Source organism: Chlorocebus sabaeus, chromosome 21 (assembly GCF_047675955.1).
Source record: "Chlorocebus sabaeus isolate Y175 chromosome 21, mChlSab1.0.hap1, whole genome shotgun sequence".
In the NCBI taxonomy this organism is placed as follows: domain Eukaryota; kingdom Metazoa; phylum Chordata; class Mammalia; order Primates; family Cercopithecidae; genus Chlorocebus; species Chlorocebus sabaeus.
The window spans coordinates 17,771,786-17,873,055 of NC_132924.1; the positions used below are offsets into that span (position 1 = coordinate 17,771,786).

The 101,270-nt window shown below is 45.6% G+C and overlaps 3 protein-coding genes, 1 long non-coding RNA gene and 1 pseudogene across 24 annotated transcripts; 3 read left to right on the top strand and 2 right to left on the bottom strand.

The window, feature by feature from the left end:
* Positions 1–5,886: 5,886 nt before the first annotated feature.
* Positions 5,887–34,363, bottom strand: UBE2D4 (ubiquitin conjugating enzyme E2 D4). Of its 14 annotated transcripts, none has more exons than XM_073008925.1 (10): positions 33,827–33,933; positions 32,252–32,357; positions 21,992–22,055; positions 17,869–17,999; positions 17,654–17,685; positions 17,480–17,557; positions 12,063–12,168; positions 10,122–10,215; positions 8,139–8,180; positions 5,887–6,598 (listed from the first exon to the last, which is right to left on the bottom strand). In XM_073008925.1, coding segments are annotated over exons 4-10 (540 nt in total). In that variant the 5' UTR covers positions 17,870–17,999; positions 21,992–22,055; positions 32,252–32,357; positions 33,827–33,933; the 3' UTR covers positions 5,887–6,411. The 14 variants fall into 14 exon arrangements, with proteins under 14 accessions (XP_072865026.1, XP_072865027.1, XP_072865028.1 ...); XM_073008926.1 differs by having other exon boundaries at positions 32,252–32,349; positions 33,827–33,930; XM_073008927.1 differs by lacking the exon at positions 33,827–33,933 and adding an exon at positions 33,530–33,593 and having other exon boundaries at positions 32,252–32,349.
* Positions 33,938–81,677, top strand: URGCP (upregulator of cell proliferation). 8 transcript variants are annotated; one of them, XM_073008915.1, is made up of 7 exons: positions 33,938–34,250; positions 46,946–47,067; positions 69,546–69,572; positions 69,877–69,947; positions 75,327–75,377; positions 75,587–75,625; positions 78,333–81,677. In XM_073008915.1, exons 5-7 carry the CDS (start codon positions 75,344–75,346, stop codon positions 80,921–80,923), a joined length of 2,664 nt encoding a protein of 887 aa, XP_072865016.1. In that variant the 5' UTR covers positions 33,938–34,250; positions 46,946–47,067; positions 69,546–69,572; positions 69,877–69,947; positions 75,327–75,343; the 3' UTR covers positions 80,924–81,677. The 8 variants fall into 8 exon arrangements, with proteins under 8 accessions (XP_072865016.1, XP_072865015.1, XP_072865017.1 ...); XM_073008914.1 differs by having other exon boundaries at positions 46,950–47,067; XM_073008916.1 differs by lacking the exon at positions 69,546–69,572 and having other exon boundaries at positions 46,950–47,067.
* On the bottom strand, positions 40,290–41,655 carry LOC103226150 (tubulin gamma-1 chain pseudogene; annotated as a pseudogene).
* Positions 81,678–87,783: 6,106 nt separating the features above from the next.
* On the top strand, positions 87,784–91,049 carry MRPS24 (mitochondrial ribosomal protein S24). Its single transcript, XM_007981498.3, has 4 exons — positions 87,784–88,195; positions 88,275–88,343; positions 88,549–88,660; positions 90,625–91,049. Exons 1-4 carry the CDS (start codon positions 87,962–87,964, stop codon positions 90,906–90,908), a joined length of 699 nt encoding a protein of 232 aa, XP_007979689.1. The 5' UTR covers positions 87,784–87,961; the 3' UTR covers positions 90,909–91,049.
* A 4,365-nt stretch (positions 91,050–95,414) lies between these two features.
* Positions 95,415–98,604, top strand: LOC140709554 (uncharacterized). The gene is made up of 2 exons (XR_012090051.1): positions 95,415–97,054; positions 97,569–98,604. It is a non-coding gene; the product is annotated as an uncharacterized lncRNA (long non-coding RNA).
* Positions 98,605–101,270: the final 2,666 nt, after the last annotated feature.

Genomic DNA, 101,270 nt, shown 5'->3' on the forward strand with positions numbered 1-101,270 from the left:
TCTCCTCAGCAGTCCAGTCTGCAGCCTTCACCCCTCCTTTGAATTCATCCTAGATCTTCTTTTCAATCTTTCCTCTTTTCCATAGTGCAGGTCTCCCTACTTCTGTACTTCGACTTCACTATTGTCAGAAAAAGTGAATTTACATCAATAGGCACTCTCCAGGTCTCCTAATTTTCAGTCTTTCCCCCCTCTTACTTCAGTAACATCTCTGCTTGTTTTTCCTTCAGACCAGACCCTCAGGTGACTTTCTGCTCCCTCATCCCTCTGCCCCCAATCTCCATATTCTAGAGGAGTTTGGCCATCGGTCTTATGGTACTTCTACCGCCTTCTCTTTGGTGAACGTATCTTTTTTTTTCTCTTTTTTGTCTGGAAATATTCCTATTTAATCACCTTCCAGTTGTCAGGTTCCTTCACCCACTTGGCCACCAGTCCCAGGCGGAAGCCCTAGGAGGTCTGGGAGCACTTTTCAAATTTTAGTCTACCTGAGGAGAAGCTACCCTTACCTGAAACCAGGTTGTGCAGGCCAAAGAAGCAGGTCTCTGTGTTCTAGAATTAGATCAGCTCAGTGAGGTGACCAGGCTCCATGTAGAGAAGACTATGAGGAAGAGTCTCTGACGGTGAGAAGTTTGAGGGAGCATGATACTGCTTCCTGTTGTAGTGTATAGAAACCTGTTTCAGCTTGATAGGCCAGGGAAAACCTCAGAGGAGGTAACTAACCCTGGAGGAGAGACTGGGTTCTGAGGTAGGAGCCAGCCTAATTGGTCCTAATTGGTCTGAGAAATGGGACACAGGGAGAAGGAGAGGCCAAGGGTTTTATTCTACGTGTAATGGAAACCCTGATGGGTTTTAAAGAGGAGATGATGTGGCCTGCCATATGTAGACCACCTCACCTTTCTCACGCTCCCATTTTTCTTGTATAAGTTTCCTGTTTGCTGTCCTGTAACCAATGGGTTCTTCTTTCCTGTTGCTCAGATATAGCTGATCTATCAAGATCAGAGAATGAGTATAATACACATAGAGCCAGTGAAATGGGAGACTGGAGTTTTATTATTACTTATATCAGCCTCCTCCAAAATTTGGAGGCTAAGATTTTTAAAGAATAGTTTGGCAGGCAGGGGGCTAGGGAATGGGTGCTGCTGATTGGTTTGGGGTGCAGTCATAGGGCTGTGGAAAATGGTCTTCATGTGCTGTCTACTTCTGGGTGGAGCCACAGGAGTCTAACTGGGGCCATCCAGTTATCAGAGATGGAAAAACCTGAAGAGACATCTCAAACGGCCAATCTTAGGTTCCACAATAGTGATGTTATTTACAGGAGTTATTGGGGAAGTTGCAAATGTTGTGACCTTTGGAATAATGGCAGTAATCATTTAACTACAAATTCAGGCTCCTCTCATCCTTCTAACCTGGTGGCCTTTCATTAGTGTTACAGAGGCAGTTTAGGTTTGTGTGTTTTTTTGTTTTTTGTTTATTTGAGATGGAGTTTTGCTCTGGTTGCCCAGGCTGGAGTGTATGGCACAATCTTGGCTCACTGCAACCTCCGCCTTCTGGGTTCAAGCGATTCTCCTGCCTCAGCCTCCTGAGTAGCTGAGATTACAGGCATGCGCCACCACATCTGGCTAATTTTGTATTTTTAGTAGAGACAGGGTTTCTCCATGTTGGTCAGCTGGTCTCGAACTCCTGAACTTGTGATCTGCCAGGCTCGGCCTCCCAAAGTGCTGGGATTACAGGTATTAGCCACCGTGCCCGGCACTAATTTCTTTTTTTCTTTTTCTTTTTTTTTTTTTTTTGGAGACAGAGTCTCATTCTGTCACCCAGGCTGGAGTGCAGTGGCACAATCTTGGCTCACTGCAACCTCCGCCCCCCAGGTTCAAGCAATCCTCCTACCTCAGCCTCCTGAGTAGCTGGGATTACAGGCGCACACCACCACACCCAGCTAATTTTTGTATATTTTTCGTTTTTTTTTTTTTTGCCAGAGTATCACTCTGTCGTCCAGGCTGGAGTGTAGTGGTGCCATCTTGGCTCACTGAAACCTATGCCTCCTGGATTCAAGAGATTCTTCTGCCTCAGCCTCCTGAATAACTGGGACTATAGGCACATGCCACCACACCCAGTTAATTTTGTATTTTTAGTAGAGATGGGGTTTCACCATGTTGCCCAGGCTGGTGTCGAACACCTGAGCTCAGGTGATCCGCCCACCTTGGCCTCCCAAAGTGCTGGGATTACAGGTGTGATCCACCACGCCCAGCCCATTAATTTTTGTATTTTTAGTAGAGATGGGGTATTGTTATGTTGGCCAGGCTGGTCTGAAACTCATGTCTTCAAGTCATCTGCCTGCCTTGGCCTCCCAAAGTGCTGGGATTACAGGCATGAGCTACCTCGCTCAGCCTCTTCTTAATTTCTTCACTGACCCAGTGATCTTTCGGGAGCGTGTTAATTTTCACGGATTTGTACAGTTTCCAGAGTTCCTTGTGTTATCTACTTCTAGTGCTTTTGTTTTTTTTTTTTAATTTAGAAAGAACAGAAATTTGTTTCTCACAGTTCTGGAGGCTGCAACATACTGCTTTCTAGTTTTATTCCATTGTGGTCTAATAAGATACTTAATAGGATTTTTATTTTTAAATATTTGAGATTTGTTTTGTGGCCTAACATATGGGCTATACTGGAGAATGTTCCATGTGCTGATGAGAATATGTATTCTGCAGCTGTTGAATGAAATAGTCTGTAAATGTCTCTTAGGTTCATTTGGTCTATAGCGTATTTTAAGTCTGATGCCTCTGTGTTGATCTTCTAGACCATAATCTGTCCAATGCTGAAAGTGGGTGCTGAAGTCCTCAACTTATTGTACTGGGGTCTCTTTTTCTCTAGTAATATTTACTCTATAGATCTGGGTGCTCCAGTGTTGAGTGCACATATATTTACAATTGTTATATCCTCTTGCTGAATTGATGCCTTTATCATTATATAATGACCTTTTCTCTTTTCGTTTTTTGACTTAAAGTCTATTTTGTCTGATATAAGGATAGCTAGTCCTACATGCTTTTAGTTTACATTTGAGTGGAATATCTTTTTCATCCCTTCACTTAGTCTATATGCATCCCTTTAGTGTGTTTCTTATAGGCTGCATATAGCTGGATCTTGTTTTTGTTAAATTTATTTTACATTTATTTTAGAGACAAGGTCTTGTTTTGTCACCCAGGTTGTAGTGCAGTGGCAATCATAACTCAGCTGCAGCCTTCAACTCCTGAACTCAAACTACCCTCGTGCCTCAGCCTCCCAAGTAGCTGGGACTACAGGCACATGCCACCAGGCCCAGTTTTTTTTTTTTTTTTTTTTTTTTTTTTTTTTTTTTAAGAGATAGTGGTCTTGCTATGTTGCCCAGGCTGGTATTGAACTCAAGCGATATCCTCCTACCTCAGCTTCCCAAAGCATGGGGATTACAGTTGTGAGCCATCATGCCTTACCTGGATCTTGTTTTTCTAACCCACTCAGCAAGGGTGTGTGTATGTGTGTATATATTTTTTTTTCTTTTTTTTTTTTTTTTTTGAGACCGAGTCTCGCTCAGTCACCCAGGCTGGAGTGCAGTGGTGCGATCTCAGCTCACTACAAGCTCTGCCTCCCAGGTTCACGCCATTCTTCTGCCTCAGCCTCCCAAGTAGCTGGGACTACAGGCGCCTGCCCCCACGCCTGGCTAATTTTGTTTGCATTTTTAGTAGAGATGGGGTTTCACCGTGTTAGCCAGGATGGTCTCGATCTTCTGACCTCGTGATCCGCCCGCCTCGGCCTCCCAAAGTGCTGGGATTACAGTCGTGAGCCACCGCGCCCAGCCTATTTTTTTTTTAATTGTATTTTTTTGGAGACAGTCTCGCTCTGTCATGCAAGCTGGAATGCAGTGGCATGATCTTGGCTCACTGCAACTTCCACCTCCCGGGTTCAAGTGATTCTCCTGCCTCAGCCTCCTGAGTAGCTGGGATTTACAGGCACATGCCACCAGGCCCGGCTAAGCAAGGCTATATATTTTAATTGGGAAGTTTGAACTCTTTACATTCAAGGTTGTTATTGATGAGTGAGGACTTATTCCTCTCATTTTGTAATTGGTTTCTGATGTTTTGTATGTCCTTTGTTCCTTTCTTCCTCTTGAAAAAATTTTTTTCCTTTCCTTTTTTTAGTAAGAGACAGAGTCTCACTGTGTTGCCTTGGCTGGTCTCAAACTCTTGACCTTAGGCAATTCTCCCACCTCAGCCTTCCAAAGTGCTGGGATTACAGGGATGAGCCACCATGTCTGGTCCCTTTCTTGTCTTTTGCCATTTGGTGGTTTTCTGTGATGATAATGCTTGATTTCTTTCTCATTCGTGTATCCAGTCTATCAGTGACTTTTATACTTTCACATGGTTTCTTTCTATAATTCCCTTTTCCTCCTACCATATCTTGCATACTGTAAGTGCTAATCAATGCTTTGATACCACTTAACATAACTGGAAAGTGATTGTGATAAGTGGTTAGCAGCAAGTCTTTCTGAGAAGACCAGCCTTTTGAGCCATTGTTGGTGTGCTGGAGGACAGCAGGGTTGAGAGACTGGCTACAAGTGGCAGCTCTGCTGTTGCCCTCCAACATGGAGCCAAGTTGACCACCTGCCTTCAAGGGGAGCTCTGATGCAGGCAGCTGGATGCCTGCAAGCACACCTGTCTGGGGGCAAGGGAGAAGATGAGAAGGACGAGAAGGAAGTAGATGTATTTTTAAGGAAAGCATTGACTTCTGATGGGGTGTTTTGCAGATTTCTTATAGCTTTTTGTTTTGTTTTTCTTAGAAAGTTTCTCTGTCATCAGGCAAAGACCAGGATGGGAACAGGAAAACTAGAAAACTGGTCAAGGGAGAACAAGTCCCTTTTCCTCTCACCAGTGAACAGCAGGTGAGGAAGCAGACTCTGAGAGGAATGCTATTCAGGATGGCTTGCTGCCTGCATGGCATGAGGGGCTGTCTTGTGGGTGCTGGCAGCCATAATCTCCATTTTTCTGAAGACCGCCATTTATGGCTAGATTCAATACAGGTCCAGACCTTTCTCGACACTGCTGGAGAGGAAGTGTGTGCCACAGTCAGAGGAGATAGCCATGGGAAATGGAAGCATGGGACGAAGGGAAGGGGAGGGGAGGAGAGATGAGTGGCTCTATGCTAATCTTAGGGTTCCTTCTCTGCCCTTTTGGGCACCAGGGACAGATCCTAGGAAAGGAATTCTGCAGACAGTCTTGGAAGCACCTTCTCTGGCACTTAAGGCTTTTTCCTGAATTTCAGAGACAGAAACATATCCATCCTTGAGCAACTGCAGTGAGACAGTGTGGAATTCTAGGGTGTTGATAGCTATGACTACCAGGACTGTTGGACATTTGCATTCTGGCATTTTCATTCCTTGTCCTAAGATTTTGACTCTTTGCCATGTTCTTGGAACTCCTGGATCTTTCTGGAGTCTGATAAAGGATCAAAATCGCAGCTCCATTCAGCAAACCCAGAAGCTTCTGGGGGAGAGCTAATGGTCATTTGTTCATCATGGATCAATTGTTCAAGATCAAGCACCTTTCTGATATCTCTTGTCCACAGAGAGAAAAACACATTACTCCACAGGTGGCTTCTCAGATTTGCTGTCTAGTTGCCAACCTGAGAACTTCCTTGGAAGCATGGCTTCTGCACAAATGGGTTACATTGACTGAACCGCAGTGGCTCTTAAAACAAGGTTTTTGACCTAAGGAGCCTGTTCTCCAGGCTGACCTGAACCCCTCAAAGACATGGCAAGCAGGTGACATTTCTGCCCATGGGATTTGCTGAGAGATCTGGAAGGTAAAGAGCCACCTCAGGCTTCAAAAGGTGAGTGAATTTTTACCACGAACCCCAAAGGGCTGATTTGACTTTCTTTATTACATATATCCAACAGAGAGAGCAGGCTTGGGGAAATTTTGTCTGCACTCAGAAAATTCATCGGTTTCTTGGGAATCATAAGTTATTACACTTGAAAGACCAGAGAATGGTTATTCCCCAACACCAATTTCGGCCTGAATTTTCCCATCTGATGTGTCTCTAACATGTGAATCAGTCCCACCTTCCCTGACCACGAGTGAAGTGTTCTGTGATGCTTGGCTGTAGATGCAGTGTGACAACTGCCTGAAGCACATGATCTCAGGCACCAGATGGCACTGCTGCTCAGTACAGTCATATGCTAACAGCCTTCCTAGAGGACACTGGTAACAGCATTCTCCCCAACTATTAAGATTTATTGTTTTGTTTAAGCAAAGACCAAAGAAGCAGCGAAGATACAATTAAAATGGCAATCCTTGCTGGGCGCGATGGCTCACGCCTGTAATCCCAGCACTTTGGGAGGCCGACGTGGGCAGGTCACTTGAGTCCAGGAGTTCGAGACCAGCCTGGTCAACATGGTGAAACCCCGTCTCTACTAAAAATACAAAAATTAGCCCGGCATGGTGGCACACGCCTGTAATTCCAGCTACTCGGGAGACTGAGGCAGGCAAATTGCTTGAACCTGGAAGGCAGATGTCGCAGCGAGCCAAGATCACACCACTGCACTCCAGCCTGGGAGACAGAGCAAGACTCTGTGCTGAAAAACAAAAAAGGCAATCCTCACCATGGTGAGATGCAGCCACACCCAAAGGACCCCAAAAGTGGCCTTATGGTAGCAGGGGATCCTAAATGTGGATCCTCACAAAGGGAATGCAGCCCAAGTTGAAAGTGCTTCTTCCTTTGCTAAGGAAATGATTATGTGAATAACCTCAGTATTCTCAATGGGAAAGTATCTGGCAATAAATTTGTAGCCACAACTTGGAAGTTTCTGGAAGAAATCAACCTCCCACAGTCACCTTTGGCTGACTGCTTGTGTTAGGTCTGTAGACTTCCTTTCAATCAGCCTGCAAAAGTCCCATCTGGCCATTTGGTCACAGTTTAACATCACTTCCTGGGAGTGGACCAGCTTTATAACCAACCTAGAAAGATCAGGTTGAATTTGGCTTTAGAGATCTGAAGCTCCTCAATTTTCTTCCCTCTTTGGAAGTTTTATTAGAATAATCTCTACCCTTTTCTCTCCTCTTCCTAAGTAACCTAGTCTCAAGGCTCGAAGCTTTAAAGGCAAACCTTAAAATATGTTGCATCAGAAAGCCAAGACAGAAAGCCGATCACCTAATAGGCTATTGTAATTTCAGGCTCCAAATAACTGTTAAAAGTGGGGTATCTTCTGTTCTGCCTAAAAGAAAGAGGCTGAAATGTCAATTATCATTTAGAGTTATGAGTGAATTGCATTTTTATTTACATTTAAGAGTCTCTCTCCCTCCTTGTGTTCTAGTCTGTGAATGGCTCACACCTGGACTTAGTGTAGGCTCCTAGTGGGAAGAGCGGGGAATAGTGAGAATCCTCATCAAATGGAGTAACATGACCCAAATCTCTAGAGGTTTCATAATTTTGCTCTTGCTTCTAAAAACATAGTCATCTCTTATGGGGTGTTATGTGCTTTGTATCCTGAAATTTTCCACTTGCTGCTTCTTGGTGTGAAGGGAGAAATGCCAGCATGTGCCACTGCAGGAGGAGACTGGTGGAAGTCGCAGGGCTAGGCCTTCACTTCCCAGTGACACTGTTCCCAATTCCTTCCAGGATGAGCTGAGACTCCTCAGGATGTGGTTCTGCAGCAGATGAGGTGTGAAGAAAGCCTGCTCTGACCTGGGCACCCAGGATGGCACTGAGTTCTAAAAGGCAAAGGGTATGTGGTGAGGGGCCAGGCTGAGGCCCTGGTGTGGTACCATCATGGGCAGCAGCACCATTTGAGGCCAGGTAGGAGAGACGTGCAGGGCCTGGCCCCCCAAGAGACCAACAGACAAACTGAGGTGGCAGAGAGAGAGATTCCAGTGTCACCAGGAAGACTGCAGATCATAACAACAATGGCTGCTGATTTGACATCAAAGAGGTGGCACTGTCAAAGCCATAAATGCTGAAAATGGCACCAACATGCTGCAGTTGGAGAGAGTGGGTGACCAACATTTGTTTGAAGAACAGATGATGCTCTTTGAGTGGCTCAGCCAACAGCCCAAAGTTTTAAGGGAAGACCTCTCTGCCAGCTTCAACGTCTCACGTAAAACCTCCGAGGCACTTACATAGCATATTTTTGTGTCCACTCTCTTGCTAGTCTGTTGTACCTGGAATAAAAAAGCAGAGGGAGTGACACCCTCACTTGAAATGGTCACTTCCCTTCAATGTGGTGCAGAGAACAGGACTGATGTGGGGAATGCTGCTACTGCTGCTGCTTGTCAAACATCTGGGGCTGATGGGTAAGTGGAATAAAGGCTTTCCCCAGAGCAGGAGCACAACAGACATGGCTGTAAACCCCCAGCTGGGTAAATCCCTCATTGTGTAAACCCAAAACTGTTGATTCTCCATAACTATCTGCTGTGGAAGATTTAATAATGCAAAGACTTCTTCCCTTTCTTTCCATATTGCCTGTCCTACAATATGGATGCAGGGAGGACAGAGAAGAGACATACAAAGGTCAGTTTGTACTAGTTACAGGACGTTCAGCACACAAACTCCAGAACAAGGGCTTGGGAATCTGCCTACCGGAGTGTGCATCAGCACCATCCTCAGCAGCTGTTCCACCCCTCTGTGCCCTGGCTTTTTTGATTGCTTGCCATAGTGAGAGTACCTGCCTTGTGTGCTTGTGGGGAAGACTAGAGAAATCTGTATGCAAAGCACGTGGAGCAGGCCGGGCATCCATTGAGGACTATGCAGGTGTGTGCACTTACTCTCATCATTGTAATGAGACTTGATGTTGTGAGACTATAGATTAGAGAGATTTATAGTTATAAGAGGCACTAAAAAAAATCACTTTTGGTATGTCTAAAATATCTCGTAGTAAGTGTTAAAATAAACACAAGTTAAACCCCAGTCAATTAAAAATGTTGATTGTTATTAAGAAAACTCCAGTGAGGGAAATAATAAGATCTATAAAGGTCTCAAGAAAAATATAATATGAAAAAGCCATGTGGCTGAGTGTGGTGGCTCACACCTATAATCCCAGCACTTTGGGAGGCCTAGGTGGGCAGATTGCTTGAGCCCAGGAGTTCAAGACCAGCCTGGGCAACCTGTCTCTACAAAAAATTAGCCAGGTATGGTGGCACACACTGTAGTCCCAGCTACTCAGGAGGCTGAGGCAGGAGGATAGATTGAGCCTGGGAGATCAAGGCTGCAGTAAGCTGTGATCACACCACTGCACTTCAGCCTGGGCAACAGAATGAGACCCTGTCTCAAAAACAAGGAAAAAACATACTCCATTCTAATCTCTTCAGACAGGAAAGAAGTAATGAGTAATGAACTGAAGAACTCACTCACTGAAGATGTCTTTTAAAAGGGCCAGCAATACCTTCTCTGAAGGTCTACAACTGAGATTCACACCACTCACAGGACTGCGACCCCTGCCACACCTGGGCCTCTCTCACGGTGCTGTCAGCACTCAGAGACTAACACTTGGTGATGACCCCTTGTGCCAGCCCTACCAACTACAGACACCCTCATGCTACAGTGCTTGTGGTTGTGCCTGGCCTAGGGGGTCGGAATTTTACAATTCTGGTTCTGTTAATTGGTGTTTAAACAAAGAGCTGGCAGTGAAGGTTTAACACACTGCTGACTTCTGAGCTGAGCCAGCGAACTGACCACAGCAGTTCAACCTCACCTTCAGTATTGCCAAGCAGACATCCCCTTGTCTTAGGCTATAAACCCTAGAATTTAAATCCAAATTTTTCTTGTTGTCAGATTCTTCTGAGTCTGTTCTTGGCTGACCACTGATTTTGCTAGCCTCGAGGGCAGGACTTGGCAATGTTTTCATATATAGTAGCAGCAGCTAATGAGTTATCCAGGAGGGTGAACTGCTTTTATCTCCTTCTCCCTTCTTAGACTCAAAAGACATGTTAGTGAGAAAGCCAGGAGTCCAAGCCCAGGGCACACCCACTGTGCACATGGCTCAGCATGGGCAGGAAAATGTCCATGGGAACCTGTAGCACAGAAGCACCAGCTCAGAGCATAGGTACCGCATGGAGCTGCCTGGGGCAGCCATGGCACAAAGGCAACCCAAAAAGGATGCATACTTCTCTCTGTCGGCCTTGTAGGTGTGGGCTATCTCTGGCACCAGAGGGTCATCGGGGTTGGGGTCGCAGAGCAGCGAGCAGATGGACAAGAGAACTGGGAAGAAAAGAAAAGGTTGGTCAGCTGTAGCCATGAGGCTGCTAGGTCACCCCTGGGTGAACCTCCCTGAACTTGCACTCTGTATTGACCAAGGAGATGTCTTCCCTTCAACAGCCCAATCTAAACTGCTTGATGTACCACTTGCTCTGTCCCATGTATCGTGTGGCCTCAGGCATGCCATGCTAGGATACTTCCCTCCTGGGTGCATCCTGGCTCTCATTCCCCTTCTCCACTGAAGCACCCCATCTTAGTCTCCAACTGCCCTCCCATCCTTGTCTGTACCCCACATCATGCACCTCTGGCATTTAGTCCCAGGAGTCCTGTTTACTGGTAAGGAAACAAGAATTCAGAGCATTCAAGTAACTTGTCCAAGGTCACAGATTTGGAACACCCAATAAATGGGTAAAAATGAGATTCTGGGCCAGGCATGGTGGTTAATGCCTGTAATCCCAGCACTTTGGGAGGCCGAGGCAGGCGGATCACCTGAGGTCGGGAGTTCAAGACCAGCCTGACCAACATAGAGACACCCTGTCTCTACTAAAAAAAATACAAAATTAGCCGGACATGGTGGTGCATGTCTGTAATCCCAGCTACTCGGAAGGCTGAGGCAGGAGAGTCTCTTGAACCTGGGAGGCAGAGGTTGCAGTGAGCTGAGATTGCACCATTGCACTCCAGCCTGGGCAACAAGGGTGAAACTCAATCTCAAAAAATATAAAATAAAGAAATTCTGAACCAGGTCTGTCTAACTACAAAGCAGATGCATCCTCCTGTGTGCCATCACCGTCTCTAGGACGTGCACTCAGTGTGGCTCTCAGCAACCCTGGGAGAAGGGAATCACCCACTAGGGCTGTGGTGAGGAGCAGAAGGAACTGTGGTACCTGGATTCTTGGGGTCCCAGAGAGAAATGCGAACTCTCATTCCTGGCTTTGCTTTCGACTCACCATATGATTCCAAACAAACTGGATTCAGCGAGTCCATCAAAGTCCTGACCACAGTTCCCCACACATAAAGCTACAAATGACAGGGGCAGGTTTGCCTTTTTTAAGATACTTGGCTAGGCACGGTGGCTCACGCCTATAATCCCAGTGCTTTGGGAGGCCACAATGGGAGGACTGCTCGAGGTTAGGAGTTTGAGACTGGTCTGGGCAACAAAGTGAGATCCTGTCTCCTCTACAGAAAAATTTAAAAATTAGGCCAGGTTCTGTTTTTCTTGGGTTGATTTTTCACCATCCTACCCACGCTCCACCTGCCAGGATACTGCACTGTCTACATTCAGGTCTCTTGTGCACACACAGCCCATGTGCAGCCCATCTTAGTTCAGAAGGAATATCTGCATTTCTAAGCTCAGTTTAGACTGGTTTCTTCAACTTCAACCAGAGACATGTGCTTAATATCATTTATTTGGGAAGGGAAGATTTCTCCACCAACTTTGAGGTCCCCAGGGGCATGCCCTGTATCTTTCTTCAGGGCTGACTCACAGTCCGTTTTGTGCTTATTGGATGAATAAATGAGGGAACAGAGAAGGTAATTTAATATTTGCCTTTCTTATTTTTAGATAAAAAATATAAGTAGAATCAATATTTTCTTCTTGCACCCATGTGACAGTCTTGAGCACCCCAGGGCAATGGACTGCTGAGAAGCACCAGGGCGTGGGGCACAAAGTTCTGCTGGTGCTGCCTCATAGGGATGTAAGGATGTCCACTTACAGGCACAGCAGTGGACAGGGCTAAGTGACCTGGGAAAGGTGACTGCTCTCTCTGAGCCTCCATTTTCACTCAGTCAGTGCTGGGGTAAAAACACGTGTAAGAGACAAGGCACACAGAGCATGCCATCAGCGTCTCTACCTTTTGACACAGTCAACGCTGGAGACCACTGAGACCGCAGGATATCAAGGCAGATGCTGCCATTGCTGTTGATATTAGGGTGATAAATTTTGGTTGTGAAAGCAACCTGCAAAGACAAGAGATCCCAAATCAGACAAACCACAGGGAGGTCTGGAAAATGAACCAAGTAAAGCAGGAGCAGCCACTGCTGGGCTGTACCTGGAGTGTGCTGCATATCTGGCCCCACAGTGCAGGCTGAGCCAGACACCCACTCCCAAACTCTAATGGGATATGGAAGTGAGTGATCACCCAGAAGTTCCCTGACCCATTCCCTGCTGGATTCTCATTCCGAACATAGGGGGATTGACACCGTCTCCCTGAAAACAGTATGTCCTGAGGAGTAACAAGAGTGGCAGAAAGGACTCAAAAGCCCAGAAGTTTTATGCAAAAAGCAGTGATGTTTTGTTGATGTATCAGCAGAAAAGCCCAGGCCCAAAGACTTCATGACTAAAACACCAAAAGTGATGGCAACAAAAGCCAAAATAGACAAATGGGATCTAATGAAACTAAAGAGCTTCTGCACAGCAAAAGAAACTACCATCAGAGTGAACAGGCAATCAACAGAATGGGAGAAAAATTCTGCAATCTGCCCATCTGACAAAGGGCTAATATCCAGAATCTACAAAGAACTTAAACACATTTATAAGAAAAAAATCAACCACATCAAAAAGTGGGCAAAGGATATGAACAGACACTTCTCAAAAGAAGACATTTATGCAGCCAACAGACACATAAAAAATGCTCATCGTCACTGGTCATCAGAGAAGTGCAAATTAAAACCACAATGAGATACCATCTCATGGCAGTTAGAATGGCAATCATTAAAAAGTCAGGAAACAACAGATGCTGAAGAGGATGTGGAGAAATGGAAATGCTTTTACACTGTTGGTGGGAGTGTAAATTAGTTCAACCATTGTGGAAGACAGTGTAGCGATTCCTCAAGGTATTCCTCTAGTTCTAGAAATGGCATTTCTAGAACTAAAAATACCATTTGATTCAGTAGTGATCCCATTACTGCGTATATCTACTATAAAGACACATGCACACGTATGTTTATTGCGGCACTATCACAATAGCAAAGACTTGGAACCAACCCAAATGTCCATCAATGATAGACTGGATTAAGAAAATGTGGCACATATACACCATGGAATACTATGCATCCATAAAAAAGGATGAGTTTGTGTCCTTTGCAGGGACATGGATGAAGCCAGAAACCATCATTCTCAGCAAACTATCACAAGGACAGAAAATCAAACACTGCATGTTCTCACTCATAGGTGGGAATTGAACAATGAGAACACATGGACACAGGGCGAAGAACATCACATACCAGGGCCTGTCAGGGGGTGGGAGGCTGGGGGAGGGATAGCATTAGGAGAAATACCTAATGTAAATGATAAGTTGATGGCTGCAGCAAACCAACATGGCACATGTATACCTATGTAACAAACCTGCACGTTGTGCACGTGTACCCTAGAACTTAAAGTATAATAATAATAACAAATAAAAGCTCAGGCCATGGACCCTCTGCCAGGCCACAAACCCTCCCCACCTTTCTATTTCACCCTTTGTAAGACCACCCCCTTCTCAGAATTTAGTCCTAAAATACCCTTGTGCACTTCAAATATGTAAGGATACCCACTGTAACAAAAGATGTGAAACCTAAATGTCTTCAGATTGATTACTGGTTAAATTAATGTTATAAATAAGCAACAGAATATTACACAACTGTTTAAAAAGAATGAGGTGAATTTTTAAAACATGAATGTGATCATATGGAACAATTTCCAAGATATATTGCTATGGGAAAAGCAAGATGCAGATTCATGGAAACGCCTGTTCCATTCATGGGAGAAACAAGGAAGCACAAACAAGTGCTTATCCAGGTGGAGATTACTCCTGAAAGAGAAATGAAATGACAAGTAAGACTCAGTGCCTTGTGGGAAAAAAAAAAAGGCGGGGGCCGGGCATGGTTAGAGAGACAAAGTTGAAAGAAGGTCCTATTTTCTACTGTATACTCTCCTACATTTGACTTTTTTTTTCTGTTTTTGTTTTTGTTTTTGTTTTAAACCACACACTATTTCTTCAAATGACCTTGGACCTCAGAGCCTTCACTATATATAGGTACATGGTACCTCTCCCAGGGATGTTGTGGGACCCATGGAGAGTCTGCTCTCTGTGATGTGCAAGGTGTTCTGAGTCAGGTGCAGCTTCCACTGCTACAGGAGCCTAAGAATCTGCCTCACCTACACTCCCTCTGGGTGAGCAGTGACCTCAACGCAGGGGCTGGGGCAAAGGAACATAAGGATTTTGCCGGCTGGGCGTGGTGGCTCACACCTGTAATCCTAGCACTTTGGGAGGTCGAGGTGGGTGGATCACAAGGTCAGGAGTTCGAGACTAGCCTGGCCAATATGGAGAAACCTCGTCTCTACCTAAAAATACAAAAAAAATTAGCCAGGTGTGGTGGCACCTGCCTGTAATCCCAGCTACTTGGGAAGCTAAGGCAGGAGAATTGCTTGAATCCGGGAGGCAGAGGTTGCAGTGAGCTGAGACTCCACTGCACACCACCCTGCGTCACAGAGCAAGACTCCATCTCGAAAAAAAACAAAAAAAAGGATTTTGCCTCCTCCGCTAGCTCTGAGAACTCACTGGTACTTCTTAGGCTAGATGGAGATGCACAAACATCCTTTATATAATTATCTACCATTTTTTGCATGTTTGATATAGTTTTTAATATTTTTTAAACTTACTTTGGAATATGAGAAGAGAGTTATGTGCATGTGAGCTCGAATATCTATTACCATATAATTTTTCCCAGAAAGGGTCAAACTTCAAAATCATCTCAGATATTAAGTATCTGCCTCAATATCTCCAATAAAGACCATGCAATCTTGCCAGATTCCTCCTATTGTCAGAAAATTTGTGCCAAAACATAAATCCAGTTGCTCCTGTTCCCTGTAGAAGGAGGTTTTTAAAAGACAGAAGCACTTTCTTCCCTCATAGAATGTCACTGTCACCTTTTAGCTCACATCTCTCCTTGCTAAAATAATCCCAACTCACCCACAGAGCTTACTTCTTAGTCTTTTAATAATAACCACTGTTGGCTGGGCACAGTGGCTCACACCTGTAATCCCAGCACTTTGAGAGACCAAGGCGGGCGGATCACCTGAGGTCAGGAGTTCAAGACCAGCCTGCCCAACATGGCAAAACCCCATCTCTACTAACAACACAAAAAATTAGCCAGGCATGGTGGCGGGTGCCTGTAATCCCAGCTACTTGGGAGGCTGAGGCAGGAGAATCGCTTGAACCCGAGAGGAGGAGCTTGCAGTGAGCCGAGATCATGCCACTGCACTCTATCCTGGGTGACAAGAGAAAAACTGTGTCTCAAAAAATAATAATAATAATTTAGAAATAATAATAATCACTGTTTCTCCTTTGTCCTTGGGCAATTAGGTACCCTGAAAACACCCAACAGACATTCAGGACTACATCCATATCTGTTTAAGGAAAATCCTCAGCTGCTCACACAGTAATGAAAGAGATAAGCTAGAAAATTACTACTTGATAGACACTGCCACAGTCTCTCCAGAGGGTAAGGGAGAAGGGGTGGATCAGAGCACCATGAAGCATGTTTATGATTTTTCAACCAAACCCCCTTGAACAGCAGTTGTACTCTAATGTGGCAAAGCTATTTTAGCATCTGTCATTGCCCTGCGCAGCACACCCTACTCCCTTGCCAAAAGTTTAAAAGGTCTCTGGGATCCTAAGCATATTTAACCAAGATTTAAAATGCTCAGGCACCAGGTAGCCTCTGGTGGTGATGTCTGGACAGAGCTGCAGCTGGCGAGCACAGAAGTGGCTTCTTCACACTGACTCAGATAAACAACATGCAAAACAGCAGCTAAGCCTCTGACTCAAACTGAGTCATCAAGGCCAAGTCAAGGTAGTAAGACACAGCAATGTCACAACCCCTCGGCTAAGGTGTCTGATGCAGATGCAGGACTTTTGAGTAAGTCTTGCCAAAATGCACAACCTGGCCAGGTGTGGTGGCTCACACTTGGAATCCCAGCACTTTGGGAGGTAGAAGCAGGTGGATCACCAGAGGCCAGGAGTTCGAGACCAGCCTGGCCAACATTGTGAAACCCTGTCTCTACTAAAAATAATACAAAAATTAGCTACGTGTGATGGCAAGTACCTGTAGTCCCAGCTACTCAGGAGGCTGAGGCAGGAGAATTGCTTGAACCCAGCCTCTTCTCCACAAGGCAGCAGAGTGATCGTTTTGGTGTGGCAATCCCCACAATGGCGTGCAGACCCTACTCCTGGGGCCATCTGTACACCTCTGGCCTCCTTCCCAACTCCTCACACGCTCACTCCCCTGGGGCAGTTTCCTGGGGACCCGTCTGCCCCCTTGCTGAGCTTCTGTAGTTCCCCCTTCTCAGGGCGATCTCCCCACCACCCCAGCTCCTGCTGCCAACCACTGCTTGTGCTCCTCCCCAGTGCTGACAGTGCTGACGACTGGCTCACACGCTAAATGCCCTGCCTCCTCCACAGGACTGTGAGCCTCAGAGCAGGCTCAGCTACCCATGCAGAGCCCAGGTAAGAAGGAGTATGAGGTGCAAGGGTCCAGGGGATGAGACGACCTGCAGTGCACAATACATGCTAGGGCAGGGTGGTCGAGGCAGCTCCCTGGGCTTCTCCTTCCCTCTGGTGGCACTGCTCTCTAAAACTCCACTGATGGGATGGTGTGTGCATAAAGGGCAAAGGAGGTTTGCTATTCTTTTAACTTAATAAAGGAAAGTGAAGGTGTGATTCACCAGTCCTAAACCAGGGTGTGTCCACCTTGGCACTATTGACACTTGGGGCTGATCATTCTCTGTCATGGGAAGGGAGGCTGTTCTAGGCACTGTAGGGAATCCCTGGGATACCCTGGCCTTTGCCCACTAGATACCAGCAGTACCCCCTCACCACAGTTTTGATAACCCAAAATATCCCAAGATGTTGCCCAAATGTCCCTAGGGCAATAGCAAAATCACCCCAGCAGAGAACCCCTGTCCTAACTCTAAGGGACCACAGAGAAGGGAGCCAGAGCCTGGAGACATGACCAGACTCAGCTACAGTCACAAGGAAAAGCATTCAAACTGTGGCCTCAGTAAGGAGGCCAGCACCAGCTCACCCCACTGACCCTTGGTCACAACAGGTGCTAATTCCCAAAGTCCAGTGGTTAAAGTCCTGGGAGGCTGTCACCACAGGGTGGAGCAGTGGGCCCTCAGAGAAGCCCCACGTACAGCTCTTTTTACCTATACCTGACTTGAAGGGCCCCTCATCACATGCTGTCCTTCATCCAAACATCAGGGGAGTTGTGAGGGGCACCTCACCTTTGGGGGCTTGAACGGGTAATCCGTAGGAAAGTGGATGGTCAGGAAGAAAACACCTCCTTGGTAAGGACTGTCATTCTGGAATGATGAGACACAGGAAGAGATCAGTGCATGTGCTAAGCCCAAAGTGCAGGAAGCAAAACTGGAGTGGTGTGCTCAGCAGCTACTACCTACCGGGCCCATGATGGTGGCCTGCCAGTGGAACACTACAAGACAAAAGAGAGATGGGCATGTAAGAGACCCCCCAAGAAACATTTCTACTGAAAATGCACTGCTAAATTACAGGGCACTGTACACACGAGATGCATTCACTTCTGACACCAACTGCAAGACTGGGGTTCCCCAAACCACCCAAGATGCAATAACTGCCTAGGACTCCCAGAGCTCACTGAAAGCGGGTGTGCTCGAGATTGCCGGTTATCCCAGGGAAACAGCATAAGTTAACATCAGGAGGGTCCAAACGCAGAGCTTCCATTCTTCTCTCTCCGTGGAGTCAGGCTGTGTTACTCTCCTGGCATTGCTGTACGGCAACACACACAGAGCACCCAATCAGGAATGCTCACTGGAGCCTCCGTATTTAGAATTCTTATTGGGGCTCTACCCTGAGAGCATGACTGACTGATGTGAATGCCATAGGGCTGATCTCAGGCTCCAGTCTCCGGCTCCTCCAGGCATGATCCAAGTCCCCACCTTATTTTTTTATTTTTTTGAGATGGTCTCACTTTGCCACCCAGGCTGGTGGGCAGTGGCATGATTATAGCTCACTGCAGTCTCAAACTCCTGAGTTCAAGCTATCCTGTCTCAACCTCCTGAGGAGCTGGGACAGCAGGTATGTGCCACCACATCTGGCTAATTTTTTTACCTTTATTTTTTCATTTTTGTAGAGATGGGGTCTTGCTATGTTGCCCGGGCTAGGCTCTCACCTTAAATCACATGGTTGGTCTACTTGGTGTGGCCATTCCTCACCCTAAATCACATTGTTGGTGTGCATCAAAGCTTCCAGCCAAACAAAGGCATTCCTATCAGGTATGATATCTTAGAGATCGCCCCCTACGTGTTAAGGATGATGGCCAGATCTTTTGGGGACAAGATTAAATTCCTTATGTTGCTGTTGTTTTGTAGAGATGAGGTTTCACCATGTTGCCCAGGCTGGGCTCAAGAAATCTGCTAGCCTCAGCCTCCCAAAGCGCTGGGATTACAGACGTGAGACACTGTGCTTAGCCGAGATTAAATTCTTTACTACACAAATGCCAGTGACTACAATTCAGTCAGTTCTTTGCACAGAATTGAAGCCTTGGCTAGCTTTCAGCCATTTTCCTTACTGCTCTGTATAAACCCTTCTATTCCTTGGTTCTTCCCCGATTTATTCTGAAGCCCTCTTCAAAGAGTCTCTCTCAGGAGCCAACTGCCCATGGCCCTGGAGCCTCACGGGTGCTGCCTCTATCTGAGTCCTCTCCTGCCCACCCCCTGGGCAGTGCCCTGTGCTCTGGGCACTCAGTAACAAGGTCACGATGAACCCCTCTCATGCTTCCCTTCCAGGTCGCCACCATTTGGCAGGAGTTTAGAGCCTCCTCTTGCTGCACATCACACCCTACACCCTTTCCAGCATCTCAGGTGCCTTTCACTGTTCTACCCATTCCCAGAACAGCTCCTGTGTTTCAGCAAGGCTAGCCTAGTGTGGCCCAAACACTCACATTCAAGGTTCTCAAGTCATACAAATGGTCCCAGGGATATTGACTCTAGGGCCTTTGTGGAAAATGCCTACTCACCCACAGGAATGGGTTGCTGGGATCATCTGAAGGGCCTGTTATTCTCAAGAGAATTCTGTCTCATATGGATTCATAGTGGAAATGGAATTAGCCCAAAGTTTCAGACCTGCTCCTGTCCTGGGCTTCCTGTCACCTGTTTAAGTATCCCACAGGCTCTACCCAACAGGAGGCCCAGGAAAGCACCAAGGTTTGGGGTGGGAGCACAAGTGCAGGGACTAAAGCAGAAGTTTCCTAAACCCCTAGAGGTGTTCAAAAGTAGTCAAGGTGGCCCATGAGCGCTTTTCAATATTTCGAAGAAATGGTGCTGAACAGAACACCTTTACCTATAATAAGGCTGCCTGAGTTAATGAAAATATCACTTTTTTTTTTTTTGCTTTGACTGTTTTTATTCCAATTCATGCTAATCATTAGTTGAAAGTAGATATATCTTTGCCTAATGTTAATGTGAATGGAATTCTTTATTAAATAAAAGTGTTTTTGATAATATATTTCAGAACAGGTTAGAATCCTCTGGTCTTGTTCACTTTAACTCTGAGGGCTGCAGGGACACTAAGCAGGGCTTGAGGGCAGAGTCAGAAGAGAAGGCCCCAAAAGCAAGAGGACAAGAAAAGATATAGAGGAGGGATGCTGGAAATGGCTGTGAGCCCACGAGGCGGGTGTGAAATGGCCCCAAAGGCTAGCTTCCACCCACTGAGCCCTAACTGTGGTGGCTGGCCTTGACGCTAGCCTCTCTTAGCCTGGTGCAAGGTAAGTCTGAGCTGAGCTGAGCATCAGGGAGCTGCCTCTAGACAGCTAAGGCTAAACAAGAACTAGTTCAAGTTTACAGCAATCCCAGTTTAATCTGATATTATCTTAAGTGACAGGTAGGAGGGGAAGCATGCTATAGAGACCTGGGGTGCTTGTGAGGACAACATGAGGTAATCGCTGATTAGTGAGAAGCAGAGTGATGAGCAGGTACCAGGAGACAGTGGAGCTGAGTTATTCTTGTTTCTCACACTCTGCATAGGCAGCTGGGAAACATTTCTGCTCTGTTCCAAAAACGAGATTTAAACTCCCACGTAAAGACTTTAGAGTCCTCCATTTTCAGTGGCTCCATCTGCCTACCCCTGGCTCCTCTAAGCTCAGTCCCTTCCCAGAACATGCAGGCACACATATGTTGGCATGCCCTCTTTTTTTCCAGCTTTGTGAAATTTCTTTTTGTTTTATTGTAGTAAAAAATATATAATAAAATACGCAATTTAAACAACTTTTAAGTGTACAATTCTGTGGCATTGTATGCCTTCATGATGCTGTAGAACCATCCCCCCAACCATTTCCAAAACTTTCCATCACCCCCAACAAATTCTGTACCCATGAAACAATATTTCTCCCATTTTCCCTCCCGTCAGCCTCAGGTAATCTCCCATCTACCACCTGTCTCTATGAATTTGCCTAATCTAGATATTTCATGTAAGTGGAATCATATATTCATTATTTTCTTTCTGGCTTATTTCACTTCGCAGGTTTTCATGTTGTAATGTATATCAGAACCATATTTTGTTTATCTATTTTCCACTGATGGGCACTTGGGTTGTTACCAGCTTCTGAAAATCATGAATAATGGTGCTGTGAACATTGGTATACACATTCTGTCTCAGTCTGTTTTTGATTCTTTGGTATATGTACCTCTGACACCACTTTCCTTGAACACATAGTATCTCCCCTCCCCACCTACTTTCCTACGGCTGCAGTTACTGAAGCCTCACAGGGAAGGATTGGTGTTCCAGAGCCCAAGAAGCCCGCAAAGTGGAGGCAAGGTGAGTGGGCAGAGGACAGGCCTGGAAACCCTAGTGCTGGGCAGCTCAGCCTCGGCTACCACCTGTGAGGGACGGCAGAGGCCTAGAATAGGTAGTGCTGCTTCTCCCTCTCTCTCCCGAGAAGCTGTCCAGAACTGCTCCTTCAGTCTCCCCCAGGGAAGAAGTGGGAGAAAATAATAGGGATTGCCCTTCCCCTTGGCAGAGGCAAGTGGCCACTGCCCTACCCTGCCCTGCCCCTCCTCGGCTGTCCTGCTCTGCTCCCAGGAGCTGCAGCAGCACCAGGTCCTCTAGACCAACTCCAACAATATTTACACCAGCACCCAAGTATGACTTGGCCAAGGGCACTTTCCAGCAGCCGATGTGACTCCTCAGGCCAAGCTGGCTTTCTCATGCGCCAGAAGAGGGAAGCGGTGACTATGGGACATGAGAGGCAATGCAGGTTCTACTTTGAGTATAACCTGACCAGCCAAGCTGCTGTGAACTCATGGCCTAGACCTCAAATAAAAAAGCCATTCACAAGCAAATGAAGGGAAAATAACTGACTGGTTTTCTTAAATACTGCTTGGCTGATAATTTGGTTGTTTGGTTTTGATTGTTTGTTTGTTTGTTTTTTAGACGGAGTCTGTTGCCCAGGCTGGAGTGCAGTGGCACGATCTCGGCTCACTGTAACCTCTGCCTCCTGGGTTCAAGCGATTCTCCTGCCTCAGCCTCCCAAGTAGCTAGGATTACAGGCACATGCCAGCATGCCCAGCTAATTTTTGTACTTTTAGTAGAGACAGGGTTTCGCCATGTTAGCCAGTCTAGTTTCAAACTCCTGACCTCAGGTAATCCACCCACCTTGGCTTCCCAAAGTGCTAGGATTACAGGCATGAGCCACCACACCCGGCCTAAATTTGGGGATCTTAATTACAATCCTCCTACAACCTGAAGCTCCCCAAAATACTTACAGTCATCACCCACAGGTCCCGCGGAACACTGGGCAGGAGGATCCCTCTGCAAGTCGGTTAATTCCTAGAACATGAGATAGTGGGTCAGAGCGCCTGTATGTTGGGGATTCTGCCTTTACACACCAATCTTGGTAGCTGGAAGGAATTCTCCTGGTGGGAGGAGGCTCCTAGGCCTCAGGAGTGGGTTAGAGACAAGGTGGGTCATAGGAGTCTACTCCCTGCTATAAAGATACCAGAGAAGTAGGTATGATCATTTCCATTTTATACATTAGGAAATTGAATTGTAAAGAGATGAAGTTACCTACTCAAGGTACACAGCTGGAAGAGGGCAGGCAAGAAGTCAGTCACACGTAGCTCTGCCTTACCTCCAAGCCTAGCCTCCCACCTCCTCAGGTAGAAGACATCCCTAGGCCCCCAGGTGCTGAGGATATGGAAGCAAAGCAGACCAGAAGAGAGTTCTGGGAGAAGGATAGGTGCCAGGTTTTACTACTAGGCTAATGAATTAATGTATGGAAGCAGTTAGCACCAAGGAAGCGCTCATCTCTCTACTTTGCCTCCCCAACCACCATCCCAATCACCCCAGTCACCACTGGTTATGTGGTAAGTCCTAGGGCTCTGAATGTGGAGACTTTGGCACTTGAGCCAAAGTCTAACACTGCACCAGTGGGGATCGGGGATTATACCACAACTAGATTCCCTTTATGGGAAACCATCTCTGAATTAAGCCAAACACTGTCCTATCTACACAAACTCTCCTGATTTCACCATATGTCTCTGGACACGCTGATCATTTCAGTAACCACCTCTGGCCATCCTGCATTTATCCCCTTCACTTCAAATTTAATCAGCCAAGATGGAAGTATTAACATCACAGAAGCCAGCAAGTGCTACAAATCAGGGCCATGTTTTCTCCCCGAGGGTTGATCTTTAAACATCTACCAGTATACCACTGGCCAATTCTAATAGTATCTAATATATCTGAACCCATTTCCTCATAAGTAAAATGAATTATACTTGGAAAGCACTCAGGAAGCAGCATTAGGAGTGGTCAAAAAAGAATTTAACTTGGGAACAACTGAGGTCATGCAAGGGGACCGAGGACAGGCTCAGAAATGCAAGAGCTACAGAAATCTCTGTGGAACAGTTCCTTTTTGCTTACCTCTCTGCTATGTGCCCCTCAGCACCTCCACTATCATGGTACAGGGGAATTGTTTACATTCGTTGCGATACTGCATGGATAAATGAGCTCTATGATAGAATCGCTAAGGCAAATCCTGAAGAGGTTACATGAAGAGCCAGGGGCAGGAAAAGCCAGCAGTACAGACCAATTCCCTCTACCTCACAAGGTTTTCCCACACCTCTATGCTTTTGCACTGCCAGTACGCAGAATCCATGGCCCCTTTAGAGGTGTGATCAACAGTTACACCCACACTTAATGATCCCTGAAAGGCCATGTGTGGATCCCCATTGATAGACTCCAACCAGCACCCAGGAGTTTTGAATGCTAACTGGCATTTCAAGGAAGAATGGTGTGACTTGAAAGAAACTAGTCCACTCACACATCGAATTCCTGTGTTCACCTCACAGGGTTAGAAGACTCAGGTCTGAGTCCGAGCTCCATCACTGAGGAAATCACTTCCACCTCTTTGGGCCTCAGTATAATTATCTGTTAAGCTGTAATCATACTTGCCTGCCAACTTGCCGGCACTATTGTGCGGCTACAAATTTTGCATGTAAGTTTTTAATGTATATAATGTAAGCAAGAGCAACTAGTAAATATCATGACAATAGTGGTATAGAGAGTGCCACAATTAGTATTATAAAAAGGGAGAGGAATAAGTAGAATATATATATATTTCTAGAAGAATACTTCGACACTGGTTGCCCCTCCAGGAGGGGAATTGGATGGCTAGGGACAGTCTTGGGCCGGAGACTTTTCCCTGCATATCCTTTGCACCTTTTGAACCATAGGAATTTATTATCAAATCATTAAATGTATAAATATTTTATTTATTGTAAAGGATTAAGTAGGTTAAGTTTATATAGTAATTAGTATTACAAGTAACAATGATAAAAGTTGAGAAGTTCCAAAAAAGAGAACGTAAGTTAAAGTATTGAATATTAGTAGAGAAGAGTTAAGCAAACCATGCTACACACCCAGTTATTTCTTAACTGTGTTCCATCAACTCCAAGACTCCATCCTTTGTAAGACACAATTTTACTTTACATACAATTGGCGGGGTGGGAGGGGGGACATGCTGGCAAATAAGCTAACACCAAATGCTTTCTTTGCACATAAACTTTAATTTTACTTAAAAATTACTTTTATTAGACTGTGTACAGTGGTTCACACCTGTAATCCCAGCACTTTGGGAGGCTGAGGTAGGCAGATCACTTGAGGTCAGGAGCTCGAGACCAGCTTGGCCAACACTGTGAAACCTTGTCTCTACTAAAAATACAAAACTTAGCTGGGCATGGTGGCACATGGCTATAACCAGCTATTCAGGAGGCTGAGGCACAAGAATTGCTTTACAGGGTGATGCCATGGGCAGGGCGGAGTGTCTGGGGTCTTTTGGGAGCCTCCAATCCCCAACAGTTTTGCAGAACACTGATATCTATGGACTCTAAAATGGACTTCATTTAAAGAAACCCACAGACCATTAATGGACAAAAACATGAATCAATATGTATTGTGGCATTCCAATCCTAGCACTGTGGAAGAGCATCAAGTACAATGTTTTTGAAGACCATGGCCTATCATCATTATGCATTCAAGATCTGAGTTTGAATAACCTAATCAAGACTTAGATCTTCTTCAAAAGCTTCAAGTCTCATCTGCATTAAAGCTCTCCATTGAACCCTCTCACAGAAGTACAAGCTTAAAGGGAGTAAAATCCATTAATACATTCCATTTGATATCCCTTCTTCTGACTTCTCTTCAATTTCCTTGGCCTCTGGGGCTTTTTATATTGCTTATGTTCCTTTAGAGCCAAAGTGACAGTGCTTTCCAAAAAAAGTGTGTTCTGTGGCCATAAGTTTACACTGATAGAGAACCACAAATTTAGAATGATGAATTTAGAATTAGGTCTTTTATGGTATTCTGTAAAAAGCTGAATTAACAATAAGAAAATGAGGATGAAGCAGTAAAAATATTTTGGGTTAGATTATACTCTCAGAAGCTATGTGGTTTAGAGAAAAGGGCCTCCAACCTAAAAGTTAATAGTTACTATTTTGTCTCTGCTTTGTACTAGGTTTATGGTAACTAAGAAAGTCACTTAACCTCTCTGAATCTTAACTTCATTATCTATAAAGTGTAGCTGATATTTTCCCCTCCCTACCTCACGGGGTCCTTGTGAGGAACAAGTGAAACAATGTACAAAAAGAAATATAAAATGTATAGTACAGACAAAGGGTCCTGTTACATAGTTGCAAATCATTCCCTCAGATCTTGGGCCTAGGAAGGTAGGTGATTTAAGCTCATTGAAAGCATGTACCATGTCCAGGCTGGATACATGGTAAAAAGGCTATGTTACATTTTTTTTTTCTCTGAGTTGAGTACCTAAAATACCACATGGGCTAATTCTAAGAAGGAGCACCAATATCTATTTTCCTATAATTATAGCTTAGCATTGTTAATGCTCTAGAGCAGTTACGCATTGTAACATATTAGTGATTTGTGAAATATTTTTACTAAAACGTGACCAGCATTTTTCTTTAAATGAAAGAATGTAGAACATTTCACAATGCATCCCACATGATAAAGAGCAAAATAAATTTTTTTAGTTATATGTACATATGTGTGTGTGTGAATGTGTGTGTACTTGGTCATTAAATAAAAGGTATTTTTTCTTCCTGTGGGGGGAAAAAAAAAATTGCTTTAGCCCGGGAAGGTGGAGGTTGCAGTGAGCCGAGATTGCTCCTGTGTGACACAGTGAGACTCTGTTTCAAAAAATTAAAAAATTAAAATTACTCTTATCAAAAGAATTATTTTAGGCTTAGACATAGCTTTGTGTGTTTCTTTTTAAGTATCATTCATGCATCCAAAAAAAAAAAAAAAGGAAAAACAAGTGAAATAAATAAACTGGTTTGTTCAGGTATTCCTAAAGTTTCTTCCCATTCAGAGCCCAACACTGAGTCATTGATGTCTACACAATATCATCCTCTGTGTCTTCTAAAACAATGGTAATGTGGCAATTCTTAGAGTCCTCTACTACTGTTTCTGGAGTTTTCTTTCAAGACATCAATACTTATTCTGCAAAGGCCCATGATACACAATCTATTTGCACGTATTCCAGCAAAAAAAAAAAAAAAAAAAAAAAAAAAAAAAGACCCAGCCTTAGCAAATTGAGAGTAGGTGGTACCTTCCTTTCTCGGGCTATGAAGAGTTTGGTTGCTTGACATAGAATTAGGAAATTCCAGTCCTTCCTCCAACAACAAATATTTGCTTCACTAGTATGAAATTTACTCTTCACTGTCCTGTTTCTGTGCCTGTGTTCATGAAAGCTTTTCTTTTCAGTGCTAAATCACACTATCTTTTTGAAAATCTTTTTAAAACAATTGAACTCAACAAATACAGTACCAGCAATGTACTTACCTCATAATGAACTGCCATGATCCAGTTTACTCATATAGATAGTGACAACTAAGTGAAGGTAACCTGGCTGACAGCTATTGTAAGAAGCATCCCAATTTTAGAGATGTGAACATTTGAAAAAATATTCATCTTGAAGTAGATGAATACGGCATTATCTTACTTCCAAGTTCTCTTTATTTATTTTTATTTTTATTTTTTATTTTTTTGAGATAGGGTCTCACTCTGTTGCCCAGGCTGGAGTGCACTGGCACCATCTCGGCTCACTGCAACCTCTGCCTACCAGGTTCAAGTGCTTCACCCTCCAGAGTAGCTGGGATTGATTACAGGTACGCATCACCATGCCCGGCTAATTTTTGTATTTGTAGTAGAGATGAGTTTCACCATGCTGGCCAGGTTGGTCTTGAACTCCTGACCTCAAGCGATCCTCCTGCCTCAGCCTCCCAAAGTGTTGGGATTACAGGCGTGAGCCGCCACACCCAGCCTCAAGTTTCTTTAAAGAGTAATTACTATCTTTATAATCAGAAGTTAAACTTTTTTTTGAGAAACTAAACCAAGTATTATGCAGCCACTGAAAATTCGTTTTTAAAGACTACAGAACAGGAGAAAATGTCATGATACAACATTAAAGGAAAAGGGCAAGAAAAAAGCAGAGTATAAAATTTGATGTACTACATGATGACAACAATCTGAAACACATACACATCAAAGGCACTGAAAAAAAATCCACAAAAATGTGAACCACAATTATATGAATGGGTAGAGAATATATATACATATATATTTCTAGAAGACTACTTGAACATTTGTTGCCCCCCAGGAGGGGAACTGGATGGCACACATTCCAGCAAGAAAAAAATGACCCACTTTAGATGACTAGAGACGACTTTTTTAAAAACTGAATTTTGGGAGTATTTTCCAAATTTTCTTTAATTTTCTTTATTTTTATTTTTTTGAGACAGGCAGGATTTTGCTCTGTCACACAGGCTAGAGTGCAGTGGCACCATCTCGGTTCACTGCAGCCTCCATCTCCTGGGTTCAAGCGATTCTTATGCCTCAGTCTCCCGAGTAGCTGGGATTACACGCACATATCACTATGCCCGACTAATGTTTGCATATTTAGGAGAGACAGGGTTTTGCCATGTTGGCCAGGCTTGTCTCAAACTCCTGGCCTCAACTGATCCATCAGCCTCGGCCTCCCAAAGTGCTGAGATTACAGGCATGAGCCACCCTGCTCAGCCAGGTATTTTCCAAATTTTCTTTAAAGTACATGTATTGCAAAGTATATGTGTTAAATATGTATTGATATAATAGTTTGGATCTGTGTTCCCACCCAAAACTCTTGTCAAATGGTAATCTCCAATGTTGAGGGTGAGGCCTGGGGGCAAGTGATTGGTTTAGTATCATCCACTTGGTATTATCCTCTTCTCACAAGATCTGATTGTTTAAAAGTGTGTCATGGGCCGGGCGCAGTGGTTCACACCTGTAATCCCAGCACTTTGGGAGCCCAAGGTGGGCAGATCACGAGGTCAGGAGATCAAGACCATTCTGGCTAACATGGTGAAACCCCATCTCTACTAAGAATACAAAAAATTAGCCAGGCGTGGTGGCAGGCGCCTGTAGTCCCAGCTATTAGGGGAGGCTGAGGCCAGAGAATGGCGTGAACCCAGGAGGCGGGGCTTGCAGTGAGCCAAGGTCGCACCACTGCACTCCAGCCTGGGTGACAGAGCAAGACTCTGTCTCAAAAAAAAAAAAAAAAAAAAAAAAAAAAAAATTGTGTCATGGCCAGTCATGGTGGCTCATGCTTGTAATCCCAGCACTTCAGGAGGCCCAAGTGGGTGGATCACTTGAGCTCAGGAGTTCAAGACCAGCCTGGGCAACATGGCAAAACCCCGTCTCTACTAAAAAGACAAAAAAAAGTAGTCAGGTGTGGTGGCACACACTATAATTCCAGTTACTCCAGAGGCTGAGACATGAGAATCACTTGAACCAGAGACATGAGAATCACTTGAGCCAGGGAGACAGAGGCTGCAGTGAGCAGAAATTGCACCACTACACTCCAGCCTGGGTGACAGAGACCCTGTCTCAAAAATAAATAAATAAATAAATAAAAGTGTGGAGAATCTCCCCTTGTTTTCTCTCTTGCTCCTATTCTGCCCAGGTAACATGCCTGCTCTGCTCCCTGTTTGCCTTCCACCGTGAGTGTAAGTTTCCCCTCCTCTGAGGCAGAGCAGACACTAGTGCCATGCTTCTTATATAGCCTGTGGAACTGTGAGCCAATTAAAACTCTTTTCTTCCTAAATTATCTCATCTCAGGGTTTTTTTTTTGTTTTTTTGTTTTTTTTTTTTTGACATAGGGTCTCACTCTGTCACCCAGGTTGGAGTGCAGGGCATGATATTGGCTCACTGCAACCTCCACTTCCCAGGCTCAAGCGATCCTTCTACCTCAGTCACCTGAGTAGCTGGGAACACAGGCACACACCACCAACCATGTCTGTCTAATTTTTTGTACTTTTGGTAGAGCTGGGGTTTTGCCATGTTGCCCAGGCTGGTCTTGAACTCCTGAGCTCAGGCCATCCACCTGCCTTAGCCTCCCAAAGTGCTAGGATTACAGGCATGAGCCACCTCATCCAGCCTTCAGCTTCTTTCTTTCTTTCTTTTTTTTTGAGACAGAGTCTTACTCTATTGCCCAGGCTGGAGTGCAGTGGCATGATCTCAACTCACTGCAACCTCTGCCTCCCGGGTTCAAGCAATTCTCCTGCCTCAGCCTCCCAAGTAGCCAGGATTATAGGCGCCTGCCACCACACCCAGCTAATTTTTGTATTTTTAGTAGATATGGGGTTTCACCATGTTGACCAGGACCTGACCTCAGATGAGCTGTCTGCCTCGGCCTCCCAAAATGCTGGGATTACAGACATGAGCCACTGTGTCCAGCCAGGTATTTCCTAATAGCAATGTAAGAATGGACTAATACACATATCAAAGAGCAAAAAAAAAAAAATTAAAAAATTAAAAAATTGAACTGCTGTCACATACAACCCTGTCACACCTGCAATCCCAGCACTTTGGGAGGCTGAGGTGGGAGGACTGCATGAGCCTAGGAGTTTGAGACCAGCCTTGGCAACGTGGTGAAATCACTCTCTACAAAAATTTTAAAATTAGCCAGATGTGGTGGCAGGCACCTGTAGTCCCAGCTACTGGGAAAGCTAAGTGGGAGGACTGCTTGAACCCAGGAGGTCAAGGCTACAGTGAGCTATGATTAAGCCACTGCACTCCAGCCTGGGTAACAGGGCAAGACCCTGTCTCAAAAACTAACTAACTAACTAAACTAGCTAAATAAATAAAAAGTGCATCTAAAAACATTCAATTTGAAACATTCATTTGAAAACATATTTTTAAAGGGTTGAAGTTGGTTAGAAAGAGCTGTGGATTGGAAACTTAAGGGGGCAGCTGGTAGACACCACACACCTGGCTCAGGCTCGCATATTGCTGGTTACCTGCTCAGCACCCATCCGCCTTCCTCCTTTCCGAAGGACTCCTGTTCTGAAGGACTCCTGGTCAACTCACTCTCAGCTCCAGGTCTAAGGGTAACCAGACTCCTTGCCACTCATTGGTTTAGGAATGAGCATGAGACATAATTCATAACAAGGCAAAGGAAAAAAAAAACATCTGCTGGGCTTTCTGACAACATTCTCATCAGTTCTTCTGGAAGCAATAGTCTCTATTACTCCCAGATGTCCAGCAGGGTGTGTGTCCCAGAGCCATTCAACCCAGAGTGACACAGAAACAGGCCAGGAGAGGGGGACTGAGTTGCTCCCAAGGTCCTGCCACAGGACCTCCAATTCCATGCACAAGGGCAGCTCAGCTTCTGTCACTTGCAGCCAAGACATCCTAACTAGTGGTGGCTCAATGGTGCCATCTCACCACTGCAGGCTTGACACACTTTTAAAGTTGTATTTCCTACAGTTCTGTTGTTTTCCCCAGGTCTTGCTACATAATTTGCAGGGCAAATTATGTGCATGTAAAAACGTAGGGTCTCTAGTTCAATAATTATTAAGAATTTCCTGACATGGTGACAGCAGAGCATAAAACCAAAGGCAGAGCCCATCCAAGCCTGGGGCCCTGTGAGACTGAATGCATCACACACACATGAAGCCAGTCTTGACCTTGATTCTTGTTTTGTTTTTGTTTTAAGACAGGGTCTCACTCTGGTTGCCCAGGCTGGAGTGCAGTGGTGAGGCTCACTATAGTCTTGACCTCCCAGGCTCAGGTGATTCTCCCACCTTAGCCTCCTGAGTAGCTGGGATTACAGGAGTGTGTCACTGCGCTCAGCTAATTTTTTTTTTTTTTTTTACTTTTTTTTTTTTTTAGACAGAGTCTCGCTCTGTCACCCAGGCTGGAGTGCAGTGGTGCAATCTCAGCTCACTGCAACCTCTACCCTTGGGGTTCAAGCAATTCTCCTGCCTCAGCCTCTGGAGTAGTTGGGGTTACAGGCGTGCACCACCACGCCTGACTAATTTTTTTGTATTTTTATTACAGAGGGGTTTCAGTACATTGGTCAGGCTGGTCTCAAACTCCTGACCTTAAATGATCCACCTGTCTTGGTCTCCCAAAGTGTTGTGATTACAGGCATGAGCCACCTCGCCTGGCCATTTTTAAATTTTTAGTGGAGATGGAATTTTGCTGTGTTGCCCAGTTGGTCTCAAACTCCTGGACTCAAGCAATCCACCCGCCTTGGCCTCCCAGAGTGCTGGGATATAGGTGTGGGCCACTGCACCCAGCCTGTCCTTGATTCTTATCAAGGAAAAGTTCTCCCTGGCCTTATGACTTCAGTTACCTTGGATCTATAGTTGACATTTCATGCTCAAGGTCCAAACTTGTTTTTCCAAACCCTTCCTTTTATAAATCTTATCAGCCTATACATTTGAATATGTAGGCTCAAACCTTTACTCCTTAATCTCTCCTACCCTCCTCCCTGCCTTCAAAACTTCTGATTCCCCATCCTAGATAATAACACCACCATCTACTAAGTGACGCATTTTGTACACCTCCTTGTTTCACTTTCACCACATCCTCTCCTCAAGTCCTGTCAATTCCACTTCTGTAATGTGGTCCAGGCACTGCTCTGGCCTAGCATCCATTCCATGGTCATTAATTTGGGCAAAGCCTCTGCTGAATCTTCACAACAGCCTCTAGTCTCCCTCTGTCCCACTTTAGGCCACACTGCCGCCAGAAGGATCTTTTTATAACACAGATCTCAGCACGTCATTCACCTGCTTCAAAGTCCTAGGATGACAGATGACCCCTTTCAGAGAATAACTCATCAAAATTATCTCTCTTTTGGACAGCTATTTAAAAAGAAGAGTCATACTCTCAGAGATCCTGTTATTCCACCTCTGGCAATCAAACCCAGTAATGTGAATTAAGGAAAAGGCTCATTGTACAATGATGGTTGATCTGGTTTGGATATTTGTCCCCTCCAAATCTCATGCTGAAACGTGATCGCCAGTGTTGGAAGTGGGGCCTGGGAGGTGTCTGGGTCATGGGCGCAGATTCCTCATGAATGGCTTGGTGGCCCCCCAACAATAATCTGTGAGTGCTCACTCTATTAGTTCATGCGAGATCTGGGTGTTTAAAAGAGCTGGCATCTCTCTCGCTCCCTCTCTTACCAGGTGACACGCCTGCTTCTCCTTTGCTTTCCGCCATGATTGTAAGCTTCCTGAGGCCTCACCAGAAGCAGATGCTGGCACTATCCTTCTTGTACAGCCTGCAGAACTGAGAGCCAAATAAACTTCTTTTCTTTATTAATTACTCAGCCTCAGATATTCCTTTATAGCAAACAAAACAGACTAATACAAAGTTCATAACAGCAAATAGTGAAGAATTTTGAACAGCAGCAGCTAACTCATATTGAGCGCTTGGTATACAGCAAGCATGTGCTAAACATATTTCATAGCATTTAATTCTCGAAACAACTCTGTAAACATGTAGGACTGGAAGGCTAGCAATGATTAAGTGCCTTACCCAAGGTCCCACTATAAGTGACCTCACATTCTCTAACCCAGGTCTGTCTGACACCCAAGTTCATACCTTTACCTACTACAGTTTTACCTACTACAGGTAATGACTAAATAAGTTAGTAGTCACGTACTTGTGGAAAGTTTATGTTAAAAATTAGTTACAGAACTGGACATGGTGTCTCACGTTGTAATTCCACCACTTTAGGAGGTAGAGGCAAGAGGATCGCTTAAGCCCAGGAGTATGAGACCAGCCTGGGCAATATAGCGAGACACTGTCTCTACAAAAAATAAACAATTGGCTGGGCATGGTGGCATGTAGTCCCAGCTACCCAGGAAGCTGAAGAGGGAGGATCACTTGAACCCGGAAGGTTGAGGCTGCAGTGAGCCATGATTGTGCCACTGTACTCCAGCCTGGGCGACAGAGCAAGACCGTCTCAAAAAAAAAAAAAAAAAAAAAGTTATAAATACTACTTCACAACATGCTTACATTTACTATTATGTGAATAAGTGGAATACAAAATGCAGGATAATTGTTTTAAATATAGAAAAAACTGAACATAGGTATGCTAAAATGTTAACAAATAGTAAAGTGATAGGATTAGAAATACTTCTTTTTTCTACTGTTGTGCATTTTCCAAATTCTAGTGAATGCATTAAACCTTCATGGACTCCCTCTTACCTACAGGATAAAAATCAGTTACTTCAGCACTGCCCCTAGGACCACCCGAGTCCACACCATCTGCCCTTCAGCTTCTCCCCTATCCTGTCAGTCCTCCAGGCCTCGTGGTCTCCCCATTGCCAGGAAAGCCTTTTTCCCTCTTCCCCACCTGCCGAGTTCCTACTCATCCCTTAGGACCCAGCTTCATCCTGGATACCCTTCTGGATACCCATCCAGCCCTTCTGGATACCCTAGAGGAGCAAGCTTGCCTTACTCCGGGGACCCAGCAACCCGCTGTCCAGGAGCCTGCAGGTGACCCCACGGCGCCCCGCCCGCGTGACGCAGCCCACGTGGTCACGGCCCGGCCCCGCCCCGCGCTCGCGCAATCCCCTTCTCAGGCTGCGTTAGCTTTTCAGGCTGCGCGGGTGGCTGTTCGGCCACCTTCCTAGGCAGGTGTATCCGCGACTCGCGGAGCCTTCGTCACCTTTTACTTCACGGCAGCGGCGCCCCGCCCACACCTCGACGCTTCGGACACCCAAAGAGTCGGAGGGTGGGAAAGTGCGTACCTTCTGGATCCGCTTTAGCGCCATCCTACCCCGCTGCCGGGGACCTGGGCGGCCCGGCCAGGGCTGCCTGAGGCGGCCCGCTGCCGGGTCAGCCGCCACCGAGCTGCACGCCGGGAGCCGCCGCCTGCGCTTGCGCGCGCGGGGCACTGTGGGGCCGTCGTCGCCGCGTGCCGAGCGTCCTGGCGCGGCCGAGGGGAAGCCGCGGGGCTGCCCCGGTTACGCTGGCCACCCGCACCTGGTCCTGTGACTTCGACCACTGGTCAGCAAGGCCCCGGAGAGGCCAGCGAAGAGGAGGGGCTCGTTGGCTTTACCAGACGCGCGGAGCACCCTCAAGGTGCCATACGCTCGCTTGCTCCCTGTTCCTACATCCTGGGCGTCTTCTCAGGCTGTCATATAATTCCTGAGAATAGTGGTTCTTAACTCTGTAAGTATACATACCCTTGTACGCCTTATGGCTGGATGCGTTACAGCCATTTCCATGTAGATGTCTGTGCATACGTGCACACGCACAACTCTCCGCAGTTTTGGAGATCTCCGTGTTCAGTCGTACCTCACGTGATCTTGCACTGCCAATGTTGAGAACCAATGCCTTAGACTATGCATCTCCCAAACTTAATTAGCTGACTCCTTCCTATTTTCCTAAGACTTGGCAGGCGTCTAGGTCAGAGTTGTTTAAACTGAGGGTTATGAACTATTTAGTGTGTCACGAAATCAATTTAATAGGTTGCAACCAACATTTGAAAAAAAAAAAAAAGCCAGACGAGGTGGCTCACGCCTACAATCCCAGCACTTTGGGAGGCTGAGGCAGGTGGATCACTTGAGGTCAGGAGTTCGAAACCAGCCTGGCCAACATGGTGAAACCCCGTCTGTACTAAAAATACAGAAATTAGCTGGGCATAGTAACGTATGCCTGTAATCCCAGCTACTTGAGAGGCTACTTGAGAATCACTTGAACCCAGGAGGCAGAGGTTGCAGTGAGCAGAGATCGCGCCACTGCACTCCAGCCTGGGCAACAGAGCGAGACTGTGTCTCAAAAATAATAAAAAATAAAAATAAAAAGAATAAAATGTCAGTGCCTTTCACACAGTAAAGGTAAGAATTGTGGAAGTTTTGTTGCTGTGTATATGTAGATGATATTTAATCTTCAGACTGAGACATGTTTGAGTATGAAAGTGGCTGTTAATATAATTACTCTGGGACCAAAGCCATAATTTAGGATTGTCTCCAGCCAGCCAGGACACATGGTCACCTCTATGTTTGTACTCAGTCAGGAAACAAAATGTATTATAGACATTTCAATGGTTGCCCAGCTTTGTCCCTGGCTTTCATGCTCCTATTCCCCCAACTGTCCTCCACACAACTTCATAAACTGTCTGAAATATAAAGCTTACCAGACTGCATCCTTACCCAGAACTCTTCAAGGAAGCCCAGTGGCCTATAGCATCACATTCACTGTCATTCAGGGGCCTTCAAAATCCAGGATCTTCAGCCAGGCACAGTCACTCATGCCTGTAATCCCAGCACTTTGGGAGATTGAGGTGGGTGGATCCCTTAGTCCAGGAGTTCTAGACCATCCCTGGGCAACATGGTGAAACCCCATCTCTACAAAAAATACAAAACTTAGCTGGGCATGGTGGTGTGCACCTGTAGTCCCAGCTACTTGGGAGGCTGAGGTGGGAGGATCACTTGAGCCCGGGAGATCAAGGCTGCAGTGAGTTGTGATGGCACCACTGCACTCCAGGCTGGGAGACAGAGCAAGACCCAGTCTCAAAAAAACAAAAACTCAAAACAAAATCAAGTATCCTCCAGCTTTACCTTCTCCTTCCTACCTCCAGCCCACCTGACTATCAAGTGTTTCCATCACCACAGCATCTACATTCCTTGACTAGAGCATTCACCTTCCAAAGCCAGCTCAAGCATCACCCATTGAACGGCCCAGGTCAAGCGTTTCCCCTTGGTGTCAAACATTTACAACAGAAATTTTTGTTAGTCCATGGGCCATCCATCCTCCTACATTATTGACATGGCCTTCCCTCCCCATAAAACAAGTGATTCTAGATTTTATAAATGTTTATATATTTATGTAAGAACATATAAATGATTATTTATGTGCTAAGAATATATATGGTGGTTTTGAAGTGTCAAATCTCAAAAAGTATTTTTGGATGGTAGGTTTACTAATGTGTTAATTTCTAAAATTTCTACAGAGAATTTGCATCATTTGTATAATTCAGAAAAAAAACATAGGATAGAAAATGAAAAATTCTGTTTCTACTCCCTGTTGATAGTTTAGTGCATGGTTTTCTAAACTTTTTAGTATGCTTATATGTAATGTTTCATTTTCAACATTGAAATAATTTTAGATGTACAGAAATGTTGCAAGAATAATACACAATTGGTCAGGTGCAATGGCTTATGCCTGTAATCACAGCACGTTGGGAGGTCGAGGCGGGTGAATTGCTTGAGGCCAGGAGTTCAAGCTTAGCCTGGCCAACATGGTGAGACCCCATCTCTACAAAAAATACAAAATTTAGCCAGGTGTGGTGGCATGCACCTGTAGTCCCAGCTACTTGGGAGGCTCAGGCACAAGAATTGTTTAAACCCAGGAGGCAGAGGTTGCAGTGAGCTGAGATTGCACCACTGCACTTCAACCTGGGCAATGGTGAGACTGTGTCTCAAGAAAAAAAAAATAATAATAATACACAGAAGATTTTTAAATGGATAATTTTGACTACATGAAAGTTTAAAACTTTTGTCAAACAACACCAACTAGAAACCAAAAAGACAGCACACAGAATGCGAGACAATGTTTGAAATAATAATATCTCACTACAGTCTAAGATCCAGAATATATTAAGAATATTTAGAACTCAATAAAAAAGACTAATAACCCAATTAAAAACTGGGCAAAAGATGTGAATAGAGATTTCTTCAAAGAAGATACTCAACTGGGCAATAAGCACATTTTAAAAAATCAGGCTGGGCGTGGTGGCTGAGGCCTGTAATCTCAACACTTTGGGAAGCTGAGGTTGAAGGATTGTTTGAGGCCAGGAGTTTGAGACCAGATTGGGCAACATAGCAAACCCCTGACTACAGAAAAATTTAAAAGTTAGCCAAATGTGGTGGTGTGCATCTGAGGGCCCAGCTACTCAGGAGGTTGAGGTGTGATTATTGCTTGATTCCAGGAATTTGAGGCTGCAGGGAGCTATGATTGAGCCACTGTACGTCAGCCCAGGAGACAGAGCAAGACCCTGTCTCTTTAAAAACAAACAAAAGGCTGGGCACAGTGGCTCACGCCTGTAATCCCAGCACTTTGGGAGGCTGAGGAAGGCGGATCATGAGGTCAGGAGTTTGAGACCAACCTGGCCAATATGGTGAAACCCCATCTCTACTAAAAATACAAAAATCAGCTAGGCATGGTGGTGCATGCCTGTAATCTCAGCTACTTGGGAGGCTGAAGCAGAAGAATCGCTTGAACCTGGGAGACAGAGGTTGCAATGAGCCGAGAGTGTGCCACTGCACTTCAGTGACCTGGGCAACAGAGCGAGACTCCTTCTTAAAAAAAAAAAAAAAAAAAAAAAAGAGGTCTGGTGTGTTGGCTTACATCTATAATCCCAGCAGTTTGGGTGACTGTCTGTGGTGGGAGGATCACCTGACCCAGGAGTTCAGGACCAGCTTGGGCAACATGGCAAGACCCCATCTCTACAAGAAAATTTTTTTTTTCTTCACCAAAAGCAGATACTTGAAAAAATTTTAAGAATTAGTAGAGCACAGTGGTGCATGCCTGTAGTCCCAGCTATGATTGCTTGGGCCTAGGAGGTTGAGGTTGCTGTGAGCCCCATTCATGCTACAGCATTCCAGCCTGGGAAACAGAGCAAGACCCTGTCTCAAGAAAATAATAATCATTAGACATAAGGGAAGTATAAATCAAAGCCATAATGAGATAACACTTCACACCCTCTAGGATGGCTATAATTAAAGGGACAGACAACAAGTGTTGACAAAGATGTGGAGAAGTTGGAACCCTCATACATTCTGGTGGACTATAAAATGGTACAGTCATTTTTGGAAAACAGTTTAGCAGTTCCTCAGAAAGTTAAGTGATGCCAAGTATGGTGGCTCATGCCTGTAATCCCAGTACTTTGGGAGGCCAAGGCAGGTGGAGCACCTGAGGTCAGGAGTTCGAGACCAGCCTGGCCAACATGGTGAAACCCTGTCTCTACTAAAAATACAAAAATTATCCAAGTGATGGTGCATCCCTGTAATCCCAAGTATTCGGGAGGCTGAGGCAGAATCTCTTGAACCCAGGAGGTGGAGGTTGCAGGGAGCCGAGATCGCGCCACTGCACTCCAGCCTGGGTGAGAGAGTGAGACCACCTCTCAAAATACAAACAAACAAACAAACAAACAAAAATGGAAATTAGCTGGGCATGGTGGCCTGCACCTATAATCCCAGCTACTTGGGAAGCTAAGGCAGGAGAATAACTTGAACCTGGGAGGTGGAGGTTGCAGTGAACCGAGATCGTGCCACTGCATTCCAACCTGGGCGACAGAGTGAGACTCTATCTCAAAAAAAAAAAAAAAGAAAAAGAAAAAGAAAACCTTGTTGTGCTTTTATTTCAATGCTCAATTATTTACAGAAAAACAGATAATACCCTTTTGAATTTAGTGTTCACACACAGAATTTCTTTTGCAAGAAACCTTCCATAACTTGTTTTAAACCTTTAGCTTTATCTTATCTAACTGAAAATAATCCTTTAGCCCTAGACAAAAATTTCCATGTCTATTCCTTCTTAGAACATTTTACTGAGATTATATGATTAATGATTATTTGCTAAGATTAAGAGCCTTACTAAGTCCCTTACCAAAGTCCTGGGCCTTGCCAAGTTGTAAAGTAGGCAAGTTGAACAGTTCTCAAAGTCAAAAGAAGCAGTTTATAACTGTAAAACATTTAGCAAACCTAATATCTGTCCCGTATAATTTAGACCACCTGTCTACATTTTAACAACAACATTTGCATTTTACCAGTAATCTTTAAGACTGTTTTTATTTCTCAAGGATTAAAGTCACACGAACTAAAAGGCATTACAGCTTTTATTTTCCCTTCAAAATATTTGATCGAAGCACTTATTTTCCTTTAGGCCAATTAATTAGATCTCTCTCTTTTTTTTTTTGTTTTTTTGTTTTTTTGTTTTTTTGTTTTTTTGTTTTTTTGAGACGGAGTCTCACTCTTGTCGCCCAGGCTGGAGTGCAGTGGTGCGATCTCGGCTCACTGCAAGCTCCATCTCCTGGGTCCACACCATTCTCCTGTCTCAGCCTCCCAAGTAGCTGGGATTACAGGCACCTGCCACCATGCCTGGCTAATTTTTTGTATATTTAGTAGAGATGGGGTTTCACTGTATTAGCCAGGATGGTCTCGATCTCCTGACCTCGTGATCCGCCTGCCTCGGCCTCCCAAAGTGCTAGGATTACAGACGTGAGCCACCGTGCCTGGCCTAGAGCTCTCTTTTTTTTATAGACATCACACACAACACATGTAACTGCACAGACAAACAGAAGCAGATCCAGTAGTTACAAGATTTTCTGTTCACCAATCTCCTAATTGGACTATTGGCCTCAAGTGGGGCCCTTTAAGAGCAGGGCTAGAAAAGCATGCAGTTTCCAGGGCCCAATAAACAGGGATAGCTGGAAGACAAAAACAGATTTTGAGGGGGACCTATCCGCTTTTAATTGCTGGGTTTTTATGAGAAAAACAGGTTTCTCCCAAAATGGCATGCATGGCACCTTTTCTGTTCTTCTCAAGGAGTCCCAGGCTATCAGAAATTATTTTAGGGCCCCTCATGTGTGCATTAAGGGTAGCAAGACAAAACGGAGAAAAGGAATTCAGTCAACTGGGAAAAAAATCTTTTTCCAGAAAAACAAGACCAAAGAAGAGAAAAACATAAAGGTTGAAAAAATATTCACTTTTTTTTTTGTTTTTGAAACAGAGTCTTGCTCTGTTGCCCAGGTTGGAGTACAATGGTGTGATCTTGGCTCACTGCAACCTCCGCCTCCCAGGTTCAAACGATTCACCTGCCTCAGCCTCCTGAGTAGCTAGGACTACAGGCAAGTGCCACCACACCCAGCTAATTTTTCTTGTATTTTTAGAAGAGACAGGGTTTCACCATGTTGGCCAGGCTAGTCTTGAACTCATGACCTCAGGTGATCTGCCCACTTCAGCCTCCCAAAGTGCTGGGATTGCCAGTGTGAGTCACTGCACTCGCCCCAGATATCCACTTTTTAAAAAAAATCTATATCCAGTGCTTTATTAAAGATAAATAGTCTTATAAGAGAAGTAATGTGTTCGCAGGCCAACAGAGAATGCATGTATATGAGAAAGAGATGTGTGAGGTCCCTGATCTGTGCTCTAAGGGAGTGGGCAGTCAGGCAGGGCCTTGACCAAATAGTAAGGCAGATGAGGGTCCCTATCCTGGGGGACTCACTGCTCCTGTGCCCCAGGAGATGTAATCTGGCCGTGTGGCCATGTGGTACTCATCCATGAGCTGCTGCACAATCTCCCTGGATGTGTCCATCTCATCAAAGTTGTCCTTGAACATGTCCTCCTTGCGAAACGGCTCCAGGAAGGCCTCCCTCTTCCGCAGCTTGTCATATTGGTGACAGGTTCTCTCGAAGAGTGAGGAGATGCTGGTGTGGTTGGCCATCATGAGCCCACTGACCCGGTGGGCCAAGGGCAGGTAAGGAGACTTCCTCGACAGGGCCACCTGGATGCTGGTGGGACTCCACAGGATAAAGTTGGCCAACTTCCGTTTCCGGATCCTCTGCAGGTTCTTGTGGACCTGGGTGGGGTTCACGTCTCCCTGGATGGTGTTGAGGATGGTGATGTAGGAGTGGTTGGTGTGGCGGTCTCGGCCTGTGGACACCATCACATTCTTGGGCTGCAGCAGCTACGTCATGACATCCAGGACCGTGATCCTCCTCACACTGGCCACTGACTGGTCCAGTTAGCAGGGTGTAGCCGGTCATGAGAAAGTGGAACCATGGTGTGGGAATGAGTGAGGCGATGAGGCTGATGAGGTCATTGTTCATGTAGCCGGGGTAGTGCAGGGTGAAGGTGCTGGCTGACATGATGGTGGACACCAGCTGGTTGGTCTGAGAGAAGGATGGATTCTGGATATTCAGGGGGTCTATGGCAATCTGGTTCAGGGCTGTGTTGTGCAGCACCACCACACAGTCTGCATTCTGCATCAGCCTCTTGAGTGTGAGGAGTGAATTATAAAGCTGGATCACCATGTCGCTTATCTTGTCCTGGTTGAGAAACACTGAATATGTCTGCACCAGCTTCTTAGGATACCTGTCATTCAGCCATTCTAAGAGGTAGGAGCTGAAGCCAGAGCCTGTCCCCCCAGCAATGGATTGACACAGCACAAAGCCATCTAGATTGTTGCTACCATCTGCCTCTCAGTCTATGATGTTAAAAATGTCCTCATGGAGCTTCTCTCTCTGGGAGAATCTGCTGGCCCAGTTGTTGCCAGCTTCTCCTCCATGCTCCAACAGGTAGGTGTTCTCTGGGTTGTAGAGCTTGGGATAGGGGGAGTTGAGAATGGAGTGGATCACCCGGGGCTCCAGGTCCAGCAGCACAGCCCAGGGGATATAGTGCTCATCTTCTGCCTGTTAGAAAAAGATGTCCTTGTGGTCAGTGCCCTTGATGGCGAACTCCTCCACAGTACCCTCGGGGCTGATACCATGCTCAGTGCACAGCTGTTTCCAGAACTCGAACCCAATCTGATTGCTGCACTGGCCCAACTGTAGGGTGATGATTTCCCTCAGCATCACTCCTCAGGTGCCGGCGTTGCAGCCGCTCCCACCCGCAATGCCACTGCATGCCAGCCCCCCAGATATCCACTTTTAGTTAAGCCGAACTCTCTTTAAGAAAATCCTATTTTGGGGTCTGGGTGCGGTGGCTTATGCCTGTAATCCTAGCACTTCGGGAGGCCGAAGTGGGCAGATCACTTGAGGTCAGGAGTTCAAGACCAGCCTGGCCAACATGGTGAAACCCCATCTCTACTAAAAATACAGAAATTAGCTGGAAATCACTTGAACCCGGGAGGCGGAGGTTGCAGTAAGCCGAGATCGTGCCACTGCACTGTAGCCTGGGCAACAGAGCAAGACTCCATCTCAAAAAAAAAAAAGAAAATCCTTTTTTTTTTTTTTTTTTTGAGCTCTATTGCCCAGGCTGGAGTGCAATGGTGTGATCGCCACTCACCAAAACCTCTACTTTTTGGGTTCAAGTGATTCTCCTGCGTCAGCGTCCTGAGTAGCTGGGATTACAAGCACCCACCACCATGCCCAACTATTTTTTGTAGTTTTAGTAGAGACAGGGTTTCGCCATGTTGCCCAGGATGGTCTAGAACTCCTGACCTCAAATGATCCACTTGCCTCAGCCTCCCAAAGTGCTGGGATTACAGGCATGAGCCACTGCACCCAGCTCTGTTTCTGTTTTGTTTTGTTTTGTTGTTTGAGATGGTCTTGCTCTGCCACCCAGGCTGGAGTACAGTGCACAATCATGGCTCACTGCAGCCTCAACCTCCTGGATTCAACCAATCTTCCCTCCTCAGCTTCCTGGGTAGCTGGGACTACATGCCACCATGCCCAGTCAATTTTTTATTTTTTGTAGAGACAGGGTCTCACTATGTTGCTGGAATATAGGCATGAGCCACCACACCTGGTCAAGAAAATTCTTTTTTTTTTTTTTTTTTTTTTTGAGACGGAGTCTGGCTCTGTCACCCAGGCTGGAGTGCAGTGGCCGGATCTCTGCTCACCGCAAGCTCCGCCTCCAGGGTTTACGCCATTCTCCTGCCTCAGCCTCCGGAGTAGCTGGGACTACAGGCGCCCGCCAACCTCGCCCGGCTAGTTTTTTGTACTTTTTAGTAGAGACGGGGTTTCACCGTGTTAGCCAGGATGGTCTCGATCTCCTGACCTCGTGATCCGCCCGTCTCGGCCTCCCAAAGTGCTGGGATTACAGGCTTGAGCCACCGCGCCCGGCAAGAAAATTCTTTTAAATCCTTTATTACCCAACAACATTAGCCATGCCAAGCAGCCAATATTTCTGGCTTTTGAACATTACCAAAGATAACCTCCCAGGTGTTCAGAGAAAGGAAAATTTAAGGCGGTTCATGAAGGGGAAGAGAATCAACAAATGATAAAGGACACAAAGATATCAAACCAGAAAGGACTCATTCCCTAAGCCAGGATTGAACCTGGGCCACCACTGTAAAATGGCAGAAGCTAAAACAAAGCACTGCCATGTGGTTACAGGTCACACTTCCAAGGACGTAAAACCAGATGGAGGCCTGCAGCAAAGTTTGCCACTGGCCAGCTTGCTGGGCTTGCTTCAACAACAGGCCTATGGAGTCCTAGACCCACATCCCATCCCAAGGTACCCCTCTTTCTGACAGAACTATACGGAGAGACATGCAGAGCACACCAGATTGGCTACAGCTTAAGGCCAACCTCACAAATCCTTTTTTATTAATTAAAACTTTACAGATAGGGCTGGGCGCGGTGGCTCAAGCCTGTAATCCCAGCACTTTGGGAGGCCGAGACGGGCGGATCACGAGGTCAGGAGATCGAGACCATCCTGGCTAACTCGGTGAAACCCCGTCTCTACCAAAAAATACAAAAAACTAGCTGGGCGAGGTGGTGGGCGCCTGTAGTCCCAGCTACTCGGGAGGCTGAGGCAGGAGAACGGCGTAAACCCGGGAGGCGGAGCTTGCAGTGAGCTGAGATCCGGCCACTGCACTCCAGCCTGGGCGACAAAGCAAGACTCCGTCTCAAAAAAAAAAAAAAAAAAAAAAACTTTACAGATAATATAAACAGTGATCCTTATTCCCTTTCTAGTTTGTACAGGGAAAGAGAGGTCAAAATCCTGACTGGTTTAAAAAAAAAAAAAACAAAAAAACTCCTACCCTTTTGCTGACATGTCAGGCTTCTGGGTTCCCTCCCTGCTGAGCTCAATTCCAAGCCAACCAGTTAAGGTTTAGGAAATTAACTTCTCCCAGTTTGGAGGATACATCCCAGGAGAGCATCCTGCAGCATGGGAACACAATCGCCCATCTGTAAAGAGAGGACAGAGGAGGAGAAAGGAATAAGAAGGCATTTATTTAAGCCCCAGGACTCAAGATGCATTTGAAAGATGTATGGCTACTCATCTAGAAAGAGGGGAGCAAGGCATCCCTGGTTCCCTTCTCTTCCTAGCAAATACCCAGGGTACGTGAGGGAGAGAAAGCGAGGCATCCCTCTTTCTTTTGTCCTTATATCCCTGAGTCCTGGCAACCCCTATGTTAAGTTGGAGTGGGGTAGAGAGTGGGATTATGTTATCTTACCCCTATATGCCCTATCTCCTCTGCTGTCAATAGTCTTTGCATTCCCTATACCTCATTGATGCCTTGAATACTAGCATAACCTTTATCCATGAAATGAGGCTTAGTTTAATCGGCAGAAATTAGTCATGCTCACCTGCACTGTGCCTTTTAACTTCTGTTGTCATCTGCCTCTGGATCCCTCAGATCCAGTTTTCTTTCCTAGGGCTTCGACCCAAAGCTTGGAATTGAGTTGGGGTCAAAATAACTTCCTCAGGATGTTGCACAGACTCCTTATCATAAGCTGAATGCTAAGGTCAAGCTGTGGAATTGAGTCCTCCAACAAGGAAAAGAAAAGGGTGTCTTGGGAGTTGGGATCCTAGCCGAGTAAAACGTCTTCTAAAAGGAAAAAAGCCTCTAGCATAGAGAAGCTCCCTCTACTTGCAGGGCTGTGTTATCAGGTTGGTACAAAAGCAATCACAGTCCTCGCCATTCTAAGTAATAGCAAAAACTGCAACTACTTTTGCACCAATGTACTCCTGGCCTGGTGGAGAAAAGGAAAAGAAAAACAGCTTAAATGCAGGACTGTGTTAACTACTGACAGGATGGAGAAAAGAAAAAGATGCCCGGGGAACAAACCTCTTATTCTTATGCAAATGAGTCTCTCCAACAGGAAACTTTTTTTGAGATGGAGTTTCGCTCTTGTTGCCCAGGCTGGAGTGCAGTGGCACAATCTCAGCTCATTCCAACCTCTGCCTCCCAGGTTCAAGTGATTCTCCTGCCTCAGCCTTCTGAGTAGCTGAGATTACAGGTGGATGCCACCATGCCCGGCTAATTTTTGTATTTTTAGTAGAGACGGGGTTTCACCATGTTGGCCAGGCTAGTCTCAAACTCCTGACCTCAGGTGATCTGCCCGCCTCGGCCTCCCAAAGTACTGCAAGTAAAAGTTTCTCGGCTGGGTGCAATGGTTTTTAATTGCTGTTTCTACCCTGGGGTTTGGACTGAGCTGGACCTCTCAGCCAGAGGAGGGGAAGACTCCATGGTATGTGGCGTGGAACACTGGACAGACAGCTGCATGGGACCCTTGGGCCAGGAGCCCCAGCCCCAGCTGGGAGGAGCAGGGAGCCACCACTTGCCCGTCCTTCTCACGCATGCATCTGCAGCCATTGGGGTTGTAAAAGATAAGTGCCATTACAGTCCTGCAAAAAGAAGGAAAGTGCCATAGAAAAGGCTGAGTTGGACCAAGGCTGACATGCCCAATCCCTGAGAGTGATGGGGTGAGGGGGTGCAGTTTCCTTTATCTTCAGAAGAAGCCCGAGGACAAGAAGGCTCAGAAAGGAAAGGGAAACAGATTTTTTGGTGTGCATTTTACTCACCCCTCCTCATGTCCCTATGTGGGCCACCAAAATGATGCAGGATTTTTTGCTCCTTAGCTCTGCTAAAATCTGGGTTCTTGTATCATAACTAGGAAAAATTAGGCACACAGACACATTGAAAGGTGAGGAGAGCGCAATTTATTAAAAGAAAGCTCTCAGCAAAAAAGAGAGGGTCCTGCCAATAGGCTCCCACCTCACAGATTGAATACCAGGTCAACACACAGGAGCTGAAGAGGCCAGGCTCATCTCCCCGCATAAGGCATGAATTCCTGGTGGCTCCATCCCCATTCTTCCAGTGTGCATGTGGGTCGTTAGCCACTCCACATTGATTTCCCTTACTGCACATGTGTTAAGGGACAGAATTTTTCACCGTGGGCATGTTTAGGCAAGTACCCTGTGCACCACGACCTGTGTGGCATATGGCTGTCTCCTGTCTCTATCAGTAGTATCAGTAAAGAGACAGAAAACCTACAAAGAAACCGAAAAATAATTCTGGAGCTGAAGAGTATAATAACAAATAAAAAATGCACTGGAGGGATTCAAAGCAAATTTGAAGAGACAAAAGAATCTGTGAACTTGAAGATAGGACAATGGAAATTACCAAATCTGAGGAACAAAACCATCTGGGGATGCAGCCCAGTAGGTCTCAGCCTTATTTTACTCAGAGTCTATTCAAGATGGAGTTGCTGTGGTTCAAATGCCTCTAACACAAGTGAGATGAACTCAGAGAGGAGACTCGAACTCCTGACCTCAGGTGATCCGCCCTCCTCAGCCTCCCAAAGTGTTGGGATTACAGGCATGAGCCACCGCGCCTGGCCCTATTTATTTATTTATTTATTTGAGATGAAGTCTCACTCTGTGGTGCAGGCTGGAATCAGTGGCATGATCTCAGCTCTCTGCAACCTCCACCTCCTGGGTTCACACAGTTCTCCTGCTCAGCTTCCCAAGTAGCTGGGATTATAGGCATGTGCCACCACACCCAGCTAATATTTGTATTTTTAGTAGAGATGAGGTTTTACCATGTTGGCCATACTGGTCTTGAACTCCTGACCTCAAGTGATCTACCTGCCTTGGCTTCCCAAAGTGCTGGGATTACAGGTGTGAGCTACTGCACCTGGCTTGTCCAGTTTATTTATAGTGCTGTTCAAGCTGTCTATTTCCTTATGGTTCTTCTGTCTGATTGTACTGTTGTTGAAAGTGGGGTATTGAAGTTTCCAACTATTATTGTAGAAATCTTTTTTTTTTCTCTTTAATTCTGTCAATGTTAGCTTCATATATTTTGAGGATCTTTTGTTTGGTGCATACATGTTTATCATTGTTATGTCTTCTTAGTGAATTGACTCTTATCAATATGTAATGTCCTTTTTATTTATTTATTTTTATGAGAAAGAGTCTTGCTGTGTCACCCAGGCTGGAGTGCAGTGGTGAAATATTGGCTCACTGTGGCTTCAGCCTCCCAGGCTCAAGAGATCCTCCCACCTCAGCCTCCTGAGTAGCTGGGACTACAGGTATGTACTACCACGCCTCGCTAATTGTGTTTATTTTTTGTAAAGACAAGGTCTTACTATGTTGCCCAGGCTGATCTCAAACTCCTGGGTTCAAGTAATCCTCCCATCTCAGCCTCTAAAAGTGCTGGGATTAAAGGTGTGAGCCACCATGTCAGGACTTTTCGAAAAAATATTTTAGTGTAAATTTTTAATAAAAAGATGGGACCAGGCATGGTGGCTCACATCTGTAATACCAGCACTGTGGGAGGCTGAGGCAGGTTATTGTTTCAGTCCAGAAGTTTGAGACCAGCCTGGACAACATGGGGAAACCTTGTCTCTACAAAAAAAAAAAAAAAAAAAAAAAAAAAAGCCAGACATGGTGGCACATGCCTGTAGTCCCAGCTACTTGGGAGTTTGAGATGAGAGAATCACTTTGAGCTGGGAAGTTGAGGCAGCAGTGGGCCATGATTGCATCACTGCACTGCAGCCTGGGCAACAGAGTGAGACTGTGTCTCATAAATAAATAGATAAATAAACAAACAAACAAATAAATAGACTAGTTCTCACTATGTTGCCCAGGCTGGTCTTGAACTCCTGGCCTCAAGTGATCTTTCCACCTTGGCCTCCTAAAGTGCTGGGATTATAGGTGTGAGCCACAATGCCGAGCCTACAATTTCCTTATATGTCTCTTGTAACAGGGTGTCTTTTATTTTTTTGAGATGGAGTTTGGCTCTTGTTGCCCAGGCTGCAGTGCAATGGCATGATCTTGGCTCACCACAACCTCTGCCTCCCGGGTTCAAGCGATTCTGCTGCCTCAGCCTCCCAAGTAACTGGGACTACAGGCGCACACCACCACACCCAGCTAATTTTTGTATTTTTAGTAGAGATGGGGTTTTACCATGTTAGCCAGGCTGTCTCAAACTTCTGACCTCAAGTGATCCACCTGCCTTGGCTTCCCAAAGTGCTGGGATTACAGGCATGAGCCACCGTACCTGGCCTAAAATACTGGTTTTTAACCTATGAAATTGGCAATGATTTTGAAAAATTGTAAAAGTTATACAGTGTTGTGGAAAACTAGGACTATCAGTGTTGGTGATTTTGCTGGGAAGGCAATCTGTATATATGTGTGTATATGTTGTGTATATGTATATTTGTGTATCTGCATATATGTGTGCAGGTATATGTATACATATGTGTGTATGTATAGAATGTATTTAAGTATATGTATATTAGTGTGTATGTGTATGTGTGTAGGTATACACATAAACATACACAGAGTATATATGTATCAGAAGAGCCTTAAAATACTGATATACTATTGATCTAGAAATTCAACTCTTCAAAATTTGGCATAAGGAAATAATCATTGGTGTTTATGGGATGTTTTGGCTATAAGGATATTTATTACTCACATTCCTTATAATAATGAAATACTGGTAGCAATATTTATGTCCAACAGTAGGGGTTGGTTAAACATGATGGTCTAACCATATAGTGGGACGCTAAAATTCATGTTAAGTATACAGGCCATGGGAAAGTTTCCCCTTGCCCTCTGAAGGTTTACTGAAAAATCAACTCACAAAAGGCAGATTATTTGAAGAAAAGACATGCAAATTTTATGAATATGTACACAGGGAGAATTACAGAATGATTTCCCACCACTCAACAGGGTTCAGAATCTTGTAGACCATCTTGGCAAAACAACTTACAGGAGGGGGGAAAGGAATTCTTTTGAGGGGCAATAAAGGATTACTAGGGAGAAGGATGGATCAGGGCACAGAGATTAACTTGTACGCTATCCTGTGAAAGGGTCTTTTCAGGTGTGGTTACATTCTTGGTCTTACAGGGAGGGCAAGAAAAACAGTTGTTCTCCTTGGAGCGTCTGGACGTTAGGCAGATAAAGACATCTTGTGTTTTGGGAGAAACCATTGGGGAGGGAGGTCAGAAAGACCTTGAGGCTTCTTCAGTTCAGCACGTTAAAGTGCCATATTTTGGGGTTATCAGTTTCTGAACCGGATTTTATGTCAGTAAACATGTACTGCTTATTTTTAAAAGAATGCTTATTTTAGGCCAGGCATGGTGGCTCATGCCTATAAGCCCAGCACTTTGGGAGGCTGAGGCAGGCGGATCACCTGAGGTTGGGAGTTTGAGACCAGCTTGGCCAACATGGGGAAACCCCATCTCTACTAAAAATAGAAGAATTAGCCAGGTGTGGTAGTGGATGCCTGTAGTCCCAGCTACTGGGAGCCTAAGGCAGGATAATTGCTTGAACCCGGGAAGTGGAGGTTGCAGTGAGCCAAGATCTTGCCATTGCACTCTGGCCTGGGCGACAGGGCAAGACCCTGTCTCCAAACAAACATACAAACAAACAAGCTCTTTTAGTCTGATCTCCTTCATTTCATTACTCCCTTGAATCAGGCATTTAGGATTTAGGATTTCCCACTCCTCAAACTCTTCCTAACCCTGGTTGGTCCTCCTGGATTTGTCCTTATTTTGGGTGTCACGAGTTCCCATGGCTTTACTTATCGGCTTCCATTTACAGAGCATTAATTATCTTCTGAACTCAAGGCAGCAGTTAGGAATTTCTTTTCTGAAGAGGACAAGGAGGCTCTGAAACACTGACTGGATTCCCAGGAGGAAAAGAGACCATGCATCATGCAATGTTTACTAACATTTAAAAATAGTTACAAATGTTAACTCATTTAATCTTCACAGGGAGGAAGGGACTTATTTGTAGCCTAATTTTCAAATAAGGAACTGTGGCCCTGGAAAGGTTCTATCTTGCAGGGGCTCCTGGGGCTGGTAATTGGTGGAGCCCAGATTCCAACACAGGTATTCTGGCTTCAGAGCTAAGGTTTTCATCACTGCTTTGCTGTCTTGTGTTCTTAATAGTAGTAAACATTTTTAAATAGTGGTTGTTAATGATATTTTATTTTTAATTTTAATTTTAAAAATGAAACAGGGGCGGGGGGGGGGGCAGGGGGTCGTCTCAACATGTTGCCCAGGCTGATCTCCAACTCCTGGGCTCAATCGATCCTCTTGCCTCGGCCTCCTACGGTGGTGGGATTACAGGAGTGAGCCACTGCGTTCAGCCAGTGATATTTAATATAACACTAAAAATGCTATCAACAATGGTTTACATTGTCCAGAGCTTTTTATTAAGCATTTTCACTTAGATCATTTTTGGAAACTCATTTTGCAGAGACAAGAACTGAAGCTGAAAAATCTACCTGCCTAAGGACTCATAACTTGTAAGAGTAGCTGTGAAACCTCACTGGAGGAACTGCAGATTGATAATTTTTACTTAATAACACACTATAAAGAATAATAAAAGTGCTTCGCATTGCCTAGAGCCTCACAATGCCACTTTACACACATTTGACAATGGGTACCATCTCAGAGAGGCCAGCAACTTGTCCAACACACCACTGCAAGTAAGAAGTAGGAAAGTTATTGTTTTGCTTAATAATAACGCCTTACGCTCCAGGGCTAAAGAAAAGGCTTTTCTTACAGAAATTAAACTCCAATTACAGAGAGGTGTGAACTTCATTAAGGCCCTGGGGCTGGTTCGTGGCCCGGGGTCAGGTTATCCTGTAGCTTTGGCACCGCAGGCACCGCCCGGCGAGTTCCGGCCTCCGGGCACCTGGGCAGGTGGGCGTTGGGCGGGCTCCGGGCTGCGGACGGACCTGGCCGCCCCGCCCCGGCCGCCCCCGGGCTGCTCCGGGAGGACCCCGGGCCCACCTCACCCCACCTCCATCCCTGGAGCGCGTCCCGGAGCGGGCGGGCGGCCGGCGGGCCAGGCCCCTCCCCGGCGCCGAGCCGCGGCCGCGCGGAGGAAGCGGAGGAGGCGGGAGCGGAGACCTCGCTGCGCTCATGGCGTCGCCCGGGTGAGTGCCGCCTCGCAGGCCCCGCGCCCCTGCGGCTGTAGACAGGAACGGGAGCGGGACCCGGAGCGGCTCTGGCCTGCGGGCTCCGGTCTGGGACGCGGCCCGGACCCGGCCAGGGGCGTCCCCGCCCGCCAGGCCCGCCAGGCCCACGGCCCGCTCGCGCCGACCTTGGGCGGACGCGGCCGGGCGGACGTGGGGGGCGGGCGGGGGCGCCGGCGTAGGACAGCGGCCCCCCCTGGGTGCGGGGGTCCGGGTACGCGGCCCTAGGGGATCCGGGGAGGGCGCGAGGCTCGGAGGTGCCCGGGGCGCGGCGGGAGCGAGGGCCTGGCGAGCGACTGGGGAACCGAGGTGCGGGTCCTCGCCGCGGCCCGGGGCAACCCGCGGAGGCCTGGAAATGCTTCACTCCGGTGCTTGGTGTCTGTGTTCCTGGGTTTTAAACTTGCTCGCGTTGGGAGTGGACGCTTGTTTGCCGCGTCGTTGAGACGTACCCAGAATGTCAGGTTCCGGGCAGATGCAGACCCTTTGCTGACAGCCGGAGAGCCGCTCCGGGATCTCCTTGGTCGGGGCCGTTGCCTACCGGCCTGCCTTGGGGTGGCTGCGCTTATTCTGACATTACCTCTTTTCAACTTTTTTGATTTAAATGTTATTCCTTTTAGGAAATGATGGTGACACATATAGTTTGTAATTTTTGAGAAAAAATTCTCACTTGGAGAACTAAAACCTCAGTAATTCATTATTTTTTTGTTTTGATAATTTTACTAGTGCTGAAATCTGGGAACGGCAGTCCAACACTTTCATTTTACAGAGAAAGAAATTAGGCTCAAGGTCATCGCTTTAGTTGTTAGAATTCTTTGACTGTTTTTCATCATTCAGAGGGTCTTGGATCTAGTGGCTGTGATAGCCATTCAGAACAGTTCCCAAAGAGCTTTACAGGTGTGTGTTCGGTGGTGGGGGTGGGGAGGGGACGGTGCTATGGGACCGGGATCATGGATATCAGGCCTCCTCCAGATGAGGCCTGAGCCATGCCCTGGGGTGATTTGGCTCAGTACAGTGTGCCTGAATGAAGCAAGCTGAATTTGAACAACTCCTGCTGTCTTTCTAGGCTTTGGGGCAGTGGTCATTTCCAGGACCAGGCCTTTTCGTTGCCAGCTGACTACCCAGCACTTTGAGCTCATAAATAGAGTAAGCAGGGAACCATCCCTGGGAAGGCCAGGCTGATTTACCTAGGGGTTCAAGGTCCTGCAGCATTCCTTTCCCACTTGTCAGGAAAGGGTGGGGCAGAGCCTCCTGGACGCAATGTTGAGGGTGGCTGAACCTGTGTGGGGCTGTCCTGAACGAAGCTTTTTTTTTTTTCAAAAAGTGGTGCATTTGGTGTCCAAGTACACTGCTTTGTAGACATGGGTCAGAGGTGGACATAATGCTGCACTGGTGTTTCTGTGAGAGTCAGTAGGGCTTAAACTGTGTCCCTGTGGTTGGTGACATTTGATATTTGCGGTTCTGATTATTTGTGTGACCCCCATGAGTCCGCAGTCTGTAATCTATAATTTTCTGAGGGGTATCCATTGCAAAAGCTGAGGTCTCAAAACCTTTAGTATACAAGTCATGTACCACATAATGACAACGGAGGACCACATTATATGACAGTGGTCCTGTGCACAAATACTTATCATTGTGTTAGTTGCCTACAGTATTCGTACTGTAACATGCAGTACAGGTTTGTAGCTTAAGAACAACAAGCTGTACCATATAGCCTAGGTGCGTAGTACACCTTACCATGTAGGTTTGTGTAAGTTTGTCCTATGATGCTCGTACAAGGACCCAATTGCCAAAGATATATTTCTCAGAATGTATCCCTTTTGTTAAGTGACTCATGACTGGTGCTTTATTTCATTTTGTGGGGAAACTATGCACATATTATGTACATTGGCAGACATAGCTCCTAAGTATCCACTTCTACCGGCTTCCCTGGTAGATCAGAGTCTAGCTAGGAAGACAGTGCTTCCTGAGACCCTCGGGGCTGTCTCAGCCAGCTAGCAAACATTAAAGCTACTGCACTCGGTGTCTTAGGGAGCAAGTCCACAGATAAAGGGCAGGAATGGGAAGGGAGTGGTGATCCAGACTGCGGTAATCATAGAGGAGTCTCCAAATTGATGTTTTTATTAAGTGACAGTCTCCATGAGTTGGGAAGGAAAGAAGAAACTCTGACTGTTTTTGAGGACCTTATGAATATGCCAGGCATTGTGCTAAATAAAAGAAATGGCAATAATGAAGGCATCAAAGGAAAAGATGTATTTGAGAAATGCCCCATGGCCCAGTGTGTTTGGAGCTAAGTGGAGACAAGTCCACAGGATGAGACTGGGACCAGACGATGGGACCTGGTCCCATTTGTATATTCACTGCCCACCACTCGCTGAAGGTAAATGACACTATTTGCATTGGTGGAGCTCTCAGAGAATCTACGTGACAGCAGTATAGAGATGGCAGAGAGGGCAGAAGACGTGGAGCAGCTCATGCTACCATCTCCCCTCTCTTGAACAGGCCTTACTCAACAACTCATCTCTTGTCTTTGCCCCTTGCTTGGCTATCTCACAACTGCCCAGATCTTCCTTGTCTGTCAGCTACTCTGCCTGCTCTTTCACTGTTGGGGTTTCCTTGGGCTCTATATTCCATCTCTGCTAGTCCTAACACATGTTCTCTGCATAGTCACATCTGTTTTAGTGGCTTTAACTGTTGTCTGAATCAGAGATTCTTAACCTAGGCTCCATGATTCATGGATGGGCTTCTGGGGGTCCGTTTGTTCTCTGAAATTGTATGCAGCATTGGGAGTGGTGTGTAGTTTTCCTGGGAGCAAGGTCTGTAGCTTTCAACAGATTTTCAAAGGGGCTTTTATCCTTAACAATGTTACAACTATTCATCCTGAATTTCCAGATTTTCATTTCCAACTACAGTAGATACAGCTCCTCAAGTTTCTTTAATCCGGGTTGCCTATGCAAAGTCTCTATTTTTCAGATTGTTATTGATGGATAATTTGAAAAACAAAAAATAAAGATCAAGTGTAATCGGCTTTACATAGACCACCAATCTTAAAATCTTAAAAAGATTTTAAATAGTCACTTATTCTTATCAGAGAGACAGCTTTACAGAAACAACTAGCATCCCTCCTCCCTCCCATCTGAGTTTGGGGGGGTACCCTGACAGATGTTTTCCTTTGCATTTGCATACTAAGTTTGTTCCTTGCTCTGTTTTTACGTAAATGCTATCATACTGTTCTGCAGCTTGCTTTATTTGCCCAACAATATGCCTTGAAATTCTTTCCATGCCAGAACAAGGGACAGATCCACATACATTTGTTTTTTGTTTTTGATTTATTTACATTTTCTCTCTCTCTCTCTCTCTCTCTCTCTCTCTCTCTCTTTTTTTAAATAGCGATGGGGGTCTCATTATGTTGCCTGTATTGATCTTGAACTCCTGGGCTCAAGCCGTCCTCCTGTCTCGGCCTCCCAAATTGCTGGAATTGCAAGCACATTACACAGTGCCCAGTCTACCTACATTTTAACAGACATATAATATTCCATGGCATGGTTACATTATTCAGTTAAGGATGTTCCTGGTTTTCTCTAAGATAATCTGTGTCTCACTCTGGACATAGAGAGTACATGCAAAGACTTGGACTGCATGAGCGGAGGGCCTGCTTTTGTTTTTTGTTCTTCCTGCCTGTTGTAACTTGATGCTGCCAAATGATCCTCTTAAATGATTGTACCACCTTCCCTGCCACCACCAGATTTTGAGGATTCTCTGTACCTCCCAACACATGATGACATCATACATGAAAAGTTTTTTTTTTTTTTTTTTTGAGATGGAGTCTCGCTCTGTCGCCCAGGCGGGAGTGCAGTGGCCGGATCTCGGCTCACTGCAAGCTCCGCCTCCCGGGTTTACGCCATTCTCCTGCCTCAGCCTCCCGTGTAGCTGGGACTACAGGCACCCGCCACTTCGCCCGGCTAGTTTTTTTTTGTATTTTTTAGTAGAGACGGGGTTTCACCGTGTTAGCCAGGATGGTCTCGATCTCCTAACCTCGTGATCCGCCCGTCTCGGCCTCCCAAAGTGCTGGGATTACAGGCTTGAGCCACCGCGCCCGGCCGAAAAGTTTTGTCTGTCTGATGGAATAATTGAGTCAAGAAATAGGATGCTAATGGCATCTTCACTTACGCGGTCTTTAAAGACAGAAACTTCATGCCTGACCCCTGTGTTCCCTTAGAAAGATTCAGTTCTTTTCTTTGATCCAGTGGGTAACAGCGAGTAACAGTTGATCTACATAAGTAAACTCCCACTCCTCAGCTTTTTGTTTTAGGAAATATAGTCCCTGTCTGGCCAGGAGAAATGGAGTTAGACCTGCCCTAGAAGGCAGGAGCTTGGGCAGAGAATGGGTGGAAGGTCCTGTGGGTTCTGAGTGGCGGTATGGAGAATGCTTGGCTGTATAGAGGTGGGTAGTAGATGATGTAACTGATTGAAACCCAGGAATGTGTAACTAATTGGGGTAGAGGAGAAGCCATTACTGGATGACAAACCCAAGGCCAGTTGTTCCTCTGTGGACTGAGTCCTTACCTGAGGAGGGAGGGCACACACACCTTGGCCTTTTCCTGCTCTTCTTCTCCCTTCCTCCTCCCTCTCCACCATCCTCTCCTCCCTCTTCCCTTCCCTCCCTCCTTCTTCCCCTCCTCCCTTCTCTCTTCCTTCTCCGTTCCTCCCCTCCACTCTTCTTTCCTCTCCCCCACTCCTGTCTCCTCCCCTGTGACCTCCTCAGGTCCTTTCCCCAGCCCACTGTTCCTTTACACATTCAGCTGGAGACCTCATCCACCCTCCTGGCTGCTCCTCTCAGGAACATCTCGGCCCCTGGGAATTCTCAAGGACTCATCTACCTTGGTAGCTGAAAGCACCCCCATTAACATCCATTGGCTGTCAAAAGTACCTGACTTTACTTTTAACCTTTTGTCTTTGCTGTCCAGGAAGGTTCTCTCCCACCACTGTCATTTTGTGGGAAGGAAAGGGCTCAGCTTTCCCATTGGAGGCCCGGCCTGGTCTGAATGGGCCAGGCCACAGCCCCAGAATTCACAGGCCTTCTACACTGGGTGAAAGATGGGTCCTCTGGCCACACTGGGGGAAGGGGAAAGGGGGCCCCATAAACCACACTTTGAAGAGGAAGCATTAAAGAACTCAAACAAGATGTATCTTTGCTCTTGGGAGAAGTCCAGCAGGACCCTTATCTTGCTCAGTAGCTGCTGAGACTTCTACAGAAGGGACCTAGCTTTGCCAGCAGGACTGAGACTTTGTATTGGCTCTCTGCTCACGGATGTGGGACTGCCCAAAAAGCCAGCAGCCACTCAGAATGTTCCCTACACTGGACGTATGGGAGAACTAGCAGGGGTAGAAAAGGCCAGAAGTGTCCCTGGTTCTTTAGGACAGCTCTTGAAACTTCACTCACCTGCCCATGGGTGGCAGAGTACACCAGGACTTCATGGGATGCAACAGCCATGTCATTGACCTCTCCATGGGGATGGACTGAAGGACCCACCTCAGCTCAGGGCAGGGCCTCTCACCCAGAACCACGAGTGGCAGGGACTTTCCAGTCCTAGGGAATGTTCTTTTAAATTTAGATCCTGCCCACTTCCAACAAGTATGTTGTCAGGGCCTATTCTAAATGCTGTTACATATATTAAGTTATTTAATCTTCACAGCAACCTATTCAATAAGTACTGTTATTTCTATTATAGAGAGGAGGGCTCCTAGGCCTGGCTAAGCAGTTTAAGATAAAATGCAAAATGACCCAATTCAGGATGATTATAGTTGGTTTAAATTCGGTTGCTGAGGCACAAACAAAAGTGTTGGATTCTGTAGTTTTTGTTGTGATCACAGAGCACATGCGGTATCTTCCAGAACCCTTTGATAAAGCTGAAGTAAGGATGGAAGGATGGGCTCACATGGCCCACATGAGTTAGAAGCTGTGTTGACAGAGTAGACAATACCTTCAATTATGGCTTAACAAAAAATGCCTGAAAATGGAATAACTTAGAAGGAGCTCTTCCTTTAAAGGATTCAATGCCGGGTGCAGTGGCTTATGCCTGTAATCCCAGCACTTTGGGAGGCTGAGGCAGAAGATGGCTTGAGCCCAGGAATTTGAGGCAGCAGTGAGCCATAATCATACCACTGCACTCAAGCCTGGGCAACACAATGAGACACTGTCTCCCTGTCTTTAAAATAGAGACCTACCTGTATGCTAGGAGCATCCTTCTCACTGTAGGTCAGATGTGGTCGTTCTGTTTTAAATTCGCTGAATTGTGACTTTCTTCTTTTCTTTTTCTTTTTCTTTTTTTTTTTGAGGCAGGGTCTCACTCTGTCGCCCAGGCTGGAGGGCAGTGGTGCGATCTTGGCTCACTGCAACCTCCGCCTCCCGGGTTCAAGTGATTCCCTGCGTCAGCCTCCTGAGTAGCTGGGATTACAGGCGCGCACCACCACACCTGGCTAATTTTTGTATTTTTAGTAGAGATGGGGTTTCACCATGTTGCCTGGGTTGGTCTCGAGCCCCTGACCTCAAGTGATCCGCCTGCCTTGGCCTCCCCAAAGTGCTGGAATTACAGGCATGAGCCACTGTGCCCAGCTGACTTTTTTTTTTCTTTCTTTCTTTTTGAGAGAGAGTTTTGCTCAGTTCCCCAGGCTGGAGTGCAATGGCACCAACATGACTCGCTGCAGCCTCAATCTGCTGCGCTCAAGTATTCCTCCTGCCTCAGCCTCCTGAGTAGCTGAGACTACAGGCGCATGCCGCCACACCTGGTTTATTGCGAATTTTAAGAAACTTTTTTGTAGAGACAGGGTCTAGTTATATTGCCCAGGCTGTTCTTGAAATCCTGGGCTCCAGCAATCCTCCCATCAGAGCCTCCCAAAGTGCTGAGATTATAGGTGTGAACCACCACACTTAGCCCATTGTGACTTTTTTAAAGTCTCCAATACTTTCTTTTAGGGCATTAAAAACTTAATCTTAGATCCAGTTGGTATTCATTTGGGTGAATGAAGTGGTAGGGACCTACCTTAATTTTTTTTCCAGGTTTTTGTGATTGAATAAGTTCCAGATACTCAAAGCCACCTAGATCAGTGATGAAGTTTTTGACTGCATTTGGGCCTATTTCTGGGATGTCCTTTTACTGATTTCTCTGTGTATTCATGAACAACCTTAAATTATTTTAGATTATTTAATTATTATGTTCTATTATCTGGGAAGTTTTGTCCTTCACTGTTCTTTTTCAAAATTTTCCTGATTGTTATTTCATAAATATTTTTTCACAGAATCAACTGGTTTTGAACCTCAATTTACTTATAGGTTAATTTAGAAACAGTTGACTTTTAAAATTATATTAAAGGCCAGGCATGGTAGCTCATGCTTATAATCCTGGCATTTTGGGGGGCTGAGTAAGATGGATCACATGATCCCAGGATTTGAGATTGGCCTGAGCAACATAGTGAGATCTCATCTCTAAAAAAATAAAAATAAAAAATTAAGCCTTTCTGTCCAAGACAGAATACACCTTTAAAAATTTTTTCATTTTATATATGTAAATATAAATATTTATGTTTATATTATAAGGCATATATTATATTATAAATATATATTTATATAAATATATATTAATTATAATATGTAACATATTGAATATATTTATATTATATAATATATAATATATAAACAATATATATTTGTTTGTTTATATATTATATATAATTATTTATAATTATAATTATATATTTAATATATAATATATATTTAATATATATTAAATATATATTTATTATATATAATTATAAATATACAAATTATTATATATAACTATAATATATAGTTATGTATTATATATAATATATAGTTACATTTGTTTATATATTATATATAAATATATTTATATAAATATATGTATTTTTTGAGACAGGGTCTCACTGTGTTGCTAGGCTGGAGTGCAGTGGTGTAGTCTTGGCTCACTGCAACCTCCGCCTCCTGGGTTCAAGCGATTCTCCTGCCTCAGACTCCCAAGTAGCTAGGATTACAGGCGTGCGCCACCAGGCCTGGCTAACTTTCGTACTTTTAGTAGAAATGGGGTTTCACCACATTGGCCAGGCTGGTCTTGAACTCCTAACTTCAGGTGATTTGCCTGCCTCGGCCTCCCAAGGGCTGGGATTACAGGCATGAGCCACCACACCCAGCCTGTTTTTTTTTTTTTTTTTTTTTTTCACTCTTTCCTCTCTGAAAATCCAGAAATAGATTTTTTTTAATTAAAAAAATTTTAATTTTTTTTTTTTTTTTTTTTGTGACAGGATCTTCTTGCTCTGTTACCCAGGCTGCCGTGTACTGCAACCTCAAACTCCTGGGCTCAAGCGATCCACCTCAGCCTCCTGAATAACTGGGAATTAAGGCACATGCTGCCAGACCCAGTTAATTTTTAAATTTTCTGTGGAGTCGGGGTTTCACTGTGTTGCTCAGGCTGGTCTTGAACTTCTGGCTTGGAACTCATGACTTCAAGTGATACTCTCACCTTGGCCTCCCAAAGTCCTGGGATTATTGGCATAAGCCACTGTGCCCAGCCCTTTTCAGTTCTTCAAGTCTTATTCAGATTCAATATTTTAAAATTCTTCTCATATAGGTGTTGCACATTTATAACATATATTATTTTTCTTGTTGCTACTATAAATCGGAGCTCTCTCCTTCCATATTTCTAACCCATTTGTATAATAGGAAGGCAGTTATTTATTTTAACTTCAATGTCCCCAGCTTGCTGAATTCTCTCATTGTTTATGATAGTTTTCAGGTTGATCTCTTGGGTTTTCCAGGTCTACCTGCACCATCATTTCTTTGCATTATGGAGAAAATGCAAGTTGATTCTGTGTGTGTTGTGAGTACACTGTGGTGTCAGGTGGAGGTTGTAGAGCATGTATCTTTAGGGAAATTGCTGACAGTAGTCTCTCCTGTACATGGTGAAGGATTGCCTTTCTTAGCTCTCCAAACCCCTTTCAGCTCATGTGCCTGCTTAGCATATCCAAGGGTAGGTAGGGGTCTTGGGCCAGTCTGTCAGTGCCAATTTGCTTACAATCCCCTCAAGTCTTGCTCTACCCACAGACCTCCCTATCTAAGATGGGAGCAACTGATTGAACCTGGAAAACTTGAACTTACTTTGGCTTGTGTCTGTAGACATATTGTCCAGTCTGTTGCAGTCCTTCACAGATGCTTTTGAGAGTCCAGCCACATGCCATTGCTGCTGGTGCTATTGCCCAGGTCTGAGCCTTGGTGGTTGTTGTTTTCCTGAATATAAGGCTAGATAATTGAGCTTTTGTTATGTCTCGTCTATTCTCAGCCTGGCAGCCAGTAACATAGACAGGCCTGTCACCCTGCACCCAGGGCCCTTTCATGACTACCCCATCCTCCAGAATAAGAAAAGCCAGAACCTTTTTTTAAAAAATCTTTTTTATTTTTATTTTTTTTTCTCCTCCTCTTCCTCCCCAAAGCCTTACTCTTTTGTGGCCTGTAAAGTTCAGTCTTCTCTAGCTTCTCCTGCTGCCTTCCCCTACTCACTGATCACTCTCTTGCTCAAGCCACTTGGGCCTCCCTGTCAGTTCCTGGGTACGTTAGGGCTTTTGCCCTTGCTATGCCTGCAGCTGTCTTCCCCTGGTAGTCATATAGCTCCTGCCTTTACCTCCTTCCAAACCAGTACTAACAGGGCCCTTTTTCCAGCTGACCTGCTCTGCCCTCCCCACCACCATTCTCAGCACACCTGACCTTGGCCTGTGCCTTGTTTTCTCTGTAGCACTTAACATCTTCTAGCACAGCCTTTAAAACATGTTTTATTTATTTATTTATTTTGAGACGGAGTCTCATTCTGTTGCCCAGGTTGGAGTTCAGTGACAGGATCACGGCTCACTGCAGCCTCAACCTCCTGTACTCAAGTGATCCTCCCACCTCAGCCTCCCAGTAGCTGCGGCTACAAGTCCTACACTTCTTATGTATAGGGGATAGTGTTGATTACCAATATCCCCTTGTCTTGTTGAATTGTAAACCAAGAACAGAACCTTTGTGTTCTCATTAATGTATCCTAAATTCCTAGAAAGGTTCCTAGCAATAAATATGTGGATAAATCCAAGAGAACAATAAATATGTGGATAAATCTACAATAAATAATAATAAGTCCACAATAAATATGTAGATAAATCCAAGAGAACTTTGCTTAAGATGTATGTACGTCTCTTTGGATCCTTGTAGCACATCTGAGGTATATGTGTCAGGGGTGATCAGCTTCATTTTATAGATTAGCATATGTGTGTTTATAGTGTTTTTTGTTTAGTGTTTGTGCAGTGAGTGTTCCCCTCTCTCTCCAACCTGATGGTAATGTAAGCTCTTGGAGGATTAAGGCTGTGTTTTAAAGCCCTATTTTCCGTTGTATGGGGAACCTTACACAGTACTAACCTTTCTGTCTTCTAGCTTTTTGACACTATAGTATGTAATAAATTGTAGTTAACCATATTCACCCTACAGAATTGCAAAGCACCAGAACTCATTCCTCCTATCCTATCTAGCAGTATTTTGTATCTTTTTTTTTTTTTTTTTGAGACAGAGTCTCGCTCTGTCACCTAGGCTGGAGTGCCGTGGCACAATCTTGCTCCCTGCAATCTCCGCCTCCTGAGTTCAAGCAGTTCTTCTGCCTCGGCCTCCTAAGTAGCTGGGGTTACAGGTGTATGCCACCATGCCCAGCTAATTTTTGTATTTTTAGCAGAGACGGGGTTTCACCATGTTGGTCAGGCTGGTCTCAAACTCCTGACCTCGTGATCCGCCTGCCTCAGCCTCCCAAAGTGCTGGGATTACAGGTGTGAGCCACCACACCCAGTGTAATTTTGTATCTTAACCAACCTCTCCCTATCCTCCCCTCTCCCATGCATTCCAGTCTCTAATGACCACAATTCTACTCTATACTTTCCTTCACTCAATTTTTTTCTTAGCTCCCACATATGAATGAGAACATGCAATATTTGTCTTTTTGTTCCTGACTTAAGGTTCTCCAGGCTCATCTGTGTTGCCACACAGGATATGATTCCATTCGTTTTTATGGCCGAATAGTGTTTCTGTACATCTATACCTCATGCTCTTTATCAGTTTGTATGTTGATAGACAGTTACATTGGTTCCCTATCTTGGCTATTGTGAATAGTGCTATATTAAACATGGGTGCAGATATTCCTTTGACATACAAATTTCCTTTCCTTTGGACAAATAGTATAGTAGTGGGATTGCTGAATCACATGCTAGTTTTTTTTAGTTTTTGAGAAACCTCCATAGAGGTTTTCCATAAAGGTTGTACTAACTTACATTCCCACAGTGTATAAGAATTTTCGTTACTCCACATTCTTACCAGCATTGGTTTTGTTTATTTGTTTGTTTGTTTTTTGAGACAGAGTCTCGCCCTATCATCCAGGCTGGAGTACAGTGCCATGATCTCACCTCACTGCAACCTCTGCCTCCTGGGTTCAGGTGATTCTCATGCCTCAGCCACCTGAGTGGCTGGGACTACAAGTGTGCGCCACCACGCCCAGCTAATTTTTATATTTTTAGTAGAGACAGGGTTTTGCCCTGCCAGCAAAGCTGGTCTTGAACTCCTGGACTCACAATCCACCCACCAGTACTTGGCCTCCGGAAGTACTGAGATTGCAGGGTTTTTTTTATAATAGCCACTCTAACTGGAATATCATATCTTTTTTTATGATTTTGATTTACATTTCCTTGTTGATTAGGGATGTTGAGCATTCTTTTTGTTTATTTCTTGGCCATATATATGTCTTTTGAGAGATGCCTGTTTGATCCTTTGCCTACTTTTTAGTCAAATTATTATTTTTTTGCTATTGAATTGAGTTCCTTGTGTACTCTACATATCAGTCCTTATTAGATGAATAATGTACAAATATTTTCCCCCATTCTACAGGTTGTCTCTTCACTCTGTTGGCTGTTTCCTTTGCTATGCAGAAGCCTTTTAGTTTGACATAGTCCGTTTGTCTGTGTTTTTTTGTTTAAATTTGAGACAGAGTCTTGCTTACTCAGCCTCAACTTCCCGGCCTCAAGCAGTTTCCCCACCTCAGCCTCTCAAGTAGCTGGGACCACAGATGTGAGCCACCATGGTTGGCTGAATTTTCCAGTTTTTTGTAGAAATGAAGTCTTTTGCTGTTGCCTAGGCTTGTTCTCAAACTCCTAGCTCAAGCAATCCTCCTGCCTCAGCCTTCCAAAGTGCCATAATTATAGGCATGAGCCACCAAGCCCAGTCCCAGAGTTCTCGTTATTGATTTCTAGTTTTATTCCCTTGTGATCTGAGAAGACACTTGATATGATTTTGATTTTTTTTTTTTGAGACGGAGTCTCGCTCTGTTGCCCAGGCTGGAGTGCAGTGGCCGGATCTCAGCTCACTGCAAGCTCCGCCTCCCAGGTTTATGCCATTCTCCTGCCTCAGCCTCCTGAGTACCTGGGACTACAGGCACCTGCCACCTCGCCTGGCTAGTTTTTTGTATTTTTTAGTAGAGACGGGGGTTTCACCGTGTTAGCCAGGGTGGTCTCGATCTCCTGACCTCGTGATCCGCCCGTCTCGGCCTCCCAAAGTGCTGGGATTACAGGCTTGAGCCACCGCGCCCGGCCAATATGATTTTGATTTTTAAAAAATTTGTTGGCCTGGCACAGTGGCTCATGCCTGTAATCACAGCATTTTGGGAGACCGAGACAGGTAGATTGTTTGAGTCCAGGAGTTTGAGACCAGCCTGGGCAACATGGCAAAACCCCATCTCTTAAAAAAAAAAAAAAAAAAAAAAAAAATTAGCTGGGTATGGTGGCATGCACCTGTAGTTAGTTCCAGCTACTCAGGAGGCTGAGGTGGGAGGGTTGCTTGAGTCCTGGTGGTGGAGGTTGCAGTGAGCTCAGATGGTACTACTGCACATCAGCCTGGGCAACAGAATGAGAGTGTCTCAAAAAATTAAAATTTAATAATTTAGTTGATTTGTTTTGTGGCCACTACATGGGTCTATCCTGGAGAGTGTTCTGTGTGCTGGTGAGAAGAATGTATATTTTGAAGCTTCTGGATGAAATGTTCTGTAAATGTCTAGGTCTATTTGGTCTATAGTACAGTTAAGTCTGATGTTGCTTTGTTGATTTTCTGTCTAGATGATTTGCAATGCTGAAAATGGGTATTGAATTCTCCAGCTATTATTGTATTGGCATTTCTCTCTTTAGCTCTAATATTTGTTTTATATATCTGGGTGCTACAGTATTAGATGCATGTATATTTACAATTGTTATATCCTCTTGCTGAATTGATCCCTTTATCATTATATAATGACCTTCTTTGTCTTTGTTTTTTCATGTGAAGTCTATTTTGTCTGATATAAGTATCGCTACTCCTGCATACTTTTGGTTTCCATTTGCATGGAATATTTTTTTTTCGTCCCTTTACTTTCTTTTCTTTTTGTGTGAGATGGAGTCTCACTGTGTCTACCAGGCTGGAGAGCAGTGGTGTGATCTCAGCTTAGTACAACCTCCGCCTCCTGGGTTCAAGCGATTCTCCTGCCTCAGTCTCCCAAGTAGCTGAGATTACAGGAGTGTGCCACCACGCCCAGCTAATTTTCGTATTTTGAGTAGAGATGGGGTTTCACCATGTTGGCCAGGCTGGTCTTGAACTCCTGACCTCAAGTGATCCTCCTACCTTGGCCTCCCAAAGTGCTGGAATTATAGGCATGAGCCACTGCACCCAGCCTTTTTGTCCTTTTACTTTCAGTCTGTATGTGTCTTTATAGGTGAAGTGAGTTTCTTGTAGACAACATAGAGTTGGGTCTCATTTTAATCCATTTAGTTGGAGCACAATGGTACAGTCACTGCCTACAGTACCCTGGATGTCCCAGGCTCAAGCAATCCTCCCACCTCAGCCTCCTGAGTAGCTGGGACTACAGGTGTATGCACCATGCCCAGCTAATTTTTTTATTTTATTTTACTTTTAAAAAATAAATATTTTTTTCGAGACAGAATCATGCTCTATCTCCTAGGCTCAAGTGCAACAGTACAGTCATGGTTCACTGCAGTCTTGACCTTCCAGGGCTCAGGTGATCCTCTCACCTCAGCCTGCTGAGTAGCTGGGACTACAGGTACCTGCCTGCCACCACACCTGGCTTTTTTATTATTATTATTTTTGGAGAGATGACATCTTGCTATGTTGTCCAGGCCACTCTCAAACTCCTGGAATGAAGGGATCCTCCCACATTGGCCTCCCAAAGTGCTGGGATTATGGGTATGAACTATCATACTGAGCTTTATTTTATTTTTTTGTAGAGATAGGGGCCTCATTCACTTGCCCAGGCTGGAATGCCCGGTTTTACTTTCCTGTTTTTTCATGGTGGCAGATACCATTTGTTTGCTTTCAGATATAACATTCCCTTAAACACTTCTTGTAGGGCGAGTCTAGTGGTGATGCATTCCCTTAGTTTTTACTTGTCTGGGAAACACTTTATTTCTCCTTTTCTTCTCCAGGGAGTTTTAATTTTTCCTAAACATGTGGTCACTCTCTAGAGGTGGGATACCCAACCCCATTTTTGGCTTAGATCTTCTTGTGTGTTGAATTGTGCCCCCTAGAAGGAATGTTGAAGTCCTAACCGCCAGTGCGGTGGTTGTGATCTTTTTTGGAGATAGGGTGTGATTTCTAAAAAATTACATGTGATTAGTTAAAATGAGTTCACAGTGGATTAGGGTGGGTTCACATGTAATAAGACTAATATTCTTACAAGAAATGGAAAAGAGACCCAGAGGGAAGAAAGCCACGTGAAGACAGAGGTGGAAGCTGGTGCAGCTGTCAAGCCACACATACACTGTATTAGTTTCCTGTGGTTCCTGTCAAAGGAACCACAAACTGGTGAGTTTAAAAAAAAAAAAAAAAATTGGGGGCGGTCGCGGTGGCTCACACCTGTAATCCCAGCACTTTGGGAGGCCGAGGCAGGCAGATCATGAGGTCAGGAGTTCGAGACCAGCCTGACCAACATGATGAAACCCTGTCTCTACTAAAAATACAAAAATTAGCCGGGCATGGTGGCACATGCCTGTAATCCCAGCTACTCAGGAGGCTGAGTCAGGAGAATTGCTTGAACCCAGAGGCATAGGTTGCAGTGAGCCGAGATCGCACCACTGCACTCCAGCCTGGGAGACAGAGCAAGACTGTCTCAGGAGGAAAAAAATACAAAAAGTAGCCAGGTGTGGTAGCGAATGCTGTAATCCCAACTACTTGGATGGCTGAGGCATAAGAATCACAAGTATGAAATTATGTTGCAAGAAAGCAGTGGGCAAGTCAGCAAGAAAGGAGCTGACTGTGAGGAGACAAGGGCTTGCTGTGGATTTTATAGGATGGTGCTTGTGCTATTTTCTGGAGAGAGCTATGTGCAGTACTGATAACGCCAAGGTTGCAGTGAGCTAATTTGCATTTTTCTATCAGCCGAGGGTCTGAAGTTAGCTGGGTGCAGCAAGATTGTGACTTATTTATGCAGGAGGATTATGTGTCCTGGACCATGAAGAAAGGCAGACTTACAGCTTATGTGCTTTCTCTTTGCTTTCCCTTGGTCCCACCAGCCTGACTCCTTTTCCCTAATTAGGACTCCACATTTAAAAATATATTGTTGATTATAATACAGTGAGTAATTGTACCTGTATTAGTCTAGTGCTCACCTTGTTCAGAATTGTTTTCCTATGCCATCTTGTTTTATGGGCACCATCCAGCAGAGGAACCAGTTTTGTTGCTAGAAATTAGTGATTGATCTAGAACAAAACTTGGATTCTGCCCACATGGTTTGCCCTATCTATTCTGGGCATGGATGGACTGTCCAGGGAGTGCCATATTCTGAGGTAGGTCAACAGAAAAACAAAGGTGTGACTTCCCCTAGTTGATAATTTCTTATGTGCTGAACACCCAGGTATGGTAAATCAGAATCTCCAGGTTTTAGCAAAAAAGCTCCTAAGATCTGCTGGGCAGTTAGAAAAAAAGAAGGAAATGAAAAAGGAAAAATGAGAAGACAAGGAAAGTTAACCCCGCACTGTCTTCTGTGGCTAGACGATCAGCAAGACAGATGGCCTTCACAATGAGCAGTGAACCATCAGCAGACCTGCCGGAAGCAGGGTTCAGCCACATGCTGTTTATAGCATGGCTGCCCTGGTGTTGGTCATGGACTTGATTCTTTCTGCCAGACAACAAACCAGCCCATCCACTGGCTAACTTAGTGAGGAGATGTGGACACCCTGGACCCTGAGGGTGGCGATCAGGTCACCCCTGCCCTGGAGAGATGTCTGTGTGGGGAAGTGCCCAGAGGAGGGAAGGTGAGCAGCTGCTGCAGGTGGCCCCTAGGCAGTGTCTGACACCACACCCTGGGGGCTTGAGGACCTTGGCTATTTCCTGTGTTCTGACTGTATTCTGAATACAAAGAGAATATTTACCTTTTTAAAATTGTTTCCAGTAATAAAAGTAGAATGCTTTTCAACATTGTGAAGGATATAGGGAAAGGGTCATGATTCTAAGTTAATAGGGAAGTAGGGTGTGTACAGTAAATATGCTAATTAAGGGCCAGGGTGGGCTCCAGAAGAAGAAGATGAAACTAAAGAGCCATTGGTCATCAGGGAGTAAATTGGGGCATGCAAATGCACTAGTCTTCTACCTGTTAACAGAATGGGCTAGAGCAATGGAAGTAGATTATGAGGAAGAGAGGACAGATTAACATAGGGTATAATTTTCAAACATATGACAGGAAAGCATTTCTATGATACTTTCTTGTATTTTGTGTGTATCTTATTTTTGGAATCAGAAACAAATATATAGTGATATTAGTAATTTTCAAAAACTGCATTGCAGAGAGCTCCCTTACCCCTGAGTAGGGCCGCTGGAAGTGCTGTTCTCTGCCATCTTGGTCCGACTCCGCCTGTTGCACAGACAGGAAACTCAGCAAGGCTTAGAAGTGGGCTGGAGCCCGAGTTGACAGATTGGCTGGTGTTATAATTTTTAAAATTACTGGCTATAGGGTGCAGTGGCTCATTATTTTTTGTTGAGATGGGGTTTTGCCATGTTGCCCAGGCTAGTCTTGAACTCCTGGGCTCAAGTGATCCTCTTGCTTTGGCCTCCCAAATGCTGGAATTACAGGCACGAGTCACTACGCCCTGCTCTAAAATGATACTATTTTGACTGCAGCATCCCCCTCCACATTTCATGTTCTGGTGTGAGCAAGAGAGCCTTCTTTTTCTGCCCATGTATTTATTATCCATGTGGACTCACTAATTGCTGGTTTTCGATGGTTTTAAATCAGTTACTGTGTTTGTGCTCACATTGTCCTAGATTTGACCAGGGAGAGTTTCTCAGGCTAGCTCCTGTGACCATCACGTTTTTGAGCATTTCCTTACTTTCTGAAATAAGATGCTCAGGCTCCTCCTGTTCTTTCCTTGCCCCAGCCATCATTCAGGATCTCCAAGGAGTCCATTTTCTTTTAGCATGGAAGGTATTAAAGGGTGCTAGGCATGCCCATTGCCACAACAGTATCTTTGCATCTTGGCCCTTTCCGTGGACAGTTAGGAAATAGATGCATGTGTACACTCGTATACACACAGAGATATGTGTGCGCACCTACATCTACACACTTACACGCATATGCACATAGGCATGCATATAGAAATCACAGTTCACATGAGTGCCTCCAGTTCCATTGCGCCTCTGCAAGTTCTGCTGTAACTCTCCATTCTGTTTGTATGTTCTTTCTTGAATAGTTAGCTAGCACCCTGGCTCCTGGCAGAATCAACACATTTACTCATTTGCTCATTCCTGTGATACATCTAAAATAGTTTTGTTGTGTTTTTTTTTTTGAGACGGAGTTTTGTTCTTGTCACCCAGGCTGGAGTGCAGTAGGCGATCTCAGCTTACTGCAACTCTGCCTTCTGGGTTCAAGTGATTCTCCTGCCTTAGCCTCCCGAGTAGCTAAGATTACAGGCACCTGCCACCATGCCTGGCTAATTTTTATATTTTTAGTAGAGACAGGGTTTCACCACGTTGGTCAGGCTGGTCTTGAACTCCTGACCTCAAGTAATCCACCCACCTCGGCCTTCCAAAGTGCTGGAATTGCAGGCGTGAGCCACCACGCCGCCTAAAATAGTTTATTCTTAATTAGACTACACTTATCATAGCTACTTAAAATAATTCAGGATCACCCCTTCCAGACCACAGTGTTAACTTCAGATGAACATTCTTCTAGAGTTCTGTATATATACCTGTAGATAAATATACACAATTTTATTAAATTGTAGTCGTACTATGTATACTTTTCTGTAGCCTGACTTTCCCCCGACTAATTAACATAGCATCTTTCCCTAACATCTCATCCAGCATCTTTCTGTCCACAAGAGAAATCCATAGCGTATTTTGTAATGGCTGCAGAATTCGACCATAATTCCGTTATTGCACTTTGATTTTAAAAGGCATCAGTTTTCGCTATTATATATAAAGCTGGCATCAACATCTTTGTAACTAAATCTTAATTATTTCCTTAGGATAGAAGTGGAATTACTGGGCAAAGGGTATGTATATTTTTCTGTCTTTCTGAATGGCTGTATTTGTGCTCTGGCCAGAAGTTTTGGAGAGTGCTGGTTTTCTAGACCAGTGTTTCTCAACTGTGGGTGCACATCAGAATCATTGAGGGCACTTTTAAAAGCAGTGATACCCAGGACCAGCTCCCAGAGATTCTAGTTTCATGGATCTGGGGTGTGACCCAGGGTTTATAGTTTTTAAAAGCTCTCCAAGAGATTTTATATGCGGCCAGTTTGATAGGTGAAAGTGGTATTCCATTATTTTAATTATAATTTTCTTCTGAAATTGTTTCAGGCATTCAGATTTGGGAGAAGTAGCCCCAGAAATAAAAGCATCAGAGAGACGAACAGCTGTGGCTATTGCAGGTAAAGTTGGATGAACTGGATGTGGGCCCACTCTGGAGCTGAAGTACTTCTCCTGTCCCCTTGGGATTCTGGGTTCCAGCCTCTCCCTGGACTTGGGATTGTGCACTTCAAAAATAAATAAGCTTAAGGCTTTTATTTTTCCTTTTACAAGAAGATTCCATCTAAGGGTCTTCTAAGCATTCCTCATATATTCAAAATAGTGGGGTTTTTTTTGTTTTTTTATGAACAACACTTTATTCCAGAAAATGGAGTAAGTGTTCCCAGGATTCAGTTAAACAAGTGATTATGACACAATTTAACAGAAACACATTACCCCAATTTTAGCATAACAGCCATTGTAGGTCATAGTTAAGGTGACTGTATAGTTTATCTTCTAAAGTGGGCACTTCTGAGAGTGAAAGGGATGTAATGTTGGGAAAACAGGTATGAACTGGGATTGTAGTCTTCCTGGTTGTGATCCATACAGGCTGGTTTTTCTTTCTCTGAGGATTTGGGGGTGGGGCTGTAACACCACCCTTTGTAAATTCACCTTTAAGGTACGGTGGCCACACTCCAGATATCTTTAGTTCTCTTACTAACTCATTTTATTTTGTTTTATATTTTATTTGATTATTTTATTTTATATTTTCTTTTATTTTTTGAGACCGAGTTTCGCCTTTGTTGCCCAGGCTGGAATGCAGTGGCGTGATCTCATCGCACTGCAACCTCCACCTCTTGGGTTCAAGTGATTCTCCTGCCTCAGCCTCCCAAGTAGCTGGGATTACAGGCATGTGCCACCACGCACAGCTAATTTTTTGTATTTTTAGTAGAGATGAGTTTCACCATGTTGGCCAGGCTGGTCTCGAACTCCTGACCTCAGGTGATCCGCCTGCCTCAGCCTCCCAAAGTGCCAGGATTACAGGTGTGAGCCATTGTGCCCAGCCAGTAGCTCATTTTAGATATATCTTTCATAAATTACATTCTTCTTAAAATGAATGTGCTAAAAAATAAACTATGTTTTAACTGCCAAAAAAAATAATAATAATGTGTTCTATTGGATATTAATAGAGTTATGCAAAAACAAAAATCCACAAAAATATGCAAATAAGTTTTGGTTAATACAGTTTTATTTTAGGCTGGATACAGTGGCTCACACCTGTAATCCCAGTATTTTGGGAGGCCAAGGCAAGAGGATCGCTTGAACCCAGGAGTTTGAGACCAACCTGCGCAACATAGTGAGACCCCGTCTCTATGGAAAAAAATCACTATTTTATTCATTCAAACAAATATTTTTTGAGTACTTACCATGTACTAACATTGTTGTGAGCATTAGGATATTGTAGACAATAGTAAATGAAAAGGCTCAAAGCCCTTCATGGAACTTAAATTCTGGAAGGTAGGCACCATGGGGATTATTGGCCAGTTGGTCAAGGCTTGTAGCAGAATTGGGATAAAGCAGTAATTGCCCAAAGCCCTTTAGTTTCTCCACGTCTAGAATTATGCTATTCAACACAGTAACCACTAGGCACATTGTTTAAAATTAAACAGAATTAAAACTTCAGCTCTTAAATACTCTAGCTGTATTTGCTCAGCAGCCTGCATGGTGAGCGGCTGCAGTTTGGACTTTGCAGATGGAGAACTTCATCTTGGGAGGTTCCCTTGGAGAGCGTTGTTCTAGACAAATGGGAAAGAAAGCATGGGGATGGGGCGAGGAGAGGGAATGGCCTTATTGGATGCTTATTGTGAGCTAGGTTGTCTTAATTACTTTTAACAATAACCTCTAAGATAGTTATCAATCCCTGTTTCATTTGAGGAAACCAAGGCACAGAGACACTGGCTCTTCCCCAAACTTTAATATCTCTACTGAATAAACCTCCAGTGGTTATTCTTTATAGCTCTTCTTCTTCATGAGTTATGTGAGTTCCTCTTGAGCGTATGCTTAATTTTAAAGACTTAAAGCAAGGTTTTAAGCCTACAGGATTAAAAACAAGTTGTATTAAAGTATACTATACAGGCCAGGTGCAGTGGCTCATGCCTGTTATCCCAGCACTTTGGGAGGCCGAGGCAGGCAGATCACTTGAGGCCAGGAGTTTGAGACCAGCCTGACCAACGTGATGAAACCCCGTCTCTACTAAAAATACAAAAATTAGCTGGGTGGGATGGTGGGTGCCTGTAGTCTCAGCTACTCAGGAGGCTGAGGCAGGAGAATCGCTTGAACCTGGGAGGTGGAGGTTACAGTGAGCCGAGATCATACCACTGCACTCCAGCGTGGGCGTCTGTCTTAAAAAAAAAAATAGTATACTATACATTCAGAAAAGTACTCCGAATAATAGCTTTAGAAATATTCACAAACATGAACTTACCTATGCAAGCCAGAAACCAGATGGAGAAGCTGAAGAAAACCCATGCCCCCAAAGGCCCTTTCCAGTCACTTCACCTCTCGTCTGTCATTATCCGGACTTCTAAAAGGATAGGTTAGCTTTGCCTGGTTTATACTTTATGTAGTCACACTATATAATTTATTTATCTTACTCAATTCTGAAGATTCTACTTCATAGCTCATTCTGTTTTTGTCTCACTCCATCACTCAGGCCGGAGTGCAGTGGTGGCCATCGTAGCTCACTGCAGCCTTGACTTCCTGGCCTCAAGGGATTCTCCTGCCTCAGCCTCCCAAGTGGCTAGGACTACAGGTGTGAGCCACTGTACCCAACTAATTTTTTAAAAAACTTTTTGTAGAGATGAGGGTCTTGCTATTGTGCCTAGGCTGGTCTTGAATTCCTAAACTCAAGCGATTTTCCTACGTTGTCCTCCCAAATTGCTGTGATTACGGATATGAGCCACCCCACCTGGCCTGAAAATGGTTTTCATTGCCTTACTTGGAGTTCTCTAACAATGGGCTCATAACAGTTCTTCCTGGGCTCACCATGGTGGTAGGGCCTGGCCTATTCTCTGTCCCTGTGTTCCGTGTGAGCCCAGTACTCCCAGAGTCAGAGCTTATCTCATCCTTAGGTCACTTCCCACCCAATGTGAAGTATAGTGGAGACCTTGGCTCATGGAGCTGAGCCCTCACTGGCCCCCTATGTTTGCTGTTTTGTGTCTTTGCCTAGAGCCCTGCTGCCGCCTCTTCCCCCTGCCCCACAATCTGCTGATGGCTGCAGAACATCAGGCTCTCTCCCAGCCCTAGTCAGTGGTTTCCTTAGTTTGGTAACCCTCAGTCTTTGGCTACTTTGTGCATCCTTGACTTCATCTACCTGTTAAATCCACATCAGAGCTATTTCCCACCCCTAACCAAGCAAGGCCCTATTTTCTCTGAGTCTGGAGGTTAGTCCTGACTCCGGCTTAAAACTACTCTCAGAACCACCCCAACCCTATCTCTGGCATCTTTAGACGTTCCCAGTCTCTTCTCTAACTATTTTCTCTCCTCATATGGCATTTTGGGTTCCTTGGAGAATTTGTTCTGATGGCTTTTCCTCACTTGAATAATGTAGTCTTTGGACTGCTTGGCATTGTGGTTGATGTGTGTGGATCTTGTGCCTTCTCTGATCTTCTCATGCTTCCTGGACCCCATTTTCTTTTTCTCTCTTTCCTGCTTTTCACATGTCTATCTCCCAGAGACATCATCAAAGAAGACGGTTTGAAATGTTAGGTTTATCTACCTGATTGCATGGAAATCATGAGAAAACAAATCTGAAAATATCCGAATCTTGATTTATAAGCTCTTAAAAAATGTAAATTTTGGGGCCGGGTGCAGTGGCTCACGCCTGTAATCCCAACACTTTGTGAGGCCGAGGCAGGCAGATCACGAGGCCAGGAGATCGAGACCATCCTGGCTAACACGGTGAAACCCTGTCTCTACTAAAAATACCAAAAAAAATTAGCCAGGCATGGTGGTGGGCGCCTGTAGTCCCAGCTACTAGGGAGGCTGAGGCAGGAGAATGGCGTGAACCTGGGAGGCGGAGCTTGCAGTGAGCCGAGATCGCGCCACTGCACTCCAGCCTGGGTGACAGAGCGTGACTCCGTCTCAAAAATATATATATATGTGTGTGGTGTGTGTAAATTTTGAAACCTAGGTGTTACTTTTTCTTGGATCAAAGTCAAAATAGTCAAAACATGCACTGAAAAGTCTTGCTCCCTCCTTCCTAAGCCTCTTGTTCTCTCCTTTATATTGTGGACTTGCAAGCAAATCTAGAGTTTTAGGTCATCCTTCATACATAAGTATCTGACTACCACTACATTAAACACATCCTGTAATTAAGATATTAATGTTGATGGACATTTCATGATGTTTGGAGACTTTGGGCAAATAACAGTTTACTGGTAAGTCACAACTCTTCCCCACTGTCTCTCCCCTCGCACCTCACCCTGGTGTATTTGTGCTCTGATACACATTTTAATTTTAACTGATTACAAAAATGTCTTATGCTGGAATAAAAACATGATAGGAGGTGCTGAATTTTTAAATAGTCAAGGAATTTCTATCAACTTACATTTTAAATAGTTTCTAAAATCAAAGGTTAATCTGTATAAGTTTTATGGTTATTCATGTTTTATTTTCCCAAAGTTTAGAAAATTCTATAAAGATATATCCTAGAGCGAATCTCTGTCTTGTGTGTAGCTATTACTACCTTGTGATGTATTTTTTGCTGGCAAAACATTACATTTACATAGGAAAAACTGAAACCAATAATAGCACTAAAACATCAGCCACCGTATTGTCACTTGACATTTTTTGTTGTTGTTTGGTATTGTTTTCTTTTTGAGACAGGGTCTTGCTCTGATGCCCAGGCTGGAATGTAGTGGTGCAGCCACAGCTTACTGCAGCCTTGACCTCCCAGGCTCAAGTAATCCTCCTGCCTCAGCTGGGACCATTGGCTCATGGCATCATGCCCAGCTAATTTTTGTTTGTTTGTTTGTTTTTGAGAGAGCCTCACTCTGTCGCCCAGGCTGGAGTGCAGTGGCAAGATCTTGGCTCACTACAACCTCCGCTTCCTAGGTTCAAGCAATTCTTATGTTTCAGCCTCCCAAGTAGTTGGAATTACAAGCATGCGCCACCACGCCTTGCTAATTTTTGTATGTTTAGTAGAGACGGGATTTCGCCATGTTGGCCAGGCTGGCTGGTCTCAAACTCCTGACCTCAAGTGATCTTCCTGCCTTGGGCTCCCAAAGTGCTGGGATTACAGGCATGAGTCACCATGCCTGCCCTAATTTTTTTAAAAAAGTCTTTGTGGACCAGGGTCTTGCTTGGTTGCCCAGGCTGGTCTCAAACTCCTGGACTCAAGCACTCCTCCTGTTCAGCCTCCTAAAGTGCTGGGGTTACAGGCATGAGCACTTGAAATTTTTGACAGAAAGGTTCTAACTTGCTGATGAAACTAAATGTATGTGGTTTCTTTTTTCTTCTAGATTTGGAATGGAGAGAAATGGAAGGAGATGATTGCGAGTTCCGTTATGGAGGTAGAAACTACAGGATTTGGCAACAGATTGGATTGGCTAGACGGGGAGTGGGTAAAGTGACAGATAACCGGGATTTTATATTTAGAACAATTGGGAGAAGTTGCCATCTTGGTGAGAAAGAAGGGTTCTAGGTTTAGCTTCAATTAATTTGTGTCAGCCAAGGGTGCATTATTTGATTGACACTTCATTTTCCATTGCTTTTTCCATAGATGGTACAAATGAGACTCAGGACAATGATTTTCCAACAGGTAAGCATTTTCTCTGCTTTTTCTCTCTGTTCTATGAAAGGGGGTTATCATCTAGGCCGGCAATTCCCACACCTGACTGTATCAAATCACCTGGGGAGGCAGAGCACTCAGGTGTAGGATGCCCTACTTCATTAACCCTTTATACATTGTTGACAATATTGCTACCAAAAAAAAAAAAAAAAAAAAAAGAATGAAAGAAACCCTGGGAAACTTGCTAACCACATAGAGTTACCAGGTCCCCCCACCACCCAACATACTCACTGCCTATAATAAGTTAGCATGTTTGGAAGTGAAACCCAGAGATGTTTCATTTTTAAACAAGTTCCTGAAGTGATTCTAATGTACAGCCCTGTTTGGAAACCATTTATCTGGTCCAACGCCTTCATTTGCTGGTCAGGATCCTGGGCCCAGAGCTTCTAAACAACCTGCCAAGGGCCACACACTGGGCAGGAGTGTTTTCTTTGTCTTTTCCCCATTGCCTTTTACTACCTTGCTACTTAAAAAATAAAAAGTTGTTCCATGTCTGGACAAGAAAAACAGTGTTGCTAGTTTCATTCAGGCAGAGCTAGGAAAGCTGAGTAACACCTATTCTGCCACAGTGTGATTCTTCCCATGTAGTTCTTTTGTTTTTGTAACAAGTTCATAGGTCCCCTGATGTTCTGTGGGGCAGTCCTGTGGCTGCACTGCCTGTGGAGCTCTCTGAACAGAGTGTCCAGCACTGTGAGTCCTGCTGGTTGAATGGGAGGTGGTCTTGAATCCATCACTTGACCTTCTTGGGAAACAGGCAGAGGGCTGGGTCACCCAGTGTTTCCTTTCGTGTTTATCTAAACATCTAAAGCAGCATCACACACGTCGTTTTCTCTCTTGAGAAAGGAACTGGAAAAAAGGCTGCAGGGCAGTGGAATTTGTATTTGTTTCATGCATTAACATTTAAAGTGACTCAGCGGGGTGGCTCATTCCTGTAATCCCAGCATTTTGGTAGACTGAGGCAGGCAGATCACTTGAGCCAGAGAGTTCAAGACCAGCCTGAGCAACATGGCAAAATCCCGTCTCTACAAAACATACAAAAACTAGCCAAGCGTCTAGTGCACCTGTAGTCCCAGCTCCTCAGAAGCTGAGATGGATGGATCACTTGAGCCTGGGAGGTCTAAGCTGCAGTGAGCTGTGATCACACCACTGCATTCCAGCCTGGGTGACAGAGTGAGACACTGTCTCAGACAACAACAACAACAATTTTTTTTTTTTTTTTGAGTAGGAGCCTTGCTCTGTTGCCCAGGCTGGAGTGCAGTGGCGCGATCTTGGCTCACTACAAGCTCCGCCTCCCGGGTTCACGCCATTCTCCTGCCTCAGTCACCCAAGTAGCTGGAACTACAGGTGCCCGCCACCACACCCGGCTAATTTTTTTGTGTTTCTAGTAGAGATGGGGTTTCACCGTGTTAGCCAGGATGGTCTCGATCTCCTGGCCTCGTGATCTGCCCGCCTCAGCCTCCCAAAGTGCTGGCATTACAGGCATGAGCCACTGCGCCTGGCCCACAACAACAAATTTTAAGAGAACTAATTATATGCAGCATGAACATTAGGAAGGTGCTGGGCCAAGACCTGGGATGGTGGATGGAACCTTCAGAGGTAGCAATACTATTCCAAGCATCTAGCTTATAAGATTTTATATTGTATAGGGTGATATTTGAGTATCTGCAAATAAGTACTCACTAACAGTCTGCACTGAATATTTTAATACATTTAAAATTAAAAACTGCATTAAAGCCAGGCACCATGGCTCACACCTATAATCCCAGCACTTTGAGAGGTGGATTGCTTGAGTTTGGGTTTGAGACCAGCCTGGGCAACATGGCAAAAACCCATCTCTACAAAAAAATATAAGGATGAGCTGGGTGTGGTGGCACACACCTATAGTCCCAGCTACTTGGGAGGCAGAGGTGGGAGGAGCTCTTGAGCCCAGGAGGTTGAGGCTACAGTGAACTGAAATCATGCCACTGCACTACAGCCTGGGTAACAGGGTAAGACCCTGTCTAAAAAAAAAGAAAGGGGGGAAAAAAAAGAAAACTTACATTATTGATTTCAGGTTTGCAAAATGGTTGTTTAGCTATGATTGCTGACTCTTTATGCTTAGTGATTTCTTTCTAGTTCCTTTAAAATATTCTCTTATTTGTAGAGAGAAAAACAAAACAAAACAAACAAACAAAAAAGCATTAACTAGAAAGCCAGAGAGCGATTCAGTGATTATGACTCCTGTGGGAACTTCCCAGTGACCCTGAGTCACAGAAACGACACAGTGGGGAGATGAGGCCTGCATTCAGCTTCTAGGAGTCATGTGCTGCTCACTGTAGCCAATTAATTTGGAGCTCAATGTTAGATCTTACAGGTTTCTAGAAAGACCAGAAATCTGGCTTTTGCAAGAACTCTTCCAATTGTTAAATGTAGCTTCTCTATTTCTGTTCTTTCTTTTGTTTAATGTTACATATATCTGTGGTTAGGTTGGTACCTATTGTACCTTGATGTCAGGTTCCAGCCCTGCCTTGGTCTCAGGTCAGCCTTGAGCACACCCTGAGCCTCCTGTGCTTGCACTCTGCTCTCTGAAGGGGGTCATCACTCTCCCCATCCTACTGGGCTCTCCCTCACCAGCTCTTGCCTGGCCCTTAGCTCAGAAACACAGGGTGAGCACTTATGTCTTCATTTCTTTCCACAGTGGAGAGAAGCAGGCTTCAAGAAATGCTGTCACTGTTGGGCCTAGAGATGTACCAGGTCCAGAAACTCAGCCTCCAGGACTCTCTGCAGATCAGTTTTGACAGTATGAAGAACTGGGCCCCTCAGGTTCCCAAAGACTTGCCCTGGAATTTCCTCAGGAAGCTGCAGGCCCTCAATGCTGATGCCAGGAATACCACCATGGTGCTGGACGTGCTCCCAGATGCCAGGCCTGTGGAGAAGGAGAGCCAGATGGAAGAGGAGATCATCTACTGGGACCCAGCTGACGACCTTGCTGCCGACATTTATTCCTTTTCTGAACTGCCTACCCCTGATACACCAGTGAACCCCTTAGACCTTCTCTGTGCCCTGCTGATCTCCTCAGACAGTTTCCTGCAACAAGAAATAGTGTTGAAAATGGCCCTCTGCCAGTTTGCACTCCCGCTCGTGTTGCCTGACTCGGAAAACCACTACCATACATTTCTGCTGTGGGCCATGCGGGGCATTGTGAGGACATGGTGGTCCCAGCCCCCAAGGGGCGTGGGGAGCTTCCGGGAAGACAGCGTGGTCCTGTCCAGGGCGCCCGCCTTCGCCTTCGTGCGCATGGATGTCAGTAGCAACTCCAAGTCCCAGCTTCTCAACGCCGTCCTCAGCCCGGGCCACAGGCAGTGGGACTGCTTCTGGCATCGGGACCTCAACTTGGGCACCAATGCCCGGGAGATTTCGGATGGGTTGGTAGAAATTTCCTGGTTTTTTCCCAGCGGAAGGGAGGACTTGGACATTTTTCCAGAACCTGTGACCTTTCTGAACCTGAGAGGTGACATCGGGTCTCACTGGCTGCAGTTTAAGCTCTTGACAGAAATCTCCTCCGCTGTGTTTATATTGACTGACAATATCAGTAAGAAGGAATACAAATTGCTGTACTCCATGAAGGAGTCAACCACAAAATACTACTTCATCCTGAGTCCGTACCGTGGGAAGCGCAACACAAACCTGAGATTTCTGAATAAGTTAATTCCTGTGCTGAAAATAGACCACTCACATGTCCTGGTGAAGGTCAGCAGCACTGACAGCGACAGCTTCGTGAAGAGGATCCGGGCCATTGTTGGGAATGTGCTGCGGGCACCCTGCAGGCGGGTATCTGTGGAGGACATGGCACACGCAGCCCGCAAGCTCGGCCTAAAGGTTGACGAGGACTGTGAGGAGTGTCAGAAAGCGAAAGACCGGATGGAGAGGATTACCAGGAAAATCAAAGACTCGGATGCCTACAGAAGGGATGAGCTGAGGCTGCAGGGGGACCCCTGGAGAAAGGCAGCCCAAGTGGAGAAGGAGTTCTGCCAGCTCCAGTGGGCCGTGGACCCCCCCGAGAAGCACAGGGCTGAGCTGAGGCGGCGGCTGCTAGAACTTCGAATGCAGCAGAACAGCCACGATCCCTCCTCGGGGGTGCAGGAGTTCATCTTGGGGATCAGCAGCCCCTCGAGTGAGAAGCAGTACTTCCTGAGGTGGATGGAGTGGGGCCTGGCACGGGTGGCCCAGCCACGACTGAGACAGCCTCCGGAGACACTTCTCACCCTGAGACCAAAGCATGGGGGCGCCACAGACTTGGGGGAGCCGCTCTGGTCTGAGCCCCTGGGGGTGGAACACTTCCTGCGGGAGATGGGACAGTTTTATGAGGCCGAGAGCTGTCTTGTGGAGGCGGGGAGGCTGCCAGCAGGCCAGAGGCGTTTTGCCCACTTCCCAGGCTTGGCCTCGGAGCTGCTGCTGACAGGGCTGCCTCTGGAGCTAATCGATGGGAGCACCCTGAGCATGCCCGTCCGCTGGGTCACGGGGCTCCTGAAGGAGCTGCACGTCCGACTGGAGAGACGGTCAAGGCTGGTGGTTCTGTCAACCCTCGGGGTGCCGGGCACGGGCAAGTCCACACTCCTCAACACCATGTTTGGGCTGCGGTTTGCCACAGGGAAGAGCTGCAGTCCTCGAGGGGCCTTCATGCAGCTCATCACAGTGGCTGAGGGCTTCAGCCAGGACCTCGGCTGTGACCACATCCTGGTGATAGACTCTGGGGGCTTGATAGGTGGGGCCTTGACCTCAGCTGGGGACAGGTTTGAGCTGGAGGCTTCCTTGGCCACTCTGCTCATGGGACTGAGCAATGTCACCGTGATCAGCCTAGCTGAAACCAAGGACATTCCAGCAGCTATTCTGCATGCATTTCTGAGGTTAGAAAAAACGGGGCACATGCCCAACTACCAGTTTGTATACCAGAACCTTCATGATGTATCTGTTCCCGGCCCCAGGCCAAGAGACAAGAGACAGCTCCTAGATCCACCTGGTGACCTGAGCAGGGCTGCAGCCCAGATGGAGAAACAGAGCGACGGCTTCCGGGCACTGGCAGGCCTGGCCTTCTGTGACCCTGAGAAGCAGCACATCTGGCACATCCCTGGCCTGTGGCACGGAGCACCTCCCATGGCCGCAGTGAGCTTGGCCTACAGTGAAGCCATATTTGAATTGAAGAGATGCCTACTCGAAAACATCAGGAACGGCCTGTCGAACCAAAACAAAAACATCCAGCAGCTCATTGAGCTGGTGAGACGGCTGTGAGTGTGCAGAGAAACCCAGTTCAGGTGTAGGAGGCTGCTGTGGGCAGCCCTGTCTGATGGGGCACCCGTGTGGGCTGTGCCCTGGTGCCTGAGAATGGCCGGTGCCCAATCGACATGAGAAGACAAGCAAAAGACAGAGGGTTTGGAGTCTCCTCAACAGTGTTAAGAGAGGAAGTGACCTCACAGACCAGCTCAGAGATGTTACCAGGAATATCACAACCCCCAGGGTAGGGAGACACGCAGCAGTTTGTTCTGTCTCAGCTCCTGTCAAGGATCCCGCGGGGTGGGCCCTCTGTATAGCTGCTCTCTGTCACTGGCCCCTGGAGTGGGAGCAGTGTCCTCAGTCACTGCAGGCCCAGGCGGGCAGGTGGTCCCAGGACAGAGGTGGGGAAGTTGTCCTGAGGAAGCAGAAGTAGGCCTTGCTCCTGCCCAGCCCAAGGGCCTCCAGTGGACCAGCATTTGAGATGTGAGTGCCTGTGGTGCGCAAGGCACTCCCATGGCACTGTATTTATTGACTGATCTGTGAAGGCTTCCCTGACCCCTGCCCAGGAAGAGTTCATTGGTCGCTCTGTTGTGCCCCACAGCACTTTGTTATACCTCTGCCACACACTTCACACAGCGCGTTGTAACTCATGTGTTTACATGTCTGTCCCCCAGACTGTGAGCTCCTTGAGGGCAGGGACTGTACATTCTCCAGCTCTGTGTCCCCAGGGCCTGGCACATTATAGATGCTTAATAAATGTCTGTTGAATGAATGAATGCACAAGTGATAGTAATGGGCAGGTTCTGCCTCTCTGTGCCTTAATTCTGTTTCTCAAAGAGGAGAGCAGCATCTGTCTGAGGACTGGGTATGGTAGAGGCAGTATCTGGAAGGGTAGATAGGGCAGAGATGTGCCCTATCCTGGCACATTTTAGTAAAAAGCCATCCTGTTCTCTCTCTTTAAGGCAGGAGCCATTCTTCAGGCTGTTACTGGGGGTTAAAACTAAATACCTCACAGTAACTCTGAGGTCTTTCCACTGTCACCCCATTTCACAGTTGAGGAAAAGGAAGCCTAGAGGAGGTAAGCCCCTACCCCAGAGCTCACATCTGGATGGACAGAGCTAGAGCGGATAAGGAGTGGTGCTGTCACACTCAGCCCTGCACCTCTTCCTCTCACCCTCTCCAGACTCCCATAGCTTCTGGGCTTACCCCTGGGCAGCCACGTCAGTGCCAGCGCCTCCTCTGACATCCTCCCCGACCTCATCCACAGCCCACCATTCGAACCAGAGGCTTGGCCAAGAACTTGGGACTTCTGCCCTGTCAGTTCTCCTGCTGGAATCCTTGCCTGCACTGGCCCTTCCCAGGGGCCAGTGTCACCTCACTGGGCCTCAGAACCCCACCCCAGCCCTTTCATCAGCTCTAGGAAGCTCTGCTTGATCCCCTGGGCCTTGCTTAGACGTTGGAGCCTCTTTCTCTTTGTGTTTCTTGACTTCAGAGAAACCAAGCCCATTCCCAAGAACTCCTACCATGTTTCTTGTCCTCCTTTCACCAGACACAGCAAGGGAGCCTTTAGCTCTCGGTAGCTCACCAGCCCTCTAGACTGGAATCCTTTCTTGAACAAAAGGCTTTCTGGTCCCTTTTCTGGAGATGCCTGGCAGCCTGCCTGCTGTGGGTTTCTGGATTCCCCGGATGCTCCACCTGCTGCTCCCGGGACATCCAAACTGTTGCCTCCTGCGTTCCAGGAGCCTGGTTCTCCGCAAACCTGGTCTCTTGCTAATAAGTTTAGGAAAACCTTTCCCTTTTTTCATTTTCCTGCTCTGTTGCCTGGACTGGAGTGCAGTGGCACAATCTCACTGCAACCTCCACCTCCTGGGTTCCAGTGATTCTCAGCCTCCCAAGTAGCTGGGACTACAGGCACCCACCATCACAAAAATACAAATAATTTTTGTATTTTTAGTAGAGACAGGGTTTCACCACGTTGGCCAGACTGGTCTCGAACTCCTGGCCTCAAGTGATCCGCTTGCCTCAGCCTCGCAAAGTACTGGGATTACAGGAGTGAGCCACTGCACCTGGCCTCCTCCCACCCTTTTTGAAGGATTGATGTTTCAAGTGTGTGAACTGTGGATGGGCCTTGCCTTTAGCCCTCCAGTCAGTGCTGCTCTTAGGATTCCAATGAACATAACACCCAGGACTTGCCTTTCATATCTGGAGCTCAAAATGCTCACCTTCAGGTCTGAGAAACCCCAGAACTTGCCATGGGGCTCCTGGACAGTCATGTTCTTGGAGCCAAAGTTAGTAGAGAGAGAGCCACCCAGAAAGGTGGACAGGGCAGCAGGCTGCTCACCAGAGCATGGCCGTGTGCTCACAAGGGGTCCTGTTTGATGAAAGTGTCAAACCAAGCAAGTACTATCTTGGAGGAAATGGGCCGGAAGAGTGCTTGGGACAAGGAACCAGGCGTGTCTTTGCTTCTCCTGTGAGATGGGGTGTAGCTTGCTTCAGCACGTTGGATGTCTGGCCTGGTTTTGAACCTCAGCCTTGGTTCCTACTAATTATATGACCCTTGAGCAAAGTTACTTGGCTTCTCCAAGCCTTAGTTCCCCCTACTAGCACCTGTGTAGGAATGGAAGATGCTTACACAGTGCCTGCCCTGTGGTGGAAGAGCCAGTCTGTGCATGAGGTAAGTGAGGCACCCATCTCTGTGTCTACACCATTCTGCACACCCATGAGGCTTGTGGAGAGGAAACTGCCTTCTGCATCAGCCTCAAACATTTTAATATGTCAGATCAGGATTCATCTTTTAATCAATCAATGGTACCTTAAGATAATTTGCAGCCATTTTTCCTTCCTAATGGTATGTAAAACAGCATCTTCTCATTGATACTATCTTAATTTACTGAAACAGCACCGAGCAGGACTGGTGGTGGTGTGCAGTTTACACAATATAAACCTGATCTGGTAGCTGCCCCAACTCCTCAGATGTGTTGTATTAGCCCAGTAAAGGGAAAATCCCCCCAGTAAAAGGGAAAATCACCAATAAAATGATTTGGCCATAAGCCTATCCTGAATTCTTCTAAGACTCCAACAAAATTTCACCAGAGTGCAGCTTTATGAGCACCGATGAGTCAGGGCTGCACAAGAGCCAAGATGACCGTGGTCCTGGTCTCCTGTCATTTCGTCAACCACACCCTCGCCCCGCCACACACATTTTGGAGGCCATGGCTTCTTCCATGCCACTGTCTGCCGGGGGGCCCCTTCTGCTTGTTTCTGGCCCTGGCTGACTGGCAGGCACATCTCTCAGAACAGCCTTTGGTGCCAGGCGCACCTCCATTCGTGCCCACCCAAGGGTTCAGGGGCCTTTCTGTGCCTTTCTTGGTCCTTAGCATATTTTCATTATCTCCTCATCTGAGCCCATTACATCTAGATCTAGCAGTTCATCTGGGAGCCAGGGAGTGGCAGTCTCAGGGGCTGGAGCTCATGAGGCCCATCCCTCAGTCTTCTCTTTCTTGAGTCCACCCCCTCTCTATCCCAAGCACCAGTTTGGCTTCTTCAGGTTCTGACTTTCAGCCCAGGGTTCTGCTGTGGCACTGGGCATTTCTAATTGCCAACGGCTCTGATAACAGGAGAGGGGATTCCTTGGGACCCCAAAGCTGACATCAGTAATTACAGCTGGGGACCTCACCCACCAAACCCAGCAGCCCTTGTGCCTCAACAGAAGGAGAACGGAGGTGGGGGGATGGAGCAGGAGCTCACAGGGAAAACGACTGAGCTGTCTTGGCAATCTGGTTTGACACGCCTCTGCTTTACTCCTAGGGTTTCAGTTGTTTGACCTATTTCTCAGAATAGAGCTGAGAGCCTCTGGGATTTTTCCTGGTGAACGAGTTATTAGGAAAAAAAGAATCACAAGGAATAATGTAAAAAACACAGGTTTACAAAGTGTAAAGTGTCAGCAGTTCTGAGGATAAGTCAGCTGTAAAGAGAACCACCATGAATGGAGTGATCTCGGCTCACCCTCCAGCCAATGGGAAGGGAGATGGCACCCCACCACCCCCAGGCTGGATTCTGAAACTCTTCAGGCTCTGGAAATACAAGGGGGCTGACGGCTCCCTTTTACACAGCGTCTCTCCACGGCCCAGCCAGTGCTGTATCCCCTGAGCACTCTGGGTGAGCCCATGGTGGCTGTGCTGCACCCAACTGGGCAGATCATCTCAAAGAAGTCCTGACCTCCCAGCAGACCCCTCCTCCCTTCCTCTGCCCTTGTGACCAAGAGTGGTAGGCGTGGACTATGGCTACGTTCCTTAGAGAGCTGCCATAATCTTCCAGGAGCATCCAACAGCACTCTCCCCGAAAGGGGGCTCTGCAAATACACATTTTGGGAGTCTCCCAAATAAACGGAGTGAGTTCAGGACACTGGTTCTCAGCCCCGACTGCAAATTGAAATCATCTAAGGGGCATTTAAAAAATATGAATGCCTGCCCACTCCCCACAGAGGTGGTGTGGAACCCAGGGGGCTCTGTCATGCAATTGGGGTTGCGAATCATTGCTTTGAGAGCACAGGAGCAACTTCTTGTTCTTGGTTATGTGCAGAACAAAGGCTCACGTCAAAGAAAAAGCAGTTTTACATCCCTGTCTCTGCATAGTCAAAGAAAAAGCAGTTTTACATCCCTGTCTCTGCATTAGGCCCCAAGAAGAGTGCAGATAGGTCTTTCACATGGGTTCATATGCTCTTGGCCTTTCCATGTCCAGGCAGTCCTTGGGGGCCAGTTGGGAGCTGTCTGCAGCAAGCCACAGAAACCCAGGCCATTCCCTGATCCTAGCATGGTCTGAACCCTCACCCCCAGGAAGTGATACTGAAAGAGCACATGCTTTGGAGCAAAAAGGCCTGCTACCATTTACTAGTTCTGTAACCCCAGGTGAGTCTGTGAGCCTCCATCTTCTGCTCTGTGAAGCCTGGAAATACTGCCTCCTTTATGGAATTAATAGGAGAAGGAAAGTGCATCAAAACAACAACAAACGGAAGTTACAGAAAAATAAAACATCCCCAGTCAGATTTTTCTGCTGATGATTTAAAACAATAAAACAGTCATACTGATGTATAAAAGTCATTTTAAGTAATTTTAATCATGTAAAGACCGACATGACACCTTTCCCCCAATCACAGTATAAACAAAGCTAATAAAGGATAGATGACAAGATATTTGAACACCAGAAATGTCTGCCACTGAAATGGCCATGGTGATGCTTGGAAAGATCTACATCAGTATGGAATTCCAGAGAGAGACCTCAGGCATAAGGGAGAATGGCTTGAATAGAGGAAAGCATAAATTTGATCATCTTATTGCCTACTGCCTTATGGGCAAAACTTGATTCCCAACCACAGCCTTTGTGATGCGGCCCCTGCCCACCTTGGGCCCCAATAGGTATTGTGCCATTGCCACCTTTTCCTCTGATCAGCCCAAGGATCTTGTTTCCCTTTCTCCTTCCCCTTTCCTCTGATTAGGGTGGTGGTGCTATGCGTTCTCATAGAACCCTCCATAGCTGGCTCATCTCCCTAACGGGATATGTGGCTATCAGGGACTCCTTAAAAACAACAAAACCCACAATTGCTCTCTCCCTCTGCCAGGCACATCACCCTGTAATTTTCACAACCACCATTATTGTCCCCAGTTTACAGATGAGAGAAACCGAGGCTCAGGAGGTTCAGTCACTTGCCCAAATTACACAGCCAGGAAGCACTGGGTCCAGGATTTGGACTCAGGCAATTCAGATGCCAAGTCCCATGTTCCTCACCACCTTGGAGCAAATTAATGAAACTTAACAATTATAAAATTATTGAACATTATGAAAACTTTAAAAATATTGTCAGTTGAAAAGGATTTCTTAGGAAATGTTGAAAGTTCTTATATTTGCAAAGTATTATAGGTTGGAGGGCACCTCATCCTTGCTCTGTCCCTTTATTCAATATGCATAACAGTTGGGGGCCGCACTTTCTAAAAATTAATAATAAAACATTTCTGGTGAAGTGGACATGGAAGACCTTGTCCTTTTATTACGGGTTTTTTGAGAACCCACCTTCATGTAATCAGAGGAGTCTTGGTCATGGGAAATGGACTGGACTGAAGTCAAGAGACTTGTGTCTTGGTCCCTCTCTCCCTCTCCTCAGTGTGGTCATGGGCAACTCATTTCCACCGTTCTTCCATTTCCCCTTCCCATGGATCATAATCCAGTCCTCCCCCAACAGGAAACTGCAGCATATGCAAGTACTGTACCATTAAGGCGAATGATGTAGACCCAGAACGGCCAAAATATTGGCAATTTCACATGACTCAACCAAACATAACCCATCATTTATTAAATATTCTCTTGATCCTAATAGCTCTATAAGGTAGTACTATTATTAAGGCCCATTTTATAGATAATAGAACTGAGTCTTAACTGTACAAAGATTGTTGTACATGGGCCTGACTCCAGAGCCCGTGTTTTTTCCATGACCGTGGTGACTTCTAAATTAAATATCCCGTGTTGCTATTTTTCAGTTTGACATTAATAATTACTGGCTACCAATAATAGTGGCGACGCACTGGTTTGAGCATTACAGGCCCTGCGATATTCTCATGAATTTCCTTGCCCTCCGGCCCTTTCCTCATACTTAAAATTTTCCTTCCCCAGGGGCCAGTCACCAGGATGGTCACATGTGGCAAACCCATTCTTGCATAACTGCATAAGTCATCCTTGAAGAATTGGGTGACGTTTTAACCAAAATATGTTTCTTTATTCGTGGATAAAAGTCTGGAGGGCTTTTCTGTTTGTTTGGGTTTTTTTTTACGAATATTATTTGGAGGCACAACTCAGCAGCCTAATTCATAGGACCTGGGTAAACGCTTGGCTCCTCTTCGGGCCCCGAGGGTGCAGGTTGGGTAGCGCGGGGTCCGGTGGGCCGCACACCCATCACCCGTACTAGCGTGAGGTTGTTGAAGAGGAAATCTCACGTTTCGCATCCTCAAATTTCCGGATCTGAAACCCGATGCAAGCAGCAACCGCGGCAGAGCGAACAGCGGCGGGATGAGCATTCACAAGGCTGAGCATTCACAGGGCTGCGGGGAAGGCGGGAGTAACAGCTACCCAGCACACCGCGGCCCCGCCCCGCAGAGGCCCTGCTCCGTCCCCGCCAGAGTACAAGCTCCGACTTGGTCTCGTCCAATGCTGTCCCCACCCCTCAGCGCGCTGTGGTACGTCCCGCGCTCAGCTCGGCCCAAAATGGCGGCTTCCGTTCGCAACGGGTTGCTGGGGCCACGGGTGAGTGGGTTATTCGGCCGGTCCCGGCGAGTCGGATGTGGGGTACCTAGTTTCCGCCTCACGCGCCCTCCCTCCACAGGTGCTGTCCTGGAGCCGAGAGCTGCCTTGCACTTGGCGCGCCCTGCACACCTCCGCGGTCTGCGCCAAGGTGAGCACAGCTGGGGCCGGTGCCTGGGGCCCTGGGGGTCGGGGGCCCGGGGCAGCCGGGCGGGCTGAAGGGGGCGGGGCTAGAGTCGGGGCGTAGGGATCAGGGGGTTGGGGTCGGGGAGCAGTGCCAGCTGACTGGAGGGGCATGGCGTGAGGTAGGGTCTGGATTGGGGGACTCGTGGAGTCACGGCCCCTTTTGCTCCTAGAACCGGGCGGCCCGAGTACGCGTAGGCAAGGGGGACAAGCCGGTGACCTACGAGGAGGCACACGCGCCGCACTACATCGCCCACCGTAAGGGCTGGCTGTCACTGCACACAGGTGAGCGGACCCCAGGCCTCCAAAAGGAGCACTCAGTCCTACTGTCATGTAAACAAAATGAACACGTGTCACAGGTTTCCTTTAACTCAGGAAATAATGCCAGGGTCAGAAATCTATGAAACCAACTCAAGGGAGACATAAAAAAACAGAGACATGTATAGATCAGAATGTTGAAACAAATTTGAAGATGGATGCAAAACTGACTTTTTCCATGGCGGGCAGGGACTCAGTTGATCCTCCACTGAACAGAAATTATTTGCATGTCTACAGACAAGAATTATTTTGCATTCCTATCAGTTATCTGTAATTTACAGAGCTGCAGAATAGCTCAGAGTCAAGGAAAAGAGTGAAACCCTTACAGAATCTGATAACCCTCAACAGTGTGCTCTAAGGAATGCAGTTTTCCACTGAAGCACAATTTTTTCTCTGTAAATATATACAGACAACCCTAATTATTTGTGAATTTCATATTTTCAGATTCTTCAGATTTATTTGTAAGCCCCAAATCAACACTCTGGGCACTATCAAGGTCACTCTGAGATGTGGGTAGAGCTGCCACCCCAGGTGCATGTCCCCAGCTGAGGTCGACGACAACAAGGCTCTGCCTCGTTTCAGCTCTCATACTGTAAAGGGTGTCTTTTTTATGGTCTAGAATCTTTTTTTTTTTAATTTGCATTTTTGTGCTTTTTGTTAGTGATTTTGCTGTTTAAAATGGCCCTGCAATGCTGAGGTGCTGTCTAGTGTTCTAAGTGGGAGAAGGCTGTGAAGTGCCTTAGGGAGGACATACCTCTTTCTTCAGTCACAGTTGCTCTTGGCCCTGAATTCAATGTTAATGAATTTACTGTATATATTAAACAAGGTGTCTTTAAACAGAAACACAAAGGAAGCTAGGTTATGTATTGATTTGTTCACAAAAATATGGTGCAGAGGCTGGAAGGAATCTAACCCTGTATTTCCTCTAGGAGCAGTGGTTCAGTATTCACTAACTCAGTGTTGGCGGTGACTTTATAGAGTATAACTACTGTGAACAATTGATAACCAACTGTGTTTTGTTTAGTACAGGGGTTCTTGGATGTTTGAGATGCATCTAGAGAACTTACTTAAAATACAGATGCTTGCCTGGCGCCCGCTGGCTCACGCCTGTAATCCCAGCACTTTGGGAAGCCAAGGCGGGTGGATCACGAGGTCAGGAGTTCAGTACCAACCTGGCCAAGATGGTGAAACCCCATCTCTACTAAAAATACAAAAAACTTAGCCAGGCGTGGTGGCAGGCACCTGCAATCCCAACTATTCAGGAGGCTGAGGCGGAGAATTGTTTGAACCCAAGAGGCGGAGGTTGCAGTGAGCCGAGATCACGCCACTGCACTCCAGCCTGGGCAACAGAGTGAGACTCCATCTCAAAAAAAAGAAAAAAAAAAAATACAGATGCATATCCCCCACTCTTTTAGGCACTGATCTGACGTTTGGATGTAGGTGTGCAGACTCTTAATGGACATTGTAAGGGCTGCAGGGGATCCAGGGTTCACACTGAGAACCCACTGGTGGAAGCCCTGGGCCTAGCTCATGAGAGGACTCACGTCCCTAATCTCAAAAATAGCTGGTGGCCTCATCTTTCTGGTCCATGGGATGACCAGTGTTTTTATAAGGCAGCCAAGAAAGCAGGAAAGGGGCTAGATGTGGTGGCATCATCTGAGTTTTGCACCCTGACTCAGGCCTCCATCTTCCTTTTTGTAAACTAAGGATAATGATAATACCTACTAAACTGAATTGGCTTGGGAATTAATGACATAAAACATACTTTGAACTTTAAAGTGTTATTTTTCTTATTCCATTAGCAGAAGAAAAGAGGAGGCTTGGGGTGAAGGGTGGGATTGTGCTCAGCGCTTTTAGATGTTGACTCTGGAGTTATGGCAGGACCCTGGGGCAATGAGGCTGACTCTGCTATGCTGCCCTTCCCTCTTCAGGTAACCTGGATGGAGAGGACCATGCCGCAGAGCGAGCGGTGGAGGATGTTTTCCTTCGCAAGTTCATGTGGGGTACGTTCCCAGGCTGCCTGGCTGACCAGCTGGTTTTAAAGCGCCGGGGTAACCAGTTGGAGATCTGTGCCCTGGTCCTGAGGAACTTGCCTCCACACAAGTACTACTTCCTTGTGGGCTACAGTGAAACTTTGCTGTCTTACTTTTACAAATGTCCTGTGCGACTCCACCTCCAAACTGTGCCCTCAAAGGTTGTGTATAAGTACCTCTAGAACAATCCCCTTTATTCCATCAAGCTGTAGCCTGCAGAGAATAGAAACGTGGGAAAGGAGTGGTATGCGGGGGAAATGCATCCCCTCAGAGGACTGAGGCGTGGTCTGTCAGCTGCTGTTGAATAAAGACCCTCTATCTTGTCTTGCCTCTCTGTTTTTACTGTTGGATGAGGGAACTAGAGTAGCGTTTCTTTGACGATGCTCCAGATTTTGCAGGAAGGCTGATGCCAGTTGTTTGAAGTTTAATTCGTAGCTATGGTTTGGTGAGTACCTGTGCCAATCACTCTGTCAGGCACTTTACCTAAAGTTCTTTGTTTTCTCTCAAGATGGTAAGACCCATTCAGTGTTCGTTTTTAAGAATCAAAACAGGCTGGGCGCGGTGACTCACACCTGTAATCCCAGCATTTTGGGAGGCTGAAAGTGGGCGGATCACGAGGTCAGGAGATCGAGACCATCCTGGCTAACACGGTGAAACTCCGTCTCTACTAAAAATACAAAAAAATTAGCTGGGCGTGGTGGCAGGCGCCTGTAGTTCCAGCTACTTAGGAGGCTGAGGCAGGAGAATGGCGTGAACTCGGGAGGCGGAGCTTGCAATGAGCCAAGATAGCACCACTGCACTCCAGCCTGGGCGACAGAGTGAAACTCTGTTTCACAAAAAATAAAATAAAATAAGAAAACAATATGAACATATATCAAATTGACCATGAAACTTTCTTATAATTCTACTCCAGAGAGAACTGCTGTGAACAGTTATATTTTATTCCCAGATGTACTTTTTTCCCAAGGAATACTTTTTTTTTTTTTTTTTTTTTTGTATTTTCAGTAGAGACGGGGTTTCACCATGTTCGCCAGGACCCAAGGAATACTTTAATGCACACTCATCGATGTTAAACTCTTATTGAGTACCTACTCGGTGTCAAGCACTCTTCTAACTGCCTGGGACCCATTAGTGAGCAAAACATTTCATTCCAAGATCACTGTCTTTGTGACACTGACATCCTAGTGAAAGGGCAGGGAGCGTGAGGCAGCATTAAATGGTCCAAGCACATGAAGGAGGAAAACATGCAGGTAAATGGAGGAAGAGCATTTTGGAAAGTTGCATTCACAAAAGCCAGCTCCTGGTGCTAGGAAGTAGGGCAGAGGTTGCTGATCCTGACCTTGACTCTGATCCTGACCATGTCTCTGATATCTTTAACGTGACCCTGAGCCTCTGCCTAACACATCCTTACCCTGAACTTGATAATGGCCCTGACTCAGTGACCCTGTTGCAGACCTTTACCCTGACTTTGACACACAGCCTGACCTTCACCCTCACTCTCACCTAGACCCTCCCTGGTCATGTGTCTCACTCTGAGTCTGACCCTGACCTTGACTCTGATGGTCACTTTGAACTTCACTCTGAACCTGACCCTGACTCTTACCATGACTGTGTTCTCCATTTTCATGCTGCTGATAAAGACATACCTGAGACTGAGGTTTAATGGACTTAGAGTTCCACTTAAGTGGCTGGGGAGGCCTCATAATCATGGTGGAAGGCAAAAGACATGTCTTACATAGCAGCAGGCAAGAGAGAATAATAACGAAGCCTAAGGGGTTTTCCCTTATAAAACCATCAGATCTCATGAGACTTATTCACTACCATGAGAACAGTATGGGGGAACTGCCCCCATGATTCAGTTATCCCCAACTGGGTCCCTCCCACAATATGTGGGAATTATGGGAGCTACAACTCAAGATGAGATTTGGGTGGGGACACAGCCAAACCATGTCATTCTGTTGGGAACAGGCCCCCAAATCTGGCCATAAACTGGCCATAAACAAAATCTCTGGAGCACTGTGACATGCTCGTGATGGCTATGACACCCACACTGAAGGTTATGGGTTTACTAGAATGAGGGCAGGGAACACCTGGCCCACCCAGAGCAGAAAACTGCTTAAGGCATTCCTAAACCACCAATAATAGCATGAGCAATCTGTGCCTTAAGGACATGTTCCTGCTGGAGATAACTAGCCAGAGCCCATCCCTTTGTTTCAGCCCATCCCCTTGTTTCCCATTTTAGTTAATCTGTAATCTATAGAAACAATGCTTATCACTGGCTTGCTGTCAATAAATATGTGGGTAAACTGTTCGTGGCTCTCAGCTCTGAAGGCTGCCAGTCTCCTGATTTCCCACCCCACACTCTATATTTCTTTGTGTGTGTCTTTAATTCCTCTAACGCCACTGAGTTAGGGTGTCCACAACTGAGCTGGTCTTGGCAAGTGGTGCCCATACGTGGGGCTCGAAACCTGGGTTGGAGGGTCGCCAGAGTTGGAGAACATGGAACTAAGCTGGAGGACACTTGAGTACTCTTAAGCAATCCCCATGATGAGTAAGAAGGGCAGCTAGGAAGCATCAGGGTAACAATGGGACAAATGTGGGCTCTGGTTCATTCCACCTCAGAACCTTTTCACACTGATGATGAAGAGGAAGTAGAGTACAACAAAGTAACAGAAGAGGTGACAGAGCGGGATTGTTTGCCAGCTAAAGTTAAAGTGGCAAAGGAGGAAGAGGTTCTTCTCTACCCTTCTGCACCCCCTCATTATTTTGAAGAAAAAGAGTGGCCTGACCCTCCAGATCTTTCTTTTGCAGGGGACACTGGGTGAAAAGTAGTTGCCCCAGTGACTGTTCAAACAGTGCCTCGAGCAACCGCTTTCAGTTCTATTCAGGGAGGAATTCAGCAAGCTAGACGAGAGGGTGATATAGATGCTTGACAGTTCCCTGTTAGAATATATCCACCTAATCAACAGGGAAATAATATAGCTATGTTTTGAGTCTTTTCCTTTTAAATTACTCAAAGAGTTTAAACGAGCTATCAATCAGTATGAACCAGGTCTATGCCTGAAGTGTAAAAAAGGAAAGCATTGGGCCAATCAGTGTCATTCTAAATTTGAGAAGGACTGAAATGCAATTTTGGGAAATGCCGTGAGGGGCCCATCCTGGGCCCCGTTCCAAACAGGGGCATTTCCGGCTCAGGCCGTTCCCTCACCCATGTACAATGTCTGTCCCCTGCAACAGCTGGTAGTGCCATAGTAGATTTATACTGCACCTAATCTTCACTCTTCTGCCTGGGAACCCCCACAAAAAGTTCCAACAGGGGTCTGTGGACCCTTGCCAGCAGGGATGATAGGATTACTTCTAGGTAGATCTAGTTTAAATTTAAAAGGAGTGCGAGTACATACAGGAGTCATTGATTCAGATTACAATGGGGAAATCAAAATTGTTATATCTACTTCTGTTCCCTGGAAAACAGAGCCAGGAGAGCATATAGCACAACTCCTGATTGTGCCATATGTGGAAATGGGGAAAAGTAAAATTAAACAAACAGGAGGATTTGGAAGCACAAATAAACAAGGCAACGCAGCTTATTGGGTGAATCAAATTACTGATAAACATCCTACCTGTGAAATAACTATTCAGGGAAAGAAATTTAAAGGTTTGGTAGATACAGGAGTGGACATTTTCATCATTTCTCTACAGCACTGGCCGTCTGCACGGTCAATTCAACCTGCTCAATTTAACATAGTTGGAGTTGGTAAAGCCCCTGAAGTAGATCAAAGTAGTTATATTTTGCATTGTGAAGGGCCCAATGGATAACCTGGGACTATTCAACCAATTATAACTTCTGTACCTATTGATATTTGGGAAAAGATTTATTACAACAATGGGGAGCACAAGTTCTCATTCCAGAGCAATTATACAGCCCTCAAAGTCAATATATGATGCATGAAATGGGGTATGTCCCTGGTATGGAACTAGGAAAAAATTTGCAAGGTTTTGAAGGAACTGCTTCAAGTGGAAAGACAAAGTTCCCACCAAGGGATATCATTTTTGATGGAGGCCATTGTTAAGCCTCCAGAACCTATACCTTAAAAAATGGTTAACAGGTAAGCCAATTTGGATAGAACAATGGCCACTAGGCCGGGCGCGGTGGCTCATGCCTGTAATCCCAGCACTTTGGGAGGCCGAGGCAGGCGGATCACGAGGTCAGGAGATCGAGACCATCCTGGCTAACACGGTGAAACCCCGTCTCTACTGAAAAATACAAAAAACTAGCCAGGCGAGGTGGCGGGCGCCTGTAGTCCCAGCTACTCCGGAGGCTGAGGCAGGAGAATGGTGTGAACCCGGGAGGCGGAGCTTGCCGTGAGCTGAGATCTGGCCACTGCACTCCAGCCTGGGCAACAGAGCCAGACTCTATCTCAAAAAAAAAAAAAAAAAAAGAACAATGGCCACTAAGTAAAGATAGAAACTGGAGGCTTTAGAGGACTTAGTTAATGAACAATTGGAAAAAGGATACATAGCTCCAACATTTTCCCCTTGGAATTCTCCAGTTTCCGTGATTAAGAAAAAATCAGGTAAATAGAGAATGTTAACTGACTTTAGAGCCATTAATTCAGTTATACAACCTATGGGGACATTGCAGCCAGGACTGCCTTCTCCTACTATGATTCCAAAAAACTGGCCTTTAATAGTCATAGATTTAAAAGACTATTTCTTCACTATCCCCTTAGCTGAGCAAGACTGTGAATGGTTTGCATTTACAATTCCTGCAGTAAACAACCTACAGCCTGCTAAGCGTTTTCATGGGAAAGTGTTGCCACAGGGCATGTTAAACAGTCCGACTATTTGCCAGATGTATATAGGGCAAGCAATTGAACCTACTCATAAAAAATTTTCACTGTTACATTATTCATTATATGGACAATATACTTCGTGCTGCTCCCACTCGAGAAATATTACTCCAATGTTATGATCACTTATAAAATTTGATTTCTCACACTGGTTTAATTATAGCTCCTGACAAAATTTAGACTACTACTCCTTACTCCTACTTCGGGACCTTAGTAAATGACACTACAATAGTGCCACAGAAAGTAACCATATGTAGGGCTCAACTGAAAACATTAAATGACTTTCAAAAATTACTGTGGGACATTAATTGGATACAATCTGCTCTAGGCATTCCTACCTATGCCATGAGTAATCTATTTTCTATCCTTAGAGGAGATCCTAGCCTCACTAGCCCTCAGCAATTAACAAAGGAGGCTGAGGCAGAGTTACAGCTGATTGAAAAGCAAGTACATAAGGCTCAAATATAATAGATCTAGAGAAGACTCTAGATTTGCTAATTTTTTCAACTCAGCAATCATCTGCTGGTGTTATTGTCCAAGAGCAGGATTTAGTAGAATGGCTTTTTCTTTCACATACTAATTCACGGACTGTAACTCCTTATTTGGATCAAATCGCTACTCTGATAGGAAATGGGAGAACTTGGATTGTTAAATTACATGGATTTGATCCTGGAAAAATTATTGTCCCTCTCATGAAGGCACAAATACAGCAAGCTTTTATAAATAGTCTTACTTGGCAAACCCACTTAGCTGACTTTGTGGGTATTCTCGATAATCATTTTCCTGAAATGAAGCTGTTTCAATTTTTGAAATTAACTAATTGGATTCTCCCTAGAATAACTAAATTTAAACAAATTAAAGGTTCTGAGAATGTCTTCACAGATGGGTCTAGTATTGGTAAAGCTTTTTAATCTGGCTCTAAAGGTAATGTTTTCCAGATGCCCTATGCTTCAGCTCAAAAAGCGGAGCTTGTAGCTGTAATTGAGGTATTGACTGCTTTTAATATGCCTATTAATATGATTTCTGATTCTTCATATGTGGTTCATTCTACACAGTTAGTTGAAAATGTTCAGTTATGATTTCATACAGATGAGCAACTAATGACTTTATTTACCCAATTGCAAACAGCAGTTGGGAGTAGAATGCACCCTTTTTACATCACTCACATTAGGGCTCATACACCTCTTCCAGGAGCTTTAACAGAAGGGAATCAAATGGCTGATTGCCTAATTGCTACTGCAATATCTAATGCCAGACACTTTCACAATTTAACCCATGTTAATGCCTCTGGTCTCAAACACAGATACAGCATTACGTGGAAAGAAGCTAAAACTATTATCCAGTGATGCCCAACTTGCCAAATGGTGCATTCCTTATCTTTTATAGGAGGAGTTAATCCTCGAGGACTGGAACCTAACTCTCTCTGGCAAATGGATGTCACACATGTTCCCTCATTTGGGAGACTAGCTTATGTACATGTATGTATGGACACCTTTTCTCACTTTGTCTGGGCTACATGCCAATCAGGAGAGTCTTCTGCCTGTGTTAAATGTCACCTTTTGCAGGGTTTTGCAGTGATGGGCATTCCAACTTCTATTAAAACAGATAATGTCCCAGGCTACACTAGCCAAGCTCTAGTTACATTTTTCTCTATATGGAATATTAAACACATTACTGGTATCCCATATAATTCTCAAGGACAAGCCATAGTGGAAAGAATGAATCTCTCCCTGAAAGAGCAGTTGCAAAAGCAAAAGGGGGAAAACAGGGACTATGGGACACCACATATACAACTGAATCTAGCATTATTGACTTTAAATTTTTTGAGCCTGCCTAAAAGTCAGGTGCTATCAGCAGCTGAACAGCATTTACAGAAACCAGCTGCAAAGACAGAAGCAGAATAACTGGTTTAGTGGAGAGATCTGATAACCAAAAGTTGGGAAAGAGGTAAAATAATAACTTGTGGTACAGGTTATGTTTGTGTTTCTCCAGGACCGAATCAACAGCCAATTTGGATACCATCAAGACACCTGAAACCTTATCATGAGCCAGATGCCAAGGAAGAGATTTTGAGAGGATCCTGAGGACCCCCTGGTTGCAGCCATGTTGATACTGACGCTAAGGAGGACCCTTGCTGTCATAAGCAACACCCATCGAACACAATCACCTACCAGAGGACAGATCAAGAAGCTGTCACAGATGGCAAAAGAAAACCTGAGGAAAGCGGGACCACCAGTCACAATGAATAATTTAATGGTAGCTATGATCACCGTAATGGTAGCGGTGATCACCATGGCCATGTGTATTCCTTCAACAAGGGCTGACACAGAGAACAATTATACTTATTAGACATATTTATCAATCTTGGCTGGCAATAATGCCTGGATGTAATCACTCTATGACACATTTACACATGCTTTCTAGTCTCAGTATTTACCATAATGAATCTGCTCCTATAATTGAGGCAGACCACCCTCAAAAACCTATTTGTAAACAGAATTGGACCTGGCCAGAAATAATGAACGTACTTGTTTAGGAAGATTGCATTGCAGAACAGGCACAGGTGCTGCACAATGATTCCTATGGAATCATTATTGACTGGTCCCCTAAGGGGATGTTTAGCTTGAATTGCACCTCTCAGTCTGTGTGCCACAGCCACACTATGTTCAGCTGTTCTAAACAAAACAGTCAGATGGTAGAAATGGTAAGAAATACAGCAAGAGTTCCTATTGTCTGGAAACATGGCGGTATAGTGGCACCTCAACCTCAAATGATACAGCCCGTTCCAGAAGCTAAACATAAAGATTTGTGGAAACTATTAATGGTTCTTAATAAGATCAAAATTTAAGAAAGAATAAAAAAGCATGTAGAAGGACACTCTACAAACTTCTCTTTGGATATTGCAAAATTAAAAGAATAAATATTTAAGGCATCCCAGGCACACCTGACCTTAATGCTGGGAACTGGAGTGCTTGAAGGAACTGCAGACAGATTAGCAGCTATTAACCCATTAAAATGGATAAAAACACTTGGAGTCTCTATAATTTCAATAATGATTGTGCTATTAATCTGTGTTGTTTGTCTTTGTATAGTCTGCAGATGCAGATCCCGACTCCTGTGAGAAGTAGCTCACCATGATAAAGCTGCCTTTGCTTTTATCATCTTGTGAAAACAAAAAGGGGGAACACATTGGGAACAGGCCCCCAGATCTGGCCATAAACTGGCCCCAAAACTGGCCATAAACAAAATCTCTGTAGCACTGTGTAATGCTCGTGATGGCTATGATGCCCACACTGAAGGTTGTGGGTTTACTGGAATGAGGACAAGGAACACCTGGCCCACTCAGGGCAGAAAACCGCTTAAGGCATTCCTAAACCACAAACAATAGAGTGAGCGATCTGTGCCTTAAGGACATGTTCCTGCTGCAGATAACTAGCCAGAGCCCATCCCCTTGTTTCGGCCCATCCTTCTGTTTCCCATTTTAATCTATAATCTATAGAAACAATGCTTATCACTGGCTTGCTGTCAGTAAATATGTGGGTAAAACTCTATTCATGGCTCTCAGCTCTGAAGGCTGCCAGCCCCCTGATTTCCCACTCCACACTTTTTATTTCTGTGTGTGTGTCTTTAATTCCTCTAGGGCCACTGAGTTAGGGTCTCCACAACTGAGCTGGTCTCAGCATCATTCCATCCCCAACCCCTCCCAAATCTCATGTCCTCACATTTCAAAACCAATCATGCCTTCCCAGAAGTCCCCCAAAGTCTTATTTCAGCATTAACTCAAAAGTCCACAGTCCAAAGTCTCAACTGAGACAAGGCAAGTCCCTTTCATCTATAAGCCTATAAAATAAAAAGTAAGTTAGTTACTTGCTAGAATGTATGCCGTACAATGGGGGTACAGACACTGGATAAATACAGCCATTCCAAATGGGAGAAACTGGCCAAAACACAAGGGCTAAAGGCCTCATGCAAGTCCAAAATCCAGTGGGACAGTCAAATATTAAAGCTCCAGAATGATCATTGAGTGCAGCTTTTCCAAGCACACAGTGCAAGATGTTGGTGGATCTACCATTCTGGGGTCTGGAGGATGGCGGCCCTCTACTCACAGCTCCACTAGGCAGTGCCCCAGTGGGGACTCTGTGTGGGGGCTCCAATCCCACATTTCCATTCCACACTGCCCTAGCAGAAGCCCTCCATGAAGGCACCGCCCCTGTAGCCAACTTCTGCCTGGACATCCAGGCATTTCCATACGTCCTCTGAAATCTAGGCAGAGGTTCCCAAACCTCAATTCTTGACTTCTGTGCACCTGTAGGCTCAATACCACACGAAAACTGCCAAGGTTTGGAGCTTACATGCTTTGAAGTCATGGCCCAAGCTGTACCTCGGTCCCTTTTAGCCATGGCTAGAGCAGCTGGGATGCAGGGCACCAAGTCCTTATGCTGCACATAGCAGGGGGCCCCTGGACCTGGCCCACAAAGTCATTTTTTTCCCTAGGCCTCTGGGTCTGTGATGGGAGGGGCTGCTGCAAATGTCTTTGACATGCCCTTGGGACATTTTCCCCATTGTGTTGGCAATGAACATTTGGCTCCTTGTTAGTTATGTGAATTTCTGCAGCTGGCAAGAAAATGGGTTTTTCAACTGGGCATGGTGGATCACGTCTGTAGTCCCAGCACTTTGGGAGGCCAAGGCAGGTGGATCACCTGAAGTCAGGAGTTCAAGACCAGCCTGGTCAACATGGTGAAAACCCATCTCTACTAAAAATATAAAAATTAACTAGGTGTAGTGGTAGGTGCCTGTAATCCCAGCTACTTGGGAGGCTAAGGCAGGAGAATCAGTTGAGCCTAGGAGGCAGTGTTTGCAGTGAGCTGAGATTGCACCATTGCACTCCAGCCTGGGTGACAAGAGAGAAACTCCATCTTAAAAAAAAAAAAAAAAAAAAAAAGGCCAGGTGTGGTGGCTTACGCCTGTAATTCCAGCACTTTGGGAGGCTAAGGCAGGCAGATCACTCAAGGGCAGAGGTTCGGGACCAGCCTGGCCAACATGGCGAAACCCCATCTCTACTAAACATACAAAAATTAGTTGTGTGTGGTGGCGGGCACCTGTAATTCCAGCTACTTGGGAGGCTGAGGCAGGAGAATTACTTGAACCTGGGAGGTGGAGGTTGCAATGAGCCAAGATGATGCCACTGCACTCCATCCCTGGTGACAGAGCAAGACTCTGTCTCAAAAAAAAAGGGGAAGGGTTTTATTTTCTATCCTATTACATTGTCAGGCCTCAAATTTTCTCAATGTTATGCTCTGTTTCTCTTTTAAAACTGAATGCTTATAACAGCACCTAAGTCATCCTTGAAAGCTTTGCTGCTTAGAAATTTCTTCTGCCAGATACCCTAAATCATCTCCCTCAAGTTCAAAGTTCCACAAATCTCTAGGACAGGGACAAAATGCCTCCAGTCTCTGTGATAAAACATAGCAAGAGTCAACTTGACTCCAGGTCCCAACAAGTTCCTCATCTCCATCTGACACCATCTCAGCCTGGATTTCATTGTCCATATCATTATCAGCATTTCGGTCAAAGCCATTCAACAAGTCTCTATGAAGTTTCAAACTTTCTCACGTTTTCCTTTGTCTGAGCCCTCCAAACTGTTCCAGCCTGTGCCTGTTACCCAGTTCCAAAGTCGTTTCCACATTTTTGGGT

Excerpts from the sequence above, each read along its gene's own strand:
- UBE2D4 (XM_073008917.1), bottom strand. The coding sequence starts at position 34,322 with ATGCACAGACATCTACATGGAAATGGCTGTAACGCATCCAGCCATAAG. Across the intron at positions 10,216-12,062 it reads AGCGTTGACTGTGTCAAAAG|TTCTCTTGTCCATCTGCTCG; the intron begins GTAGAGACGCTG and ends TTTTCTTCCCAG. Across the intron at positions 6,599-8,138 it reads TGGACACAAAAATATGCTAT|CACAGAGTCTTGCTCTGTCT; the intron begins GTAAGTGCCTCG and ends TTTGTTTTTCAG.
- URGCP (XM_007981482.3), top strand. Across the intron at positions 69,948-75,326 it reads AACAGCTGTGGCTATTGCAG|ATTTGGAATGGAGAGAAATG; the intron begins GTAAAGTTGGAT and ends TTTTTCTTCTAG. Across the intron at positions 75,626-78,332 it reads GGACAATGATTTTCCAACAG|TGGAGAGAAGCAGGCTTCAA; the intron begins GTAAGCATTTTC and ends TTCTTTCCACAG.
- MRPS24 (XM_007981498.3), top strand. The coding sequence starts at position 87,962 with ATGAGCATTCACAAGGCTGAGCATTCACAGGGCTGCGGGGAAGGCGGG. Across the intron at positions 88,344-88,548 it reads CCTCCGCGGTCTGCGCCAAG|AACCGGGCGGCCCGAGTACG; the intron begins GTGAGCACAGCT and ends TTTTGCTCCTAG. Across the intron at positions 88,661-90,624 it reads CTGGCTGTCACTGCACACAG|GTAACCTGGATGGAGAGGAC; the intron begins GTGAGCGGACCC and ends TTCCCTCTTCAG.